The sequence below is a fragment of the Carassius carassius genome, chromosome 12 (genome assembly GCF_963082965.1).
Source record: "Carassius carassius chromosome 12, fCarCar2.1, whole genome shotgun sequence".
Taxonomy (NCBI): Eukaryota; Metazoa; Chordata; class Actinopteri; order Cypriniformes; family Cyprinidae; genus Carassius; species Carassius carassius.
Genome location: NC_081766.1, coordinates 4,290,199 through 4,434,377, shown reverse-complemented (window position 1 = coordinate 4,434,377; position 144,179 = coordinate 4,290,199). Strand labels below are relative to the sequence as shown.

The 144,179-nt window shown below is 35.6% G+C and overlaps 4 protein-coding genes across 4 annotated transcripts in view; 2 read left to right on the top strand and 2 right to left on the bottom strand.

Annotated features, from left to right (window-relative positions):
- Positions 1-108, bottom strand: part of LOC132154541 (G protein-activated inward rectifier potassium channel 3-like) — a 13,183-nt gene extending 13,075 nt beyond the window's left edge. The window contains exon 1 of the mRNA XM_059563135.1: positions 1-108. This exon is cut by the window's left edge and continues 389 nt beyond it. The gene's annotated coding sequence lies outside the window, so the exon portion shown is untranslated.
- Positions 109-8,421: 8,313 nt separating this feature from the next.
- Positions 8,422-22,468, bottom strand: LOC132154559 (ubiquitin-conjugating enzyme E2 R2-like). Its single transcript, XM_059563173.1, has 5 exons — positions 21,698-22,468; positions 18,059-18,145; positions 13,234-13,331; positions 10,708-10,842; positions 8,422-10,097 (listed from the first exon to the last, which is right to left on the bottom strand). The coding sequence occupies exons 1-5, from the start codon at positions 21,881-21,883 to the stop codon at positions 9,884-9,886; spliced, it is 720 nt and encodes a 239-aa protein (XP_059419156.1). The 5' UTR covers positions 21,884-22,468; the 3' UTR covers positions 8,422-9,883.
- A 2,236-nt stretch (positions 22,469-24,704) lies between these two features.
- LOC132154551 (alpha/beta hydrolase domain-containing protein 17A-like) lies at positions 24,705-31,782 on the top strand. The gene is made up of 5 exons (XM_059563163.1): positions 24,705-24,898; positions 25,629-26,051; positions 26,799-26,993; positions 27,104-27,283; positions 30,885-31,782. The coding sequence occupies exons 2-5, from the start codon at positions 25,654-25,656 to the stop codon at positions 31,102-31,104; spliced, it is 993 nt and encodes a 330-aa protein (XP_059419146.1). The 5' UTR covers positions 24,705-24,898; positions 25,629-25,653; the 3' UTR covers positions 31,105-31,782.
- Positions 31,783-39,592: 7,810 nt separating this feature from the next.
- On the top strand, positions 39,593-143,797 carry LOC132154530 (semaphorin-6B-like). The gene is made up of 17 exons (XM_059563119.1): positions 39,593-40,265; positions 97,146-97,273; positions 101,522-101,636; positions 106,272-106,332; positions 106,511-106,573; positions 114,419-114,517; positions 115,941-116,031; positions 116,306-116,425; positions 118,297-118,385; positions 119,318-119,535; positions 127,794-127,925; positions 129,420-129,569; positions 130,915-131,094; positions 133,042-133,182; positions 134,470-134,547; positions 135,241-135,299; positions 139,063-143,797. The coding sequence occupies exons 2-17, from the start codon at positions 97,168-97,170 to the stop codon at positions 139,977-139,979; spliced, it is 2,619 nt and encodes an 872-aa protein (XP_059419102.1). The 5' UTR covers positions 39,593-40,265; positions 97,146-97,167; the 3' UTR covers positions 139,980-143,797.
- The last annotated feature ends 382 nt before the right edge of the window (positions 143,798-144,179 follow it).

Below are 144,179 nucleotides of genomic sequence, written 5' to 3'. Positions count from 1 at the left end.
ACGTGATTCACCGGCTCTGCGCAGGTGTTCGCGCGCGTGTGTGTGTCTGAGAGAGAGAGAGAAGGAGAGAAGGAGAAAAGAGGCAGAACGCGTAGAGAATTGGGCAATTAGAGGTGGGATGGAGAAGGGAAAGAGGGGAGGAGAAGAGGGGGTGGAGATGAGGTCATTGTCACAAAAATATCTCTCGCACACATCATAAAAACATGAGCCACCATAATGATTTATTAATTTAAATAAACTGCATCAATATATTTCGTAATAATTTTTTTAAATGATTTTTAATGCAACCAAATTTATGATAATGACAAATGTAACCCACCTTCTAAGAAACGATACTGCAGTTTTGTCATTTAAAACCTGAAGCATGATATATTTTTGTATTTTATTAAATATTTAATAACAGTGCTTGTTAGTTAAAATGTGCTTTAAGTATGCAATTTGATTAGGTTTTATCTTGTAGACGAATTAATTCGAGAGCAATGGAGTTGAAAGATGAAATGCCCGTTTGTCTGCTAGCGTGAGATTGTTGCAGCAGTCTAGTGTGTGTGTGTGTGTGTGTGTGTGTACAAATATACAAAATTATATATATAAGTAAAACAGGATTAAAAATGTACAACTCACATAGCAAACAAACACGCAGGATAAGAAAAATATCATGCCCTCTGCTGGCAGATGTGTTCCACATTCTCAACCAAATTCTGAAAAAAAAAAAAAAACATGAAAAAAGTTCTAATATAAAAAATTGTTATATTGTGGTATATAATATAAGAGTATGTAGCATTTATCATGATGGCAAACTTAAGTGGGCTGATGTGTATCTGTATCGTCAAAACCATCTCTCATCCATCATCCATCCTAATAAGGGTCCAAAAACATGTTAAGTTTCTGTTAGTACAGTGAATGCATCATGAAATGGTATGCTTTATGGTTAAGGTTCTGCAGGTTCCATCTTAAGAACCCAAGAGCTACTAAAAACACAACCTCTCTGTCACAATGTAGCCACTTTAAACAAGACTCTAGTTTCAGAGTAGTTAGAGTAGTTTCAGGGCTGCAATTAGTCTGCTGAAAGCTTTCTTTAATGAGGAGGCATCTTTTAAATGCTAATTTGGTTGAGCTAAATCTTTTAGTCTTTTAATGATTCCCATAAGGTCTGATTAACAATCAAACCAGTTCACCCAGACGTTCTGCAAATGGTAACAGGTGAATATAAAACTAGTGCTCATTTGTGAGCTTGTCATAGGAAAGGCCAGAAGAGAATGTCTCCTGCATGCATCTCCATGTCTCCATACACTGCAGAATGTTTAACATGTGAAAATACTTTTTTATCCTGGTGATGGCAGTTTTGTTCTGTTACTCTTCGTCCATGTCACTAGCAGTTGGGAACAGAGAGTCTTCTATCTCAGCTCAAAATATGTCCTTGTAAACATCCTATTAGAATTTCTAGATCCATAACGAAGTTTTGCACAGCCAAAAAACATTTTGATAGCTGAAAATATAATTTTCTTTAGCTATAATTGGTTTTGTAAAAATTACCATCACTCATACCATAGAAGATGGTGGTCATGCCTTTACTGATAACTAAAACAACATTAGAATAAACTTCAGCTCACAGCCTGTAAAAAACTAAACAATGACATTAATACTAATCTAGGCGGATGGCAAGAAAACAGAAACAGATGCTCCTGCAACAGCAATGTGCCAAAACCACCCATGTACTAAAACTATTAGTTGTATGCTATGCTTTGCCCAGCTAAAATTAGGCACTTTATATTTAAAACAGATTGTTTGACTGCTGGTAAACTTCAGTGAAGTCATGGGGAATGGAATAATGCTGCATATTTTGCAGTATATTCCTACCTTTATAATATGATCCAAGATGAGTTTGTTTCTTCATTAGATTTGGAGAAATTTAGTATTACATCACTTGCTCATCAATGGATCCTCTGCAGTGAATGGGTGCCGTCAGAATGAGAGTCCAAACAGCTGATTAAAACATCACGATAATCCACAAGTAATCCACACCACTCCAGTCCATCAGTTAATGTCTTAAGCGAAATGATATATCATTCATGATATATAATAACGGTTCCTCCAGTGACTGTTGTCCTCACATCAAAATACACTAACATATTTATTTAGAACCATTTTCAGCTTGTTTTTGCTTGTAAACAGTGCTAATCTGTGCACATTTCTCTCCTGATTCAGATGAGATGACATTATTATTGCAAACACAAAGCTTTTCACTTTTCACAAGACATTAACTGATGGACTGGAGTCATTTGGATTACTTGTGACTGTTTGGACTCTCATTCTGACGGCACCCATTCACTGCAGAGGGTCCACTGGTGAGCAAGTGATGTAATTCTAAATTTCTCTAAATCTGTTCCATTGAAGAAACAAACTCATCTTGGGTGGCCTGAGGGTGAGTAAATGTTCAGAGTATTTGAATTTTTGCCTGAACTAATAAACATAAAACTGCATACTGTGCACAGTAAACATACTTCACACTAAAAACAGTAGTATGCTTTAGTAATGTTAGCATGACTTTTTTAAATCAGTCAAGCTTTTAGACTTAATTTGCTCTTCTTTGAGCACAGTATTATCTGATTTGCAAAGTGATGTGTATCTTTGTGTTTGTAGTGTTTGAGTACTTGAGTTTCTAATTGGTAGTTTTGAAACATCTTGATTAAATGAGTTGTGTTTCATTATTGGGGTAGTGGATCATTTATGTTGATTATGTTTTGTCTGGGTTTGATTAAGCTGTATCGCTGAAAGTTAATGAGTTGCTTTTATGTTCTGCTCCTGTTTGGCCATCTGGATGCATCTGAGATGAAACAGTCGCAGGCTGAGCTGGGAATGGACTTCTCTAATGAGGGGAAGAACATCTTATAAAGGTTGTCCAGTTACTTTTCATATAAATACAGTCTATTTTTGGTCTGGGATCTGCACAGAATACGTTTTGGTTCAGTTACCCCTCTGGTCTGTTGCTGTCTGATTTCCTAGCATTGAAGACAGAGGACTGGAGGAACTGCTCAACTCTGCCACTGAACTGGACGAGATCATCACACAATGAAAACATTCTCCTGCCCAAACACAATATTTTCAAATGTATCACAATTCACTTTATTAGGGATGTATTTGCAAGTTTGCAAATGCATTAAGAGCATTTAATGCATACACGTTTTATTACTGGTTTTTGAATATGTCAACTCTGATGTAGGCAAGCATGTTTTGTCTTCTTTTTAAGTGCATGTATTGTGTTTGTCTTGTATACCTAAAAAAAAAAAAAACATTTATAATATATTCATAAATATTTATTCATGCATGAACACAGTTTAAGCTTTCCCAGGTAAAAAAGAAATTCACTTAAGCTGTACTAATCGATGCACTTATTATATTTTTATTATAAGTGCATAATAAATGTGTTATTTTGGAACAACTTTAAGTATATGGAATGCTCTTTAAGATAATGTTTAAGCTAATTGCAATATAATTTAATATATTTAGCTGTGTTAAAATAGAATAACAAAGTATCTTTAGTGCAATTTAAGTGTTCTTCACATGATTTAAAATACACTTTAATACTTCTTGAAGTACATTTAGAATATATTTTAAGCTTCACTTTAATGTACTTCTAGTACATTTTAATTTCGTTTGTACCTTTTTCTGAGAGTGTATTACTGCTATACACTATGAATATTACATCAATGAATTCAAATGCATTATGCCTTCTTTTCGGACACACACACACACACACATACACACACATAAAGAGTTACTGAAAAGCAATAAACCACATAAGTGAATAAAGAATATTCTTTTTTTTAACAAAAGGAAAAGGCTAAACCAAATGAGAAAACAGAACATTACAAATGCCACCATTATTATCTTCAAGTGTAGGATCACTTTTCCTTGAGTATGACTTGCATTTTCTGCCTGTTGAATGTAAATATATCAGATTTACAAGCAATTTTTACCAGGCCGAGCATTTTGGACCTGGGAACACTAAATTAGGTAAGGCACAGCACAAGGGTTAGTGACCGCATGGTTTAAAATATTTTATGATTTTTAAATGTTTGATGTTTATAATTAATATGATATAATATAAAAATAATATGACCTGGTCCTTTTGTAAACAGCTTTTTAAATGTGTACATGGTCATTTTTTGCAATTGCAGCAGGTGCTGGACATTGGTGACAGGCTTATCATTCCCAATGAGAACACAGAGGAGGAGAAGACCTCAGGGATTTGGTGGAAGCAGCTGGTTGCCAGAGCAACGGTAAGACTGGTATCCAGGACAGGAACCTTTGAAAACCATGATAGTTTTTTTCTTTTGCAAGTGCAAACATCATTAGCATTTTTCAATATTTTGCCTTTTTTTTTTTTTTAGAAAATCTAGTCTGCTTTCTGTTGTAACTGTTAAAGTGATGCTAAAAATATCATATGCTATACCAGACATTACTCACTTCATAGTTTCATGAGTTGAAATGTATTGAGCTGTGAGTAATTTAGTTGATGTTGTGACTGGGTTTCAGGTTCATTCTTTCCAATAAAACCAGATAAAACAAAAATCACTGTGGAAAAATAAAGTATGCAATCACAGGGCAGAAAAATTATGTTTCTGAATATAAAATATCAAAAAGATTGCATCATCGTCACAATCTCTTGGATGTATAAACATGTCCAACTTCATCTGCATATTATGGGCGATATATAGCAAATCTCAACTGCTTGAATTGTCTGAAAATGTAAACTATATTATCGCAAGGTTTTGCTAAATGCGACTATAAGGCATGAAGATATGATATCATAAACATGATTTTCTGTAAAGCTACTTTGAAACGTGTGTTGACTTGATATCACTGATAATATATTTTTGCGAGTACAAAGTATTATCTACAGTATTTTAACCAGCTGAAAGGGTCCCAAACCGCTTTAAAACCAGCAAACATATCATCTAGGATCAGCTAAACCAGCATAAGCCATCTTTTCTGCAGGGAAAACGAGGCATAAATGCCTTTCATCCTGGCATATGTCCATCGATCTTGCCATTTTATGAGGTACACACACAAAAACACTCACATAAGAAGCCAAGCAAGCAGTAATTTATAGCATCATACCTATAAATAAATATCTTGTAATGGAATTGGCTTATCATTTTATCTTTGGATTGTTTCATTTGTAATCGACTCTTGGACTGTACTTCCACATCTCTGCTGGTCGCCTTATCGATTCGCTGTAATGTAATACACCTCTATAATGCTCTCTTACTAAATTATACAGGAATATATGAGACTGTGTTTCAGATATTAACACTGACAGCCACTTGAAGAGAAGCTCTCAATGAGGATGACTGATTTATGGGTAGCACCAGTGTTTATCATTGTCATAAACCGTGGTGCTCCTCAACCATCACATTAAAAACTACTTAAGTCTCATCAGATGCTCTCCGTGGGATTGCAAATAATGCAGTCAGCCTATAAATAGCTGTCTGGTTTTAATAAACATTCATTTAATATGTAAATATGTATAAAATATGTCACTTACAGCATATACACGTGGAAGTATAATACAAACAACCTACTATTAAAAACAAAAAAAAACATGCATTTTAGGGGGGAAATTATTGTTTTGCATTGCACATCAAATTTTGTGTGAAAAAAATCTCTGAATCTTTGGAAGTCATATTAAATAATAAGCCTAGAATGAGTATACTCATTTCTAAATGGCAGAAATAGTAAGAGTTGTGTGGTTGGGTTCAAAAGTTTGGCTTATTTTTGAAATAAGTCTCTTATGCTCACTAAGCTTCCATTAATTTAATCAAAAATACAGTAAAAATAAAAAAGTGATATTGTGAAATATCATTATAAATAGTGTTTTATAAGATTTTGAAATGTAATTTTTTTTCCAGGAACCATTTTAATATTTTGAATTGATATGCTATTCATTTCTTTTTATTATCAATGCTGCTTAATTTTTCTGTGGTAACGGATCTTTTTTTTTTCAGTGTTCTTTGATGTATAGTTCAAAAGCATTCATCTGAAATAGAAATCTTTTGTAATATTAGAAATGAACTTTTTTGACCAATTTAACAAGTCCTTGTTGAATAATCTTATTTGATTTCTTTAAAAACAAAACAAAAAAACATTATTTAAAAAAATTCTTACTGCTAAAGATAAATACATATGATTAGGACTTCAAATTCATATTGTAGTGATGCTTTGGTTAACACCACGGAAAAAAATATGAGTAGTATGGTAATACTGTCAATCCTTAATCTTCCCACCAGGGCCTTAAAAAAACCCTTTTCTGATACGCTAAAACACACTATAAGCCTACTAACCCCGGTGTCCTCTTCCTGCTGGCTTGCAGGACTCTCTCCAGCATGTGTGGGCACTTAGCCAGTTCTCCCTGGGCACTGCTGTGCACCCGTGTGCAGGCACAAGCTAGCTCTGTGCTCCCTGGGAGAATCCCTATCAGGCACAGAGAGACGCTCTTTATGTCTTAATGAAGGACAAATCTGTTAGCGCAAGGCCAGTGTGTGTGCGTGGCCTCTTCACTGCTGTCACCCGAGCGCAAATGAAATGAATGAAGAACTTTTATAGAGGCGCTGAGCTGGCAGACGCTAGATGTGGAGATGTTATTGATTGTAGAAGTGCATTTACTTAAATAGTATAAAGAGGATGAACCATTTCAAGTCAATCAGGCATTTTTTGTTAAATGATTTCAGTAATTTGTAAAATAAATAGGCTGCATTTATTTAATCAAAATATTTTTTTTCCTGAATGTCCTAAAGCAAAGGAAATAACATAAGTAATGCAAGAAGCAGAGTAATTCAGTGCTACAAGTGCACACAAAGAGTGTTTTTTGAGGATCACAGTGGAGTTCAGGAGTTTGTTCCACCACCAAGGAATGTATGATGCAGTGTATAATAAATGTTTAAGGTGGAATTCACCACTTCAAGTCCATTAAGTGGCATTTCACCCACTCTCTGGTATTCAGAATTAGGATGCTTATCCTACTGCACTTTTTAGACTTTGAATGCAAAATGATCTCATTTACTCAATAAGAAAAACTGTATACACTGGTAACTGTATATACATAAAACTCTAATTCAAGTAAAAAAAAAAATTTTTCAGTAAAACATAGATCCTAAACGTATAATATAAAACAGCAAAAAGTAAGATTTTGACCACTCTAAAGGATAGTTCACCCAAAAATGAAAATTCTGTCATAATTTATTCTTCGGCTAAACACAAAAGAAGGTATTTTGAAGGATGTTGATAACCAAACAGTTGACGGTAGCCATTGACTTCTTAAGTATTTTTTTTTCTCCATACTATGACATTCTTCAGAATATCCTTTTTAAAAAAAAAAAAAAAAAAAAAAGAAATCTTAGGAATAATAACTGAGTTTTTATTTTTGAATGGACTATCCCTTTAAGAGATTTTTCTCCATAATGTGCCAAGATTAGAAGCATGCCTCCTTTTTCATTCTTGCAGTGTTAGTCACCAGTTCGGTCTCCAAACCCTCTCAGCCAGATTAGCTCTAGAAACTGTATCAAGGCTGTAACTGCATCTCACTATATGTTCATTGTGTAGCCTGCGAGCTCAGATTGTCTGAATAAGCCTTGAGCACAGTGTTTCCAGGCAAATCTTGAATGCCAGTCGGAGGGTTGCCATGGCAACAGAGTCGGCTCTAACTGCACTTTGGAATGCCTGGAGACCCTGAACACTTCAGCTGTGCCGAGCATCTTATCTGGTAAACAATGTCATATCCTTCTGTGCATTGAAAACACTCTCTCGTGACCAGTTCCCCTGAAAAATGACACGTCCTACATTACAATGTAAATAACAAATGAGAACTCTTTAATATCTCGATAGATTCTCTGAATTAAATTAAATTAAATTTATGCATTTAGCAGATGCTTTTATCCAAAGCGACTTACATTGCATTCAGGCTAACAATTTTCTCCTATACCTTGGTGGAGTGCAAATTTTAAATGAACTCAGATTAAACATTTCAAATTAAATTATTCTTTCTTGTCTACTTTAATTATTTAATAGAAACCCCCGAGAAGAGTTAAGCAAAAGAAAGTTTTTGTCAGTAAGACCAACTGCATTTCATTCCTTTAGTTTGACTTGAACGATTTTTGGAAGTTTTATTTATATAAGTATTTTAATTTAATTTGAGGTTTTGATTTATTCTTAGAATAAAACAAAGATTACTGGAGTGCATTTTACAAGAAAATACAATTTCAGTCAACTTCAAAATTTCACATTTAATATGTAACCTGTCGCTTCTTAGTAATTATTTGTGAAAATTACCTAGCCCATTTCTGAGTGAAAATTGTTTTAGGTCCTACACTAATTTTTAGCCAGTGCCGTTAGGTATTTAGAAAAAAAGAAAGAAATGATGAGTATTCTAATAAAGATCTTTATTCAGTTTTAAATAGGCCAACAAACCGTAAAAATACATACAGGTCAATAAAATGACAAATCAGCTCCTTGTGTGCATTTCAGCCTCATGGGATACGGTTGTAAATTGTCCTCAAAATAAAATGGAACAGATGGATGACTTGCAGGTTTGAGAAAAAAAAAACTTTTGTCGGCGGTCGTTTTTTTCTTTTCCAGATTGGTTGATCCTGAGTCAAATTCAAATCAGAGATGGATGCCAGCACTCATCAGCCTCTAGGCAGCGTAAAAGGAAAGTTTCAATCATGATATTACAACACTGGACATGCTTTCAATTCATGAAGCTATAATGCAAAAGAAACTGTGCAAAAAAAATCATTCAATAGTCCAGAAAGCCACCCTGCATCCCAAATAAAACAACAAATACTTCAGTGATTAAATAAGACTGACTTAGGACAACACAGGAATATCAGCATTGCTACAACAAAATATATATATTAAAATAAACTCAGCTTAACAGCAAAGATAACATCCACTCGCCAACCTATCCGATTAAGTCTGACTAGATTGATTTTCTGATAAGCTCCAATATCTTGGAACAAAGAAACACATAATTTCAACAATTAAAGTGACACTATTAGATAAATAACGCAGATTTAAAGCACATTGTAGAATTTAAGCCTCAGCAGTTCTCTTTTTTTTTTTTCAAAATGATTTTAATATCAACTTATCCTCCTTTAATTTTTTTGCTTAGGGCTTCTTATAGAGATAATTCACCCAAAAAAGAAAACTCTATAATTTACTCAAACTATATTTTGAAGAATGTTGGTTACCAAACAGTTTTGGTGGCAATTGACTTCCATTTCTCAAAATGTCTTATGTTTCAAAGAACAGAGTCATACAGGTTTGGAATGACTGGAGGGTGAGTAAATGATGACAGAATTGGCATTTTTTTGGGTGAACTATCCCTTTAACGTAATTACTACTCAAATGAAGGTGAAACTCAAGACTATGCCCCAAAAGTCAGAACGTTTTATTGCTGGGCTGCTCAGATGTGCTTGAAGGCCAAAAAGTGAGTGTGGGTCACTAAGAAAAAATATAAAAAATCAGTCACATAATCAGCGTAATTCAGCACAAAGCCTCATTCAAAGAATCACTCCTTAATTCAGTCAGCCTTGTTTTTTGTTTTTTTGTCTTTTTTGAAGTAACTTTCACAGAGCTATCTGAAAGCACAAAGCAAAGAAATAATAAAAGAGCAGACTGGAAGGCCAGCACAATTATGACACCGAGAGAAAACAACATAATTCTTATTTTAAAAACAAAACAAAAAGAAATCTAATTTCAGTCCTTTAAGGAAACAGAATTGGCCATCTGAGTGAGTGTAAATGCAGGGCGCATGCCTTAACGTTTCCTCTTTCGGGGTGATGCTGATGAAGACGAGATGGTAAAGGTGAAGATGGTAATGTTGTCATGATTCCTCGTTTCCTGAATCATCCTCGTCATAGCAACAGTCCTCGCCATCCTCATCCTCCAAGTCCTCATCATCATAGTAATCGTCGTATAACAGGTCTGACCCCTCGTCCAGTGCAGGGGCACGTGTGCGAACGCAGTACTCCGCCAGGGTGGTGGGAACTTTTACTCCGTCCCGTTCTGCCTCAGCTTTAGTGGCCAGAACCTGTTTTCTGTAAGACATACAAACACATGCAATGGATTTAAAGGAATATTTGACTTCACATGTGTGCTTGCAAACCTTCAATTGTAAATACATTAAAGTAACATGTTTTGCATTTGCTTTTACTGCGATCCATGTCATGCCACAGCCCAAAGACATTAACTTTGCTCATAATGCAGATTTACACAGCTGAAATATTAACCATGTAGCTTCCATAAGAACCATCTGTTTCAGGCAGTGGGACATATTGACATTTTATGTTATATTAGTTCTTCATATGAACCCCTGAGGTTTTAAAAAGAAATCAACAACTGATGCCCTGAAGGAGGCAAAGGATGAACTCAGATGCAAGTCAAATTTTCGGATGGTTGAAAACATGAATTGCAACATGCAATGAAGACTGCCAAGAGGAGATGAACAGTCACTCGTGTTTCAGTGACTCATTCAACCACAGGAGGGCACCGCTGATCCAGAAAATAAATTAAAATCTTTCCATTAGCTGTTGCTTTTCACCAGGCTTTTTCACCAAAACGTAACCAGCATTAAACAAATGAACATTAAGCACAGCTGAACTCTTAAAGGAGTCATATTCTGTATTTCTGCACAATCATTAATATTACCTGATGATTTCTGCGTATTCCCGGTCTTTTCCTTTGCTCTCTCTCCATTTGCGGTACATGACGGAGGCGTCCACGTTGGCTGGAGAAAACGTGTTGGGCTCGTTCAGCAGAGAGATGACACTCAGCAGAATAGTTCTGAAACACACAAACAGACACTCGATGTTATAATGCCATTACCTTAAAACTCAACAGCTGCAAAGCTGCTTTGTGTTGCATTTTCCTTAAGATTCAAGAGATTTCACACAAGAGGATCAGTCTTTATCTATTGCTTACAGCTACACAGACGCATTCACATTTGCAGTAGGGGTGTACAGTATATTCAGAGACCAATTTGGCAAGAAAACAACAGTATTCATTTGGAAAGTAACTTATTTTGAAGTACTTTTCAAAAGAAATTTTGCATAATCATTCTTATAGTCATTGATTGTTAAGTAGGCAAAGTGTTTTGAACTTAGAAAATAAATGACATGGTTCAAAATGCATTTTCAACAATTTAGAGTGAAACTTGTATAATAAAAAATACAGCAACAACAAAGATCATTATAATTATTATTATTATATTAATCATGCTATAATTATCATTTAGTGTTGATCATGTGTCATTTTAGTTACTTAGTTATTAATATGTTAAAACCAGAATTAACAAAGCTGGTTCGCCACATTCTACACATACCATAGCTGGTTCTACAAATATATATATATTTTTTTTTTTTTTTTTTTTTTTTTTTACAAATTTGACATCAATCAACATCAATATAAAAAAGTGCTTTTTAAAAAAAAAAAAACATGATCTGAATAGTTTTTATTACCATGTACATACAAATTGTTTACTGTAAAATTAAAACTAGCTCAAAGAATAATCTAGAGCAGTGGTTCCCAACCTTTATCAACTCGCGGCCCACACAACCACACACATATGCTTGCGCGGCCCACATCAAAAAAATTAATTGACCCCGCTATTGTTGGGTTCATAACTTAGTACTCAGAAGCTAGATTGTTAACTGTATTTTTTGAATGAACTAGGGCTGTGCGTTATGGACAAAAAAAAAAAAACTATTGCGATTTCTTTGATCAATTTTGCGATTGTGACAAACTTTTTCATGCTTTTACAGTCATAAATGCATTCAGGATTAATTTGAAACATATTTCCAAAAGAAAACCATTTAGAGCTTTATCAAAAAGTTGTAACGTCTCTAGAACAGACATAAGTCAAAATTATCACTATAGTAAAGATGTAACAAAATGTATAGACTTATGGCAAAAGTCCCCGTGTACAGGGACTTTTTTTTTCTTTTTTGCCATGCATTGTTCATAGAGCTCATTAATTGTAGCGGTGCCTCAGGTGTTTGCAGTGTGTATACAGTATGTGTATGCGGTCAGCAGCGAGAGCGCATAAATATAACGCGAAAGCACATTAAACTAATGCACGAGTGCGAATCTCTCTGTTCGCATGCAGATTTCCTTTGCTCTGTCACAAAACCAGACGTGCTTGCTCAGATACACGCTGCTCTGCGCAGAGAGAGAGTGCGCACTTAAAACGTGTCTCCTCTCACTTAAACTGTGTCCTGTGCACTCACAATTCTCTCTATGCTCATGTGTTAGATATTAATTATTTTCGCATGTTTTTATTTCTAGCCTATTACCGCATGCAGTGTGAACGCTCTGATCCGTTAACATGGGCTCAGAAAAAAGGCGCATCACAGACAGTTCACTACGGGAGGTCAGGGTCGCGGAAAACCGTGCTATAAAGCGATTTAGAAATCGCGCATGCTCAAATCGTGATTTTATGACGATTTCTTTTAATCGCACAGCCCTAGAATGGACTGGAAAGAACAGAAAATAATGTGTGCGGACCACAGGTTGAAAACCACTGATCTAGACGTAATGACCAGTAAGAAAAAAAGGAACATTTAAAATCACACTGATTTACAGATGCTAATATAAAAACATAAAAATAATACAAAAAGTGCAATCTACAATATTTTGAGTTCTTTGAAGAACAAAGTGACATTACAAGTCTTATGGCACAGATCTATTCTTACATATAGTACTAGATTTCTTCACATTTGTTTTGCTCTCAAGATAATGATTCATTAAAAGGAACATCTGAACAGGGGAACACAGTAGGCTTTTACAACATTCAGTCCATTGTCAACATATGCCCATCTCTCTCTGTGTGCAGCGACAGGTGCTCTTCAACAACACAAATGATTAAAAGGAGCTTCCTGGAAGACACTCGCTTTTCCACCAAAACACAAAGCCCAGTGATACATGATACCAGACTAACTAGAACACAGATCAGACTCGGGGGAGGAAACACACAAATACCCTGATCTCCACTGAGATGCTTTCCATAAAAGGCAAGCAACAGGAAACTCATGAGCAAAAAAAACAGCCTGGTCACTCTTCATATAATTCTGTTAGCAGGAATTATTTCTCTTTGGAAAGTGGTCTGAATAAGCTGCAAAGTGGACTAGACTATATGCTGATAATCAAAAGGTCTGGCTGTTAGAGATGACTTCATACCTGACGTTCTGTGTGGGGTTCCACCTCTCTGAGGGAAGCTCTCCACTCTGTGGATCATCTACTGGAGGATGCAGAATGGAGATACACACGTCCCCGTTCTGTGAAAGCACAAAGAGATTCATCAATCACATGATCGTAATGCTTTCAAGAGGAAAAACAAGCATCTGAGCGAACCCTTCACCTCCACACCACTGCTGTGAGTACTCGAGTCAGAGCGAGACGTGTGAAAGAGAGATAAGGAGAAACAGCCTCTGCAGAACCATGAAAAACTCGCCTGGACTCGGAAAAGACCCTGTGCATGTTATGCATATATATCCAATTTCAGGAAATATACTGGTGCATGGGTTAGGTGGTTTGACTATAAACTTAAATCAGAGTAATGTTATATCAATGTTATTGAAATTGTATGTCTGTCTGTCTATCTATCTATCTATCTATCTATCTATCTATCTATCTATCTATCTATCTATCTATCTATCTATCTATCTATCGATCCATCTATCGATCCATCTATCGATCCATCTATCGATCCATCTATATACTGTAGTTTTACTTCTTGTAAATTCAACCAAAAGGTTTCTTAGATAAATACATTAACATGCAGTAATTCTCTTTTAAATAATAATCCAATTAGCAAAGCACCAATTAAATGTTTTTTGTAAATAAAACACTTCATATTACTTGATTACTGCCTTTTTATCTGTAACTTGGTAAAAAAAAAAAGATTTATATTTTATATTTATATTTATATGATAGGCAAAAATAGATAGCCTGAATGCACTGTAAGTCGCTTTGGATAAAAGAATCTGCTAAATGCATACATTTAAAATTCTAATTTATAACAAATCAATACATTAGGCATCACTCTTATAAATAATAGATGAAAAACATAACTGAGGTGAAATACTAAAATTACTAAAACAAATAACAACAATTTAAATAGTTTTAGAAACAAACATCAAAATGAAAACGGATAATATAAAAATAAAGGCTAATTGAAAACATTAATACCATATTTTCCGGACTATAAGTTGCACTTTTTTCATAGTTTGGCTGGACCTGCGACTTATAGTCAGGTGTGTCTTATTTATCAAAATTAATTTAACATGAACCAAGAGAAATGAACTAAGAGTCATTAACCAAGAGAAAACATTACCGTCTACAGCCCTCTCGTTTTCTCTTGATTCTTGGTTCTAAATAGGGCTGCAACTAACGATTATTTTGATGATCGATTAATCTGTCGATTATTTTTACGATTAATCGGTTTATGTACTTATATTTTTTTCCATTTTTTCCCCAAGAAAATTATTAATAAATTAATAAATCTTTATCCTTCAGCATTGATTTTTAAGAGATTTTAACCATTTTGCACTGTCATAGCCTCATCAAAAATATACCTGGAGTTGTTTTATTGTGTTAGTAATCCTTTGTCGAACTCTTCTGCAATCAGAACACTGACCCATACTCTAGCAAATTTCACAAGGAGATTTAAAATAATGTTTTCACCATGGCAGTCCTTAGAGCTCCTAAAGTAGTTTAACATCCCGAACAAAGCTTAAGGAATCTTTCAGAACATATTTTCACGAAGAATAAGGATAAAACAGACTAAAATTGCAGTGCATTGTATTTTATTATTTACTGGGAAACAGCTTTATAGCTGTGTGAAAAAGAGCAGTGAATACTTAGAAAAAAAAAGTGCATTTCAAATATCTTTAAACATTTACCTCTCTCATTCAGTCATAATTAGGCTGCACGACTGAATTTTGAACTGGTAAACGACAAACTGATCACAAAACATGTTTGTAAAGCTTTAAATGTTAACTGTTAAAAAGCAATGTTATCAGCTTTTACGACTAAACATTTGCAAACAACATTGTACTGGAGAATCTGCACAAATGAAAGTCTTAGGGGCCGTTCACAAATCGCGCCTAAAACACGTGGAAAACGCCAGGCGCACCGCTTTCTCCTTCGTTCCAAAGCGCTCGGGCAGAAGCGCCCCTGAGGCGTCTGCCTTTGCTAAGCAAACATGACGTGCTCTCTCCTTGAAGACGCGGAAATTTCAGCAAAGGATAAATGGATTTGCAGCTCAAAAAATCGCTTGCAGTAGCTCTGCTACTAAATTTATTTCAAAATGGAAATCCATATACAACTATGATCAGCTGTTTCTTTCATCTTGACTGAGCTTTTAACGTTGTTACGGGAAAGGATGAAGCTGATTGGTTAGTTCTTGTCACATGACCCGCAGTGCGCTTGCGGCATTCTGAAAAGTTTAAATGTTTTAACTCGATGCGGTGTTGGAAATAACGAACTTGAGTGCGCAAAAGACGCGATATGTGAACGTCCCCTTAAACAGTTCAGTAGTGCAGAGTTTACAGGTTACTCTTCTTTTTTGAAGGCTTAAAGTAAAGTACTCCCACATCACGCTGAATGCTGCAGAGACGCTGTTCGGGAAGCATGTGACATAAAACGAGGCCAGCTATTGGCTATTCGCTACTTCTCCTGCTGTACTGGCTGAGTAAAACCTCCGGTGGCTCATTACTGCCACACTTTGGTCACCACAGATTTGAAATATGCACGAAATGAGCCGCTTACGGCAAATAAGTTATTTAGCAACGAATCGATGACTAAATTAGTTGACAACTATTTTAATAATCGATTTTAATCGATTAAATCGATTCGTTGTTTCAGCTCTAGTTCTAAAAAAAATGCGACTTATAGTACAGTGTGACTTATATATGTTTTTTTCCTCATGCCGTATTTTTTGACAGATGCGACTTATACTCAGGTGCAACTTATAGTCCGAAAAATACGGTAAATGCTATAATAGTATACATTAACGTGTCTTTATACATGAATGTGCATCATTTGAATTCAATATTAATGTTGCAAGATGTTACAGTGCATGGCAACATGCAAACAAACAACATCCCGCTACACTACATTCATAAAGGTACACATATCGCACATTATAAATCAACAAAGCAGTCTACACTACACTACAAACATCACAATACACTGTCTCCAGCACACCACACATATTACCGGTGATATACATTTTCAAAAATTATTCAAACTTTTGAGAGGAGGGCTATTTATTTATTTTATTGTACCTTTTTTAATTTTTTGCACACACTAAAAATGCACATGACATCTTTTGGGAAAGGAAAGTGTTTATATATTTAGATATTTATAAATATTATGTTATAATACCTCAAATAAAAACATAACCAACTGAGAAATATTAGTGCTTTCAGTGTTTTTAACTACTTAATTTTCAGTCTGTTCTTCACACACACACACGCATGCATGCAACAGAATATAATGCATGTGTAACGGTGGCTGCCCCAAATCAAATTTGACTTAATAAAATTTAAATTGTTCGGGCGCCAGACAAGTAAAACTTGTCAAGTAAAAAAAAAAAAAATATATATATATATATATATGTAATGAAGTTCAATTTCCCCGAAGATAACTCAAACCACCGTTACACAAAAAACGAAAATAAATTCCTTCAAATACCCACAATAATGTAGAATAGGGCTTAAATGACACACAGTCAGAAATTGAAGGGTTTGGTCAAAAATATGTATATTTTAAGAAAACATTTTTGCAAAGAAATAAAATAAAATAAACTACACAAAGTTAAATTTTCACAGAGTTTCTTTTCTTTACCTCACATGACAAATAACAAAATATTTAAGGCAAACAGTTCTTTTTTTCAAACTCAGTTTGTGTTCAATTTTCAGCCAAAATAAAGAAATGAAAGAGAAAAAAAAAAACACACACAAAAAAAAACCCTTCAAACGAGTGTTTGTGTATGGGTGTGTGCGTGTACAATGAGCGTGTATGTGTGTGTGTGTGGTGGTGGCTGCGTGAAGCAGTCTGTGTAGCGGCCGCAAATCCTGGGCCGGAGAAAGAGTTTGGAGACTTGGCGAGAGTTTGGCGTGAGTTTAGAAACTCTTGGCGTGAGGTTAAAAGATGATGGACATCACCACTAGTACCTGAGGCAGGCGAACGAACCAGGCTGGATTATGTTGCACCAGGCAGGCGAACGAACCATGCAGACGCAGTAGAGCAATTTCTCCGTCACTTTGGCGATCGCACCCAGTCAGCGCATGCACAGAGATTCCAGCAAAGAATAGTACGACCTTCAGCTTCAGGTAGCGTGTGTCCCACTCCAATAATAACCTACAGGTGTGTTTTGTTTTTTACTCGCGCCCCAACTTCCGTTTCTAGCGCTCTTTTATTCTAAATTTCCTCATTGGTTTCCGCCCATCAGAAAAAATGAAAAGCTGATATGGATTTCTTCCATATCGCTACACATGATTAGAGACAATTTTATAACCGTTTTAATCCTTTTTGGATTTCAGACAGTCCACCCAGGAGTTCACTGAACAGAAAAATGCAGAAGGGTAAGAACATAGATCTGTGCAGTGGTTTTTGCCATTGTTATGCTTAGAATTTCAAACGCACCACATGACCTGATGTTTTCAGGTCACAAACAGACCTGAACTGCAGGTGAACCACACCAGTCTGTACCTGGTGATGAGATTTACAGTTCTTCCTCATTTTTAAGAGTTCAAATAATGTGCTTGGCTTACTTACTCATTTGACACAGTGCAGCTATTTATATTCAATCATATCAAGTACTCATATAATGCATTGTTTTTCATATCTGTTCAGCGGCACTAACCGTCATAAATAGGTTTGTTTTTACCTGGTGCATTAACACAGGGCTTAACTGAGAAGGAAATGAGGAAGTCCAGAACAACAGATAAGCCAAATGCTACAGTACACATCGTGAGAGCTGAAACAATCCTCTTACCTCATAGATGTTGGGGTGCCACATCTTGGTGAGGAATCTGAAAGTGGGTGGGGAATAGGGGTAATCAATTGGGAACTTGATGCGAGCCTGCAAAACAAGACAAAAACAATGGTCAGGACTATCAAAGGACACTTCGACCCCTGTATGTTTGTAATTAAGTATTATGCCTAAACGGATAATGCTTTCAGCTGCCAATAAGGCTGTTTTCACACTTGTTTCATTGTTTGGTCTGAACTAAAGTTTGATTTCAACCCCCTCACTCGCTGGTCTCTTTTCACATTGTACTTGTGTTTGTCTGCAACAGATGTAGCACAAGAGATGTGAAAAATGCAAGCTGCTTTCTGAAGGCAATTTATTCAGAGACATGCAACCATGAGAGATTCATAACATCAAAGTTAGGGATTTCAAATTTTGTAAAACCTACAAATATGACTGTCCCCTTAAAAATTAGGCCCTGCCTAAAATATGAAACAGCAGCTATGCGTTTTCACACACAAATAATAATAATAATAAAAATATGTAAATTGCCTGATAAATATATTAAATTTCTATTAAGATTAAATTCATTTCTACCCACAATTATAGTGCTGTTGTACAGGTTTAAATCAGAAGAAATTGATTAATCAGTCTTTAGAAAGCAGAATGGTACGGTAAATATGTAAATATGTAATATGTTTTTTTTAAAGAACGTTTTTTAATATTATTAGTGTTGTTATCATTACTACATTTATTACATCTTACACTGCCCGCATTTTCCTAAAGCAAACCATACTGGAAAACTGCTCTCAAAACAACCAACTCTGACATTAAATGGACTTGGGTCCGCTCTAGTGTGAAAGTGTTTTACTCTGTTAAAAACTTTCAAAAAAATTCTTCAGATTCTCCCACCCACCAAAAAAACATTTCTGCGTGACAATCTAGACATTCAAGTTCAAACCGATCAACATCACAGTGCTGTCGGCTGTCACGGCACAGAGATATTTCTAATACACAGCCGCTTTGGAGGATTCTATCTCAGGGTGAGCACAGGACAGCTGCTCTTAATAGGATTGGATCACATTGAAGGAGAACAGTGCAGATGGACAGGGGGGGGGGGGCTGAGAGAAAAAACAAATGGACATTGAGCTGGAGAACCAGGAAGTGGGACAAATCATTTTTTGGCACGGAAACAACTAGGTTAAACAGCCGTTACGCAAGACATATGCCCTCCATCTCAATTCAATACAGACCTAATTATTTTCAAGTCTTGCGGCAAAACTGCCCTTGAAATATTTTAGACTGCTACTATTGGAAGTGGACATACTGTGACATGCATTTAAACTATGCTCATTTAAATCACTATATTAACCAGGATTAGTTACTTTAATAAGCCTAATGTTATTCAAAAACAATGTTTTTTTGTTTTGTTTCTCTGTAGTCACCAAAACCATATGATAGCTTTTATGTAAGGAATGGATCAAAAAAGTCTTTAGTCACAAAGTAGCACACAAATGTCATTTGCTTATATTCAAATACAGTAAGTAAAAACTTGTGACACCAGGTTTGAGATCAATGATGCCAAATGGAATTATTTTATTCATAAGAGACAATGAGAATGGAGAACTACAGCAGAGGAACGGATTTTTAGTCAAAAACAACTTCAAAGCCTTTGTATGGTTTCTGAATACCTGAAATACAGCACATACAATAGGGTTCAAAGTTTGGGTTTGGTAAGATTTGTTTAAATGTTTTAGAAAAAAGACTTTTCTCTTCCAAGGCTGCATTTATTTAATCACAAATACAGTAAAAACAGTAATACGGTTGAAACAAATTACAATTTGAACTACCTGTTTACTACTTTCATTTATTTAAGAAATGTAATTTTTTTTCTTGTCACGCAAAGCTGAATTTTTAGCATCATTACTCCAAATTTCAATGTCAAACAACGCTTCGTGATGTGACGTGACATTCAGCCAAGTATGGTGACCCATACTCAGAATTCCAGAATTCGGAATTCATTCTGATTTGGTACTCTTATAAATATATATATATTTTTTTATTATTAGCAATGTCAAAACCTATTCTATTTTAATTCTAAAAAATATAAAGTTCAAATGAATAGCATTTATTTGAAATGGTAATCTTTGAACATAAATGTCTTTACTGTCACCAATTTAATGCATCCCTGCTGACTATAAGCATTAATTTCTTTCTAATCAAACTTCTGAACAGTAGTCATATGGATGACTTCTGGTGATTTTGGTGACACAACAGCATCAATCAGAACTTCTCTGTTTGTGTTCCAAGGAAAAATGTCAGTCGTAAAGGTTACAACCATATGAGGGTGAGGAAATGACATAATATTCATATCTGGGTGAATCGACATTTGAAAGCAAGTAAGTAACCATTCCTGATAAGTTAGGCTCGACTGGTTTCAGTTTCTTGGCTGACTATGAGATCTTGAAAATGTGCCAGCAGAATACTCAAGAGGGCCTTAACATTGCTCCTGCAAACAGACAGTGTGTGTGAATAATTTCCCCTTTTAAACAAAGAAGCAAGTCTCTGTCATGCAAATACAATCTCCACTGATTTATCCTCAAGTAGTGAGCATTTACTGGTACGAGTACCATGCCCTTGGATTCCGTTAGACTCGGGAGTTCAGATCTGACATTTATCAGGTTTCAACACAAACTCAGATCCTAATACACCCGTGAACAGTGACGCCACTGTATCTACCAAACCCACTGTATGTGTGTGCGTGTGTGTGTGTGTGTGTGTGTGTGTGTGTGTGTGTGTGTGAGAGTGATCTCGCTGTAAACAAAGGCAAGAAAAGTCACTGACCTACTTCAAATCGCTTCAAAACAGCCCTTCCTTTATAATCTAGAGAGGAACTAACACGAAGATTAATAATTCAGCAAAGATTGTGACATTATTAAGGTCATTAATTATAAACCATTCAGACTGGTGTGAAGGAACAGGTTTATCTGCTCTGGTGGAATGGAGCGAGACCTCCTTACAATCATTCTTTGTTGTCATTATTCTATTATGACAATTATCATAATAACAATAAAACAGGTCAAACGTGATGTCAACAACTAATACCAAATAAATGGTTCCTTATAAGTGTATGCAAGGTCATGATTGTGACATTCAAAAGTGTAATTGGTTTTGCAGAATTGGAAAGTACCACAAACACTTGACTAAGTCAATAATGAGTATAAATGTAATTATTTAAATCAGTAATGAGCTTACAGCAAGCTTAAAGTGTATTACTACTATGAGATCAAATAAGATTACATTTGATTGTAATATTAAAAATATTCTTCGTGAAAAGTCATGTAAATCAGCTCACCCTCCATCCATCAGAATCACAATGAGGAACAAAGAAACCAAACAAATGAGCTCCATTATCCTCAACAAAGACCCCACAATCTCATCAAACCGACAACTGATGGAAAACACAAGACTTCAGATCATAATTGAACCTTAAATCAATTCAAAACCCTTAATTATATAAAAATTCGTCTGAAGGAAACAGACACAGTGGCACAAAGCGAGATGGTGCTAACTAGAGCTGGTTCCAGTTCTAAATATAGACCCTGCCATCTGATCCTAAAAATAACACACATTTACCCTTTTCAAACCAACCTCAGTCATTACCTTGAAATAGCCCCCTTCATAGTGAGTGTTTGGGGGTCCGAAAATCGCCACTTCCCAGTTGTAGAGATCGGCTTCATCCACTAAAGTGATTTTGAAACCCTCCACTGGTTCCTCCTGTAGAGACTTCATCTCCAGCATCAAAGCTTTCTGTGAGCTGGCGACCTGAGCACTGCTCTGATAGGCCATTTCTGGTTTATTTCTACCCAACTAGACTCACAAAGCGGGCTTTGTTCCTCAAAAAGGGGAGAAAAGTTGACAAGATGTGATGAGGCAATAAAAGCTGTTTTTCTTTGTCTGGAGTTGCTAGCTTAGCGAGGAAATGACAATGTCCTCAAAAAGAGAGACTATTTTCGATCAAATGAAAGGTGCTTTAGGTATAAAGCATTATAAGTGTTTTTTTTCCGTCGTCCATGAAAGTAAAAAATGTTGTTCGGTTGTTCATACGCAGAGTTTTGCCTGTCAGAATAATAAATAATCGCGCTCGGGGTTTTTTTTTTCCGTAGCTGAAGGCTAGCCGTGAAAATCCACTTCGACTCAACACTAATCCTCTCTAACTGGAGGTTTTCGTTAAATAAGTAAATTCAGATGCCTGAATGTACACAAAGAAAGTCTACGCTTGAATTGTGTGCCAAGCTGATCCGTCGAGGAGCACAAATTAGCGTGAACTAGTAAACGCGAATGAGAGTGGCGAGTTATGAGTCGATGTCCTGGATGCGTCTTTCCTCAATTCCATTGGGGTCGCGGTGCATCATGGGTACTGAAGTTCTACCCGCACACTTTACATTGTAAACTTTCCTTCATTAACTGACAACATTCCACCCCTCTTATAATTAGTCTAGCTAAATAATTAGATAACGGTTTTTATGCATGTATTAACCAATCCGTTATATTATTTATATTATTTTTCTATAGGCCTTTAGGGGAGAATGGGCCTCTATGTTTAAAATTGTATTCTGTTATTGGGCAACAAAATGTATTGAACACAAGTAATCAAGATTCTCAAATAAACCAAACAAATAAACCTTTATATCATCCATTTATCCCAAACAAAGACAGACAGATCTCATCAAATCCACATCTGATGAAAAAAAAAAACAGGTCATGACGTGATTAAATCGGCCTTTAAAGCAATTATAGATCTAAGTTATATCAATATATCTGAAATTAAGTTTTGCAACACTGTTACAGAACTCTATAAGGTGAAACTAAAGTTTGAATCAGATTTTGAATGAATACATTTCTTTGTTCACAAAATCTATTTTTGTTTCTTTTAGAATAGAACATCAATCCTAAAAGAACATGTTTAGATAAAATAAGTTTTATTTTTTATTATTTATCATAAGCAGGCTTACACAGTTTTTAAAACTCTTTTCAGCAATTTTTTCCCCTTTTGTATCAAAAAAAAAAAAAAAAAAAAAAAAAAAAAAAAATATATATATATATATATATATATATATATATATATATATATATACATATGTGTGTGTGTGTGTGTGTGTGTGTGTGTGTGTGTGTTATTCAGCATCTATCTCATATGCTGTTTATTTGGCTCCAGTGAATGTCCAGGAATGTCTAATCTAGTTAACAGACATCCTCTCTGATTATATCTACTGGCTGTTCATTATTTAATCTCTCTGTTACATATCAATCAAAACTACTGTCTTTTGTCCAGATAAGGCAGTAACAATAAAAGTCAACCAAGATCAGCTCCATATGTTATGTTATATACATATATATGCATTTAGCTTTGACATTAAGGAATAATGTAGGCCTACCTATATAACACATCAATACAATAATCAATAGCATGATCTGTTGATTGTATTGTAGGATGCTTTTAAAAAATGATTTTTTTTAACCCCAAAGCAACACACACTTGTTACTGGTATAGTTTTACTCAAGGGCACAATGCTGATAAAATGTGATTCAAGGACTCTGTGGGTCCTGAATCCTTATTAAGGCTCAACCAACATTTGTGGGAAATATCAGTAATTAATAGCCCAATAAACCACATTACAGAAATGCATCTAAATACACATTTGACACATTATAACATTTGCTACTCAAGATGAATATGAGTGCACAGTAGTATTTTGAGAGAAGCCCCATTATAAAATAATTTAAAACTTTGTGAATATACATTATTTAAATATATCTAACTTGAACTGTCATATAAAGATGTAAAATGTAAACCTGGTTATAATGCAGTTAAATATATACATCTCTACTTCAATGTAAAATACTTTTCTATTGGTGGATGATCTTATATTTATTTCTGTCACATCTGAAGATGAATTGAATAGGTCCTATTAAAACAAAGTCTTAGACAAAAAAATATATTTTTTAAGCTTAATCTCACATTAATATAGACATATGTTGTGATTAAATTTGACAATCTGAGTATTTGAACAAATGTAGTGTTGAGAAGCAAACAGTTCAGTTCTGTCTTGGAAATAAAAATTAGAGAATAATTCCCTTAAGTGAGAAAAGTCACTCTGACTGTATTTCATATCTGGTTATAAATGTATGTATAATGCAGTATCTGTAACAGTACAGAGACGTATAGTAGACAAGGAAGTAATTTAGAAAGGCCTACAACAAAGGTCCATCTTAACTTTTTTGTTTATTTATTTTAGTTAAAGGCATAAACAAAATGTGTAGCGAAAGTGTGATTGTGTCTTTTTCTTCTCACGCATCACAGAATGATGATGAATTATTTATTTGTCCATGGATGATCCCCAAAAATGAAAACGTATAATATAATAAACTATTTGTGATTACAAGATCATACACGTTAATATAAACATTTGGCAATAAAGCAAATGTCGTTTAATAAGTATTTAATAATAATATTTAATTAGTTTTATTATTTGTTATATTTTCACGCATTAGTAATTAAATTACTATTTTTAAATATTTTATTTAAATATTTTATCTGTGAAGTGAACTGTATTTTTCATAGCAAACGTTTCCGGTAAACGGGCTTTTATTGTGAAATGCAGCACATCCGGCACTGCCTTCGGTTTTTGCCCGACAGATGAAAACATCAGCGTTGGCTGCTAATGCCGGCCTGATTCCTGCAACAATCAGCAAGATGTTCGGCATCCTACTGACTGTTTCCAATAAATACGGATCAAACTGTTAGCATTTACTGCATCTGTTGCTAGCCAAAGCCCGTTTTGTATTTCTAAACCCTTTTTGGTAAGTGACGTCTTTGATTTATGTGGCCAAAAATCATGCTAATGCTAACTAATAATATCTAGTTTCTAAATCATTTGGATGCATATGATATGCAATTTAAAATACACCCGTGCAGTGAATGTATTTTCGTATATTGTGCAAATATTGTGTATATTTTCTGAATTTTATATTATTCAATATTGCATTGTATATTGCACCATACAGTGCAACTAATGCATATCTGTCTAGCATTTAAATGTATGTTAATCATATTTCTTATTTTATTTTATTTAATTAGTTTCGTGTTTCCATGGAATGTATATTTTTGCCCAAAGATCCAAATGTCAGTCTGAGATCACTAGTGGATGTATATTTTTTGTTTTTAAATTAAGATTTTTAATGCATAGGCAAAACCACTGGCATAGATAATTGTTTTCTGAATTAATGCATGATTAAGTTAAATGCTTAGATGTGATCTGTGATCTAGTTTTGTGATTATGTGGGCAGCTCTCCTGACAGCCTTGCTGTAGTGACAGACCCGAATGTAGCTTTGATTTCTGTGCCCTGTTAAAATGTCTCTAAAGGTTAATCACGCTGTCTTGCAATGACCAAATCAACATTTCCCTTTAATCTAAATGTCAGCCCTCCTTAACATTAAATGACATTCTCACTTGGCTGGATTGCTTTGTTGGCATTGGCTTATGAGAATGATGTTGAAATATGATAATTAAACCCGTGCAATCTTTCACAGGATCTCTAATTTCCAGTAGAAGAAAATGAACGGCTTATCCATCAGCGACTTGTGTGGCTTGTTCTGTTGCCCGCCTTGTCCGAGCCGGATTGCAGCGAAGCTGGCATTCCTGCCCCCAGAGCCCACCTACACTCTTCTGCCAGACCTGGAGTCCACCTCACCTGTGACCTCTAACCTTGGAGCTTCAGGTTTGCGCTCCCGTTTGGGCGGAGGTGGAGGAGGCGGTGGCGGAGAAGGAGCAGGTGGTGGTGGGGGTAGTTTTGTTGACAGGAGTGGAGAAGGCCGATGGAAGCTGCACCTCTCTGAGCGAGCAGAGTTCCAGTACTCCCAGAGAGAGCTGGACGGAACCGAGGTCTTTCTCACTCACTCCAGCCGTGGAAACAGAGTGGGATGCATGTACATCCGCTGTTCCCCATCCGCAAGGTGAGGAAGGATCAGCTTAAGATGTTAATGTAAAGCATTCTTTAGTGTTAGTCTTCTCACCCAAGCCTGTAGAGGCCTATTCAGACAAGGAACAATAACTATAATGATAAAGATTAAGTTCACACCACAACTATAATGATAATAACACAGAGGAACACTATCATTGGGATCATTTCAACTATTTTTGCCTTAATTTATATATATATATATATATATATAATGCTTTATAGAAGTAGTTTTATTCCATGAGTTATGTCTTGTAATGCACCGTATAATGCATTGTATGATCTCATGAATAATTATAACCATGGTTATAATACATTATAACACATGACAAACAAAGATTCAAATCTGAGCGCTTTCTGACTCTCCATAGACAGTGCAGTGCATGCAACTACCACATTCAAGGCCCAGAAAGGTAGTAAGGACATTGTGAAAATAGTCCATGTGGCATCAGTGGTTCAACTTTAATTTTATGAAGCTACAAGAATACTTTTGTGTGCAATGAAAACAAAAACTATGACTTTATTTAACAATTTCTTCTGTTCCGTGTCAGTCTCTGCCATGCGTTCCCGAGAGTACCACGATGCATGTGTGTGATGCTGCTGACGCAGGAACCAGCGTTCCCTTTAATCTGTCCCTTTAATCCAGAAATGTTATTATTTTGCAATGTTCTGATATGCATGGTATCTTACAATCCATTTTAAAGCCAGTCCTCTAAATCCATTCCTGTTTTGTGAACTACAGGTACACTGTGCTCTTTTCTCACGGTAACGCTGTGGATCTCGGTCAGATGAGCAGCTTCTACATCGGGCTGGGCACTCGTATCAACTGCAACATCTTCTCTTATGATTACTCTGGTTATGGGGTCAGTACAGGGAAGCCCTCAGAGAAGAATCTGTATGCAGACATAGATGCTGCATGGCACGCTTTGCGCTCAAGGTATGTCAGAATCCAGAGCCTAGATAGCATGCAGCTGTACTGGTGCACTATTGAAAACAGGTGTGTTTTGTGTTTATTTCATGTGTGAAATCACTTCTCCGTTGTCTCAGGTATGGGATCAGCCCTGAGAATATAATTCTTTATGGTCAGAGCATTGGTACCGTGCCCACCGTGGACCTGGCGTCCCGTTATGAGTGTGCTGCTGTGGTACTTCACTCACCCCTCACCTCAGGAATGAGGGTGGCGTTCCCCGACACCAAGAAGACATACTGCTTTGACGCCTTCCCAAAGTCAGTGAACACTGAATTTTTTTTTTTTTTACATGACAAAGATGTTAACACAGTTGTTTAGAATATTAGGATTTATTAAAACAATAGGCTGCTCATGGTCATTCATTAATATTGAACTCAGCTGATTTAGGTGTGCTTACAGTATGTCATTTATTTGACAAAGTCTTGAAATATAGCTCATCCATTCAGTAGTAAGTTTCCATTTATCATACTCATGTAAAGTATGTAAATCCCTTTACCTCTGAAATTCTGCAGTGGTAAAGCATCTACTATAATATGAAATATTTGTGCTTAATTAGCACTGCTCGCAAATTTTTAATCAGAATACTCTTTTTAAATGGCCATTGATGAAGATACTAGCTTTTTGACTGCAGGATACTACAGTTATGGTATCTTCCAGATTTATTTACACTGGTTTGGTGAATAAAATATTTTATAACCTCTTTTTTAACTAAAGGGGTAGATAAGCAAAAAAAAAGAAAAGAATTGTGATTTTGTCATCATTTATTCACACTCATGTTGTTCTATTTATCTATGACTTGTGTTCTGTGGAATACACTACTGTTTAGATGTTGGTTTGTACTAAGTAGGACTTTTAGAAATTGATTTTAAATACAGAAACTATGCATTAAATTGATTAAAATAGACAGTAAAACATTCATATTGTTACCAAAGGTTTCCATTTCAAATAAATGCTGGTATTTTGAACTTTCCAAAAATCTTTAAAAATATATCTGTCTCAGTTTTTACAAAAGTTTTACAAAAGTCTTTTTTTTTCAACATTGTTAATAATAAGAAATGTTTCTTGAGCATAATATCAGCATATTAGAATGATTTCGGAAGCAGTTTTTTTTACATTTCAAATAATTTTTTACTTGTATTTGAATTTTTGATCAAATACAAGACTTCTTTCAGAAACATTAAAAAGTCTTAAAGGGTTAGTTCACTCAAAAAGGAAAATTATCTCATTAATGACTCGCCCTCATGTCGTTCCAAACCCGTGAGACCTCCGTTTATCTTCGGAACACAGTTTAAGATATTTTAGATTTAGTCCGAGATAGGGCTGCACGATATTGGGAAAAAATAACATTGCGATATTTTATTATTCTGCGATATATATTGCGATATGAAATCTAATCAAATTTTTTCTTACAAACAAAAATGGGGTGAGCACACTTACATTCTCCTTTTAAATGATTTAAACATCAGAGTATTATTTAAATTAGAGTAAATTATTTGTTTGTAACTTTAGGATATGGTTTGAATTGTTAACATATTAACTAACATGAACTTACCACGAGCAATACATTTATGAATCTTTGTTTATCTTAGTTTATAAAAACACAGCTGTTCATTGTTTGGTAATGTTACTTCACAGTACATTAACGATAACAAATACTGTTAACATATAAATATGTTAACAAATACTGTACAACTTTTGATTTCAACAATGAAGGCAATGTTGTAGAAGTGCAGTTTAGTAATATTAAATGGTAAATAATATAGTTAAATAGTTTAATAAATAGAATATTATTGTAAAGTGTTACAGAATTTTTTTTTTATACACCAATTCAGACGTCTCGTGAGTTCAATGTTGGACAGGTCAGTTGTTTAAACCATTCATTGAATTGGTTCAAAGGAATCATTAGTTCGCGAAAGTTTAAGATCTCGCACAAGATTTGACAACACAGAAAACATTTCATCACTGGATAGTTTTTTTTTTTTTTTTTTTTGACACCATCATGTCAATTGATTTTGATTAATATGTGCGAGGGAGAGAGAGCAAGACAGCGCTCGTGTTGTTTGAAGGTGAGCATGAGCGCACAGCTGGGGCTCTCTCTCTCTCTCTCTCTCTCTCTCTCTCTCTCTCTCTCTCTCTCTCTCTCTCTCTCTCTCTCTCTCTGTGCTCGTTCTTATATGCGCCCTGTTAAACTGACAGGACTTAAAAACACATGCAAATGATAAACTTTCTCTCTCTCTCTCTCTCTCTCTCTCTCTCTCTCTCTCTCTCTCTGTGCTCGTTCTTATATGCGCCCTGTTAAACTGACAGGACTTAAAAACACATGCAAATGATAAACTTTCACTCTATGATGGTTAAGCTGTGCAATTAATCAGCGAATCACATTCGTCAAGGGTCGGGGAGCAGCTGGCCCGTACGGTTAATGAATAACGGATCAACTATGACAGCCTACATCACACATCCTGCGATGTGACTATCGTGAATCCGTACATCGTGATATCGATGCTTAAACGACACATCGTGCAGCCCTAGTCCGAGAGCTTTCTGTCCCTCCATTGAAAGTGTGTGTACAGTATACTGTCCATGTCCGTGAACCAGTTCTTTCAGACAGGTAGATTCAATAAACCGGTTGAAGAAAATGGTTCACCGGTTCTTTTGCGCTCGACGTAATGACGTCATTGGCGATGATTGCCCTTGATTCAAGCCTTCGGTTTACCCGCGCTCATAACATTAGCACAAAATTAGTTCAGAATCAATCACCAAAAGAACCAGTTCGGTTCAGACGCGCTGTGTGTCAGTCTGCTTCACGCTGAATCACACATGCGCAGTATCATCAGCTCCTTGGTTCTCGAATCGGACGCGTCTGACAGAAACAGTTCTTGACTCAAGAACGAGTCAATCATTTGTTCGTTATCTGGCTCGGCTCGGTGTTCAACTTCAGTTCTCTCTTCACAGCAGTTCAGTCAGTGTACTGTTTGAGTAAATGAATTACTCCGGGATATTGGTTTGTTTGAACTCGGAGGGAGTGTCAGCCACATTAAAAAAGTTAACAGCTTAAGTCATTTGCAGATTAATGCGTATTGGAGACGCGAACCGTTTCAAACGATTCCGTGCGATTTGGTGAACTGGTTCAAGAAGATCCGGTTACATCGAGATGATTCGTTCGCAAACCGGATATCACAACACTTGAATGTGCTCACAACAGACCCGAAGAGAAGACAATGCTGAATGAAGTCGTAGTTTTTGCTATTTTTGGACCAAAATGTATTTTCGATGCTTCAACAATTTCTAACTGACCCTCTGATGTCACATGAACTACTCTGATGATGTTTTTCTTACCTTTCTGGACATGGACAGTATACTGTGCATACACTTTCAATGGAGGGACTGAAAGCTCTCGGACTAAATCTAAAATATCTTAAACTGTGTTCCGAAGATAAATGGAGTTCTTACAGGTTTGGAACGACATGAGGGTGAGTCATTAATGACATAATTTTCCTTTTTGGGTGAACTAACTCTTTAAAGACACCAAACTTTTGGTACTACTATAGTGTAAAAGAGCAATATTTGACAAATCTACTGGTCTGTTCCTTACCCAAAACTACTCTATGATTTCAGAATATTATGCTTAGAGTATAAACTACTTTGATGTTTATTTTATGACCGCCTTGAAGGCTGCAAGCGCCAAATACCTGTGAGTACAACTGCCCTGGAAAAAAGACCAGTCTGTTCTCCCAAATGTTCTTTTAAGGTCCACAGAAAGTCAAACAGGTTTTGAACAACATAGGGGAGAATAAATGGTGGCATAATTTTGGGGATGGTTTCTTTAATGGCTCTTTGTTGTGTCTTCTGCTCTCTCAGCATTGAGAAGGTTTCTAAAATCACATCTCCAGTGCTGATCATCCACGGGACAGAGGATGAAGTCATTGATTTCTCTCATGGTCTGGCCTTGTTTGAGCGCTGTCCAAAGGCCGTGGAGCCGTTGTGGGTGGAAGGAGCCGGGCACAATGACATCGAGCTCTACAGCCAGTACCTGGAACGCCTGCGCCGATTCATCAGCCAGGAAGTGGCTGCACAGTAAACGCACCATTCGTTGCGCTCGCGTCTATAAATGGTTGACGTTTATGGAAAGCAAGCAAACCGAATCTGGTTCTGGAGGGGGTTTTTTCTTCTGTAAACTTTCAGCTTTCACATCTCTATCAGCCTTTAGCTGAGTTTTCTACTGAGAAGTCCCCTCGACTTAACACCGAAAAGATCTGAATGTGTGAGCATCGGTCTCAGGATCTCAGTACGTCTGACGCACTCACAGTTGATTTGGCTTGTGATTTATGTGACCAGGACAAAAATGAAATCTCATTTGAACAGGACTAATATCTCTTTATGAAGCTCTTATCTCCTGGGTGTTTATGTACTTTTTCTTTTGTAAGGTCTTGTGGGTAAGCATATGACCAGTCTGTTTTAAAATATAGCATTATCAATTTCAGACAAGAACTCTCTGCTGGACAGATTGTGTATGTGTGTGTGTGTGTGTGTTTGTGTGTGTTTGTGTTAACCTTTTTTAGACCATTTGCTGTGTTTGTGTGAATGTTTTTATTGAAACCACCTTATCTGCTCTTTTGAGATGAATTACCAGTCAAAATTTTGGACACTGAGTTTGTTTTTCATGATCTTAAAAACCTTGATGTATTCTGCTTAAATGCTTGAAATTTGTAGACACATATTGATTGTGCCTACTTAAGACATTTTTGAAAATTAAAATCTTAATATTCTTTTTTTTTTTTTTTTTATGTCAAATCAGATCGTGAAGCAACCAGCAATAGTCCAGTAGACATGTAAACTTCAGTACTGTTCAAAAACCATCCGAGGATGCTGCTCATGAAATTACTGAATGTCCAGAGCTGGAATCTAGACAAAGAAGCTCAGATGTAAGACCATTTTGATTTATGAACTTTTGACAGACTTCATTTTGCATTATTTTCTAGTTTTCATGACTTCACTAGTATTCTAAAATGGATGATAGTGATGTAAAAAATAAAAAAAAAGTAGATGTGTCCAAACTTTTGACTAGCAGTGCAGGTTTCAATAGGTTTTGTTTACCAGATGCTTCACTTTTATTTCTTTTCTTTTTTTAAAGCATTGTTCCATTTGCTTACCTTTGATTTAAAAAAAAAAAAAAAAAAAAAAAAAAAAAAAAAAGACTTTGGGGCCAAAACACTGTTTTTAAGGATGTGGGTAAATGTGCTGATTATGGAAGCCCGTTTCTGCCACTAAATAAAAAAATAAAACCATATAATTGCGACATTTTATCTCACAAATCTGACTTTTTTTCTCACAATTCTGACTTTGATATGAACTTGCAAAAGTTAAAATTGTGAGTTATAAAGACTATTTCTCCGGATTGTGAGTTGATGGCACACAATTTTGACTTTGACTTGCAATTCTGAGGGGGAAAAAAAGTCAGAATTGCGACATGAACTCGCAATTGTGAGGGTAAAAAGAAAGTCAGAATTGTGAGAAAAAATTTTGACTTTATAACTCACAATTGCGTGTTTTAAAGACAGAATTGCATGATATGAACTCGCAAAAGTTTATATTGCAATTCTGAGAAAAGAAATTGTGTGTCAGAATTGTTAGATTAAAAAGTCACAATTACCTTGTTTTATTTTTATATTCAGTGGTGGAAACCGGCTTCCATAGTTGTTACAGTATGGATAAATGCAAACACACTGCCGTTCAAAAGTTTGGGATCTGTACGATAAAAAAATAAAAAAATTTAAGCCAGGGCGCACTAAAATTGAATAAAAGTAACCGTAAGGCATTCATAATGTTAGAAAATATTTGTATTAAAAATAGATTTTGATTGTTTTAAACTTTGTATTCATCAAAGTATCCTGAAAAAAGTATCACAGTTTCCACAACGATATTGAATGCAACTGTTTTTAACATTTGATAATAATAATAATAATAACAATATAAAACAATCATCAAATAAGAATATTTTCTGTTTCAAAATAAACTTCTTTAAAAAACATAAATCTTACCAACCCAAACTTTTGAACAGTGTTGAATTACTTTTTTTTTTTTTTTTTCACCTTATTGCATTAATCCTTGTATAATCCTTATTCACATGTTCATTCGTTTTGTTTATCACTTTAACAAGAAACAGATTGTCTAAATAAGCAACAACTCTAAACCAGAGCTGCTTCTATAAGACAAAAGTGAAGTAAAACCTGCGGGAGAGATTAAACTCTTCCCTGGTCCAGTTGATATGATATTGTGATGCATCAGTGTATTGAATTGTGACGCATGTATCACGATGAAGTAGTTGGCATTTCAATTTGTAAATATTTAGATTTGTGGTCCTTTTTTCCACTTTCTCCCCACACTCTGAATTGTGGTGGAGGTTAATAGACGTGATTTTGCCCACTGTGAGCCCCTGAATGACAGGAAACCTCACACCACCCCCAAAACATCACATGTTCTTTCTGCATTCAGTTCTCTTAGCTTGATGTAATGATGCGTAAATGAACTCTGCCGCCCGAGTCGACCCCAGACTGGTGTGTGATTGACAGTTTTCTGAGCCCTTCAGAATGGGGTCATGACCTCCATCCACTGCTGACCTCTTGTCTGTGTTTATGTCTGCGAGATCAAGAACAGTGACCTTTCTTTTTTATATATTACCGCATGCCAGGTCATCAAATCAAATTACTGTCGTTTTTGCTATTTCGAATCGCAAGTTTGTATATTGAGCTATTTATAGCAGCCTTTTCTCTCGCAAACAAGCCTCGCTCTTATGTGGTCAATGGATATATAACACGAACTTCCAGATCTATTTTTTATAAGGTTGACAAGTCTTTGCTATATGAACAAACCTTTCACTGTTTTAGAGCCATTTTTAAGAGGATAGGCCTGTCTTTGCAGTCTGGACATTTTTGACTTAGAGTGATAGTTCACCCAAAATTAAATTCTGTAAGACCATCAAAGGATCGTTTCTGAATATTATAAGCTTCTCTTGTTCCATACAGTGAAAGGATATAGTGCCCAAAAGCTGTCAAGTTCAGAGAAGATGAATAATTGGTGAATAACCATTCAAAAATGAAAATCTGTCATCATTTACTCACTCTTGTGTTATTTCAAACTTGTAGGACTTTCTTTCATCGTAGAACACAAAAGAAGATATTTAAATAAAACTGTTTTGACTTTCATTGTATTTTTTGCCCAAACAATACGAGTCAATAGGAACTAAAATATCTTCTTTTACATTCCACGGAAGAAAGTCATACAAGTTTGGAATGACATGAGAAAAAATTTCAATTATGATATCATTTATATATCTCTTTTTTTTTGCGTGTGTATTTCTTTAAATTGAGTATTTATAATGCATTTATCAACTGGGTGGCTTATGGTTATGATGCATTAATTGTATGTTTTTGTTTTTTTGTCAATATATACTTCCACTTTATCAAATCAGCTCAGAAATTCTTCAATTAAGACGTTAGATGTGTTTGTAATACCATGAGTGAGAGTAAATGATACGATTTTTCATTTTTTAGTTGAACTATCTCCTTAAAAGGACATTGCAACCTCTTTAACATCTAGTTTGCTATGCATCCCCTAAAGTCTTTTTTTATCATGACATCTGTAGTTCTTAAGACTGTTTTTATGACTGAAATTTAATACCCCAACACTTGTAGAAATCAGTGTGTACTCAGGAACATTTGAGGTTTTTTTCTTCTTTCCTTTGGCTGATAACACACTGCATATTTGTCTCTCAAATCCTGCCAGTAAAACTAAACCTGCTTTACATTGATCTTAGGAACCACAGACAGCAGGAAAAATATATTTTCTTGTTGACATCTGTGTGATAAACAGCATAGCAAACTTTTGTTAAAGCAGGTGGTGTGCCACTTACAGTATAGTATGCATGTAATCAATAAGATATGAAAAGAAAATGGACTAATTATAGCGTGTGATTTTCAGTGTATATTATGACTTTTTAAGATTTCAATATAGTTCACATTAGCCTAATATATAAAACTGTTAGGATGTTGATTTTGATTTCATTTGCTTTTTAGAGCTCTAATGAAAAGGGTTAGTATTCACATCACTGAACTACTGAGCAATAATGTCAAACCTTTGTGAGAACTGGATAGAGTACTTTCTCTGTCAGACTCACACAAACCTGATGATGATTATGGTGATTATTTGAAGGGTTTGCTTACTTTCAGTAACAGCACAACCTTATCTGAGAACTCTAAAATGCTCTATGCCGACTCACAATTTTGAATAGCGATGTAAAGCTAATTTGTTGTATTTCACACTAAGTCGCATATCTGTACCAAGATTTGCAAGAAAATGACTGTATATTTCCAGGTACACGTCTGTATAGAGAGGGTATGGTGTGTCCTCTTATGATGTAAGGTGTGTGTGTTTTGCATAATGTTTTCTTTTTAGCTGGAAGATGTGATGTACTGTGGTTGAGAAATAAAGGAAAACTGTAAAGTTTCAGTCGTATTTTTGACTTGCAAATGAGATGTTCACAAAAGTAGCATTTATTTTACAATATTTAATCAGACTTAAAATAATTTAGACCCTTGTCCATAGACAACACTTTTTTTAATTGGTGCCAGTAATCTCAGAATGGTTGAACATGGGTTGATAGACTGAGCTTTTTCCTTTAACTGATTTTATATCATGATGATAACTTTATCGTTGTTATATATATATATATATATATATATAACCTATATAAAACTTGTTGCTGGCTTTCATGCTTTGGAATAATATTCCTAAAGCAAAGACCATCTAGGAATCAACATCAGACACATTATGAGCGCTTTCACCCTTGTCAAAATCAGCTCACTAGATGGCAGAGTCCCTCTTTCTTCAGAACGATGCAGCACTGCTGTCTCTGCACACCGCTCGCAGCCCACAGTCAGTAAACCTGTTTGTGATTTTCAGTGCCATCTCCAGGGATACAGTAATATACGGGTCTATTTTTACCCGCTCCGTAGCATTACCTATTAAAATGGTTTGAGGCTGTTAAAGATAAAAAGTAATTTGATTAAATGGCTCCTTTAAAATAAAATCTGTTCAAAGCTCCAGCTTGGAGTTTTTCCCAGCTTGAGGTGCAGAGTCAACGATGTGCAAGCTGATCCTCACAAAATGTGGTTTTGTGTCTGATTGCTTTGTTTGTTTGTTTGTTCATCCTTACCAGCTCGACACAGCAACAGGCTCAAAGAGATGTGAGTTTACATTAATTCAGCATTATTTAGAAGACGCTTTTATCCAAAGCAGCTCAAATGTTTGCGTTTGGAGTGAAATTATTATGGACCTGTTTTAAAGGCATTATTTATTTATTTATTGCATTTAAGGTTCAAGGGATTCAAATGAATTCTGTAACAGTCCATTTAATAATAATCCATTTAAATAATCTCCTCTGCTGTGGCTCCTAAATCTAATTTCTTATCTTAAGTGTGACATCAACAGATTTGGAGAAATTTTGCATTGCATCACTTGCTCACCAGTGGATCCTCTGCAGTGAATGGGTGCCGTCAGAATGAGAGTCCAAACAGCTGATAAAAACATTGCAATAATCCACAAGTAATGCACACCACTCCAGTCCATCAGTTAATGTCTTGTGAAGTGAAAAGCTACATGTTTGTAAAAAACAAAACCATTATTAAGATGTTTTTAACAAACTGTGTTCAAACTGTTCCTTCAAGCTAAATATAAGTCTGCTATGGATAATATTGGTTTCTGCAGTGAAAAAGTTGTCTCGTCTAAATCAGGGGAGAAATATGCACAGATCAAATGCCAGTTACAAGCAAAAACAGTTCTCAATGAATATGCTGGTGAATTGTCTTATGAGAGGACAACAGTGGATGGACTTTTTGATTTAAGGATCTTATGGATTCATATTTTGGCCAGAAGTGACAGTTTAAAGTTAAAACGCCTTGATGATGGATTTGTTTCTTACGAGCATGCATCATTTCTCTTCACAAGATGTTAATTGTTGGACTAGAGTGATGTAGATTATTGTGATATTTTTAACAGCTGTTTGGACTCTTATTCTGACGGCACCTATTCACTACATGGCATCCATTGGTGAGCAAGTGACATAATGCACTATATTTCTAAACCTTCAAATAAGATTTGAGAGCTGTGGACAGAGTTCATTTTACTGGCATACATTTTAATTGCTACAGTGTTGTGGTATGGCCTGCTGGCTTTTGTGGTGATCTGCCACATTTTCAGAGTTTTCGCACATAGATTTTTCAATTTAGCAGGGTCTGTGCTAAAAACACTTTCTGGAGCGATTTGCCACTGACCTGTGTCCAATTTGTAGATGTTAGAATCGTATACTTTCCCCCTGTTCCATATCAAAGCAGCATCTGTTTCAATGCTTGCCTAAAAGTATCACCATAATGGTTTCCTGATGCTCATCTCCTCAGCAACAGAAGCAAGGGTGATGAAAACCTGCCAAACAGGAATATTACTAAAAAGTGTTCTCCTCTCTCTCTTTTTTCTCTTTGATCGCAGTTTCTTTGGGGGATATCGAGGAAACTGGGCTTTCAGAGTCTTGTTTTCAGGCCTAAAACTATTTGCATTGCACACTTGCAAAGGGCCTTTTTTTCTACAACTGAAACAACTTTTTTATTATTTATTTAAGGAGTACAAGCACTGAGTGTTACTAATTTGCTAATTTGTCTGATTTAAGCATTGCTATTTGATGTGAACAACCCTTGAGAAATGCATGCATGTGCTTTTGATCCTGTGGTTCAGTGCATTTGTAGTCTTTTGAGTGCGTTTTAAACTTTCATGAGTCACATCGTACTTGCGAATATATCAGACTCTGAAGCAAAAATCCCACACATCGAGAATCCATCTGGAAAATCTGTTCTGTGCTTGTGACAGAAAGAGAAAAGCAACAAATTAAAGGTAAAGCTATTATATTATATTAATTGTATTGTTATATAAGTTTTGTTTAGATATGTAAAATCTGAGTTATTCTTCAAACTGTTAATACTTTTATTCAGGATGAAAGCAGTAAATTGATCAAAAGAGACTGTATAGACATTTATATTCTTAGAAAAGTTTTTTTTTTATTTCAAATAAATGCTATTCTTTTAAACTTTATATTTAGAAAAAAATATGTTTTGTGTAAAAATATTAGATGTAAAATATTTTTAAATGTAAATATTTTTCAGTGAACTCTTCCAAAAAGATTGGTGGAATCCTGGTTAAATGACATATTTGTAGATAAATAGGTCACTGCTGAACCGGTCTGTCGTGACCTGTGTTTAAAGTGAGATCACAATGACAGAGTATTTTATGTTTATTAACTGCTTTAGTCTGTTGATGTCTTTTGTTGCTTCAGCAGGTGCGGCAGTCAAAAACCAAACACAGATGGTCCAAAGCATTATCTATTGTTGTCCACGCGGTGGTGGGGATTCTTGCTTTAAATAAACTGAAATTAAATAATAAAAGTTACCCAGACACATGTCCTGGAGTATGTTTCGTCCCTGTGCATTAGTCACATGCAACTTCTATAGACCAAAACATACTGTACATAATGTTTATATTTTAAAAAATATTAGCTTATGTAGTAAGGATTCTACCTTTAAAGTCTGTGAAACTGCACTTCTTTTTTATGTGGAGAACAAAAGCAGAAAAACACTGTGAACCAAGCAACATTAGTGCCTACTGACTTCCATTGTATGGAGAAAAAACATTTACAAAGACTAAGACATTTTTCAAAATATTATCTTCTTTTTTTTCCACAGAAAAGAAATAAGTCATACAGGTTTGGAACGACGTGAAGATGGGTAAATGATAAGATCATTTAAATTTTTTTGGTAAACCGTCTCTTTAAGACCAGCCAGGAATCCTCCAAGAAACCATTTTTCACTCTGTAGGATTCTTAAGGCTCTTGATGTAATTTTTCATCTTCTTTAGATCACTATATGGATGAAAACGAGAACTAGATTCTCATACCAGAGAATGACTTTTTAAAATCGAATTATAATACATTTTTAAAGAGTTTAATCATAATTAGCTTTATTTTATAGCAATAGAAATCTAAGGGGGTGCTCTCGAGCTATTAAAAATCATATTGCTTAGAGGTTGATCTTTCACATCCCAGAAGACTTAAAGAAGTGGGATACATTGACTTTGTCTCGCATATTTCTCCTGAAACCAAATAAGGCGCAAACCAAACATTCATGGAATTAATGTGGGATCTGATCATTTGGTCTTGAGCCAATTTGATGAGAAATATGTCAGTTCATATTGAGATGTATATAGTATTGAATATTGTTAGTTTGAGGCATTGTTGAGGTCTCCAATGAATCTCAGAGGACGCATGAAATTAATAGGTTGTTTTTTCTTAGGGGAGAAACTATTATCTCTATTTTTCTCCATATCTTAATCTATAGAAGAAACCATTGAGATATTAATTAAATCTAATTATCTGTCTGTGTGTACTGTGTGTACGTTGCCTAACTGTGTGTGTGTGTGTGTGTGTGTGCGTGTTTGTGAGGGAAAGAGAGAGAGATCCATCCCCCCTCTTGGACGGTTATGTGCCTCAGTCTGAAGCGCGCGGATGAAGCTCGTGTGTACGCAGCGCTCGGCGTCTCACCAGTGGATGTAAATATCAGTTTATACGACTGCAGAAAGCACAGACTGATTCCTGAGCATCGCCAAAGGAACCTCTGGAAAGACGCTTCGCTCCAGACTGCAGGAGGATGAATGGCATTATTAATCATCTCCCAAACCATTTAAGGGCCCTCAGATTGATATATTAATATGCACGTGAATCTTCAGCATTTGAAAAGCTTTCAGTGGGTTGACACAAACACTGTGCTGCGCGTCTTAACGCAGGGCTGCTCTTTTGGACCCGTGCCACGGTTGTCTGTCTCCGTCCGTTCACCCAACCACACCTACCCGTTGTATCCTCACCGAATTATAGCAGCGGCGTCCCGCACACCGGATCCCGACAGATTCCGTCGCGAAAGGGACATTGTGTCTGTGTGAGCGGGTGGGAGAACGCGGATCTACTGCGCTATAAACGCCCGGTGCGCACCGGACCCGCTCAAAGACGCCCGTGTCGGACCGATATGTCACCCCGGTGCGCGTGATCGCTTTGGATGAGAGGCAGGTGAAATTACCAGCTTTGTCCCGCATCCTGCGCCAAGAAGGAACGCATCACCTTGAGGATTTAAACGACATCCAACTTACCAGGTGAGGCGCCCAGTCATATATTAGTTATAGATCTATAGAGTAAGAAATTATCTTTTTGTTGTTGATTGTTTAATTATTGTTATTGTTAAGGAAATTAATTTCAGACGCATTTTGTTTTTATTTGCTGATTTAATTACACACATTTAATATTAGCTCAGCAAAGGCGCTAAAACCATAAATACTGGTCTAAAATATTAGGAATGATCCATAAAATGCAAAAACAGAGGATGAATTAAGTTTATTTTTTATTTTTACCCCAGACTATAAATATATGCAGCTCTTTGTCACTTTTACAGGCATGTTTTTGTCTTGAGCCATTGTTAGTTTCTGACCATGATGCACATTTGGTCTCGAAGAAGGTTCATCAATACATCCACCCTATTCATAAAATCCTGAAGGAACAGGATATCTATTAAATATAGCATTAACATTTGGATCCAGTAAGAATCTTTAATAATCAAATCCAACTGAATAAACTTAAATTCCTCCAGATTTTCTTTGGGATTAAACATGTCTGTTGTGTATGAAAGCTGTACTTATTGTAGTGGAATAATGCTTTACTATTGGGCAATCACATGGAAGCTAAGAGATTGTTAGATTTTATTTTGCTTACATTTCTTTTGATGAAGGCATTGGTCTAGCCAAAGAAAAACATATACTGAATATATATATATATATATATATATATATAAGTCAGTTATTTCTATCTTTTATTGTAGTGTGTCAGTAGTAAATATCAGTTTACATTTCCAAACATTGTTTTGCCATTAATTTTAATAATCCAGTGAGATTTTTGTTAGCACGAGGAGTCTGACAGCAGCCAGTGCTCCACACAAAGATCTGATCTGATCTGATCATCATCAGTCTGACTGGAGTAACATGAAGAAACAGAACAAACTGAGACAGACTCAATCCAGAAGAACTGTGGCAATGTCTCCAAGACACTTCAAGAAACCTACCTGCAAAGCTACCTGAAAAAAAGTGCAAGTGCACCTAGGACAAAAGCTTTTTTTAACACATAGTGTGGTCACACCAAATGTTGATTTAATTTAGTTAACAGAAGTTAATTAATAAAATCTATTTATGGCATTATTTTTGATGGCATCCTCACTTCACTGTATTTTTATACACGTGCCTGAAACTTTGCACAGTACTGTAGCTTTGCAGGTTTCTTGAAGTGTCTTGGAGACATTGCCACAGTTCTTCTGGATTGAGTCTGTCTCAGTTTGTTCTGTTTCTTCATGTTACTCCAGACAAACTGATGATGATCAGATCAGATCTCTGTGTGGAGCACTGACTGCTGTCAGACTTCTCGTGCAAACAAAAATCTCACTAGATTATTACAGTTAATGGCAAAAATAATGTTTGAAAATGTAAACTAATATTTACTACTGACACACTACAGCAAAAGATAGAAATAACTGACTTAAAACCATTTTTGTTGGTGAAACTACTAGTGGGCTATTTTTGCACAGTACTGTTACTGCAAGAAAATACCAATTAGAATCCAGAATTGCTTTGAACTAATGATGGAATTCTGTTTACATAACTTTAGGAATTTTAACCGGGTGTAGTTTGTTTTTAGGGATTTTTTAAAACCTTTTTCATGGTTTGTTTTCAGGAGCATGTCTCATAGGTAATGCATGCAAGATCCATACAGTATCTTGCAAAATTGTTTAGTTTGTAATTCGCTCAAGTGTGGTGTGAGTGATCGGTTGCGTCATCATGGCTTTCATTGCTTCATCGCTCTATTGTTGTGAATGCATGCACACTCCAGGCCTGCTGATGCTTTATAATTCTGCGGCTCTTACTAATAAACAAACCTCTCCAGTGCCAGGCTTATGTAAAGCACGTTTCACATGTCAACAGTGTTTCTGAAGACAACGCTTTCATATATTGGCTTAGAGGATTGGTTCACCATGTGCTTTGGGATACACATGCAATACTGAAATGCAGTCATCACCTAAATTTGTCTTTTGTGCTTTGTGTTCTGCATATGTTGATTGTCTGTGTGGGTTTGTTAGTAGTTTTGCATAATTTATAAGCTTAGTTAATAGGAACTGCTTCCCTTGTTTCCAAGGAAAACCAGCCATTTATAAGGTAAACTTAATAGGAACAAACTTTAAAATGCTTTTATGGTGTACCATGGTATAGTGAGGCTGTCATAAGGTAATACCATATTATACACTGAAAATGTGTAAAGAAGCTTTCAAAATCCGTTTTTTAATAAGTTAACACTATTTGGAGTGTTTTTTGGGCTAAAAAATATTTTATTTTATTTTATTTTATTAAACAAGACTTTTAATGCAATTTTCTTTGTTATCACATATTCAACATTTTTAAGTTATAAATTAACAATGAACTGAATTATGTATTTTGTTTAAAGAATGAGCAATAGCATAGTTCTAAATTAAAAATTGCTATAACAAAGGTTATTGATTTTTAATACATTACAATTGATAACAAACATTACAATAAATCATTATTTACTATTTTGGAATGGTACTATATATATATATATATTTTTTTTTTGGTGGGGGTGTTAATAAATTAAATATTTTTTTATAGCTAATAATATTATTTAAAAACATTATTATTAATAATATTATTATTATTATTATTTAGTACTTCAAAAAGGACTAAAACAGCTATATGCAATATCCTCATGATGGCTGAAATGACAAAGAGGACCTGAAGGAAAACCAACATGTCTCTCCATGTGCTAGTATCTTCCTGAGAAAGACAGAATCGTCCTACATCAAGATGTTGTAAAAACGAGCTGGCCTGTAACTGGCCCTTGATTTTCTTTTTGCTGACGTGCTGTCTTTGCCCTCTTAGGCACTGCAAAATTTACATTATTTATTTATTTTTACCCATAGGTTCCAGGACTTTGAAAAATAAATCATGTGTAAGGACAGTCTGGAGACGTGCAGGGAAGAACAGAATGTTTAGATAGACGATAACATCTACAGAGAACAGTGGAAACGTACACTTGCTGTATGTTGTAAAGATGATGTGAGCTAAAATGTTTTTGTTTGAATACAGTGCATGGTAAATAACAACTTTTTTGTTATACAAAAAACTGGAAATTATAACAAAAAAAAAGCTTCTTTTTCCTAGATCAGCTGGCCGCATTCTGAAGCAGATAGACTGAATGTGTGTGTGTGTGTGTGAGTGAGTGAGTGAGTGAGTGTGTGCGTGCAAATAAAGACGTAAAGATACATGGATTGAGCCGGAATTGCTTGAGAAGGATTGATAGTGCATTTGTATGAGAGTTGTGTCTGTGTGATTGTTGGACAGAAATGGAGGGCAAACAGAGCAACAGAGCTAGTCTCGATGTGTGTGAGAGAGTATGACGCACACACACACAAACACACACATAGAAAGTGAGACAGGGCTTGACTCTCTCTGAATGACTAGCTGTGAATAGCCTCCCTGTTATCTCTGCAGTGCACACAGTCAGCAGCGCAGCAGGCCAGCCAGGCAGGTGCAGCACAAAAATAGCAGGTGTCTGTTGGGGTTAAGACACATAGTCCTCCCTTCCTGTCTCTCCCAGGGACTGAGCACCCATCACTAGGGTGCGGCAGCGCCGAGGAGGCCCTCATCCTGCTCCTGCACCGTAGGCTCGAGTGACCAAGGGTGACGTCTCGCTGTTGTCTGCAACTTGTTGCGTGTGACGACCAGCCTTGTTCCCTTTCGTGGTCCACGGACCGAAGGATTGCTCTCGTCTTTCAACAATAAGGGAAGATTTAGAGCTCAAGGTGTTATTCGGATGTGTGTGCATCTGTGTTTGTGTGTGTAACTCAGCCGGAGGATGTATTTTTATTGCTCTTTCATCACCCTGGAGACTTAACTGAGTTCTCAGTTATGTGTCATTAAGGTCTTAATAGCTTTGTGAAAGATGTACCGGTAAAAAAAGATGAGATGAGATATTATTATTTCATTTTAGAAGACTTGATGAATTTGATGGTTTTATTGGTTAATGATCTCTTTTGATAGTTTATATCCAATAGTCCAATACTATATTATTTTTCCCATAGGGGGACAAAAACAAGACATTTCTGCAAAATCACACTGACATTTTTTTTTATAGAAATAGCATTTACTGAGAAATTGCTAGTAGATTTTACAATTAAATACAAAAAATATTAATAAATATAACACCAAGTATTGCATTAGATTAAACATTTTGAAGTAGAATGAGTGAAATAGTCTTTTTTCTTATAAAACAAACATCAATAATCTTTGTATTAATTATAACTTGTAACCTCTATTAAAAAAATATTTTTTACAGTATATATACTGCTTGCATATTTTGCAATAAGAATATTTGTTTTTTTATCTTAAATTTTTTATTTATTGAACAGTAAAGAATTAACATCATACCTTCCTTGTCAACATTTTAATGGACAGCACAGTATTTTTAAGTAAATAGACGAGGTTTACTATGTTTTTATTATGTTTAACTGATGTAAAAAAAAAAGGATTGAATTAATGTTTTAGATTTTTTGTTTTATATTAACCTTATATTTTATGAAAAAAAATTATTTACATTGTTCGTGCTGTTTATGTTATTTACGTTGTTTGTAAATATATAGCCTTGCTGCTGAAATGGTATTAAAAAAATTAAAATGAATAAATAATGCACATTTCACATCACTTTCAAAGTGAAATGTTCTGTGAGTGGCCTTAAAAGCATGAATAAACATGAATCTGACACAAACGTCAAAATGTATTACACAGAAGGAAGAACTGTAGATAAGTAGATAGAGACATTCTCAATGCTTTCCTGGAGAAGCAAACAATATATTAAAGAAATGCCATATGTGAATATATTCCTCCTGAAAACTTCAGTATTACAGTTTGAAGTCTCCAACTGCTCTCCATTTAATCTCATTGCTGTATAGCAGAAGTAATATCATTATTAAAGACGTTTTTCTTTTTTATTTCAGTTCATAGCTTTCTTCCTCTGAACACTTCAGTATTTTTTAAGTAAAAATAAAGTAAAACTATTTTCTGTTCTATGCTAGTTATATCTTAGAAACTCTTGCTTTCGAATCCAGTTTGTTTTGCCCAAGAATGGACTGATATTAAATCATTAAGTATTGAAAGACTAGTCACAGTTAAAGATACAGCATTATGGGAGAGCATCCGATACATTTAGAGAAAATTCATCTGACAGTTTATTGATCCTCACTGAGACTTCACTGTTCTCTCTACTTTCTTGAAATATCACAATTGGTTAACTGCAAGGCAGCAATATTTTCCCTGACAAGAATTTAGGCAAGTAAAGTGTCCCTTGTTCCACAGCTTTGTATTCTTCCTCAAAACTCACAGTACATGCACGCTTGTGTCCAGTGAGGCGCTTCACATCCAACTGATGTTCTTAAAACAGTATCCTACTCGCCAGCACAGTTGAGAGGACTTCAATTATCTCAACGTGCTGTTTGAAAGTTCACATGGGTCACCTTGAGTCATCTGTGGCGCTAACAATGAGCTGAATGCGAGCTAACAAGCTGCTCAGACACAGACACATCTTTGTATCTGCTGTGAACGTTATTAGATAATTAACTTTGATAGAAAATTTTTATGTGTTCATAAAAGAATTATGTTCAGTTTTGGAACCATATGAAGGGGAGTAAATGATGACAGAATTGTTATTTTTGGATGAACTATCTCTTTAAAAAACATATACATTTACTTTAGCAAAATTGTGTAAAATAATGTGAGAAATACAGGAAAAAGAATAAACTGATGTGCAAAACTTGGTTGGCAAGATTTTTGATAGAAGTTTCTTTTGCTCACCAAGGTTGCATTTATTTGATCAAAAATACAGTAAAAACGTAATATTGTGGAATATTATGACCATTTAGAACAATTCCTGTGATGCGAAGCTGATCTTTCAGCATAATTTCTCCAGTCTTCAGTGTCACATGATCCTTCAGAAATCCTTCTAATATGCTGATTTGCTGCTCAATAAACATTTCTTATCAACATTGAAAACAGTAATGCTGCCTTATATTTTTTTTCAGGATCCCTTGATGAAGAGAAAGTGCAAAAGAAATAGAAATCATTTAAAACGTTACAGACATTTTTACAGACTCTTTTGATACATTTGATACAATATCTCTTTGCTGAATATAAGAATCAGTTTCTTAAAAAATAAATAAATAATAAATCTTAAATCAAATGTATTTTTTCACTTCATTGTTTTAAGCATATTTTACTACATTTACTATTTACCAATGGCGTAAGAAAACCATTCTCATAGCACACATCTTACTATATCTTGAATTAAGATTTTTATTTTTTATTTTTTAGATGTGTGGGTTATATGACAGTCTATTAACACAGGAGATGAGAGGAAGCTCTTGAAACGTATAATGTTTTGAGCGATGCGTATTCCCCAAAGCCCCACATCACATAAAAGAGTGCGTGCAGGCCTGTGAAATCAAATAGACGCAACTGGTCATAAGGGGCTCATTTAAAAGCAGTTAGCCACCAATTAGCTCCTAAATTTCTTCAGTGGTTAAACACACAATGTTCCAGATTTAGCCACCCCAGACTCTCACAAACTCTTTATTTGTACTTTAGATAACCTTCACTGTAATGTCACCCTCTAGGTCTAAGTTTTTCATTGTTTATTTCCTGAACCCACAATAATCTACATTTAGCACATCTTAGCATTATGTACTGTCATTTAGGAACATTACATTCTGACCAGTGAGGGTTTTGCAGCTCTCTCATAATGTTTTGTGGTGAACGAGGAAACCATAACAGCCTGTGTAACTCTCACCTCCCTCTTATTGGAATATAAATTCATGCGGCTGGCGGGCGTTGGGTAAACAAATAATGCTGTTAAAAGTAACCGAGTGCTTGCACTGATGCGAAACGGAATATTACTCCTTCTCCCGACTTCCCAGTATGCCTTTATTGACATTGGCGTGTCCAAAACCGCGGGTTTCAAATAGTTTTTTGGGTTGTTTCACCTATCAGGACATTTCTTGGTTGTTTATATAGGACTGTTCATACTGTGTGTGTGGCATTTCTGAATGGATTTCACTGCTAAAAAGCGAAATGGAATGATTTTATAGTGTATATTGATATTTGCATTCACACATTTTATTCAAATGCTTTTGTTGAGGGTGATGCTAACTGTGGATAGATGGAATGTGTGTGTGTGTGTGTGTATAGTATATATATATATATATATACAAAAAATTTTTTTTAGTACATATCAATTTTTTTATGTAAAAATTATATATACTTACATATACATTTTTATTAATGTTTTTATTTATAATAAATATTTTATATTTATTTCTAGTACAAATGAATTTTAAGATGGAAAAAACATGTATACTTATGTCAGTTTTTATGAATATATTTTAAATATATTTTATTTATAATTTTTATGAATATGTAAATAGTTTCTGTTTCTAAGGAATTTCTTTTGAAATTCTAGAGAAGACATGTGAGATTAATGGGTTCTTTTTCTTAAAAGAAAAAAATCTGAGATGCAGAAAACTTTGGCAGAAGTCTCCATTTGCTCTCTGTTTACACTGATTTCTGTCTATGAAATGCAGTTTATGACTTTTATTTCTTATGGACCATCAAAATGTTTAAATGTGAGACTGGGACAGCGTTCAATCATAGCATGCTATTATGTGATGTTTTAATATTAAACATGGAACATGATTGGTATAATGGAACATTTTTGTCATAAGCATTGTAAACATTTGGAGTTGTTTTCCCTGCAGTCGCTCGTGATCTGTTAATGCATGCTGAGAGGAGATGCATCACCCAGTTATGACATGGACATGCGGAATGCTGGATGTCCCACCATGCTATTGTACAGCTTTTAGAAAGCGGGTAATGCCCCTTTGAAAAGCTCCTGCAATGTGGCAGTATCTGCGAAGGAGTAGATCACACAAGCTCGGCTGGAGAGGGGCACCAATCCCCTGACCTGCTCCCCTAGACACCAGACATGCAGGCGGTGGCAGGTTATTCTTCAGAGCGCACATGGCAGAGGAAAAGAAAGAGCCGAAAACTAACTTGGGCTGCTTTAATCCCAGTGTCAGTTCTGAAGCCATAACTTGATTAATGAGAGTCAGCTGAATGGGCCTTTGAAAAGAAATGTCTTGAAATTCATCTTTTCATTGTCAGATGTCACAGGAACATTTTAGCTTCGTGACCCCCCAATGTGGAAGAAAACAAAGTGAGAGGAATTAAGACTTTCAGAAGTGTGTGATGTTGTTTAAATGCCGAGGAACACAAGAACATCTCTGAGGAAAAGTGAACGCTAGGATTCTGGAAAGGATGATTGCTAAAATAACTGTCTACCTTTCTCTTGTCTTTTTGTTCTTTTTTGCTCGTTTTTTTTTTCTTGGGCATTTAGTGTTGCTTTATTCTTTTCATTTCTCCCTGTGGTGCAAACGAACTGCTTGCAATCCATTCTCAGTTTAAATGGCAAAACCAACGCTGTAGAACAAAACAGAAGCATCCGTAACATTCTGTCTCCTGTAAACAACTGGCAACAGAGTGTATACCTAAATGGCTATTGATATTTTAAAGGGGTCATTTGGTACATTTTATTATTTTTTTAATTTACCTTTGGTCATTTTTTTTAATAAAGTTAAAGTTAAGAAGCAAAAACATTTATAATATATATATATAATATATAGTACTGTTTTTAACAGTTTGTGATTGGTTTCTTAAATAAATCTCTCATGCACCATGAGGCAGTAAAAACAGTAAAGACAGTATTGTGAAATATTATTATGATTTAAAATAAATGTTTTATATTTGACTTTAATTTAAGTCTTTTTATTGTTGCATGATCCTTCAGAAAACATTCTAATAGAAATATTTCTTATTATTATCCATGTTATTAAATAATATATTAAAATGATATATTTTTTTTTTTGGTTTGCTCTGATATCCAGTTTTCCCACAGATAATAAAGTCCTCTTTATCATATTTTATAATTATTATAGGTGGCATATGGCTTTTCATATTCACTTTAAATCCAGCAGAGCAGATGACATATACTGTGCAAGATTATAATTTTATATATATAATCTGCTCATTTTAAGCAATTGTCTATATTCATCTGAAATTCGCAGAGGAGATAGACTTAACCTTGGAATTGCTAGATAATTTTGCAGCAATCAAACTCATATCTCACAAGAGTCAGTGAATATCAGACCTCCATAACTGAAAGTGAAATGTCAGTGAAAGACCCCACACAGAACAATGCATTTCATTTGAACCACATTCTTTAAATGAAAAGCCATTTATAGGCCTGATTTGGGCCTTTTGTGCAATCTGTTTCCGTTCGCTACCTGCCTCTTGATACTTTTTTTCTCCAGAAACAGTGTAAAGTTAAAAACATCTTAGTGATGGATTTGTTTGCTACAAATATGCACATTTGCAGGAAACAAGACATTACTCGATCGCCTGGAGTGGTGTGAATAACTTGTGGATTATTGTGATGTTTTTATCAGCTGTTTGGTCTCTCATTCTGACGGCACCCATTCACTGCAGACCGTCCATTGGTTAGCAATTGATGTAATGCTAAATGTGACCAAATCTGTTTATGTGAAGAAACAAACTTATCTACAATTTGGATGGGTGAGAACATTTTCAACAGATGTAAATTTTTGGATGAACCATTCATTCCTTTAATGGTATATACAGTAGTGGTATATAGTATCACTGTTAAATAATTAAACCAGTAAGAAACCAGCCAACAACCTCACAGCAATGCAACAAAAGCACTGAAAACGCCTTAGCAACAACCTAGTAACACCCTAGAATCATGTCATTGACTTTGAATCTTCTGAAAATGTAATATTCCCATAACGTCCTCCACCCAAGCTGCCATTTGATTGGCTGGTAACGTGTTTGGTATGGACTCATTAATCATTTTCATTAGTCTGATGTGTTTTAATGTGCAAGTAGTTTGTAATCAGACCATTTAATCAAGTCTCTCTCACTCTCTCTGTGTATGTTTGAAGCTCTAATGCTGGTGCCTACTGCATTGATTCAGCCTCCGTTCTGGTTACCAATTCATTTTGCCGATGGCAAGTCTCCTGGGGTTTGAAACCGCATCTACTCTGGTCATCAGTCTCCCCCCTCGAACCCTACGGTCTATGCTAATGTTGGCCCATTGATGCCGGGGGGGGGGGGGTCTAGGAGAACTGCATAAGCTGACATCTGCACATTACCCTCTGATTTGAATTTCCTGTCCTGTCTTTTTGACGACTGATGATGTGTAGGCTGTGTCTCATTACATCGCTTCATTCTTTATGTTGGCAATCAGTACAAATTTAGACACTGGTGTACAAACACTGGTGTACCTAATAACACTGTTACAAGGTCATGCAACTGCTAGCATCATTTGTTTTGTGCAACATTCACTGTAGCTGAAAAAAAAACTGTGCCATTCTAAAATGCGCTTGTGACCCATTTTAGATAACTTTTTTTATATAAATGGAAAGAATAACAATAACAGTGTTTTTATCATTTAGATCCTATTATAGTTTTTATTAATATTTTCAGAAATTGTTTTTGTATATATATATATATATATATATATATATATATATACAGTACTGTGCAAAAGTCTTAGGCCACTAGTAGTTTCACCAACAAAAAATGGTTTTGAAGATACCATCAAAAATAATGACATAAATTGATTTTATTAATTGACTTCTATTAACTAAAACATAGTTATGTGTACAGCGCAAGACTAACTGAGACTTGTCATGGCACTTGTATACTGTTGTTGTTCTCTCGCTGGTCCGATTACTTTTATTGTTCTCATTTGTAAGTTGCTTTGGATAAAAGCATCTGCTAAATGATTAAATGTAAATATATGCAGATTTTAAATATTTTATTTTTAAGTAATATGTACAATAAATATGCAAAATAATTGAAAATATGAGAAAATATGTAAAACATTTTATTTAAATAGGAGTTCTACATAAAAAAAAACTTCCATTTGTATATATAAAATAAAATTATGTTTTTTGACAACATGACAGACTGAAGAACTCAAAGCAGAGCAGAATTTTAATCAAGAATAAATGGGAAAAATACAACAAAAATGAGTTCACAGACTGCAGGAAACATTTCCACTGAGCAAATACAGTGAGCAGCCAGTGCTTGTTTTCTTATGGCATGTTGTGGGTATTTTTTACATTCAAAGGAATTTAACAATGGGACAGTCCTGAAGAAAGAAAAAACTCTGCGTATTTACTACTAAACTAGGGAGTGAACTGAGACCCACCTCTTGTTCAAAACCCTCTTTAGAAAGGTCCAGCACTCGTGCATATACTGTATATCAGGAATCTGTTAGGAATCAGGCTTTTTCCCAGCATGTCTGTGTGTGCCAGCGAGCTGTAGCTTAACCTCAGCCTCTATCTTTCAGCCCTTTGCAAAGAGCAGCAGTGGTGCGTTTGTTGATAACACTGCCATTTTCAGCACTGCTGACCTCACGAAGTTTCCCTGGCCCAGACATAATTCTCTCTCTCTCTCTCTCTCTCTCTCTCTCTCTCTCTTTCTTTCCCTTTCTTTGGCTTTGCTTCTTTTTAACCTTTAAATGGATGCTGAGGCTGCTGCTGTTTGTGCTGTAAATGGAGCGTTCAGACGCCACTGTTTGCTGTGAAATGGCATGCATCCCTCGTTCTCACCTCCAGAATTCAGCAGATTTTCCTTTCACATGGGAGTCCATGAATGCATTTGAGAAAATCATCAGTAATTTTTGCTAGCTATGAGAGTTGGAACAAAACATGCAAGCATAATGCCTGTTTAATGTGTTTTATTACTCAATTTGATTTTAAGCTATGTTGCTGTTAAAAATGAGTGGCTTTGTGAGTTTTTGGAGTGTAATTGTTGTTAATGTGCCATTGTGATTTTTCCTGCAGAATGTTGTTCACAATAGTAATGTGAATTCTTCTTCTTTTTTTTTTACACTGTGACTGGGTGTTAGATTTATAAAAACCCAGTCACATCTTTAAACTAAATAGCTGGAAAATATGATACCATCAACACAAGACCAACCATTTTGACAAATGTCAATCCGATGTTTAGACACATGTATTTATAAATGTATACACATAGTTTTGGTATTGCTTATTCAGGATGAATTTATTTACAGTATTTATTTAAACACAAATATAGATAAAACCATGCTTCATTAGTTTGTTTGCACTTATCAAACTCTTACCTCAAAAGAGCAAGAAAAGTTGTGTTTTCCATGAAATGACCCCTTTAAAATCCAGCTGAAAGTCAAATGAGTTTAAGGAAACTTTCAGGTCATGCAGAACATTATGCAGGAAAAATGTCAGAATGTGGATGTACTGTACTACAGATTGTTCCCATCATCCGTAATGCTGTATTACAGCTCGCGCTTTTCTTAAACAGGATATGATGGATTTGTTTACAGTGGTGTCTGGCTGTGATAAGACTGCAGTCAGTCTCAGTTATCCTGGCATTCACTCTCCATGTGTGTCGATGATCTCAGCTCCTTCTAGCTTTCCTTCATCTCCAGATCCTGACAGGTCCTTTGAATGTCTCTCTGTCTGTGGTTTACGTCTCTGAAGAAGCAATCAGAGAAGTTAATTCGTTTTTTTGTTTTCTTGCCAAATGTTTTGTTGGGTTTTCTTTTTTTTTTTTTTGGAATGAAAGACTGAATGTTTATCTTTCTATCAGATTAAAGCGTATTACACCCCTGAAAGACAGAGCAGGGAATGTTTTTCATGAAACGGACGTCTTTAAGACCTTTTCACTCTTCTGGATATAGACATGTTTATCTGACTGCTTTAACGAAATCTAGATGAATGCAGCCTTTATGTAAGATTAATGGATAAAGTTTATTGATCCCGAAGGGGAAATTCATAGATAGTCTAACTACACTGAATTCTGCTTTGTGAGTCTGAATACCCGTTCAAATGTAATAAAAAAAGTCATCAAAAAGTATGAATTCATTACTTAAAATGTGTAATCTAATAGATTGTTACTAACTACAATTAGCATGTTATTTGTAATCAGTAATGGACTACAATTTGCAAGCAATCTGCACAGCACTGTTTGTATGTTTTATGTATTTAGGTAGATAGATAGTTTTGAATGAACAGATGGATGAAAGTATATACAGACTGATGGATGACAGAGGGAATGACGGATTGATGAATGGATAGGTGAATGCACATATAAACCTCATTACGTCAGTGCAGTAAACACACAGGTGCCAGTAAAAGCAGGTGGGAGGTGACTGCTAAATGCAGTTCACCATCTGCTTCCTCCTTATTCTCCTGGCAAACTGCTGCGGCTGTGTGAAACTTCAGAATATCAAAAGCATTTAGCACCTTGTGCTTCCTGTTTATTTTCTGCGTTCACAGTGTGAAATACTTATAGTAAATGCACTGTTGTGTGCAGCAAATATTTATGAAGTGTTGCGAAGTCACTTCCACCTACCATTGTCCAAATTAAAGCGTATTTTCCGCATACTGTGAATGGGCCATTGGCACAGCAGCTGTAAAAATCAATGGTTCTTGTTATAGGCACAAAATATTTTTTTCTCGCTTTAAAGGTGGAAACCTAATATGAACATCAGCCTATAAGGCATAAATGACTTCGGAGACACACATTCGTTCCCCTTGCATGTTTTAAAAAACCTCCTGTGGGGACTAGTCACCTTCACAGTGGAACACACTGGCTCAATTTAGCCTCATTAAACAGGATTAAACAGACAGAAATGTCAGTTTCTGAGGAGCGTTTTGTCCATAATGCTTTTTCAGCATCACCAGATGAGGTCGAACATAGGTAACAGTGTTGCATACCTAAAAATGAACATTTGCTGAAAGGTTACTCAGGACAGATTTAGAGAAATTTAGCAGTGCATCATTTGTTCACCAGTAGATCCTCTGCAGTGAATGGGTGCCGTCAGAATGAGAGTCCAAACAGCTGATAAAAGCATCACAATATTCCACAAGTAATCCACACCACTCCAGTAAACTGATTTACATCTTCTGAAGTGAAAAGCTGTATATTTGTAAGAAACAAATCCATCAAGGTGTTTTATCTTGTGTATCTTCATCCAGTGAAAATCTAAATCCACCAATATATTGGTTTAGAACAGTTTTTGCTTGTAAATAGAGCTTGATTTATGCATATTTCTCACCCGATTTAGACAAGACAACTTTTTTTTAATTTTATTTATTTTTTTACTGGAGAAAGCAAGAAGAAACAAACTAATCTACATCTTGTTCTGAGGATGAGATCATTTTGAGATCATTTCATTTTCTTCCCTTCTGCAACATGGGTGTTTCTCCATAGTTTTTGCTTTGATTGGCTTTTTCTGTGTGAGGGATTATGGATGGATTAGGTTCAGCACTTCAAATGGTGACGTGTGACTCGGAGAGCATATGTGTGTGCTGCTGAGAAGAAGAGAGAGAGAGAGAGAGAGAGAGAGAGAAACCTGGCAAGGTGTCAGACTGTAAATGCCAGCTTGTTCATAATATCTGTTTGGGGGAAGGCTGTTTTAGTTGGAGCATGCACAGACAGCTTCTCTTTGATGATTTTTTGTCACATTCATAAATGGGCTGCAGTTTCCCAGGCCTTTGTGTTCATTAAAAAGCTGTTTCATTTAGGTCCGTGAAATGTCACATACAGTTCTTGTCACTGCCTTCGTCACTCGACTGATGCAACCACGTTAAAATCAATGTATCATGGAAAAACAGCATTTTCCATTTTCTTTTTAAATAAAACGTTGTACTATGTGTGTAGACATACTTTCAGAACTCAAACTCAACTCAACCTTGAAGTTATAAAATCGGTGGCATAATTAACATGAGAGCACAGTTGAATTAAATTGAATTTAATTAACAGCACTCCATTTTGTGTTTTTCCATACTTTTATGGATGTCAAAAGGAACCAGCAACTGAAGGTGAACTATCCCTTTAATGATTATTGCTACAGCCATGTGTAATGAACCCCAGGGGGGAAATATAAAATGATACAGAAATGTGTATTATGACTCTTTTAAATTGATTTTGCAAATATGCAAACACATTTTCTAAGTTAATTCCCCCTTCTAGGACTAAAACAGGTTTAAGGAAGTGCATTTTCTTCAATGCCACTGGGTGCATGCAAACACACACACATACAGCAGCACTGCATCCATTAACTAGTTTTAAATTCAAGTTATAAGTTGTAGGAACTCAGAGGTGGGAAACAAGTTGAGGTTATGACTCTCAGGTGGGACTGTGGCAGGCATTATCAGGCGGTGAGTGAAATAAAGTTATATTCTCTTACATCGACTTTGAATGAGTCTCACTGTGAAGTTTAGCTGAGCTTCTCGCTTCATTTCCAGCCCCTTACATTGGGACATTTGCGACTAGGCTAGAGCAGTGCCTGGAGACTGTGAGATGGGTCTGTGGATGTCGGAGTGGTTGTGACGGTGAAAAGAAGCAGTTTAGCGGTTAGCTGATAGCGGTTAGGCTCCAGAGAGGACCGGTCCCTGTGCCATAAGGAAAGAGGCAGAGCATTGCACGGTTGCCTGGAGACAGAGCAGCTTTCTGCAGACAGTTTGAGCTCAGATCAGCTGCTGATGCTTTGCTTCTCTGAGGTCGTGAAAGTGTGAGACAGAGATGCAAGTTCAAGAGATGCTGTGCTTTTTGGGTAAATGTCTCCATGCACCTGTCAACAGAGTCCAATGTGTTTCAGTCCCTGTCCATCAAGATGCTGAAGGACGTCTGACTGGTCAGTTCAAGCATTGATATATTAGTCAACTTCAATCAAACAGTTCTCTGATGTTGACCTTCATATCTGTGTAAGTTTAACTTCAAGTGTTATAAAAGGTGTGATGACTGAGTCTACAGTGGGCTGGAAACAGAGACCATTTAGAGAGAGAAAATGACTTCTGGTTTTGCTTATTTTTTTGTTTGATTTGAACAGAAATACGTTTTTTAGTATTTTGTGTGTTGGCGCATAAGTGCCACATTAAAATAATTAGGAAAATTTAGAGAAGTTTTTGAGGTTTTGAGAATAATCTCTTAGTAGGACATTTATGAGAACAAAGTCATAACATTATAGGATTAATAAAGTAATATTTTGTCAAAATGATGAATGAATGGGGTCATAGCAGTACAAGATTAAAGTAGTAGGGAAAGGAACATCAATTGTATGTGTTGGAAAACAGCAAAGTCAGCTTATTAATCAAAGCGTTAAGATGTTATTTTTGTAATGCTGTCTTAATTTTCAAAATTGTAGATTTTTATTTATTTTTATTTTAATGTGACTCTAGCACTGTCATAATTTTGTGGATGCTGTTCACATAAAAAAAACTATGCTTTGAAATTTTTTTGTGAAGAAAATACATGTAAGCTGTACTAACTCGCAAAGTACTCGCAAAGTTAACTGTACTAAATTGCAAAACTGTCTGTGCAGTCCAAATTAATATTTTTAAGGACACATTTAAATGATCAAAGGTGACAGTAAAGTAATTTATGGTGCTACAAAAACTTGTATTTCAAAGAAATGACTTTTTTTTTTATTCATCAAAAAATAGAACACTGTTTCTACAAAAAAATAAAGCAGCAAAATCACAACATTGATAATAACAAGAACCTTTGTTTTTTAGCAGCAGCAGCAAATCGGTATATTAGAATGATATCTGAAGGATCATCTGACACTGAAGACTGGAGGAATGATGCTGAAAACCATCACAGGAATAAATTACATTTTTTGCATGTTTTTTTAATTGTAATAATATTTCACAGTATTACTGTTTTTACTGTAATTTTTGATCAAATAAATGCAGCCTTGGTGAGAATAAGAGGGTTATTTTAAAATCATAAAACAATCTTACTGACCCCAAACTTTTGAATGGTAGTGTAGTTTAAGTTAAAGTTAAGTTTACAAAGTAAATGTGTTCTTCACCAACTCACTGGAGAAGCTGTTCTAGCTGTTCTCTGACAAATGTGAGGTACTGTTGATTTCAGCCATCCGGAACGCCAGACAACTGAGAGCTCGGTGGTTAATTAAGTGATTTTAAGCCACAAGATGCCAATCAGTGAATCAGACGATAACGACTCATTTGTCAGAGGGAGCATCAGCAGGAGATATTCTCTGGCTTTGAGTTGTACATAAGATTTTAAAGGATGGTGAAGTTTTGGATGTAGTTTAGTTGTGTGTAGGAACCTATAATACTCTTTGCATTATGATGAATTTTCAAATACTAGCATTGAGATGCAAATTTTGTGGTACTCATCATACACATCCTAAAGTCTTTCCAAACTTGTGTGCATTTCTTTCTTTTGTGGAGCAGAAAAGAAGATATATTGAACAGTGATGGTAACCAAACCTTTTTGGAGCCCATTGACTTTTTCAAAATATCTTCTTTTATGTTCCACAGAGTAAATAAAGGTTTGGAAGGATGAGGATGAGAAAATTATTTTTGGGTGATGTATTCCTTTAAGAATTCTGAGACTTTTTAGTTAAATTAGGCCCATATTTATATACATTGGCGCCTATATTTACTGTGTATGATGCATTTCAATTTAGGTGTCCACATTTCTTTTTTTATTTCTTTGAACAGGATGGCCTATCCAAAGTCCAGAGTCAGATCTGCTCTGTCTGAGGTGGGGTGCTTCTCACCAGCACACAGAATTATCTTGAGGATACTGCGTATGATTATAGGTTCCATAGCTTCCATGAATACTCTAGCATCTCGCTCTGGGCTCTTCTCTGGCTGTCTCTGTCTCGCTGCTCTCCTGCTGTGATTGTGTATTCATGAGCACAGCTCTGCGTTCATTCGTAATAACATGCTGATCCAAACAGATCAGGAAAAAACGGGCAGAGTGCAAGGAAAACAACTGTTATGTTTCTTTCACTCAAAATCCATATGTCAACAAACAAGCAAAGCGTATGTTTAAAGGTTTAAACCTTGCAATCAGCCAACTGGAGACTTTTACAGTTCGATGAGATATTGTGAAGAGAGGCTTTATTTAATGTACATTATAAGATTGGTTGGTTTCACAGTTTAGAAATTGTTTTCTTTATTGTTTTAAAGGCATTTTTTGTTTAATTGTTTGATGATTGTCATTTAAAGTTATACTGTCTTTACATTTTAAGAGTCACAGCATGATGCACTAAAATGATAAATAATATTCAATTCAATTCAATTCAAGTTTATTTGTATAGCGCTTTTTACAATACAAATCGTTACAAAGCAACTTTACAGAAAATTATGTTTCTACAATATTTAGTAGTAGCTAGTAGTTTGTGCACGTTTGACAGGATTTTAGAAAAATAAAAATAATAATAATAATACAAGACGTAGTCAGCTAGATGATGAACTATCAATATTAATTATTATTATTATTATTATTATATTAATTAATAGTAATTATATGATGCAGTCACACATGTAGCAATAATTGTTAGTTCTGTTTGTTGATTCAAGGTTAGGATCATCTGGGGTCCTCTGAGGGTCAGCATCATCTCTTCTCAGGTGTTCTGGATGCAGACTGGAGCTTGTGTAAATCCTAGTTACCACGGGATGTAAATCCCGTGGCAAAACATAGAAACAAAATAGAGACATCATTAGCATAGCTGCCGATCCAACAAAGTAAAATTAGTTTAACCCAAGCTAAAGAATAAAAATGCAGATGCAACTACACTCACAATTTAAGAGATACATTATTCAAATGCTTGGCGAAAGAGATGCGTTTTTAATCTAGATTTAAACAGAGAGAGTGTGTCTGAACCCCGAACATTATCAGGAAGGCTATTCCAGAGTTTGGGAGCCAAATGTGAAAAAGCTCTACCTCCTTTAGTGGACTTTGCTATCCTAGGAACTACCAAAAGTCCAGCGTTTTGTGACCTTAGGGTGCGTGATGGGTTGTAGCGTGGTAGAAGGCTAGTTAGGTACGCAGGAGCTAAACCATTTAGGGCCTTATAGGTAAGTAATGATAATTTGTAACAGATACGGAACTTAATAGGTAGCCAGTGCAGAGACTGTAAAATTGGGGTAATATGATCATATTTTCTTGACCTGGTAAGGACTCTAGCTGCTGCATTTTGGACTACCTGTAGCTTGTTTATTGACGAAGCAGGACAACCACCTAGAAGTCCATTACAATAGTCCAGTCTAGAGGTCATGAAAGCATGAACTAGCTTTTCTGCATCAGAAACAGATAACATGTTTCGTAGCTTGGCAATGTTTCTAAGATGGAAGAATGCGGTTTTTGTAACATTGGAAATATGATTTTCAAAAGACAAATTGCTGTCTAATATAACACCCAGATTTCTGACTGTAGAGGAAGTAACAGTACATCCGTCTAGTTGCAGATTGTAATCTACAAGATTCTGTGTGGTGTTTTTTGGTCCAATAATTAATATCTCTGTCTTATCCGAATTTAATTGGAGAAAATTATTTGTCATCCAATCTTTTACATTTTTAACACACTCTGTTAGCTTAGATAATTGGGAAGTTTCATCTGGTCTCGTTGAAATATATAGCTGAGTATCATCAGCATAACAGTGGAAGCTAATTCCGTATTTTCTAATAATATTACCAAGGGGCAACATGTATATTGAAAATAGAAGGGGACCTAGGACGGATCCTTGTGGCACTCCATATTTTACTGATGATAAATGAGATGACACCCCATTTAAGTAAACAAAATGGTAGCGATCAGACAGGTAGGATCTAAACCATCTTAGAGCCTGCCCTTGAATACCTGTATAGTTTTGTAATCGATCTATGAGTATGTCATGATCTATGGTGTCGAACGCAGCACTAAGATCAAGTAAGACTAGAAATGAGATGCAGCCTTGATCTGACGCAAGAAGCAGGTCATTTGTAATTTTAACAAGTGCAGTTTCTGTGCTATGGTGGGGCCTAAAACCTGACTGAAATTCTTCATACAGATCATTTTTATGCAGGAAGGTGCTCAATTGAGCAGACACAACTTTTTCTAAAATTTTAGACATAAATGGAAGATTTGAAATAGGCCTATAATTTGCCAGTACACTAGGATCTAGTTTTGGTTTCTTAATAAGAGGCTTGATAACCGCCAGCTTGAATGGTTTTGGGACGTGACCTAAAGATAACGACGAGTTAATGATGTTGAGAAGCGGTTCTTCGGCTACAGGTAACAGCTCTTTTAGTAATTTAGTGGGTACAGGATCTAATAAACATGTTGTTGATTTAGATACAGTGATAAGTTTATTTAGCTCTTCCTGTCCTATATTTGTAAAGCACTGCAGTTTATCTTTGTGCGATGGATGAAACTGAAGTGTTAGACGCTGTAGAATCTACATTCGCTATTGTATTTCTAATGTTATCTATTTTATCAGTGAAGAAATTCATAAAGTCATTACTATTTAACGTTGGTGGAATATTTGAATCAGGTGGCGTCTGGTAATTTGTTAATTTAGCCACTGTGCTAAATAAAAACCTTGGATTGTTTTGGTTATTTTCAATGAGTTTGTGGATATGCTCTGCCCTAGCAGTTTTTAGAGCCTGTCTATAGCTGGACATACTGTTTTTCCATGCAATTTTAAAAACTTCCAAGTTAGTTTTTCTCCATTTGCGTTCAAGACTACGAGTTACTTTCTTGAGAGAGTGAGTATTACTGTTATACCATGGCACAGTACGTTTTTCTCTAACCTTTTTCAATTTGATGGGGGCAACAGCTTCTAATGTATTAGAGAAAATAGTGCCCATGTTGTCAGTAATTTCGTCTAATTCATGTGTATTTTTGGGTACAAATAGCAGTTGAGATAGATCAGGCAGGTTATTTGTGAATCTGTCTTTGGTGGCTGGAACAATAGTTCTGCCCAGACGGTAACGTTGAGACATATAGTTAATATCAGTTATACGCAGCATGCACGATACAAGGAAATGGTCTGTAATATCATCACATTGGGGTACAATATCTATAGCAGTAAGATCGATTCCATGCGATATAATTAGATCTAGTGTATGATTAAAACGATGAGTGGGCCCGGTGACATTTTGCTTGACTCCAAAGGAGTTTATTAGGTCAGTAAACGCAAGTCCTAATGTATCATTTGCATTATCAACGTGAATATTAAAATCTCCCATGATTAGCGCCTTATCAACTGTAACTAGAAGGTCTGAGAGGAAATCTGCAAATTCTTTTAGGAATTCTGTATACGGCCCTGGTGGTCTATACACAGTAGCCAGAGCAAGAGATACATTAGATTTCTTTTGCATGTCTGACAGTGTAACATTTAGCAGAAGTATTTCAAAAGAGTTAAACCTGTATCCTGTTTTCTGGGTAACATTGAGAATATCACTATATATTGTTGCAACACCTCCTCCACGACCAGTCTGACAGGGCTCATGCTTATAACAGTAGTTCGGTGGAGTAGACTCATTTAGACCAAAATAATCATTTGGTTTTAGCCAGGTTTCAGTCAAGCAGAGTACATCAAAACTATTTTCTGTGATCATTTCATTTACAATAACTGCTTTGGGTGTGAGTGATCTAATATTTATGAGCCCAAACTTTAAAAATTGTTTTTGTTCATTTACTTTAAATTTTTCTGGTTTAATTACGATAAGATTTTTTCTAGATCCTACATTATATTTTGACCTCACTATTCGGGGAACAGACACAGTCTTAATAGTTTTTACAGCACAAGTACTTTTATCATTTAAGCGGGTGGAACAAAACTCATCATAATAGTTATTAGAGAATTGTCTTACTAGTCACATGGAGCGAAGTGTCCTGGAGATGTTGTCAGAGAGCAGCTCCGCTCCGATTCTGCTGGGGTGTAATCCATCAGCGCGAAACAGCCTAGGACGCTCCCAGAAAAGATTCCAGTTATTAACAAATAGCAGTTTCTGTTCTTTACACCATGACAACAACCATTCATTTAAAGCAAAAAGTCTACTGAACCTTTCGTGTCCTCGTCGATACGTGGGCAGTGGTCCTGACACGATGATCGTCGCCGCGGGCTTCGTGCTGCGAACCGTCTCGATCAGGCTGCTGAAGTCCCTCTTCAACGTCTCCGTCTGCCGCAGCGTGGTGTCGTTAACCCCGGCGTGAAGCACGACCGCTCTGGGGCTCTCGTCGACCTTCAGGATCGCGGGTATCTGCGCAGAAACATCGAGAACACGAGCACCAGGCAAACAATGAGTGTGCACTTTACCTTCGGCTAACGTAGCACTTACGTGTCGGACGATGGAGTCTCCGATGATCACAGCGTCGCGTCCTGTCTCGCGGAGGGGAGCGAAGCGGTTCCGGATGGAGATGTCGAAGGCAGGAGGGGGAGAAGTCGTCGCCCGGGACCCGGCTCGCGTCCTCCGCTGTGGATGCACCCAGGGTCCGTGGTGTCCCGGCGTCGCAGTGAAGGACATCTGGGAAGATCGCGTCCTGGGTGCACCGGGCCTGTGCAGAGAAACACACGGAGTAGACGTGGTGGGACTGTTAACAGATCGCTGTATACTTACCCCGGACTTGTGAGCGTCAGCCCGGGATGATTCCAGCGCGGTTCTCCGCTCTCTCAGCTGGGCCTGCCTCACCTCCAGGTCGCGAATCTGCTTTCCCACGGCCTCGAGCTCGAGCTGCACAGAGTGGAGACATTCATCCGCCATTAAAGCAAGTAACAGTGAGTACAGCAGTGGTAATGTGTGTGAATAGAGTATTAGCAATGTTAGCGCAGTTAGCTGCAACCACGCCGCTGATGCTAACGGGCTAAAAGCTAATAGCGGACCCGGGAGATCAAAATAAAACTAGTGATAGCGAGGCGCTCTGATTGTTTTTGTTGTAGAATACCCAGGGTCCGTGGTGTCCCGGCGTCGCAGTGAAGGACATCTGGGAAGATTGCGTCCTGGGTGCACCGGGCCTGTGCAGAGAAACACACGGAGTAGACGTGGTGGGACTGTTAACAGATCGCTGTATACTTACCCCGGACTTGTGAGCGTCAGCCCGGGATGATTCCAGCGCGGCTCTCCGCTCTCTCAGCTGGGCCTGCCTCACCTCCAGGTCGTGAATCTGCTTTCCCACGGCCTCGAGCTCGAGCTGCACAGAGTGGAGACATTCATCCGCCATTAAAGCAAGTAACAGTGAGTACAGCAGTGGTAATGTGTGTGAATAGAGTATTAGCAATGTTAGCGCAGTTAGCTGCAACCACGCCGCTGATGCTAACGGGCTAAAAGCTAATAGCGGACCCGGGAGATCAAAATAAAACTAGTGATAGTGAGGCGCTCTGATTGTTTTTGTTGTAGAATACAATAGAGGATATATTCACACCTTACATAAACGGAAACGATGATGTATACAATTGTTTTTTGAGTTAAAAATAGTCAATGAAAAGAATATAGTGACGGAGCTCAAACGCAGTACAGCCGCCAACAACAAACAGGAAGTGACGTCCTGTTATAAATAATAGTGTCATGTATGGAAGCCTGTTTCCACCACAGAATTAAAAAAATAAAATAAAAATAAAATTGTGACTTTTATCTAACAGTTCTGCTAGAATAAATGTCAGAATTGTTTGATAAAATGTCACAATTACCTTTTTTAATTTTTAAATGTTTTTATAACCTCAGATTTTGCATCTCACATTTCTGACTATTTTTCTCTAAAGTCTGAGCTTACATCTCACAATTCTACTTAATTTAATTTATGCATTTAATTAAATTTAATTATGCATTTAATTTAATTTATGCATTTACCTTTTTTCTGCCAAATAAAAAAGGTAATTATGACATTTTATCTCACAATAATGACTTTATTTTCCTGAGGACTGTGAGTTTATAATGCACAATTCTGTGAAAAAAACAACAACTGTGAGATATAAATTCAGAAGTGCGAGATCTAAACTTAGAATTCTGACTTTTTTCACACAGTTCTGTTTTTTTTCTGTTTCCACCGCAGAATAAAAAAATTCTGTCTGATATAATAAATCCTTTTTTTATCTTGTGACCAAAGTATGTGGATTATTAGCCATTAGACTGGATATTAAGAATACAAAGTCCTTTCCTGAACAGTTCCTCTGCCTTTATTTCAGTTCTTTATGTTTGTCTCTGTGTGTGTTTGAGCAGCTGTAACAGTGAAATGCAGTGAATTTGGATTAAGAGAGATCAGATATATGAAAGATATATGTAAATGTATCTGCCAAAGATACATTTAAATGGATACATGTTACAGCTCAGAGCTACCAATTTGAGGATATATATGCAAACAGAGTAATTAAGAGAGCAAATGTTATGTTAATAAAAAGTTAAATGTTCTCATTGGCCCTTTGGAGGCCCCAGGGGCTCCACCATCATTGTATCAGAGAGCTTCATACACACAGCTGGACTGGAACACATGGTACAGACAGAACTCTGAAGATCTGGGCTAAATTGACTAAAAACAATGTGCACGTGGAATAATTTGGACTGAGCCAGTATGTTAGGGTGTTCTTGGACTGCTATGTGATTACTAAGGTGAGTGTTTTTAGGTGAGTGCTTTTTTAGCATGTTGCTATGTGTTTGCTGAGGTGTTCTATTTTTAAAACATCTTGCTGTGGTTGCTAAGGTAAATACTTTTCTAGGTGAGTTTTAGGGAGTTCTGTATGGTTACTAGGGCATTGCAATGTGGTTAGTAAAGTGTTCAGATTTTTAATTAATTAATTAATTTTTTTGCATTTTTATATGTAGTTATTGGGGGATTCTTAGCATATAGCTAAGCAGCTGCTAAAGTGCATATTTGTTTTTTTCTGTTCTTATTCCCATTTAGTTCTTTTGACCCCAGGTGTGTCCCGTTAGTTTCTGTGTATTTATAGTGTGTTATGCCCCTCATTTCCTGTACGCTGCTAAAAGTCATTTAATGTTCTGTGTTTCCTGTCTTCCTGTGTTACCTGCTTAGTGTTTATTAAATACTTTGGATTTTGCTTTACTCCTCGTCTCCTCACTCCTATGTTCCAGTGCTCCCAGTGTGTGTCGTGACATTTGGTCATTTGCAAATTGAAGAAAAGTTTTTTTTATTACTTAGAAAAGGAATAGCATCTCTCCCCTTGAAGCTTCACCATTTAAGTTTTTTTGACAGCACTGCACGTCACATTTAGGTAAAGGTAAATGATTTTATTGTCATTCCAAAGCATGTACATGATCTGGAACGAAATTAGGTACTGAGGTCCGGTTAAAACCATTCACAATAAATAAGTAACTACTCATCAATAAATACAATAGATAAAATAACAAATAATACAAGCCCATATTAATATATGAGTACAGTCTCTCCACACACTAAAAACCCTTAAAAATTACCAGCATAGTAATAAAGTTAGTGCAATCTAATTTAGGACAGCAAGTTCAGTTTATCACTTCTGTAGTTGTCAATGTTAAAAAGTCTCACGGCTTCTGGATATACTGTACTGTACTATAATAGTACAGATTTTTCCCATTATCACCTTTAACATAAGAGATTACAGCATCTCCTAGAGTTTAGTGTGAGATGAATAAAAAGGATGGCAACTTCCTGGCTGTTGTTAATTCATAATTCATTCAACACCTTCATTTGTTTTTGTTTTTTGCAAGTTTGAGTATCAGCTCTTATTATCACTTTAATTTGCTGTCAAGTTTGTCACATCTATCAGAATGTCCCACCATTGAATTAAACCCTATATTTTGAAACTTCCTTTGGCTTAATTAGTCTGCTGGCACCTTTCTTTCTCTTTCTCCCCTTCCATCTCTCTTGCTTTCACTTCGTCCATCTCTGCTTCTACTGTATGAGTATTTGTCTCATTGGTCTTTCTGCAGAGCTCATTAGATGGCTCAATATTGTGTTTGATGCAATATCACAGTGTTGTTGTCTCTGTGACATGGGTGGATTATTGCAAGGCCTTTACAGTGCTGCAGAAATGTATTTCTCTCACTTTGGAATGACATTATTGTGACATTGGCATGCAGTTTAGGAGACTGATCTTATGGCACACTGTCAGTTTTTTCTGATGGCTGATTCTGATGATTTGCTGTCAACATTGAAAGACAAAGTGCAAGCATGTCTTATCTTTTGATAGTGACTGGGTTGGGAATGGGCCAAACTGACTTATAAAAAGGAACATTATGTCAGGGAAGGCCTCAGATTGTCAAACGCATATTGCATGCCGTAATTGCAAAAGCATTTTTAAAATGGCAAGCTCCAGTGAGATTGGCTGTTTTTTATGCAGGGTGTCAGGCAGAGTCAGGATGCACAAATATTTATCAGGTTGCAAATGAACATATTTATGTTTACAAGTTTGCAGACAAAATTAGGACCTTAACCCTCTGGAGTCTAAGGGTATTTTTGGGGCCTGGAGAAGTTTTGTCATGCCCTGACATTTGTGCTTTTTTCAGTTTCTTATAAATATCTAAATGGGTAAAGTTTTTTTAGCATGGTATGGTGAGCATTTCAGAAGAAAAACTAAATATATGTGAGAGTATCAGACACTTTCTCCCTCTCTTATGGAACACTAGCCAGGAATTTCGCCTTGAAGGTTTGGGAGATCAAAGCTAACTTGTAGAGCCTCTGATTATCAACACAAGAACAAAACAGTTGCAATGAGAACTAATTTATTGACCAAAAGGAAAATATTACACAAGCTATGTACCACACTGGAGAATAACTAAAACCACTAATAAATAATTAAAATCAACAAATCAGAAATAACCACAGACTAACACACAAAACCATCAATGAAAATGAATTTAAGCAAATGGTTAAAGCAGTGGGATTGGGCAAAGCAATGGGAGAGAGAGTTGTGCTGTAAGCAGTCTTATGGACAATGGGGTTGATAGCAAAAGGTTCATTTGCTGTTTCTACAGATAATGTTATAAACTGACCCCAGATGAGCAGTCTCTACAAAGGCCACATGGTCAGGCTAGTTAACCCCAAAACGGGTTTGGTGAGTTGGAGATGGTCACAGGTGTTCACATGTAGGTCTCTAGAATAGACTGTGGTGAACCAAGGAAAAATGATAACAAAGCCAGTCTGTGATCAATGGGATGCTGAAGAAGTCATTCTTGTCCTCCACTAATTACAGCTGCCAATCGTATTTTTAGACTTATCTTCTTTGCCCAACTGGCTCTTTGTTTGTTGTACCTGTTTGTTGTCAACTGTTTGGTTTCTAACATTCTTCAAAATATCTTATTCAGTGTTTAACAGAAAGAAAATCATACAGGTCTGAAACAACTCGAGGGTGAATAAATGATTTTGATTTAAATTAAAATTTTTGGGTGAAGTACCCCTTTAAGTCAATTTGAGCAATTAGCCACACAGTCACATGACACTTTACGTCAGTCAGATGCACTCCTCCTGTATAAGTGGGCGGTTCTTAGCCTGAATAAGCTGCAATGTGGACCAGACTTGCTGATATGTCAGAGGTATCTGTGATGGCGTTCTTGTAGGCATTCTGGTTTTATTTGCAGTGTACCATAGAGATAAAGAAGGTGAGATGTGCGGAGAATACAATGAGATACTCCAAGAAAGCTACAGATACTGAGCTTTTCTGCCCCCGATCCCATTCCAGCAGCCCTAAAAAGAGCATGCAGACCTGTTAAACCCAGAAACACACTCGCCATACCAAGCAGGTCTGTCCTATGAAACCGCCCTGGAGCTGGAGAGAGGTGAAGGGGTGTGTTTGTGCAGCCATGTTGAGCTGTTCATCGGCCCCTTTAATTACACAGAGGGAGAAAGAGAGCAGAAAATCACCTGATCGCCCTGCTGTCTGACAGCCAATCTAATGTAGATGTACCCTGCTCATTAGCATATAAATTGGCCTGAAAATTGAAAAGTGCATTACGACATTTAGCTTCCACCCCAATAAATAAAAAATCCAGTATTGCCTTAAGTCTATTTACGGAAAAATGGGCAGAAAGACAAGCTCTTAAGGAAAGAGCATATTATCCAATAAGGCTGTCTATGTGATAAAATAAAGATGATTCATTCATCAGCTGGTAATGCAGTGCTTGTGGGTATGTAATGAGTGGCACATACTACTCATTCTATTATAGCAGAATATTTATACCACCGAATACTATTAATAATTTTGTATGCATGAAATGAAAGGATAGCCTATTACAGTTGTAAAAATGTGCAATATGCAAGTAGATTATACTGATTGTGAATATTGTATCCCAGAATGCAATACGCTCAAATTGATTTCAAGTGTTCTGCTAGTTTCCCAAGTGATCTGACTTGCAATCAGTGCTGGGGAAAGTTTTTGTTTTTTAAATGAATGCATTACTCCATAAAAAGGTAACAAATTCTGTTATTTTTTTATTTATTTTTTTTATGGAAAGTAATGCATTATGTTGCCTTTTGTCACCTGGGATTGGGTTGCTTACTTGTTTTTAATAGCAAAAACCCGACAGTTATATTTTTGGTAGCTGTAAAGACCCTTTCACACCAAAAGTGAAATTAATAAACCTATCTATAATTTCTTTATTATTCAATATTTATTTGTTTAATGTATTTATTTATTTGTGTATTAGTTATTTATTTATTGTTAGTATTTATTTATTTATTCAATTCAAAATGCATTATTTACTTCGGAATATTTTAATAATAAATATAGAATAGAATAGATAAACAGAGGATATGCAGCACTGCATTTTAAATGTAGATTGATAAATGATAGATAGATAGATGGAAAGACTGCACAATATGCAATGCACTAGTATCACAAAGGTAGTTGATGTCTCCGCAGAGTCACTTTATCTAAAGCCCCATGTGTCCAGACGAACTAACAGAAACACTATTACAGTTGCTCCGAGCTCGGAAAGGGTTCTGTGCTTGTGTTTGCCACAAATCAATATGAAGAATTAGGAGTATGATGAATGGGCCCAGAACACAAAGTCAAGATGCCACATAGTGCATGTGTGAGTGTGTTTGTGTGTGTTTGATTGAGGTATAGGTGACCTAGATTATTGTACAGCTTTAGTTTCTCTTGTTTTATTCAATGGGTTTAACCTCTCATCTGAATATATATGGAGAGCAAGCTAGATTGAGTGTGTGAATATTTATGTTGGTGTGTGTTTGTGATGACAGTTTACAGGTGAGAGGGAGGGCATGATGGGAGAGCACAGTTAGCCATAAGAAATCATTGTGTATGTGTGTGTGTGTGTGTGTGTGTGTGTAGAGGCGCTGGCGTTCTTGAGGTGTCCTTAGCTGTCACAGTCGTAAGGAATGACTGTGGAATACTGATTTCCCGTACCGTCCCTGTCTTTATCCCTCATTCAAACTGACTGTTGCTTTTGAACACTCACCCTCTGCTGTGAATAGCAGTCCATGTGGCCAGTGCTTACAGTTCTGTCTTTCCTTGAGCATTTCTAGGTGAAGTCCCAATTAATTGATATTATGTACTTTGGAGTATGTAGTAGGACAGTATGCTAGTAGGGACATGACAAAACAATGTTCTTCTGTAGTGCAAGGGATTGGATATTGGATATTAGAAGTATTAAAAGATGCATACTTTGAAAACAACCTGAATAATACACCAGTCTTCTTTGACATACTATTTTTAGTGTACAGTAAGGTTAGGTTTAGGGTTATTCAATTCAAATGTGGGAAATTCTTACTCCGAATCCCAAACCTGAAGGTGTCATATACCTGTAAGTTTACATGTTGGAAGTGTGAATTCAGTTTGCATTCTGTTGCTTTTCCAAGTAGGAAAATACTTAATTAATTCTTAGTTAGAGTTAATTCTGGTTAAACTGGACTATCTGTCCTGCATTATATATGTATATGCATTATTACATTATTATAGATTATTATTATATATGCATAAATATATAGTATGCAAATTCTGATTCATCTGACTTATCTATCCTATATAATATATGATTTGGTCTTTCTAAAACATTGTGTATGAAGGCTGTTGCTGCTTGGATTCGCTGATTTGTAATAAATATGAAAGTAATACTTCCAAAGTATACTTTTTGTATCTGTTTAAATGGGAAAACAAAGTAATTATGCAATTTTCTAAAAGCCAACCCACACACATACACACACACACACACACACACACACAACAGCAATATTTTCATGACTGATAAAGAAAATGAAAATATGCTTTGTTTTCATGAATTCATTCATGAATAATGTGTGAAATCCAAATGCCAGTGCATCAGTCATAAAAGCCCAAAATAACTGAAAATGTATTTTTCGCCCACTGATAAGTGTGATGTTATGAGGTGGGGATGGAACTCTACAAGAAACAGCTAAATTGAGTTATATTTTATTTGTGTTACAGCTCATCCTAAGTATTTAACTAGCACATAACCTGTCTCACACTGTTTTCACTACAGACTTTGAATGATGCCTCAAATCATGCAGTTTGTTCAGAAGGGGTGTGCTATAACTTTCTAAGCAATAAAACTTTGCTGGGGAAATTATAGAACACCCTAGCAACCTGATAGCAATGCTTACTCTCCCCGTCTTCTGTCCACTGAGTAACACATTTAATCAATAAGCCAGTTAATACACAAATCACCTCACGTCTTATCTTCTGTACGTATGACGACACATTCTCATCTGTCTCTGTTGATAAATAGAGCACTGAACCCAATAGTGTAATTTCAGCTTTGAATTTCACATGATTTCCCTAATCACCAGAACTTAAGAGCACTATAGACCTCAATGCTTCTGCCTAACAGCTTTTATTGTTACTAAAGACAGGCCTTATATTTTATTACGCCTGTCGTACAGCACAGTATTGCCCACGATTCCCTGTAGGAGAGAGTTAATCCACTAACTGCTCACTCACTGTGTCTGGAAACGGAAACAGAAATCACTGCAGGGAACAATGAAGCTGTACACACACACACACACACCCACAAACAAGAAAACAACTGTGGTTCTTAACTAGGCAGTTAATCTGACAAGACTGTCAGATTGACACATGCAGAGAGAAAGAGAGAGAAATGTCTTTGTTGAGAGGCAGAAAAACACATCTATCTTGTGCAGTCTCTGTCGTCAATTGGAGAACGCCTGTTGCACAGCTGATCGGTTCACAATTTGTCTCACTTTGCGATTGTAATGTCTGGAATATATGTTGTGTCGTGTTAAAATACGTACTTAATATGAAGATAACTATAAGTAAGACGTTTGTAAGTTGACTGGCCTGAAAAGTAAATGTTGTTATAAAGAGTTGTTTTGGTTGGTCAGCCTGACACAGCAACATTAATTCAGCCAATGGCGTGAGTTTAGGGCGGGGCTATGTGTTTAATGACCAGTGACAGACAAGGAGAATATTACAGTGAAACTGTTGGTAATTGTTTTTTTTGTTTTTTGTTTTTTTGATTACATTTGGTGATGTAGAAATCACAACAGTTCCTCTTTTAAAATGCCAGGGTGAAAGGTGTTCTTGGGACTTGAAGGGTAAGTTCTCAGATTTGCTACAATGTCAATAGTATAAATGAACAATGTGTCTTATTTTTCTGTGTTACTCACACTAATATATCCCCATATTTTTGTCAGCAAAAGTCTGCTGGATAATGCATTTTTCACATCTTTTGACAGCTCCAGGGCTTTTGTGAAAACTACAGATCACATTTTTGTTTTCCTTGCTGGCAGATAGTCTAATCGAGCCCAGTGCATTATGGGTGTTGAACTTTTCCTACCTTTTTTGGCCACAGTTTTCTCTAGTCGTGTAATACTGCATAAGCAGCCAACTTTTATTAAAGTTGCCATCTGTAAATTATCTTTTAAAATCACAATTTAATGAACTAATTAACATTAATAAAGGTGTTAACTTTTTTTAGAGGTTAAAAATTAAAAGTTTAAATTCCTTTATTAAGCTTTGAGGTTGTTCTGGGTGTTTGCTAGGTGGTTACTTATTGGCGCAAATAGTTTTCATTAATTTTTTTAATCTTTATTTTATTGGCCAATATTGATGATTTTTTAAATGTCTTTTTATTCAAAAATACATTTAAATAAATTTTAATTGCATTTAAAATGCAAATAATGTCTACAACAACAGGTATGAATAACACATCTTCTATGATGAGCATGTTTTTTAATTGATTAACTTTTTTTAGTTGTAGTTCAGTTTAGTTTAGATTTAGAATTGTTGTTTATTTTATTTACTTACTCATTAATTTAAGCTTTAAAATGTAATGTCGTGCAACTCCCCAAAACCTTAATAGTGTTTAGGAATTTAAAATTATACTAATTATAATTATAATATTGGGGGGAGGGGTGCTGGGGGTTAAGATTAAGAGACATCCCATGTAGTCATTATATAAGTCTTTAATTGAAATTTTTGAAAATCACATACGTTTTCAAAACATTTTACGTGTTTTAAACATAATTTTTTCCTTTATTTCAAAGGACTTTTACTTTTATCATAGACATTCTATATGTCATTTACTCTTATAGGATCAAGTGTAAACAGGAAAATAGAGGTGAGAAAGGAAGAATGGGATCAAGACATGAGAAAAAGGCTTCTTATAATCTTATTTGATGTCATTTATTTTGTTTGTTTTAGTAACATGTTCACTGATTGGAGAATATGATGGAGCATTTAATTAATACAAATCAGTTTCACTAAGCTGTGGCAAATGAGAAGCCTGGCGTCAGTGATCGATTTCACGCATACGTGTTTGATCATCTGATAAGCAAATGATCATTAAACATCTCCGTATAACATAATTAAGTCTCAGCACAGCCTCACATGTACCCATTTAGCTGGATATCTATCTCGCTTAAGTACGGTTTGCTGTAATTGCTTTTTAACAGACGCAATATGAACATGGTTCATTAATGAGTTGGTTTAGAATGTTTTTAAATGGTTATCCCCAGTCGACGTTTATGATATGATTTGATTTGACTTCCCTCGCTGTTGCCATGGGGGTCTTGTCATGAGATAATGAGTTGACGGTTGCCACAGTTTCGGCAGGCATCAGGGATCGTCAAGGACTGCATGGCCTCAGGACTGGAACAGGAAGAAACCATCAACGTCTCAGCGGCCTTCAAATGGAATTATGTAGAAGTGTAATTATTTGGTTGCAAGGAGGGGAGGAGTGAAAAAAAAGTGATTGCTCAGATACCAAATGTGGTAGGAATCGGTTCTTTTTGATGGTTGATTAGTGTTTGTGTTAAATCTGAATCTAATTAAAAAGTCATTGTAGTCACTGCTAAATGTTTTTCTTCACATTTATGTACTTTTCAAAACAGCTTCTGAGGCCGTATAATAGTTTTATGATTTTCAACAAAATAAAAAGAAAAGTAAATTTGTTTTTGTCATTTTTATTATTATTTTTTTTACATTCTTTATACCATTTATTATTTTATTTTTTTAATATATCTCTATAGCATTTATTATTTTTTATTATATATATACATATATATATATACATACATATACATATATATATATATATATATATATATATATATATATATATATATATATATATATATAATTTTACAGTGTAGGAGTTATATAGTTAAGTTAGGAGTTGTACCATATAAGCACCACTTATTTTTTATATTTAAAAAAATCAATCTTAGATGGAGAATATACAATTTGGAAAAAAATGATCAGTCTAATATTAGCCAAATTAGACCATTACAGATAATAATAAATAATAATAATAAAAACATTGATATTGGTTGATAAAATATATTGTTTATAATAATATGCCAAAAGCTCAGGCAGTATAAATGCAGTCATGTATTCTATCTGGTGAAATCTCTTTATAAATATATATATTTGTGTAGTCCTCCAAAAAAGAATACCCTCAGATATCACAGATATTCAAAACATTGGCAACCTTCAATCCCACACTGAAGCTGTCCTTCATACAATTAACTTCTCAGCCCAATGGCCGGCGTATCCCAACACATATATGTGTCAAACAAAAGTCAAATATTTGATCACACATATGCTCTCAGTGGGTGAGAATGAGACTGGCGGCGATATGTTTCTCTCTTTCTCCAGCCCCATTGAACACCGCTTACTGTTTCCACGGCAACCGAAACGGAGAGGAAAAATCAGTAGGGAGGGCAGGGTATTCGTTTTGAAAATTTTCATCGCTTTTTTCATTCTTTTTTCATGTGTGTGTGTGTGTGTGTGTGTGTGTGTGTGTGTGTGAAAGAAAGAGGAAAAAGGACTCTGACACCTGCGCTTGATGCTTTCCAAAATATCCTTTTTATTATACTAATAAACACAAATCCCCATCTAATGGTTAGAGATCAGGATGTAATATCTCACTCTGGCAGTTATTTGCATATTTTGGTTTAGTGTCTTGTGATTGCAGCAAAAGAGAGAGAAGAGAACGGCATTCAAGTCAAATTGAAAGCTGTTGATAGACTTAAGCAATTAATCAGGACATTAATTGCCTGCAAGCGATCGATGACATTGAACTATCCTTTCATACATCTCTTGCATCGGATAGGGATAGAGCAAGAGCCAAAAAGCGTACCTATCTTTTTCACATCCCCCCAGGTCAATGTTCTGTTTCCAAATGTAATTTCATCAACAGTCACCAGCCGTCCTCATCATATAGTGGGAAATTTGCGAGTGCCGCCTGTCGTGGTGTCAGAACACATTTCAGGGGGTTCAGTTGGACGTTTTAGCAGCGAGATCACTTGAACCTGCCCACTCACCGTACGAGTGGACCAATCTGTTGCCAGCTCACAGACTCAACAACATGTGGGAAGCCTTCAAACTGTGGCAGGGCATCTATGAAACAATGACTCTATAATGGCTTCCACTTCTGCTGGGAAATGAGTTTGACTGCATCCCAGCATGCAGAAGCACAAGCTTGTGTGTGTGAGTGTGTGTAATGTGGAAACACATGTCAGGATTGGTTCAACCGTGAGTTTAAAAATAATTGTTCTTGTGTGATACACTACTGTTCAAATGTTTGGGATCAGTATGATGTTTTAGTGAAAGAAATTAATACTTTTATTCAGCAAGTACACTATTAATTGATCAAAAGTTACAGTAAAGAATTTAGATTTGTGTTCTGTTCTATGCTGTACTTTTAAATCTTAAATCCAAAAGTATTGTTTCCACAAAAATATGAATCAGCTCAAGTGTTTTAACATTGATAATAATCAGAACTGTTTCTTGAGCGGCAGATCTCAGCATATTAGAATGATTTCTGAAGGATCATGTGACACTGAAGACTGGAGTTATGATGCTGAAAATTCAGCGTTGCATCATAGGAATAAATTATATTTTATAATATATTCAAATAGAAAAAAAATTGTTATTTTGAACTGTAATAATATTTCACAATGTTACTGTATTTAATGGATTCAGATAAATGCAGTCCTGGTGAATATAAGATACTTTTTTATATTTTTACAAACAATATAAAAATCTTGCTGACCACTGCTTTTGGAATGAACTACATATTTAGGCATAGACAAAAAAAAAAAATAGAACATCTATAGGTGAGAAAATTTCTTTAAAGTGATAGTTCACCACAAAATAAAAATTCTTCAGTTATTTACTCGCCTGTCTTTCTTCATTAGAACACAAATGGAGATGTTTGCAAAATGTCCAGGCAAATTTTGTTAGAAATATTGCAGGAGTCATATGGACACATTTTTATTGTTAAAGTTTAAAACGATGGTCACTATCTACTTTCACTGCATGGAAAAAAGCAGTGTGAACATTCTGCTATAACTTATTCGAATTCAGCTTAATTTTTTAATGTCATAGAGATTTAGAATGGCATGAGGTTGAGTAAATGATGACAGAAATAATTCCATTAATACCCCCCCCCCACCTCCACCACCACCTAGACAGTGGAGAAGTTAACTTGAGAACAAAATTTTACTTTCTCTTCCAAATAAAAGATGAGTAGATTAGACAAAATTTTAGACATAATTTCAACAGTATGTCAAACTGTGTTTCAAGATAGCAGTGTCTAAGATCAAATGTCAGAGTTATTAATATGATCGCAAGCATTTATCATCCGAGACTACATGATCTATGAGGTGATCTTTTCTTTCGCTGCATTTCTGCAATTGTCTTATTTTATTTGAATGTTGTTTCTTCAGAGGAACTGTGAAGAGAGAAACAAGTTGATACTGGTATAAAATAACTGAGGAAAGGGGTAACTGAAAGTGTATTTGACATGGTCAGAATAACAGAGACTGTCCAACTGTTAGCAGAAGAGCGTGTGCCTGAGACACTGCGGCAATCTCTCTCTCTCTCTCTCTCACACACACACACACACACATGCACACATCTCATCTTATAGCTGCCCTCCGGCAAAGTACACCAGGAACAGAGTCGTCCAGCTCTGCTCTTCCTCTCTTCCCTTGCCTGTTTTCTGCTCATTCATGCTTTGTCTGCAGCCATTTCTGTACAGTCTGTCAGTGTTGTGCTTTCCTCTCGGGCTTAGCTGTGTGGAAAATATTTGTTGTGTTGTAAAGCAGTGGATTCTCTTCTGGTTTTGCATGAGAACCCGGGTTTTACATGTTGAAAATCAGTGTTTTAAAGATCTGCTTGAGATTTTTCTGAAGCTGAAGTATTCTACAATACATCAATTTGCAGGTTGTATTTGATAAAAACCTAAAGTCCTTGCACATTTGCATAGTATTATAAATGGTTGGAGCTACAATGCAGTGGTAAAAGTTTGTGCTTGAGACACGCTGGATCTTGGACTACCGTTGAACATTTTGGCATCTGTTAGATTTTTTGAATTTTGAAATTAGTCTCTTATGGTCACCAAGGCTACATTTATTTAATCAAAAATACAGTATAGTATTTCTGTTTGTTACATGAATGAAACCCCATGAGCACATCTGAAGAAGCTGTCATTGCTGCGATGTTACAACATTATTCAAGAGTTGTATTAGAAGTAAACTGCAAGAATCTTACTCTTAACAAGTATGTTTGTCTTATTTTTCAGCTAAAATATAAAAAAATCCGGTAACACTTTAGAATAGGTAACACCTATTAGTTGCTTATTAGCATGCATATTACTAGATTATTAGCCATGTGTTAGTGTTAATTAAGAACATATTAATGCCTTATTCTACTTGACCTTATTTTACATCCCTAATCCAATACCAGTGTTGTGCCAGTTCATACTTAAAAAGAACTAGCTCAAAGTTCAGTTCACACAGATGATAATGAACTAGTTCATGTTCATAGTTCTTTTTTTTTAAATGAACTAAGTTAAAATAGAACCTCTTTACCATCCATTACCAGCTGCAAATCACTGCCACTCCAAAACTAATCAAAATTATTGTACCAATAAACAAGAGACAATTATTATAGCCAGGAGAAAAATAATGTTGAGATAGAGAATATATTTACCCCTTAAATAATGTGTAATCATGATATGTAGAAATAGGAAAATACAAGGTGCAGTCAAGGTATACTGTATGTTCAGTGAAACTTTTATTTAGCCAGCATGAAACAAATTACCCAGTATTTAAAAAAAGTATATTCAGGTTCATAGGGAAAAGATCAGTCTACTGACAAAAATCCAGCATATTCTGAACGGCAGTAACTATGTAAACCAGACCAAAGTAGTTATGTACTGTAATGTCAAATTAGCTTGGGCTTACCCTGCTCAATGTGCAATACTCAACCAACACATTTTCACACCTTCAAAAGGAAGTAAACAGTGAGTAAAAGATGAAAATGCCATTTACATTTATTTATAATAAAACAATCTTCCTGATTATATTTGTCTAAAGAAAATGAACAGCTAGCAGCTGAACAACTTAACTTAAGATGACCTTACCCTGCTCAATGTGAAATACTGGACCAACACATTCTAGCATCCTCAAAAGACAGTAAACAGTGAGTAAACAATGACAATGCCATTTACATTCATTAATATTTTTTTTTCTAACTCTTCTTGACTTATATTTGTCTAAATGAATTGAATAGCTCTGAAAACTGAAAATTCTACAGCATATAGCTCTAATAAACAAACATAGCATTCAATTTCAGATGCTGGATTTATCTGTACAAAAAACTTTTTGACATTTTTCCCCTGCGTGAAACGATCGAGGCTAACAGCAATCTCAACTAGTAGCCTACAACAAGCGCGCAAGTCATGTGTCACAAACATTGAACATTACACAAACAGTAATTTTTTATTTATTTAGGCAATTAATTTTAGTGACACAGGAGGTGCCGGATCCAATGTCGGAGGTGACGGAACATGTTCCGGCTCAAATTAAGACTTTTCGAATGAGCGTGAACGCGAACTGCGCATGCTGTTCTTTCCTGCCAGAGTGAGCGCCGCTCTCGTTCACGTTCATTGTATGAAAAGTGATTCGTTCAGTTCAGCGTTCGGCGAAAATATGAACGCGTTCAGTGAACGTCGTTCATTGAACGCGTTCATGCACAACACTGTCCAATACCTAAACATAAGAACTACCTAACTATTTATTGAGAGAAATGTCATAATTAATAGTTAACAAGTGTTACCTTTTCTAAAGTGTTACCAAAAATCCTTTAAGCAAGTTTACTTCACATGCATAAGATATTGTAAGACTTGTTTCCAGAGAATGTGTTATACAAGTGTGTTTTGTCTTGCTGCTTTATATTTTAAGTATAAAAAAGTTAAAACAAGTGAAAAAAAGAAAGAATTCTCTTGTAATATAGAATATATGGAAACAGGCCTTAATGGCTCATGCAGTGTTGCATACATAAATAAATCTTGTTTCATGGATATTTAGATCATTTTTGCTAGAAAAAGTCTAAAAAGTATTAATCGAAAACTCATTGAATCTTTTTATTTACAAGTATGTTTCTTATCTACACAAGTGTGTGACAAAATGCACTTTAGTTTTTACAGGGTCTTTGGAAACAAGCCTTAGTAAATGTTCGTTATTTGATCGATTTTTAGATCATTTTTATCGTATTTGTTCTCATAGTTATATTCAGAGGTGGGTAGTAACGAGTTACATTTACTTCGTTACATTTACTTGAGTAATTTTTTGGGGTAACGAATACTTTTCGGAGTATATTTAAAGATGGGTACTTTATACTCTTACTTGAGTAAATTTTTGGGGAAAAATCTGTACTTTTACTTCGTTACTGTGTGTTACGCTCCTCTCGTTACTTTATCTTAATGCAATAAATGTTATAATGCTTCAGTTTATTCCAAACGCGCCGTCTACTTTTCTCTGGGCAATGAGCGATGCCCATTCGCGAATGATTCATTCTTTTGAGTCAATTCTGTTCAAAGGCTTGATCAAACCAATTGGCAAACGAGTGAATTGGTTCATGAATCAGTGTAGTACGTTCAGTAAGTCATATAATCAGCTGCTAAATTCAGATCTGTGATTGCTTGCTGGCGCTGAGCCAGAGATAGATGCGTTTATACAGCGCTGCGCATTATAACCAATCACACATGATTCTTTTGAGCTTATTAAAGCATTGGCCAATCAGAGGTGTTCAGATGAGTCATCGCTAAAATGCCGGTGCTTCCTTCACTCGCTCACTGACTGGAGACCTCTTTCTGGCGAATTCTCTCACAGGAACAACAAAGTGCAGATGTGTGTACGAATCTTTAATTAAGATATTGATTTCACAGTGTTAACAGTTTCAGTGATTTTAATGGGAGTTTCTGAGAGTGATTGAAATCTAGACTGTCAGTGAAAATTATCTTTAATAATGTAAATGTTATTTGCTCTCTTTCTGAACAATGAAAGATTAGTAGCAATATTTATATCACATTAACTTTCAATGTTAAATTCACATTTAATATAAAGTCAGTCGTATTAAAAATATGTTATGGCATGACACCTATATCTGTTACTTAAGTAAACAGACAGGGTTTTATAATAAATTACATAAATTGGAGTAAAGGCTGATGAAATATATACATTTATACACTCACACATACATTACATACATTTTATCTATATATCTAAATAAAAATAGGCTCAGTACAGTATATATGACCCAAAGTAACTAGTAACTAACTACTTGAGTAGATTTTTTATCCGATACTCTTTTACTTTTACTCTTACTCAAGTAACTATTCAAGACTAGTACTTTTACTTGAGTAAATATTTCTAGAAGTACTTTTACTTTTACTTGAGTACAGTTTTTGGGTACTCTACCCACCTCTGGTTATATTCGATGTCATATTTACCCATATGGACTGTGACTAGAATAGGATGCAATGTCTTTAGTCTTGACACCTCGTCCAGACAAGCTTCTCTTCAGTGGCGTTTCAGGGAAGCCCGGCCTTTAATGTTTGCGGGGCCACTGACACAGCTGTTGGTTTTGTTGTCACTGTTTCGGTGTGATTTGACGAAGTGTGTATATTGTGCTGAGCTGCACTAATAGTCCTTGCAGTTTTGAGCCGGGTGGATTACAACAACACTGCGGTCTTCCTGTGCCATGATCGTAAATCAACAGGCTTGGACCTCAGTAGACAGACTTGTGTGTGTGAGAGAGAGAAAGAGCCAAAGTCTCCACAGAAGATCCATCTGCAGCATTTAGTCACCCTCTTTCTCTCTCTTTTTCTGCTTATTGCATTAAAGCAGCAACACACGGTCAACTAACGGTCTCTAGCTTTCATTGGGACCTGAGGGGGAGGTTTCAGCACGACACAAGCCTCTGCATTTATCACATTTAGGTGTCTGAGTGGAAAACTAAGTTTAAAGTTTGTTATAAGGTTATAGGAAATGGCCTCCTCACAGCAACAGTTATTAACCACAAGAAACTTTTAAGAAACTAGAACTTGACAGAGAAATCAAACTAAGAATAAAAATAATTACTTATGCCAAAGGGACAAAGTAAGAGACTGTGCTTTTCTTAACTGTCAGACAAAAACTTAAATATGTATTTTAAATATACGTGTACTTTATGTAAAAAATATACGTATCATCTTTACATTTCCTAAAGAAATTGAACATTTCTTTCCTGTGAACAGCTAATGGCCGTGATAATAGGACGTTGCTACACGTAGCAATGTTATCATAGTTTTTTTTTATTTTATTTTATTTTATTTTATTTTATTTTATTTTATTTTATTTTATTTTATTTTATTTTATTTTATTTTATTAAATTTTATTTTATTTTAGTTAAGTCTGTAAACTATGTTCTTTAGTTTTGGTTTAGTTTTCTTTTTTCTAGTTTTTAGTTTAGTTAGAATAGAACATAGAATGTTTTGTTTTTCTTTTTGCACTTTCAGTTTTTTCTTTCTTTCTTTCCTTCTTTTTTGGTCTAAGCTTAGTTACAGTTTTCTGGAATATTATTTATTTACAGTGCCCTCCATAAGTATTGGAATAGTAAAGACAAAATTGTTCTGTTTGCTGTGGAGTCAAGAAATCTGTGAAAATGAACCGTAAAATACATGTCTGTAAAATCACTTACAACCTCCAGAAAGCTGGGGTGATACTCTGTCAATCTGCAGGCCTAAGGAGAATTTGACACAGAATTACAGAAGCTGCATAGCAAGATGCAAATCTCCGATCAACACCAAAAATAGAAAGGCAAGATTCTTCACAAATGTGAGTTTTGGAACTGAGTTGATGGACCGATGAAACAAAGATGAACCTTTATCTAAGTGATTGGAAAGCAACAGTGTGGAGAAAAAAGGGAACTGCATTAATTTAAACAGCTGAAGAGGAGAATAAAGTCAAAAACTCCCCAAAACAAGCGAAAGTTGAAACTGAATTGGCTGTATTAAAGGCTGGGAAAAAGTATTTCAAAGCATAAAACCAAGAGTCTGCTGATGTCTATGAGTTGTACACTCACTGCTCTGATAGCATGCAAGGGATCTGCAACTAAATATTAGCTTTTAATCTTTTACATAAATTCAACTGTTCCATAATTTTCATTAGCATTTTCATTTTCAGTCACAGAAAAAAAAAAACATTAAGCAGATTTCCATTCACATGTTTTTATGCAAATGCCAGGGTACAGCATACACAAATGCTGGATGGAAACACCAAATTGTACTTGCTTAAAGCTTGAGTTGTAGTGTTTGCTAACTTATAATTGATTCTGGAAAACTAGGAGGTTTTTAATATTGAAAAAATTTAGAAATGCAAAATATTGAGGTTGCACACTTATGCTAGTGTAAATGTAAAATAGGAAAGCTCTCAAGGCATGGATGTTTGCTTCAAGTGGTAGGTCAGGTAAGTGAAATTATAATATCTTGCTGTATGTGTGTCATTTTCTTTACGTTTTCTGACTAAAAGCCACCAAAAAGCTTTTCACTGCATTTACCCCTTATCACACCACAGTTGTTTCCTCCAGTGAAAATGAAGCACATATGAACGCATACTTTATAAAACAATGTTGCCATTTTAATTTGAATAAACACTGTTGGTCAAAAGTTTGGGATCAGAACGATTTGAATACAGGAATACAGGAATACAGTTTTTTTATTTTATTTTAATATATATTAAAATCTCATTTATTCCTGTGATGCAAAGCCGAATTTTCAGCATCATTACTCCAGTCTTCAGTGTCACATGATCCTTCAGAGATCATTCTAATATGCTGATTTATCATCAGTGCTGGAAACTGTTGGCTTCTTCATTTTTTTTTTTTTGGAACCTGTGATAATTGTTTTCAGGATTCTTTGTTGAATAAAAAGTTTAAAAGAAGAGCATTTATTTAAAATATATATATATATTTTCTAAAAATATACACTACAGTTCAGAAGTTTGGGGTCAGTACATTTTTATTCTTTCTTTTTTGAAAGAAATTAAAACTTGTATTCAGCCAGGATGTGTTCAATTGATAAGAAGTGATAGCAAAGATCTATATTGTTAGAAAATATTTATATTTTTTATAAATGCTGTTCTTTTTACAAATTTTTTAATTCATCAAAGAATCCTGAAAAAAAGTAAGCCCAACTGTTGCCAACGTTGATAATTCTAATAATAAATCAGCATATTAGAATGATTTCTGAAGGATCATGTCACACCTTTTCTAGAGTAATGGCTGATGCAAATTCAGCTTTGCATCACAGGAATAAATTCGATTTTTAATGTATATTAAAATATAATTTTTTTATTTTACAGCATAATAATGTTTCACAATATTATTTTTTTTCCTGTATTTTTGATCAAATAAATGCAGCCTTGATGAGCATAGGTACTCCTGTAAAAAAAAAAAAACATAAAAAATGTTCTGATCCCAAACTTTTGACCTCGTTGGGGCTGAGCCCCCCCCTAAAATGAATATCCTGGAATCGCCCCTGCCCAGACCAGTACAATTAGTGTGCCTGCTCTATTGTAAAACTCACGAGCCGCCACTGCATCCCGCTCTTCCTCTCACACTCAGCTTGCGCTCTGGTAATTAGCCTCCGCTCATTAATTATTAAACAAAGTCACAGATCTGAACCTGTCTCATTATTTAAACATCACACTCACAGCGACATTTTCTGGTGACACATAAATAGGAAATGGAAAAAATCAACAGGGAGCTTTTAAAATAGGGACTGACAGTTTGCAGTATATATACATATACTCCTGTGTGTGTGTGTGTGTGTGTGTGTGTGTGTGTGTCACACTAACAGATCTGAAGATCTGAAGACTCCAGTGCACATGAAATCTGTATATACAAGTTCAACACAAATACAAATGCAAAACTTTAAGCTCGTTCTCCATGGTGACGGCGCATTTGTGCCAAAGATAGATTGCCTTTCATCAGTGCTTCTAAATATGATCTTGACTGATAACGTTTTTTATTTATTATACCTCATATTCATTTGAGTTTTATGCGCGTGTGCATATTTACAGCCTACTCCAGATTTTAAGCTGTCAGAAATGCAAATGTTGCTGCACTAATGCAGAGTCTTGGCTTTAGAAGCTGACTCTGGTTTTAGTATAAGCAGAGAGCAATACTTTAGGATTGTGAGTAGTACATTTGTTCCTGCACAACACAGCCCATGTGGTTTATTCAGATTGTGTGGCTGTGTTTGAAATCTATTACCAATATACTGCCTACTGCATACTGTTTCAAAATAGTATGTGAAAATGTATGTAGTTTAGAACATTTAAACAGTAATATGCTTTTTTTTCCATCTTCTAAAGAAAATGTACCTTTTCTTGCTTAGGGAAAAACTTGTTACAAAGATGATACAGTATTTTAAGTGTTCACTGTGGTGTTGCTATGCTGTTTTGCTGTAGTTTCAATGTTTATTTCATTCATCAGGTTACTTTAGTTTTAATCAAACTATGGTTATCCACTTAGTTGCACTTTAGATTAGAGAATGCTATTCAATATTATATAGCCTATTAGCCTGCATATTGGCTGTTTATTAGTAATTATAAAGCACATATTAATGCATAACCATATTTTATGTAGATCATTTAACTGTACCCAATACTCATAAACATAGCTACTACTACAACTACTACCCTCTTTACTATCAAACAATGTCACATGGTCTGTGTGTTCTGCTCCCCACATGCTCCTATGCCCTTATTTGGTTCACTTCCTGTTTCTGTCTTGATTATGTTCTTTAGTCCCAGCTGTCTAATCCCAGGAGTTTCCCATGTTATTTTTTTATCATTGATCCCAGGTGTTCCTCGTCTTCCCCTCATCCAGTCCTATCTATTTATCATCAGTCCATTACTAAGTTTCATGGTCCGGTATTGAACGTGGATGTTGTGTTTCCTGTGTCTCCCTGCCTGTCTTGATTTAGCCCGTCTGGATGATTAAAGACTGTTATTTTGAGTTTATCCCAGGTCTCCTTGTTATTCGAAAACCATTATTTAGTAAATTATGGAAAACCCACAGAACTACCAATTCTGAATCTAAAACTCAGAACAATGTAGGCACAATTCTTCTGATTATTATAGATTATTATTAAATTGTTAATCTCACAATTCAGTATTTTTCCTTAAAATTGTGAGTTTACATGTCATAGTTCTTGCCTTTTTTCAAAAAGGAAGTTTATTTCTTACAGTTCTGACTTCTCAGAATTGAGAAGAGATTTTTTTTATTTTTATATGCTGTCACATAAATGGGCTTTCATAGATTACACAGATACCTGGGGATTCGCTAAATTAACTAACTAAAGTAAATGGCCATGACAACAGTGTATTATACTACTGTTTTTTATGCTATTTTCCAAAATGTGCATACATGTGAATGGAAAATTAATTTTATTTTAGAAAGTGCCAACAGAATCAATTAACTTTATAAATCAATAAGCCGTTAAGAAAACAGTTTCCATGCATACAAAAATTTTGTGTAGATAACATGTGATGATGCTGTTTCCAGCATAATTTTTCTTTTCTATTTCTATCTCTCCCAATCTACATTCAGTCTGCAAATCCATCATGCTTTTTTAGCATCCTTTTGAGATGCTAAACAAGTAAAATCATGAGAAAGAGAAGGATTGAATCTCTTTTTGTTGAAGAGAAACAAATCTGAACAGGAATTTGATTGAAGGCTTGTCAAAATGAGCTGTTTCCATCTTATCGACTGGCTAATTTTTATTTGCAAGGATTAGAGGTCTAGACAAAATTGCTTTCTTATTGCTTTATGCATTGTGATTGCCTTTGGCTAAGAATGGAGCTTCCACCTTTTAAAAATGTGTGATGTTCGGTATTAATAACAGTTAGTTAGCAGCGGTGGCTAACAGCGACAGCTTCTGTCCCTCAGGCCTTCTGCCTCCCCCTATAAAACATCCCTCTCATAAAGCAGCCCCATAAACAGCTTTATTGTCCTGGTCTACACAGCAGAGCACATTACTGCACACACACTGCGAGTATGGAAGTTTTTAACCCGTGTAACCCTGTTTGCTGCAGTTATAATAGTTGGGTTTCTTGATGGGGCGGCTTCTTTTAATTTTAATTTCCCATTTACATTTCTATGTGTAAACTGTCAAGGTCATTTATTTAAAACCACAGTATGTCAGTTATATCAGTAGTGTTATTTTAGTATTATTACTATTTTAGTTTGTAAAAGTTAGTTTGAATTGACTTTTATTTTTATATTTTCAATTTTCAACTCATTTTAGTTTTTGGTCATTTTTAATTAATATTTCTATTTAACTTTAATTTATTTTTATTTTTTTATTATTGTAATTTAATTACATAAAAATGAATTTCTAATTTTCATTTATTTAAGTTTTTCATCTAATGTTAATATTTTATTTAAGCTTTATTTCAATTACCAAAAACTATTTTCATTAACCCCAACATGGTTTTGACATATAGATATTTAGTTGATAGGTAGTTCGTTATTTATATATAGTTTGTAGTTTACAAGTTTCCAATGTAAACTTTCAATTACCGAAAACTGTTTTTAATACTTTTAGTTATCAATAACAATGCAGTATATCAGATATCAGTGACATGTCAGTGATATCATGGATTTCTTACATATGGTATTCAATCATTACCATATTAATCTAGAAAATAAGGTATATACGTGGTGTACTTTGGAGAATACTACAGTAAATACAATGTTTGTGTGCTTTCCTCATTAAATTAAACCATAGCAACTACAATTACCATTACCATACAAAAATACTATGGTTATTATCCCATCTTGCATTATAATAACAACTGTTAAAACAAAAGTATTTTGCTGAAAACTGTGTTTACCATGGCATATTTTTATAACTGGCCTTAAGTCCTTCACTATTGTGTTTCCTGTGCCATGCCACATTATCCGGATGAGGTCGCATAATTGGTAAGCAGTGTTTTGTTTCCCTCAAATAAAACACTCTGTACATTTACACGATGTGCACATTGTTTGCACAATGCTGTGGAAAATTGACATTGATTGCACTTAAAATAGGCGGCTTTTTCTTTCATTTTTACGTAAGAGGCAGTTACAACAGCTTCTGTGTTGGATCAATGTATGCAGTTTCGGTATCATCTAAATCTGTAACATTGATATCCTGTGTCTCGCTCTTTCTTATTCATTAGCATGTGCCCCCATGCCCCCATGCCCCCAGAAAACAGCTGACTCAATCAAAATGTCCATGATTCATTTCCTTACTGTCTGTCCTACAAGACCTTGTGCTGAGTGGGCTGTAAACCCACGTTGCAGTGATATACAGCGTTCAGATGGTGCTGCGATCAACTGCATTGCTAAATTTATAATAACACAGGTCAAGCTTGATGTTAGCATGCTGGAAGGAGCACTGGATGACATCCCATCCCACAGTGGACTCCAAAAACCCATTAAAATTATGTTCCAGCCGACGCGTCTCTCAGGAAATTTCTAAAGCCTTAAAAGTATCTTTAAAGCAGCTACAAACTCGTATTTCCTGGCCTGATCCCCTTCTCTTTCATTCTCTATTCCATTAGTTATATTGTGCATCTTAGTATGATGGGTGGGAGTGCAGTGATTTAGTCGAGATCAAAGGCTGAACGCCGCAGAGATTAAAACCTTGCGGTTCTTTCTAGGTTAAACACGGTCTGCTAAAAATCACTGGGGACCCCTGACTAGCGCAAATGCTAATGCTAACCTTAACAGATTAGTCAATAAACATTCTAATGAGAATGCTGATTCAATGTGTTTTAGTAAGTAATGTAAGGAGAGATCTGGGCACTAATTAGAACGCAGTGTGAGGGTGGAGTGTGTAATCTTTAACTGAATCCTTATCTGAATGAGTACTAGGATAGTGTAAACTGCCTATATTAATTGAAGCCAGATCTGTCTGTCTGTCTATCATTCTGTTGTTCTTTTATTTTTTCATTCTATTTATGTCTGTCTGTCTATCCATCCATCCATCTGTCTGTCGATCTGTCTGTCTGTCTGTCTGTCTGTCTAACAACTGTTAAAACAAAAGTATTTGAATGAAAACTGTGTTTTCCTTGGTATATTTTTATAACTGGCCTTATGTCCTTTTCTATTGTATTTCTGTCTGTCTTCAGTCTAATGTCTGTCTGTCTAATCTCTTTTTAATGTCTGTTTGTCATCTGTCTAATGTCTGTCTGTCTAATGTCTGTCCGTCTGTCTGTCTGTCGTGTGTAATGTCTGTCTGTCTGTCGTCTGTCTAATGTCTGTAGTCTGTCTAATGTCTGACTGTCTGTCGTCTGACTAATGTCTGTCTGTCTGTCTGTCGTCTGTCTAATGTCTGACTGTCTGTCGCCTGTCTAATGTCTGTCTGTCTTTCTGTCTAATGTCTAATGTCTGTCTGTCTGTTTAATGTCTGTTTGCTGTCTGTATAATGTCTGTCGTTTGTCTGTCTGTCGTCTGTCTAATGTCTGTCTAATGTCCGTCTGTCTGTCTGTCTGTCTGTTTGTTTAATGTCTGTCTGTCATCTGTCTAATGTCTGTCGTCTGTCGTCTGTCTAATGTCTGTCTGCCATCTGTCTAATGTCTGTCTGTTTAATGTCTGTCTGCCATCTGTCTAATGTCTATCTGCCATCTGTCTAATGTCTGTCTGTTGTCTGTCTAATGTCTGTCTAATGTCCGTCTGTCTGTCTGTTTAATGTATGTCTGTCATCTGTCTAATGTCTGTCTGTCTAATATCTGTCTGTCTGTCTGTCTAATGTCTGTTTGTCATCAGTCTAATGTCTGTTTGTCGTCTGTCTAATGTCTGTCAAATGTCTGTCCGTCTGTTATTTTATCATTCTCTCTGTTTGTATTTCATTCTACCTAGCTTGCTTTTCTAGATATTTTTTTTAGATGTGCACAATACAAAAATAGTTTATGCAGCTGTTCTGTGCATTTGCAGTCATGATTAATATCCACATTGTGTTTATCATGAAGTTTGCGGTAGTCGCTGTGCTGTGAATGTTTATTGTGTTTTTCTCACATATGCGCTACATAAAATGACAGGCTAGTTATTACGATGTGCTTTGGGAGTCCAATATTACATAAAGTATATTAAAGAAGTTTACATAAGACACTGTGATTTAGATTGTGCGCTGTGCTGTAAAATGACTTCATACATCATATCTGTGCCACATTAAAGCCTGTATAGAGACTTGGGCTTTCCCTCTTGAATATAGAGGAGCATGCATTGTATAAATTTAGACAATGAGTTATGAATCACAACAGATGTGAGAAAGTAGCTGTCTGCTGGGATCTTTATCAAGACTGACGCAAATCAGAAAATGTTTAGACATTTTAAAATCTTAAAATAGGCAACAACTGTGGTTCAGTTTGTGTCTGTGTGTGTGAAGGTTACAGCTCTACGTGGTTTTAATGGATTCCAACAGGAGTCAGAAGCTAAAGGTGAAACACTGTGTTGTTGTATACATTTAGTGTATGCTAATGAGGAAAACAGTATTAGCATGTGTGTACGTGAGAGAGAGACCGCATGTTCAGCAGGAAAACTGATGAGTTTTCCACTGCCTTTTTCCCTTCATTTGACAAGGTGCCTCATTAGTGTATTTCTGTATGAAAACATGAACAATGATGTGCTAACATTTATTTGACTTGAAGCTACTGAGTAGGTACCATGGTAAAGTGATGGTAATGAACTCCACCATGTTTAGGGTTAAGGGTTTGTTCAGAAGACTAACTTAAAGTATGGTAATAGTAATAATCTTGCTTTAGCAAGCACTATTAAAAACATGATATAAGCATTGCAAAGTTTTTTGGACTTTATGGTGTTTTCTGATAATTAGACAGCAATTCCTAATGCTTTCTCCCTTCTCTGTCCATCCATCCATCCATCCATCCATCCATCCGTAACATTCTGAACACTGATGTTGATGTTGACATTCATATTGTAAAAAATATATTACCAAATAAATCTGCTTCTAAACACCCATAATGGGTCCTTGGACACATTTAGAGAGCTATTAAATCTAAAAAGTGTAAATGAGATTTAAATGCTACTGTGGAAAGAAAGATGTTCAGCTATTATATGTCAAGAATATTCTTTTAAAGTTTTTTTTTATGTTTAAGGATAAAAGAAAGAGAGGTTTGGAATGATGATGCAATTGTCTCAGTCTCAGATGATTCTTCAGAAATCATTCTAATATGCCGATTTTGTGTTTAAGAAAAAATTCTTAATTATCATCAATGCTGAAAACAGTTGTGTTGCTTGCTTCATACTGTATTTTTGTGAACGTGCTTAAATAAGTTCAAAAGAACAGCCTTTATTTGAAATAGAATAAATATACAATATCATTTATTTATAGTAGAATAAATTTATTTTGTTTTGCTGTATAAAAGTATATTTAAAAAAAGATATTACTTAAAATATTAAATGGCAGTGTATATAATGATAAATTAACATGCAAAATTAATAATAGATTCTTTAACATTGTATAATTGTTACTAAATATTGTTTTACTATGTGTAATTGTACTATAAAACATACAAGTATCATGATTTAGATTACATTTTTACATTACACAAAGCAATATAAGCCAGTTATATTATAGTTATGGTTAAATCTAGAGTGATAAATCAATATCAAAGTGCTTAAGAGAGAGATAAATTGGTCAGTATAAAATCTTGCCTGTTTCCATCAGCAATATTCCATCCATGCATGACAGGCATCTCATGGTTCACGGAGAGGCTTCAATATTTCTGATACTCTACTGGTTAGAACATATACAAATCTACTATCAGCGATGATATCCATCTTCAAATATATAGATTCAAAGGATATAATGTAACAGAGCAAATCAGCAGCATTGTGTAATCGTGTCTCTCATTTTTTGCTCCTCGTCCATGATATCTCACCATGGTCATATCATTCCATGCATTATTCCTTCATTAGAATAACAAGAATGAGGCCCTTTACTTCTCCTTCCTGTCATTCTCCATCAAACACAGAGCTGCGGTTGTTTCCACAGAGTTAAACTTCACCTACTTCAGACCATGTAAAGAGGTCACTGACGTAAAGGCTGGAACCTCGCTGAGAGATAGCACAGACCCTGCTGAGATATGACATCCTGTGTGTATTTATGGAGGCCCGAAAGCAAGCCTCAAGAGACCCGATAGGAAAATATCGAGGTCTACTGGTCTGTGTTTGAACACCAGTGTCGCTGTGCCAGTTGCCGTGGTTTGTTTTATTTGTCTGGCAAATGTTGAGGTTCGACTTTTTGACCTCCGAGGCGTGTTTAGGAAGATTTCAGACTTTTGCTATGCAAGTGGCTAGAAGGAGGTCATTGTAATTATCAACACCATATTTGATAAATATATTTGGTCTCTGGCATTTTTTAAGGTGTTTATTTGGTTTTAGCTGAGTTTAGAGATAAAGTGGTCCAATACATCAGATTAATTTGGTGGTCTTGAGTGAGTAAACTCATGTTGCTGAACTGTTTGGACAGCGTGGTCACAGCAATGTTTATGCACCCCCTAAAATGTCTCTTCTAGGCTATCTTCAGATGTTATCGTGTTATAGGACACAAAATATAGAACAGTAGTATAGTGAGATATTTTAATATCTTTGTTTTAGAAATGGTTCTAGACTGCCTTCATAGGCCTTACTCAGGTTAGACGCCATATTGGATGAAAAAAAGGTTGTATGAAGGAAAGGAAAACACAACCTGTATAAATGTCCTAGATCACATAATCTTAACAACTCAGAACTTTTGGGATTGATTTATGAAGTGTTTGTCTGCCAAACGTGTTTGGGGGAAAGATGTTTCATCAGCTGAACAAGTATGTTGTTATACAACACTACAATCCATTGAACGCACTGTATTTGAATTCCTCACAGTCTTGTTGGTAATTTCATTTCTGTCAAAAATCAAATATGGTGCTACCCTGATGAAGGTCTATTGGCAGCTGTTTTCTAAGACAGACTAACTGAAATAGAACCTAAAAAGTGACTGATTTGGAACACATTCCACATTAAAAAGGGTTCCCTAATGTGAGCACTCTAAAGGGAGCAAGACATTAGTGTCTCATATTTGCCTGAGCAACAAACACCAAAAGATATTTTCTTAGATTTGCTTGTATGCAGTTTTATAACAAATTTCAATCTAATTTAGTTAATTACTGAATTAAAATTAATTAAATGCACAAATCCTGAAAACTTAATGTTTTAATCAATACAGTAAATGGCAAAGCAGCTTAATTTGGCATTGAATTAAAGTGCCCCTATTATGGATTTTTTAAAATTACCTTTCATGCAGTGTGTAACACAGCTCTAAGTGAATGAAAACATCCTGCAAAGTTTTAAACCTGAAAGTGCACCATGTATAAAGTTATTGACTCTTAAAAGAAAGATTTGACTTTCAGTGACGTCAACGTGAAACATTTGTATATTGTCCACCAACTTGTTAGTCTTTTTGCATTGGTCTTTGAATGAAAATGCAATTCATTCTTTGCCACTAGGTGCCGCTTTGGAGGGGTAAAGATAGCAGTTTCCATGGTAATGCTGTACACAAAGCATCACTGCGCTCACAAACGCTGCTTTATCAGGAAGTACAGGCATGATGAGATGAAAATGAAATTGACCAAACACCCAAAACCAAAATATGAACCTTTCATTACTCACAATAGGGGCACTTTAAGTATTTTATTTACTTAGAAAAATTAAGCATACTTTATATATGCACTGTCTAGATCTATATATTTTTTTGTGACATCCATAATACTTTTCTAGGATTGTTCGATAAATTGAAAGTAATTTATGAAATGCACTCATTTGAAATAGAAAACTTTTGTAACATTATACATGTATTTTACTGTCAATTTTGATTGATTTAATGCATCCTTGCTGAAAAATAGAACCTGGTCAAAGTAACCTGACAATGAACCACAAAACACATAATATAAGAACGGTCCCTTTATATAAGTACAGTGAATATATATATATATATATATATATATATATAGAGAGAGAGAGAGAGAGAGAGAGAGAGAGAAAGAGAGAGAGTGAGTAAACATATATAAACGGTCAACATATATACCATCTATATCTACCATGGAGGTATGTAAACTGGTCAAAGTAGCCTGACAGTGAACCACAAAACACATAAGAGCGGTCCCTTTATATTATGTGTTTGTGGTTCACTGTCGGGTTACTGTGACCAGGTGCAGTGAATATTAAGGCAATTGTGGGTTAGACTTTTGTGGACAATAGGTAGGCTCGGCCTCAATGACATTCCAGTCATTGTTTAAATGTTTTGGACGTGCTTCTGTGAGGGCTTTCCATCCGCTGTGTCTCTGACTGCTGTTTAAAGCATTTCATTTTAACGGCTGTTAGCACCATCAGCCTGCCAACAAAGACTTGGACGGCTTCTGTGTTATTCAGGCCTCGTCGCTTGAGTGTGTGAGAGAGGAAGGAAGTGAGAGAGTTTGTGAGGTGTATGTGTTCCATTAATAAGGAACAATTGAGGTGGTATCACTGCCTATTAGGTTTAATTTAGAGCTATCACAAAACGTAATGTGTCTATGGCTTGGTCACGACCCCCTTAAACCAAATTACAGACGTGTTCTGTACTAGAAATGTCTTTTCTGTTGTAAAAACCCCATGGGAGGATACCTATCCTGACCTCTGACCTTTCCTTCGGGCACAAGGGTTCAATGGGGATGAAGGAGATTAAAGAGAGAGAGGGAGAGAGAGAGAGCAGTTCTGAATGCTCTAGACAATGAATGGTTTCTTTATGAAGCATTCAGAAGCTCTGTGTGCCCACCAGTGCTTTTTTCCTTTTAGTGCCCCTTATAAACAGCCTGGAAACACACACGCACACACACTAATACACACACCATTTTGTTAAATATGATTTTTCGTTTTTCAACTTAAAGGGGTCATAGCATGGAAAACAGATTTCCTGGCTCTTTTGAAGTAAAATAGTATCATTCAAAAGTTTGGGGTCTGTAAGATTTTCTTAAACACACACACACACACACACACACACACACTATATATATATATATATATATATATATATATATATATATATATATATATATATATATATATATATATATATATATATATATATATTCAATTTTGGGTGGACTGATTTCTGAATTCTGTCTGATTGCTTAGAAAAGAAACTTCACTTCAACAAGCTGTGTGCATGATTTAAGGCAACATTCATGACCGTAGCACAAACGATGCACAAACAACACTGAAGTTTACTACCTAGGGGTTGGTGATTTGTTCGGACCCCTAACCTCAAGTGTAAGCAGCAGTAATTGTGATATTTGTCCTGCAAGTGGCACTGAATATAAAAAAACTTGTAAGATGTGGCCTCTTTAAAGCAGTGTGTTTGACAATGTTCTTTATTTAATGTGTGGGGTGGATAAACATTGTGTCTTTGTGTGCGCGGTGTGCTAATGAACTAATAGAGTCGCTCGTCTCTCTCTAATGCCATTGAGATTCATTTCTGCCTTATGAATTTAAACCCTCAAAAGGCCACTATTCATTTCAAAACCAAAGGCATCTAGAGTTCTTTCAATTAGTTTTTCCATCTCTTTTATTTCCGTTATCCTGAGGGATGTCTTAATTACATTATTCATTGTTTCATCTCATTTAAGTGGTAATGCGTGTATTGTTGTGGGCCTGTTGAAAGCAGAAGAAGGGATAATTGAGAAAGGTCTCAAACAAATCCTCTGAGGCAAAACGATCTCCATCTCTGTCATTAAAACACTTCTGAATTTTAGGTTTTTAATGATGAAAATCATCATATATATATAGTTTTACACAATGAACTGAAAACTGCAAACTCAAATTTGATTGGCTGGCTTTTCGGTTTGAGGCATACTTGAAAGCAACTGCATATTCTGTTTTGTTTATGTTGTTGAAATGACAATTCAGGAGTTTTTTAAATACTTTTATTCACCAAGGACCAGGGCATTATGGTAAACTAAAACAAAACAAACAAAAAAAAAAGTTACTTGAAATAAAGAAAACTTTAACTGAGATTATACAAACATGAAAAATGAAAATGGGAAATTCAAAAAGAGTAAAAAATATTTTCAGCATTGATAATAATAAGAGGTACTTCTTGAGCAGCAAATCAGCATATTCAAATGATTTCTGAAGGCACATATGACACTGAAGACTGGGGTAATGATGCTGAAAATTCAGAAATAAATTACATTTCAAAATATATTCAAACAGAAAGCAGTTGTTTTGAATTAGAATAATATTTCACAATATTACAGTTTTGACTGTATTTGTAATGAAATCAGTACAGCCTTGGTGAGCATAAACACTTAAATCTTTTGATTTGTATTTTATTCTACACACATACTCCATTGATTTCTTCAGTGTTCCCTCTTGATTTCAAATGGACTGGGATCTTTCTACACCCTCACCATGATTCTCATTGATATTCATCAACCACTAGAAAAATCAACTATATTTGCTTTATACCAATAGTAATGAGTATGACTGTGCGAGACTGTTCAGATTATGTGATGTATGTAGTTTGACCGCGATTCACCCTCCACGTCTCGTGTGTGTTTGTGTCAGTAATATACTGCAGTAGGGAGGCCTGACACACTCATAAATTACTCAATTACAGCAATCACGCAGAGCGAAAAAAAGAAAAGGACAGACGAAAAAGGAGTGTGGAAAAGAAAAGAGCAGATGGTGGCATCATTCTCGTCCTCCTGCTAAAGCCACCGACCACTCCTTTCTCCACACACTCAATGAAAAAGGTGCTGAAGATGAATTGCGGTGTGTGTGTGTGTGTGTGTGTGTGTGTGGGCTTGGGTCTCTAAAGTAATTGAGGGTTGTCTGTGAAAGAGAAGCCCTCACGACTCTCATCTGGTTTCCATCTGAAGGAAGAACTGATTGTCGGAGATGAAAGCTTTTGTTAAACAGTTTTATGCCCCACTTACACTCACTCGTATAGACAGACGGTTTCCTCACACCTGTTAAAAGTCTGTTTTGCTTTACAGACAGGTATTGTGGGTTTTGTAAGCAGTCTGTTACTCATAAAGTGCCTAATAAATGTCAAATGTTAAGTAATAAACAGCTTCTGTTTTGCCTCACTCTCATGTGCAGATTGTTTCATTTTCATATGAAGTCATTGAAGGCACGAGGCATGTCGAACACTCAATACTTCTTTGTATCATTAAACATTTTTGCCTCTATATTTTCAGAGACTGTTAGTTTGTTATATGTTTTGCCTTAAACCCTGATATGCTGCCTACCTAGGCAACGTTTCAAGCATAATATTGGTGTGTTTCTTACACAAAGGTTGTTCTAACAGTAAACTGGAAAGTTATGCTACATTTTTCTGGCCATAATCAATGTTTGGTTAGTTAGCATGAACCAGTTTGCTCCTGCTGCTTGATGTTGTTTTTAATATAATAAAATATTCATTCATTTATTCATTCACTCATTCAATCATTTATTTATTGTGATTTTTGAGATATTAGTGTTTAAAGTGTATGAGCTACAGTAGAAAATAAGTTGATCTAATAAGAGTTTTGGACAAGCTCCGTTAGCACAATTTTTATCCAAATGGTATTATTTATATGCTGTGTGTGTATATATATATAAACTATACATATTTAGTTTTTATTATTATTTTGAATTATTATTTTTTTTTTTAAATACTGTTTTACCATTTAGGTTTAATTTATTTTATATTTAAATTTAGGTTTAGTTCAGTTTTATTTATTTATTTATGTTATTTCCCGTTAGTAATTTTAATGCTCCAACCAAGATGGCTGACAGAGGAAAATGTTGATTATATATATATTTTTTTAAAAATTATATATTTATAAATTTAGGATAATGTTGAATATATTTTATTCAATACCAAAGCTAAATGATTTATATGGACATTTTTTCAATTTAAAATACACCGCTGAATGCAATATTTATGTGTTGCATTGCAAATTTCTTTTTAGCTTAGCATTAGTTCTCTCATGCTTTCATGTGACAAAGGTTTTTTGTGTAACTTCTGTCCATTAATAGCATTTCAAATTAATCATTTATAAGGATTCATTGAAAGGGTGTTGTTTATTTGAAAATGTCAAAGCAGCTCATTAGCATTGTATTATGTTTTTTTTTCACAGTTTTTATAACTTAACATCACTTCTCTACTCCTGCCTTCACAGCTCTGGTGTGTCGCTGGCTGCCATGGCGACGCTGACCCCCTGCTTCTTACGGATCTTTGCTGTCCTCCAATTGGCTGTCTGCTCATTTCCAGAGGAACCTGGCCCTTTAATCTCTGCCCCTGCTGAGGGTAAGAACACGCCCCCTCACCAATTACAGTCTACCAGTTAAGCAACACAAGCAGGTTATTTTTCAGTTAGACATAAATGCCACATTTATGATCTTTCATTCACTTATGTTTAGAGCATAACAGCACAATCAGCAACTACTATTTTTGCCTCATGAATTAGCTTTGAGAAAATCTGCTGAATTACAAACTGTGCTAAGTTTCCATGATCATAAAATAGAAAACATTTCCTAGCGAGTTACAATGTTTTTACCATGGTTAAGGTAAAATATGAATGTTTTGGAACTTATGAGTTGCTTCATCAGTGAAGGCTTTTTATATATATATATATATTGCCAGAATTCATCAAAATACATTATTTCGTGTTCAGCAGAAGAAATTACGTAATACAGGTTTGAAATAACTTGAGAGTGAGTTAAACTTTAAAACAATTTTCCTTTTTTCTTTTTTTGGTTGTACTGCCCCTTTAAATGTGTTAAAATCACTGTAATGCATACTTTCTTGTGGTTATGTCAAACACTGTATGCTGCACTACTGCTGAAGGTTGTTCTTTTAAATGCACATATGGTTGACATATGATGTGGACATGTCACACTGTTTGTAAATAGTTTTGCACATTAGCGTTTGTGAATGGATGAAATACACCATATGGCTGTGATCATTTTAAAAGCCTTTTAACATAATGTTGTTAGAACAACCGACACAAAAACTGTGTGTGTGTGTGTGTGTGTGTGTGTGTGCGTGCGTGTGTGTGCTAGGACCCGTATTCCCTATAGATCCCACAAAACAGAATCAGTGATATTGATGAACAACCACTCATGCATCTCTAATGATTCAGTAGAGACCAGGGGTTAAAGGTCATCTAGCACAATGTAGTTGGTGTTTATGTGGGTCACATTTTTTCCCCAGAAGAACAGTAAAACCTGAAATCACCTACACTGTGGGCTCCTGCCAACGTCTGCTCTCTATGAAGAAAACGGCTTAGTAGACATACTAAATAATGTCTTAATGAGACAGAGGTAGATGGAAGAAAATATCCTTCTCTCAGTGTAAAAACAACAGAAATCAGTGAAGAACAAAATGAACATGGCGGGCTTGTGTGTGAGTGTGTGTGTGTGTGTGTGTGTATGTGTGTGTGTGTGTGTGTGTGTGTGTGTGTGAATCAAAGTGAAATAACGTGACCTTTTAAAGGGTTTTCCACACTTAATTACTCTTTATAAAGCACAAAAACATTTAAACCCTTGTGAAATGTGTCCAAACATCTAGAGGCGAAAAACAGGCCTGCAACAACAACAACAACAGTATCTGTATCCTTCTCTCCATATTACAGTGGAATTAATTAGTAGCAGAAATATCATTAGTGTAAGAAATATCATTAGCTTTCACAATAAATCTGTGGGTGTCCTCAGGCTTCTCAGCCCAGAGTACAGATCCATCTGCGGTTGGAGGACACATTCTTGTTAGTTTTTTCCGTGGTAATCTATTTTCTAATTGTGTTTAACCTCTTTTCACAGCATTTGGAAAGCAGTTTTCCTTATCTGAAATGTGTGAAGCTCTCTGAGCTGCTGGTGACTCTTTTCAACTGCATTTTATGAAAATGTATTATGTGACAGGACACTGGACCAATAGTCTGATAGTCAGGGCAGGTTGCATTTGTTTTTAATAATATTTATATTTTATTTTAATTCAGATTTATTTTAATAAAAAAAATCGGACATTTGTTTTTTATTAACAAATTAACATGTTTTAAATAGTTTTAATTTTACTTTTAGTTCAAAGAAACAATGCTGTGTGCGTTTATTCATTCACTCAAAAAGAAAAGGGGATATTTTACATGAATGCCCTTGTAATCTATTCAGTATAATGAAAGTAAATAATTTTAAATTCTGGGGATTTTAAGTTCTAAAATGACAAAAAAGCACCAGGAAAGCATATCATATTAGTATGCAACATATGTAACTGGTCCATGTGACATTCATAATGTGAACAAATCTATTTTTCTTTTCTTTTTTTTTCAATGAATCGTTTAAAGTTCACCTATTCTGGATTTTTGAAAAATATTTTTTATGCTGTACAAAACAGCTCTAAGTGAATAAGAACATCTGGCAAATCTTTAAATCTGAAAGTGCACCGTGTATTGTTTATTAAAAGAAAGAGTCGACTCTGAATCATTGAAACGAATCGTTTTAAAATGAATCTCAAGCCGTTTCATGTTGAGGTCAACCTGAATCATTTGCATATTGTCCGCCCACTTGTTGCTCTTTTGCACTGGTCAGAATAAAAATGCAATTCATTCTTTGCCACTAGGTGCTGCTTTTGGTGTGGTAAAAATAGTGGTTTCCCTGTTAACGCTGTACACAAAGCAGCACTGCACTCACAAACGCTGCTTTATCGGGCATTACAGGCATGATGAAATGAAAATGAGACCAATCAGACCGATCACTGCAGATTAATGTCAGGCAAAGAAGGGGTTTGGAAAAATGAATCATTGAGCGAATCGTTTGAGAGTCGCTGAGCAAGTATAAGCTTTAAAAAAATGCATATTATAAGACAATGAAAGTGTTTTTTGACCTTGCATGCATGTCAACCTCTTGTTTGGGACTCCCAAAACCAAAATATGAACCTTTCATTAACCATAATAGACACACTTTAATGTTTTTTTTTCTTTTTCTTTTTTAATGAAAAACGGTCTGAAAGTTTCATTAATGAATTGAACTAATGCAGTTCTTGAGTTCAGCTCACTGATTCAATTATTTAGTCTAAGTGGTTAACAGCTGACTGTAATGTATTGAGTAATGATGCATATTCCTATTTCTTACAAAAACCTGTCACATGATTTAGAACAGGGGTTGGCAACCTACGGCACGCGTGCCAACAGTGGCACGCAGAGGGATAATCGCTGGCACGCAAGCAATAAGGAAAACTGTATAATGACGTACAGTTTGATGTAATAACTTCTCATAGTCACACAGCCTGTTAGGAGCTACAAATACTATTAAAGTGTGAGAATTAACTTGCATGGATGCACGTGCAAACACTGCACATACTAGGTGCTTCAGATCAAAGCCTCGGTCTAACAGCACTCGTCAATGTCAAAATGACTGAGATGGCCAATCAGATCAAAGTAGGCGGGGTTTACTGTTCACAGAAGCAGAGCGCGAAGCGTCAGTTTAACGTTAAAGAGAGTGAGGTAAGATGAAGCTGCAAATCAATTAACATTAGTCAACTTTTAATAATACGTTTTACCATAGAAATGTTAAATGACCTAAAGCTATATCCAGTGATGAAAAATTTTCTGAAATATGGCCATTTTGAGAGAAAGAAAGTGGGGGGGGGGGGGGGGGGGTAAATTGTCTCTCTCTGCAGACAATGAAGCGATTTTGCCCCTTTGTTGTTGAGAAATATAATGTAGCGATTCAGTATCGATTAATAAAAGTACCGTGACAACACTCATAGGTTTATGAGCTTCTGAATGCTACTTTTTGCACAGCACGATCTCAGATCTCTGTGTGCGAGTGGTGTGTGTTGTGTGTGTGTGTGTGTCTGTGTGTGCACGTTCATCAATTAAAGCAGTGCATTAACGTTGATTAAACGTTAAAAAAACTTTTTTTTTATCGTATAATAAAAAATTGTGTATGTACCGTTTAAATACAGAATTATATCGGGGTGTGTGTGGGGGGGGGGGGGCTGTGTACACTTGACACAGTGGTTAACCATAAAAATAAAAAATGGCACGTCATGCCGAAAAGGTTGCTGATCCCTGATTTAGAATGTAGGACACAAGTTGTATATACCAAGCATATGATGCTTTTATGGAACTGTTGTGTCCTTTTTGATGCCCGAATCTTTATTGTCATTACTTTGAAAAGAGCAGGCAGAATATTTTAGGAGAGATATAGTTATACATGTTTGGAACTACAAAAGGGTGAGTAAATATGACAAATTTGTTGAACTTCTGCTTTAAGACAGCTTGTTTTTTAACTCTGCATGGAGAAGACAATGATGTGTGTACTTTTTGTCTCTGAGGACCTCTGTCTCTCAGTGGTCCGGAAACTCAGTGTGAAAGGGGCATAACTCTTCTGCGAAAGTGATGGACACATTCCTGCCTGTGCTTTAGTTTCTGTTTCCTCCATCTATTCTTCATATTTTGGCTCTTTTGTTTGGTTGTCACTGTCTTCCATCTCAACTAGTCATTTTTCCACATTTTGTCTTTCCTCTCTTCTGAATCATCTCTGTTTCTGTATTTGTCAGTGGTGAGACGATATCCAGTGTTTGTGGGCCGAGCGCATCACTCTTACACCCGTCAGGAGCCACTCTACATTCAGACCGTCCTGAAAGTCAACCGTACACTCTACATCGGAGCCAGGTAACATCCAACTGAATTCACAACAATTCAACATGCACGCTTCACATTATAAATATTTGTACATTATATTTTGCATTTTGCACGTCTTGTCAGAGCAATCAAAATAAAAACTGTTGTGTTAATTTTGCATATTGCTGCACATACTGTACTAAGGAAGAAGTGAAAATTATTCTCTGTGGTAATAATTGTTATTTTACTATGATTTATATATATATATTATGGTTTTTATACATTTTTAAGTTAGTAAAGATATTTTTATTTAATAAAAAAATATTTATTAAAATACATTATTTTATATTATATTATATATTATATTATATATATATATTATATATATTTATATTTTTTTATATTAATTAATATGTAATTTTTTAATATATAAAATGGTTTATTTTATATTTGTATTTTTCTTATTATTTTTGTCATTTTGTTACAGTATGTACTTTGTCATTTTATTAGTATTTGTATTTCAATTATTATTCTTATATTAGTATTTTTATTCTTTTTTCATAATTAGGTTTAATTTATTTTTATTTTGTTTTTTAATATTTTGTTCAGTTTGAGTTTTTGTTTATTTCCAGTGAATAATTTTAGTTCTTCAACTCACCATGGCAAAATGTCAGATTTTTGTTTAGTTTTTCTTTTAATATTTTTAGATTGTATGATATGATATATTTTTAATAATTATAACAATTATTGTAGTAATTAACAACATGTTAAATCATCAAGATGTTGATTTGAACTTCAGTATTGCCCACTCTGTTCACACAGCAACTTGACTGTGTTTGGTTTTACATTGAATTCATTGAATGAATTCATGTGACATGAGTATAATATCCTCTCTGTTATTAAAACCTTTCTATTTCGCTACACCATCTCGGTACCTAATTGGTCTTAAACGGAAATGACAGGTTACACAATGAGAAAATTTCATTACGTTTCAAAGCTCTGACATGAACACTCTGTTCTTCTAATTCAACACACTCAGCAGTATATCAGTATGTTCTCTCCACGCAGTCAAAGTGTGCACGTGGATGTTTTGAGGGGAAATCTGTGTCCAGTTTGAATGGTCTTACATTTAGTTACATCTTTGAAATCCATCACATAGACAGGTCTTGAAAGGATTGGGACTCCCGAGGGAGTTGACATGTGGTCCTAGTTAAGCGGTGGTTGAAAGTTAAACCCCTGTTCGCTGACCTTTAACCATTACACAGTCAAGCCACTTAAACACTTGCTTTCTCTGAAGCTAGGGAACAGACATGTGACCCTGGACCACAAAACCAGTCTTTGGTCGCTGGGGTATATTTTTAGCAATAGCCAAAAAACATTGTATGGGTCAAAATTATAGATTTTTCTTTTAAGCCAAAAATCATTAGGATAAGAAGTAAAGATCATGTTTCATGAAGATATTTTGTAAATTTCCTACGGTAAATAAATCATAATTTAATTTTTGATTAGCAGTATGCATTGTTTAGAATTCATTTGGACAACTTTAAAGTTGATTTTCTCAATATTTAGATTTTTTTGCACACTCAGATTCCAGATTTTCAAATAGTTGTATTTCGGCCAAATATTGTCTAATCCCTATAAACCATACATCAATGGAAAGATTATTTATTCAGCTTTCAGATGATGTATAAATCTCAATTTCGAAAAATTGACACTTCAGACTGGTTTTGTGGTCCAGGGTCATATATATATATATATATATATTAGGGGTGTAACGATACGCGTATTCGTATTGAACCGTTCGTGGTACGCATTATGGACCGAACGGTTCGTTGGACTAATTAATTATATTTGGAAAATAAAAAAAATTGTGAAATATAATGATATGCGTTCAACAAGGTAGCCCAATAACCCAAACGACGTAACAGGCAACGCCCCTGACACCCCCGAAGAAGAAAAAAAACACCAACTTATATGTTTATGTTAGGCTACTCAGTCAGGCGCTCGCTCACTCAGTACGCGCTGAAGGCTCGTTGCAAAATGGCCAATGCGTTTAACAGACCAGAAATAGAAGATCCTCCAATAACCAACAGGTCTGGTGTTTGGGTGCACTTTGGATTCCCTGTAAGCTGTAATGGTGATGGCAAGAGAGTGGTGGATAAAAAAACAACGATATGTCGCATCTAGGGTAGCCTACACCAGCGGGAATACAAAAAAAAACAAAAAACAACACCAGCGGGAATACTTGAAACATGTCAACTCATTTACGCCGACATCACCTTAGTGTGTCAGTATCTGGGAAAAGACGGAAAAAAGGAGAAACATACACGCATGAAAACTATCCCCGCAGCATTTAGACAGACATTTCCAACGGATTCAAACAGGGCAAAAGACATCACCACGGCGTTTGATAGGCTGCATTTACGTTATAGCCTCGGATATGAGACCTTACTATTTACCATTCATTCTATCATCACCATTATAGCTTACAGGGAATCCAAAGTGCACCCAAACACCAGACCTGTTGGTTATTGGAGGATCTTCTATTTCTGGTCTGTTAAACGCATAAGCCATTTTGCAACGAGCCTTCAGCGCGTACTGAGTGAGCGAGCGCCTTACTCTGTAGTGGAAAACGTAGGTTTTAAGAACATGCTTAATGTAATTGAGCCCCGTTACAATATTCCTTTACGAGCCCATTTGAGTAAATTGAGTAAAAACACACTCAATATAAAGAGTTATAGAGTTCCATGTAAAAAGTTACATCTTTGTATTTGTTCATAACTAATATAACATTTTCATTTTTTTTTTATAAGGAGCTGTTTTTGTTTTATACAGTATGCTGCTAAGAAAACACCATAGAAGATGGGTAAAGAATAGCTCCATCATTGTTCAATGTAAAAAAAAAACAACATACTTTGTTAGTTTTAATAAATAAAAATTTTTTTAAAAATCAAGGAAATTTATCTGCCAATTTTTTCTTTTTGCTGTATCTAAAACATACCGAACCGTACCGAACCGAACAGTGACACCAGTGTATTGTATCGAACCGAACCGTGAATTTTGTGAACCGTTACACCCCTAATATATATATATTCTATCTTACTTTTCCGAGCACTCTTATTAACTCTCTTACACATTCTGGAAAGTGTTAACTCTTATAACCGGTTACTGACACCACAGACCTCTGAGGCTGACATCTCCAGAGCTGAGAACTCACATTTAGACTGCTCTCGTAGACAGGTTGATGGATTTGTTTTATCAAAAGCCTTTAATGCTTCACTGTATTCCTGTAGGTGGTGAAATATATCTTCACAGACTTTCTGTCTTGTCTCAGTTTTTCACATGATTTTGGCTTTAATTTGATTTGCATACTTCTAATATTCTCTATACTTTACTGACAGTGGTAAAATATTATTATGTAGTTAGACAGAAAATCAGACATACTGAATCATAAAACAATGATGGTAACTCTTAACAATTAGGTTTCATTTGTTAGCATTAGTTAACCTACATTAATTAACATATACTAACTATGAGCAATATTTCTACAGCATTTATTCATCTTAGTTAATATTATTTTTTACATTTACTTATAAATGAAAAAAATCAAAAGTTGTTTGTTAATGTTAGTTGATGCAGTTTGAACTAACCTGAACAAACAATGGACCATTTATTTTTATTAACTAACATTAACATTTCAGTTTTAATAGGCTAATTTCAGCAATTACTTTATTCCAGTTCAGTTCAACATTTCTAATTTCTAAAATACTAAAATAAAAAGTAAAAAAAATATATTTTTGAGTCTAATTAAATAATTTGATTTATATTTTATTTTCTAATGGTTTAAGTTAACAATAAGTTCATCAAATTCAGCCTCCGTGTTACAAGTAACGATATAGAAAGCCACTTTTACCAGCAGCTATTAGACTGTATAATTATTATCAGATTAGATTATTTATTTTAGAATATTATTTGTATATTGTATAATCATGATGTAGTGTGCATTTTGATGCTTGAAACAAAGGAGTGCTATATAAAATGTAGTATTTTATTTATGTACCGTATTTTCTGGACTATAAGTCGCACTTTTTTTCATAGTTTTGCTGGTCCTGCGACTTATAGTCAGGTGCGACTTATTTATCAAAATTAATTTGACATGAACCAAGAGAAATGAACCAAGAAAACATTACCGTCTACAGCCGCGAGAGGGCGCTCTAGCGGCTGTAGATGATAATGTTTTCTCTTGGTTCTAAATAAATGCGACTTATAGTCCGAAAAATACGGTATTTATTTATTATTGTGTGGTGAGCTCTGTTGTGACATGGGAATTTCCCTTTGGGATTAATCAAGTTAATCAAATCAAATTGTACATATATTTACTGATAACTCTACACAAATTCGCTTCTCCAGTCCAGTTTCATGGCCAAAATACTGATTACATTTGTATTTTTTTTTATTGTTTATTTATGTTTGTTGTGTGGTGCATACTCTATAGTACAAATAGTATATGAATTATGATTCCCCTTCTTAATGTTAAATTAAGGCCCATTTTTAATGTTACTGCTAATGCTGGTGTGTGTGTGTGTGTGTGTGTGTGTGTGTGTGTGTGTGTGTGTGTGTGTGTGTGTGTGTGTGTGTGTGTGTGTGTGTGTGTGTGTGTGTGTGTGTGTGTGTGTGTTGGTGCAGAGATGACCTTTATCGAGTGGAACTGGACCATGTATCTGGAGATGAAATGTTCTACAGCAAGGTGAGACCTTGTACCGCTGTCTCTCTCTCTCTCTCTCTCTCTCTCTCTCTCTCTCTCTCTCTCTCTCTCTCTCTCTCTCTCTCTCTCTCTCTCTCTCTCTCTTACACACACACACACACATAATTGCATGTTTTCCCATAAATGTCGGTGATGATTTTACTCCCTTGCTGTTTTACAGAAAAGGACGTGGGAATCCAATAAGAATGACATCCGCATCTGTAGAATGAAGGGCAAACACGAGGTGAGCGTTCAAATAACACAAAGTTTTTTCACATTTCACGGTCATTTTTAGCACCGTCTTAGCGAGGAAATTAATTCACAGCACTTTGAGTGATTTGCTATTGCCAAGAGCATGATGTTTCAAACCTGTGGCAGAGCCGGAGAAAGTCTCATACAAATAAATTCTCCTGGAGAGTAAATGTACGATATAAGGATTTGGCTTATTTCTGCTGGTTCACAAGGACATGTAACTCTAGCCTCTCAGCGGATGCTTTTAGCCGTATTGCAGATGATTACTTACAGCCTTGGTTAGTTATTGGATGTTATAAAGGGGTGTGGATTTTCCTGTTATTTGCTTGTGTTTTTAACTCCTACTAAAATTAGATTTACCTTACTGTCATACTGCCAGTTATCTATTATGGCTCTCTTTGTGTTTTATTAAACCTTTCCTACAGCTAATGTGTGTCTTATGTTAGGCATGTTACACTTATGTTAGCATTCAAACACTAATGTCATACATACTGTGTTTTTACAGTTACATTTATTCATTTAGCAAACACTTTTTTTTTCAAAGGGGCTTACAATAGAACAATAGAGCCAACAATATTCAAAGTATGCAATGCCAACTTCATTTGAAAAACTTAGACAATATTTTGCATTAATTCCACACATTCTTAATTCCACACTTCTGGCCTTCATCAGGTACAACATGCAAAAAAGCAGAACATAAGTGAAATGTTGCAGGAGTTGTCAGATCCAAATGTGCTTAATAAAAGCTAAAACTGTTTCCAGTTGTGACGCCAGTATGTGATTCACACATAACCTGCTATAGCAAAAAAGTACCTGACTATGACTTTCAGTAAAATTACATTTACCACCAGCTTTCCATGAACTGTATCAATATAGTAATTGCATTAAGGCAAACATTCTACAAAAAGCCTCATTAACTTTGCCTAATGAATTAAAATGCATAACTGGCATATTGATACAAAAGCACATGTAGACCCAGATTAATGTGCTAAAGAAGAGCCGCTGTTTTCAGAAACATTTCGGAACTGTAGTTATTTTTAGATGCTACTGTATTTCTTGATCTAAGATGATTTTAAGAGGGTGAGTTGGCATGTTAGCAGGACATGTGGCCTTTATTGCAAGAGATCTCAGGTAAGGGATGGATCATGATAAGTCATTTGAGCATGATTAATTGAAATAAAACTGAAACTATATTCCCATACTTAAAAAGAAGTACTTAAAAAAAAAGCTGCTGTCAAGAAAATAGAAAGTTTAAAGAATCCCTGCTTTTTTTTTCAAATAAAAGCTTCATGTTTTTTGCAGTCCACAAATCAAGACCTCAGTAATTATTACAATGATTATAATTGTACATGCCAAAATATGTTCATAATCTTTTATAAAATAAATAAAAAAAAATTACAGTGAAATATGAAAAAAGTAATATTTCTTATTTTGATTTTGATTTAGTAATATTATTATTATTATTATTATTAATAAATATATATTATAAATATACTATCTATCTATATATCCATCCATATATTTCCCGATTAGTGATTAATATTTATTTTATTATATATATATATATATATATATATTATGTATTTTTGTATTTATATTATATTTTACATGAATGACATCATGTGTTTTTTTTTTACTTCTTTTAATTTAAATCACTGCTGTAGCTATACAGTTTCTGGCATCTCTGGATTTTGCATCGGCTCTTGCACTGCTTTTTGACTGTCCTGCCACGAGTGCCGTATTTTTAAGACAGCATGAAGTAAAAATTCTTCAACCTTTGAAAGCACATCTCGAGTCCCTCAAGTTCCAACTGGTTGATTTTGAGAATTTGTATTTTTTTCTTTTCACATCCCTTGATCTGTCCTGCCCAAATAATTCTCCAGAAGTCTTTGTTCAATATTCTCTTTAACTTGAGACGATTGGAGAGTTTGTGAAGGCATGTTTTGTAAGCTGCAGTCGGTTCTGATGTCTGAACCTCAGACTTGATTGTTTCTCTCTTTGATGTTTTTGTGATAAATCTGTTCTTATTCTTCAGTGCAGAGGCTAATTACCTTCTGCCTTCTGCCCACCTTCATAATGTAAAAGTCTTGCATTGCCACTATTTCGCAAACCAGGCCGTTTTAATAGATGTGTATGACTGCAGGGGAGAGAACTTCAAGGGACTGAGTGTCAAACCTGGACAAGGATTATTGTCTGGCAAGAGGGAGCTTACAAATTAGACCTGTCTGCCACCCACCCACATGTTCACACAAATCTGAGACATCAAACACACACCTGTGAATCTCTGCCTCCGGCAAGTTCTGCAACAGTCTCTCATACTCTCCTTGCTTTCTCTTTCTTGGTCTTTCTGTGCTGTTTCTGTTCATGATCGCTAATTACCTCATAAACTATAAACTGGTTTTCCACAGCAATCAACTCTAATTGTGTGAGATAGACAGAATATTAGCATAGACGACCCAGAAATGAGTCCGTTTGAGACATATATCCAATTATCCGTCCTTCTGTCAGAGATCTGAGCGCGCACCTCCACACACCACTGATATCAGACCTAAAACTGAGACTGCTGGTCCATGAGCCATTTTCTGCACTTCATCTGCTCTGGAATAAGATTAGATGGACTCTAGGAGTGCTGTCAGATGAAATGTGTTTGATCTGATGTAGCATGTTCCTGCAGTAATTGTGGTCTTGCTGCTTGATTTAAGCTGACATGATTTCATAATGAAGGTGGAAATTCAATATCCTTATTCTGACTCCTCACACACACAAACACACACACACACACACACACACACACACACACACACACACACACACACACACACACACACACACACACACACACTTACTACAGTGAGGATCTGTAAAATAGAATTGTGCTCATGTGAAGAGAATTGTTTTTATTGAAATAAATCTGAAATAAAAAAAGAAATATCAAATGTATATGTTAAATATATAAATTATACTTATACAAAACAAAAATGAGAAATGTTGCCTTGGCAATTAACAGAAAAGTAATGAATTGAAGTACTAAAATTACTAAAATGATAACATGATAGAATTATTTAAAAAGGAGCTAATAAAACTTACTTAAAACTTAAAACATAAATAAAAACACTTAAACATAATTTAAACAAAAATGACAGTGAACTGAAATGTGTTGAAGTGCTAAAACATAAAATTAAAATGAAAATAAATAAATTGAATCTAAATAGAAATATAAATATTTTTTAAAGTAAAAACAGTGACAAAATAATATAACAGTAACAAAATTACTAAACTACTAAATTACTACTATACTTTTAGTAAATCTAAAAAATGAATAAAAATGTCGAAATCGTAAAGAATTACTAAAAAAAGTTTTACTTAACACTGAAACATGATGAAAAACATAGAACTATAAAAAAATTAAAATAAGAAATATTGCTATGCAATCAATTGAAATATAATACGTTAAAGTACTAAAATTGGTAAACTGAAATTAATTAAATATAAATCACAAAATTACTGAAATGAACTAAATAAACAATTTTAAACTACAGTTATTGCATCGCACATGCTTAATAACAGATAACACAATAACATCTTCAGAGGTGGATAAATGGATCATTTATAATTAATATGAATACACAGGATTTGAATTGCTGTCACTTGTGCTGCTTTGATTGGCTTTTATGAAGTGCAAGATAAACCGATTTCTACAGCAATAACACAGTGACTAACTACAAAAAGATGCCATCTGCTGCCTGTGATACTCCTACAGGGAGTATAGGAACGTGTGTGTGTGTGTGTGTGTGTGTGGTGTAATAGATACACTCGCATCCTCTCGAGTATCTATTCTCTCTCTCAACGTGTTCCAATTGTCATTTTTATTGGCTTGAAGGGCATTGCAGGATGAGAACTTCATTTGTGGAGTCGTTCTGAATGAAAATAAGCAACAGGATCTCTTCATGAACAATTCACTGAATATCTTTTTGTCCGACCCTGAAGAACATTTTATTTCTCTGATATTGCTATTTTAGCTTTAGGCACTTGAGCAGGTTTGTCTCAGATGTTTCTTCTAAAATGTCTAGGAGAAATAAAATAGGCACAGTGAGATAATTGTTTGGAGCTATAAAAATGCAGGAAAAAGTATGTGAACCCTTTGTTTTTTACTGAGATTTAATCTGAATTTCAGTCGAACTGAATACTGAATACACTGTGTAAACATTCACATTTACTGTTTTTTCACATTTTAATATGATGTCATTTATGATTTATCTCTTGTGTATGTTCCTTTTTGTATCTCAGAGAGACTTGGAGGACTTCATGTTTAACTGTGACATATGAAATTATATATACCCTATATATATAATTGTGAACTGAAGGTGGATGTTTTTAAATGATATTAAAAGGCCTTTTACTTGCTTAAAAATCAGACGACAGAAGGATTGTAGTAGATGGTGTACATCAGGTTTTCAAGCAACAACAGTTTTGATCATGTTGATCAATTAGAGGCTTTCGAAATGTGAGAATCTTTAAATGGTTAAGTGTTGAATGTGCACTAATCTGACAGCGAGTGGTTTTGGTGCAGAAAGAAGCAAAAAGCCAGTGGAGTGGGAGAAACGGTGAGTGAAAGGAGACTTGCAGAGAGAGAACAGGGAGTGGTGGAGAGTGAGGAAGGTGTAAGAAAGACAGGAGAGCAAGGGAGGAGAAGTCAGACTTTGATCAGAGTAGAAAGGAGTTCATCACACACTCTAATCTGGAGGATAAATCTTGACACTTTCTTGATAGTGTTTCACAGAGACCTGAACCACGTGTGCTCTTCCTCAGAGCGAATCTTGCTTTTTACACCTCTGACGGGCATACGGATAGACCCGCGTGCATCTCTGATGAATTCAATTTTACAGTTTATGAAGCGGAACATAAGATCTCCCCACCCCCTGCAGAGAGTTCAGCGGGATGTTTATGATGTACCAGCGTCTCCGTATGGGAATAGATGGGGTTCAAAACAACATGACGTCAAAACCCTGCTCATTTTCTTTCTTCATAAATGACTAAATTTAGTCTTCGTTAGTGCTTATTGTGCTAAAGAAAATTATATATATGATATTAACATGATATTAACCAACTATATTTTTTATATTGAGTGTTGCTTTTGAGAGTTGTTTTGAGGTGCTATGATCTTCTGGCTGGTTCCTAGCAACTTTCCAGTGGGTTGCTATGGCATTTTGGATGGTTACTACAGCTTTGCTAGGTGGTTGCTTGGACCAGTGTTGCCAAATCCATTTTTTCCCACAGAATTTGGCTTCTTTTATACTGTTGCCTTGGGATGTAGAAAAACACCCCATTCCCCGGAATGCAATTTACACATTCTAACATTCTAAGATTAAACTTTCCATCGACTGGAGCAGATTCTAGTCTTTGACAGTCTGAGAGAAACACAAACCAAATCAGTCACTACATAACTGCTACATTTAATGAATAAAATTGATTTTAAAAAATTGCACTGTGGATACCGGTGCTTTTATTTAATTGTTGAAATGTGCAAGGTTTGTTTTTCCTAGAATGTGCTTAACATTACCTGTCCTATTATGTTGGTGCTGGTAACAATTGTCAAAACAATGTGTATTAAAAAAAAAAAAAAATCAGTAAGTCCGATGTTTCTTTCTTTTTGGTGTTCTTGCCTGAGTAGACACTTCTCAGGTCTTTTCAGATTTGTGTAATATGCTTAATTATAATATCTCTAGTGCCGTTTTTTATAATCTTTATACAGTTTCATCTACTGACTGCAAACATCAAATGAGCACAACTGAAAGAGACCTGGTCCGCCTACATTCCTAATCAGTTTAGCATTCACCAGATAAAAACTGCAAGTCTGCAGAATTAGAAAAGTAGTAGTTAATCTCTCCTCATCAAAGAATGAGCAATAGTTTCTAGTTGCCCTCTGTAAAACAGCCATAGCTGCCTTAGCAAGCATCATTACTATCATTGCCTTACATTACCATCCAATCAAGAACATAAAGTCAAGATATCCTGCCATTATTTAGAGCTAAATATTCAGTTGCATGAGAGAAGTTAAATTTATTGTAAATGCTGTTTAATGATGTACTCAACACACATTTCTGTCTGGGTTCAGTTTTAGAGTGAAGATCAGCTGTATTGTCTTCTAATTGGTGGGTAATTATAGGCAAACTGTTAATTTTGCCACCATTTATTTGCATTGTATCTTGATGATCACCAAGAAAAACACACAGAGGTAAGAATGTTAGAGCATAACTCAACAAATCCTTCACAGCATCCAGGTGGAAATACTCACTATAATAAAATGTGAAAGGTTGCGTAATTGTATATGCTCACACACACACACTTTCGATTCAGCTTATCAAAAATGAAAAGATCCCTGTCCATTCTCTTATACAAACACATGCACACACCAGTGTAAGTTGATCTATCACTAGGGAGTTCGTGTTTAATGCTGTGAGCAGCTTGAATGCATTTGTAACAACATCTCTTTTGTAAACACACACACACAGTGAACAGTGGACTTGCATCTGTAACAACACATAGACCCTCGGCAGTCCTGCTAATCACCTCAAAGAGCCTGACCTCAGTGTCGGCCCCCTCAGGTTTCGGCTCCACCAGGAGGCCCAGTAAACTCAATGGGCAGAGCAGAGAATGGGCCCTACGGTGGAGCTGCGTGATGGGGCCCACATGCAGCGGTTTCAGCAAAATACACAAAACCACTTCAAAACGTTCCATTGATGTCCGTCAAGGAACAAAGGCATTCCTGATGCATGAGTGTTCGCAGCTGGCTATCCAGTAGCTTTCAGGACTGCTTTAATAGCTGGACCCACATTGTGATGCATTCAAGTCCGGCTACTTCCTGTTTAAATCTAACTGTGCAAATCTATTCCAAATACAATGTAAAACCTGGAGAAAATGTGTTTTTGAGTGATGCCCACAGTGTAGGCTCTGTGGTGGAGCTGCAAGCTGGGACCTAATTATCTGGTGTCTGTCTTCCAAAACAAACACAGCTCTCAAAATAATGACGTCTGGGGGAAAATGACTTGTGAAGCTGAGTCAATATTTTCAGCATTATTCTTTTGTCCATCCTCCCTTACCTTTTCATGTGTGACCCAACACACACACACACACACAAAATGTTTTGTTCATCTCTCTCTTCTTCACTCAAATTTTAATTAGGATTCAAATGACTTTGTTAAATGACACGAAAGTCAAATGCTGCCAAGTCATTGTGATTCAAATAGGATCAGTCTGGCAAAACAAATACACTGATGAGATATCATCACCAATGTTTCCACACAATAATTAATAAGAATACCCATTTCTATAGTGTTTATGCCAATTGAGATAACATCATTATACAAACTCTCACTCTCTCTTTCAGTTTTAATCCTAAAATGGTTTGTTTATATTCAGGTTTAAAAGTGATTTTGGACCCCAGATTTCCAATGTGCTCTCAGGCCTTGCTGTATAATATAATAAAACATAAACAGGGCAAATTAATTTGACAATAATGTTTCTAAAGGTATTTCATTGCATTGCATTTCATGGAATAGTACATCGGACATGGAATCATCATAATATCCTAGATTCTCAGACATATATCATCTTGTTCCCTGTAAGATTATTTTGCAAGTACTGTACCTTGCAAAATACTATAGTATGAAAATATGCAATCATTCACTACTATGGTAAAAAGCTGACCTTAAAATACTGAAAACCGAAATATATCTAATGCAACCTCTGTACCGTTTTGTGAAGTTTGTAAACAGACATGAACCATAAACAAATTTGACCAGAGTAATTCGTTTCTTTCTCTCTCTTTTTCCTTCAGGAGGAGTGTCGTAATTATATTAAGGTGTTGTTGAGCCATGATGGAGGGCTTTTTGTGTGCGGGACAAACGCTTTCAACCCGCTGTGTGCCAATTACACGGTGAGTCTCCCCTGTGTTTACCCTCAGCAAACATGTAGAGCGCAATTCTACACAAACAACACAAGATACAATTCTGTTCATCCTACTACATATAGAAGAAATTCAACAGCATTTTATTGTTTTAAGGTAGCAAAGAAAACATCTAGATTAATACTGCTGTTTATTGCTGATTTTGATTAAGCTACATATTCTGTGTTGTTTGCAACGTCACCCACCTCACAGTTTTACTACTAAAATAAATGTTCTTTTACAGTCCAGTTATTAAGATATGCTTTGTAAGTCCGATCCACTGAATCTTCAGAATGAATTGGTTCAGTTGAACTCATATGAGTGGATCAGTATTGATTGAAGCGCAATTGATGTAATGATTAAAACTCAATAATGGATGCACATAATTACATTGGAGAACCTGAAGAGATGCTCATTTGAATTGAAGCGAAAGCATGAATGCATATGTATATTGTTTTGTGGGTGAATATTTTAGGAACATGTCTGGATTATATATCACCCCCAATTTAAAGGGAAACAATAAGAAATTATTTTGCATTAAGAAAATGAAGCATTAATATGGAAGCCTATTTCCACAATAGAATAACAAAACAAAAAAATTCTGAAAGGCAACTGTGACTTTTTATCTCACAATTCGTACTTCGTTTTTAAGATATAAGCAAGATATAAACTAGACTTGATTTAAACTCAGATTTCAAACAGATTTATTTTTCTCGCAATACTTTGTTTACATCTCACTTTTTTTTTTCTTAGCCACAGAACAAAAAATAAAAAGATTGTGACTATTTTATTTGTCACTTTTTTTTTGTTTGTTTATATCCCAATTCTGAGTTTATATATTGTAGTTCTGACTTTTTTTTTATTCCATGACGGAAATGGGCTTCCATAAACTAATGACCAAAGAATTGTTTTTTTATTGTTTTATTTTTTTACATGATCACTTGGTCATATGGTATTTAATGCTTCATCTACTTAATGCAACATATATTTTCTTTTTTTTCCTTTGGATTTGGGGTAAAATCACATGGATGCTTCATGAGAGTCACCCTTTTGTTTTGAGCAGAATTTCTAACCAAATCTCACATTTTGTTGTAAAATCTTCAAATCTTTGTTTTTACAGTATATTTCAACATCAGAGCTGATTTATTGCTTCATATAAAATTGAAAAAAACCTTTCTGGAGACAGTTTGGTAGGTTTGTTTTATTTGTAAGATAAATCGACACGTGCTATAGTTGTGTTTGAAGGCACTGTCTCACGCTCACTAACACTCTGGACTGTTGCTGGAAGCGTGTAGAAATAGATAGCAGCACTTGTGAATGTGTTTGGAGATATGTGTGGTTTATAACAGCTCTCATCCTCTCAGAAAGTGTCGTATCTCGTCCTCACAAACAGTGTGTGTGTGTGTTTGTTCAGAGAGACACTCTGGAACTGATCGGCGAGCCCATCAGTGGAATGGCTCGATGTCCTTACGATCCCAAACACGCTAACGTGGCTCTGTTTGCAGGTAACCCACACGCTTTCCTGGTTAAGTGTGTACTGATTTGTTTAGCATTCTTTTTAATCTGTTATAATTTGAGCTGTACATCCAGTGGATACACCGCATAATAATATTTAATATCGCCTTGTTTTATTTGCTTCCATTAATGTGTTTACCATATTCTTAACATCATTAAGCTCAAGGACTTTCTGTTTGAACACTTTGCCACATATATCATCCTGGCACAGTGTCGATCCTCACTTCTGGTTATTGACCGCTGACCTCTGCCCTTTGACCTCAGAGGGCAGCTTGTTCACGGGGACAGTGACTGACTTCCTGGCCATCGACGCTGTCATTTATCGCAGTTTGGGAGAGAGTCCTGCCCTGCGAACGATCAAGCATGATTCCAAATGGTTCAGAGGTACTGTTTCATACATAAAATAAAACTCTGAATGTTTGGTAATATCAATACATTGGTTTTATTTGTCATCTGTTTTGTTTTTGATTTTATGAATGTTCTTGGGCATTGACACAGAATTTTTTCTTTTTTAAAGAATGGAAAATGATTTAAACATTCCTAATGCACTTTTCCCCTCCAATGTACTGTATACTCACTACCAGTCAAAAATTTTGGGGTTAGTAATAATAAAAAAAAATGTTATACTTTCATTTGCAAGAATTGATCAAAAGTGACAGTTGACATTTTATAATGTTTATGATGTCACAATAATCTTTTTAAATAAATGCTGTTCTTTTGGAATTTCCTTTCAACAAAAATCCAGAAAAAAATATTCCACAAAAAAAAAGCAATACTACTGTTTTCAACATTGGAAATAATAAATAATGTTTATTGAGCAGCAAATCAGCATATTAAAATGATTTCTGTGGATCATGTGACACTATAGACCGGAGTAATGATGCTGAATATTCAGCTTTGCATCACAGGAATAAATTACACTTTAAAATATATTCAGACAGAAAACAGCTATTTAAAACTGTAGTAATATTTCACAAAATTACTGTTTCATTGTATTAAAAATAAAAAGTTTTCATGAGCATGTTTCAAAAAAATGGAAAGATAGTGTAATTTTTAAAACATTTTCTTATTTAGGGACTTTTTTTCATCAATATATGCAATTAATTGTGATTATAGTATTTTTTGTATTGTTAAAAAAAGACTTATGGCTTTGTATTACCAAAGTAATTCCTGTAGGTGGAGTTATCAGAGCTCAGCTCCATTTAAACAGAGGCAAAACTACATATTTTCTAAATCAACTAGTCGGTGGACTGTCTGACTTTAAAAGAAGCCCTGTATAGTAGTTAGGCTGTTTTATGTCTACTAACTAGACATGATCAGAAGTGATTTTAACATTATGATATTTTGGGCACTAAATATGGCCTTTCAGTAGGACAACTTATACAAATATTCAACATTATTTTTAATGATACAGCAACAGAATTCAAATGAAGGCAAAGTCAAACTAATTTTCTTTTCATCAAACCACATAAACTGTCAAGCTGCACTGAACCTGAAGTTGTTTCAGGAAATGTTTGGTAAAATGGGTTTCATCCGTGTCGCTCTGCAGTCTCCCTGGCAGCCTGAAGTAGGGTGTGTTTTGTGGATTTTAAAATAATTTCAGCAAGCGGTTTACAGAATTGAATTCTGAGTGTGATTTCACACCAGATATACCGAGAGCGCTAACAAAACCAAATGGGATGTTTTTTTTTTTTTTTACCTGAGTTGTTTCTCACAAATATGTGAGACCTTGTAACCACAGGAAACTGCACAGAGCTCTTGGAGCCTCATTCAGATGAGAAAAGCTGGATGTGTGTATAATTTAGAGCTCTCTGGTTGAACTTTGAATGCTGGAGAGCTATAAGTTGAATATCTCTATTAAAGAATCACTGAGGGAGTGAGACTGACATCCTGTTTTGAGCCACATAGACCTGCGTATGCTTTATAAAACACATACAGTACTGCTCAAGAAGAGAGAGAGAGAGAGAGAGAGAGGAGAGGCCAAGACCTTTGAATGTCCTCACTTCACTCTCTTAGCTTTATTTAAGAGGACATGCATGTTTAATGAGGACTATCTCTGCCTCATTCAGTTCTCTCGCTGTATATCTCTTTCTCTCTCTGTCTTCCTCTGGGACTGTGCATATGTTGTTTGTTCAGATGAAATGTCTTTATAATGACTGATGAGTGTTTTCTTATTTGAGCTGCAATTTCTCCATAGGACGCCCTCAGACTGTAAAGTGAAAGCCCGTGTTTGTGTTTGTGTGTGTGTCTTACAGAGCCTTATTTTGTGAGCGCCGTGGAATGGGGGCCTCATATCTACTTCTTCTTCAGGGAGATGGCCATGGAGTTCAACTACCTGGAGAAGGTAAGAAAGAGGAGTACAGGCGGAGATTTACACTGTTGTTCAAAAATTTGGGGTTGAGAAAATGTGTTGATTTTGATAGAAGTCTTTTATTCTTATGATGGCTGCATTTATTACAGTAAAATACAGTAAAAAGTGTAATATTGTGAAATATGATAACTTCACAAAATGTATGATTTAAAATAACAGGTTTCTATTTGAATATTTTGTTTTATGTAATTTATTCCTGTGATGCAAAAATGAATTTATTTGCATCATTACTACTAATAATAAAAATAAATAAATAAAAAATTAAACTTTTCAAAAAATAAAAAAAATAATTATTTTATTCTTGCTGAATAAAATAATTATTTTGTTATTACTGCCCCCAACAATGTATTCTTTCCATTTATTAAAAGTAAACTGCTTACCTAATAATTCACAATTAAGCTAGGTTGTAATGTCATGCTCATAACTTGCACATTAATAAATGACTGCCCATGGATAGCTATTACTGATAGACTATTCAGTATTGAGGAACTTAATGGTGCACCGCCCAGTACTCAGAGGTCAGCCAATCATAATAGAGCTCATTTACATATTAAAGGTACAGTACTGTAAATGTCTGGTAGCAAAAACAAAATTAATTTAAAGGAATATTTCACTCAAAAATTAAAATTTGCTGACAATGTATTCACCCTAAGGCCATTTAAGATGTAGGTGAGTTTGGGAACAGACTTTTAATGTAATGTAGCATTTCATCACTTGCTCACCAATAGATCCTCTGCAGTGAATGGGTGCCGTCAGAATGAGAGTCCAAACAGCTGATAAAAACATCACAATAATCCACATCACTCCAGTCCATCAATTAACATTTTGTTAACAAGTGAAAAGCTGCATCTTTGTAAGAAACAGTCCATTATTAATACGTTTGTGTGTGTGTGTGTGTGCATTAGGTGATGGTGTCCCGCGTGGCACGTGTGTGTAAAGGTGATTTGGGCGGCTCTCAGCGGGTGTTGGAGCGCCAGTGGACGTCGTTTCTGAAAGCACGTCTGAACTGCTCGATCCCGGGAGACTCGCACTTCTACTTTAACCTGCTGCAGTCCACCAGCCCCATCATACGCATGCAGGGCAGGGACGTCATCCTGGGGGTCTTCTCAACACCCTCCAACAGGTACACACACTCATACAGGAGAAATCTTAAAGAGGACGGTGTGATCGCTGGCATTATAGTGGAACAATCTGTGTGTTTGAATGATGAATGCAGACAGCCCTGATGCCAATAGGGACAAAAACTTCTGAGAAGATTGTTTCCTCAAATCATATTGGCACCATTTATTATCTTATCAGCTTCCAATCCAAGATATGTCCAGTTACTATTATGTGTAAGACACTGTAAAGTCGAATTTCTCAAGAACTTACCTGGTTCACATTTATTTTATTTTATTTTATTTTTTTATTTTTTTATTTATTTTTATATATCATAAATATATTTATTTATTTTATGAAAATAATGACATCATTATAAAAATTATATATTTATTTTGGTTTATTTTCATGTCAGTAATATCCTGCAGCAGAAAAAAAGTTTGTTTGCTTGTTTATTTCTTTATGATATTATTTTCATAACAATTTGGCATATTTTCCCCACCCAAATGCTTATAATTATAATGAATAAAATCTCATTATAATTACAGTAATTAAAATAAAAACAAATAATGATATGATGTCCTATAATTTTTAAATATTTTTTATTACAATATTACATATATTTTTAATATAATAAATATATTTGTTATTTAATTCCATTACAAATTGTAATATATAAAGTATATATAAAATCTATGTATTTATTTATTTTATTTATTTATGATATTATTTTTTTATTTTCATGACAATTTAGCATATTTTTCCCACCAAATTCTCATAATCTCATTAACTATTTAAGTCATTAAAATAATGCCAAATTATTTATTTTATTATTTTATTTTATTTTTTGCTGTATGGAATTATTTTAATGACGATTAAGTAGATTTTTCCCATCAAATTGTGTAAAGTGTAAATGTGTAAAGATTACGAGATGTAACTAAATTGAAGGGAAATGGAAAATGTTTCTATACACACACGTGCGCACCTTCCTTCCTCTGTGATTTAGCTTCTTATTAGTCTGTTTTGAAAGCGAGCAGCACGAATGAATCCAATTTCAAGACAATTTGGATTTTGTTCTTTTGATATTCTGCCTAAAGGGCTGTTTTTCTCTACTAAAATGATAAAGTGAAGAGTCGGGAGAGTTTGATTGTCTTAGTAGAAAAAAAAAAAACTCTTTACAATTCTGTAATCAGAGATGTTAAGAAACGGTATAAACACATTCTAACAGTGTTGTAAATGGCCAGCTCACATAGTGCTGTCGTTTACAGTAGTGGTTGTGACATCTGTCAAAATGTGCAAAGAGAGTGAGTCAGAGAAAGAGAGTGCTGCAAACATCTGTATATATGTAGAGAATGTGCTTCTGTCTGAACTGTAGGCATAGTACTGGTTTTGGACACTATTATGATGGTAATACCATGGTATTCTATGAGGTAATGTACTTTACTTGCAAGGTTTATTTACATTTCTGCATTTGACAGACACTTTTAACTAAAGCAGTTTGTCTGATTTTTTATTTAATCTTTTTTTAAGAAATTAACACTTTATTTATCGAGGCTTCTTTAGATTAACTAAAAATGAGAGAAAAAGAAATTTAACGATATATTTCTATTTGAAATAAATTGTTCTTTAGACCTTTCTATTCTCAGCCTCCACTTTTTATTCATTAAAATGAAAATAAACATTTTTTAAACATTTACAATAATAAGAAATATTTCTTGAGCATCAAATCAGCATATTAGAAATGATTTCTGAAGGATCATGTGACACTGAAGACTGGAGTAATGATGCTGAAAATTCAGCTTTGATCACAGAAATAAATTATATTTTAAAATTTATTCAAATAGAAATCAGGTCATTTAAATTGAAATAATATTTCACAATATTACAGTTTTTTGTCAAATAATTGCAGCCTTGGTGAGCATAAGAGACTTCTTTCAAAAACATTATAAAACAGTTGAATGTATTAATATGGTATTCAGACAGTACTATAGTAAGTAATGCAACATTAGTCCTAACTCATTTGCTGATGTTTATGATAATTATTTTACAATGATTATCTTGCAAAGCACCATGGTTTTATCCTCATGAAAGTACTGCCACAGGCTAATTTTTCACAGGAAGGGAAGAGATGAAACACACTGACATTTTTTTATTTCTGTGGAAACTGAAACCACTCAGAGGAAATAGTGGAATGACATTTCAAAATAGGTGCCAAAGATTTCATGATTGACACATACAGTAAATGTAAAATGATTTTTTTTTACAGTGGCACAGCGTACCTGGGAGTGCCTCGAAAGAAATGATCACTGGAACAAGCTAAAAAACGAAAGATTTGATGTTGAATTCCATACTGAATTTGCATTTTGGCGCAGCATGAAGCTTGAAATAACACCCAATAGAGAACAGACATTTACATACTGTAGACCTAGAATAAAAGATGTACGGAGACAAAGCAAGCAAGAGAGATGGCAGAAGAGACTGTAGAACAACCAGCCGATAATCTGAGCTCATGGGTTTATCAAAGAGAATGAATCGTTCTGTTCTAGATCGTGTTGTTCTGTCAGCTCTTTGTGTGGGTCCCGAGTGCTCGTAACACACTGTAAGAGAGTAAGCGTGCGACGAGTGTGTGTTCAGTATGATATACTGCAGTCCATCAGGCAGATGATGAGGGCCATTTTCACTAGATTACCTCTCGTTGTGTTCGTATGATTAGAATAAAAATGAGCTTCATCATCAGCTTCCAGGGGAATGGTTTTGGTGTTGTATCTGCTCTGCTAGATGTGGTCATTTTTCTACAAGGGAAGAGCAAATTATTTTGAAAAAGGAAGAGGAACTTGATGAATGGGGAGTTGTCATGAAATGAAACGTTTGTACCCTTTTGTGCCCAAATTTTCTGATATATGCATTTATTTATGGCCATATTGTGACTGATTTTGGTCCAGATTTTGTTCTCTACATGTGAACAGTGAATAACCCAATATGCCACGAGTAGCTGTCAATAACAGTGATTTTATCTCTCTTAACCATATTAAAAAATACTGTAACACACAGCCTTGACTGACTTACTACCTTTTTAATTTAAAAAATATATATTTATGAATATTTTGTTTGATTTGTATTATGATTATTATCAAATAACCATATATAAGCCATATAACCAAACATAGGATGATAATTGTATTTATTTTTTGTATTGAATTTTTTTTTTATTATTACTGTTATTGTTACTATTATTATTGAATGTTAACTGATTTATGTATTGATATTTTGTATGTTTCTTTGCAACTATCAACTACAATTAGGTTAATGAATATTGTTATTTGGTGCAAGAAGTGTTTATTATTAGTTATTATTATTAATCAAAATTATATTGTAGAATAAAAAATATACGATTGTACAAAAAAGTACAAAGTTGGCAATTGATATAGCTTATTAGCTTAACTTAAGTTGTTTACTGTTGTTTTGTAAATGTATTTTTAAACACCTTACCTTAGTAACCACAAATAGTCTGCCTATGTTCAAAAAGCATAAAGCCCCTCCTGCTTTGTGCCCTGTCCATTTTTCTTATTTAGTCCTCATTTCTCAGCCCCCCGTCGTGTCCTGTCTCAAATGTGTGATGAGGAGATCTTGGCCTGTTCACCTCAAGCCCACTGGGCTGGTCAGTTACACAGGCATGGTGCCAGAAAGCCTTTAAAATAGTGGACGATAGGTGACCAGGGCCGAGTGCCAGAGAGAACACAGTGAAAGTAGAGCTTGTTTGTCTAGCTTGAGGTTTACAAGACTATAGATCACTGCATCTGACAGCTCATTGGCTGGATTAGAGTTGGAGGCTACAAACTTCTGACAGCTTACTGGCTTCAGAGGTGTTCTCCGAGTGGATCCTATTTGAAACCTGTCTGCACGTCTCATTTTTTGCAGTGGCAATGCACATCCAAAACTGATTTTTGAAGAATTTCCTGTATTATTATTATTATTATTATTATTCAGTGTTTTTACATGAAGTCTCTTATGCTCAATTTAATGTATTTTAAAATGTAAATTGTTCCTGATACAGAGCTGAATGTTCAGCATCATTCCTCCAGTCTTCAGTGTCACATGATCCTTCAGAAATCATTCTAATATGCTGATTTGCTGCTCAAGAAACATTCCTTTTTTTACTTTTTTAAAAACTTGTTTTCAGAAATCCTTAATGCATTTTAATTGCATTTATTTAAAATATAATAATATAATAAATATTAAAATACATAAAACATGATAAATGTCTTTGTCACTGTTAAACAATTTATTTATATATATATATATATAATAAATGAAAAACTTTACAAAAGCACATAACAAAATAACCAAAACTACAATTTTAAAGTGAAAATATGAAGAAAAAAAACTATTTAAAAAAAAGATATATTAAATTAAGTACTCTAATACAGATAAAATAGCATGCAAAACATATCGAGTAAAATGGTCACTTTTTTAACAAAAAAAATAAAGAGCAAATTTTTAAAAGGTAGTGTAGAAACATGTTGACTTTATTTCTTTGTGGAATAAAAAAGGTGAAATTTAATATATACATACAGTATATTAATGGGTTTTTTTTTGCCAGTATAATTACAGTCAATGGGATTCACTAATGTTTTTGTTCCAAATATCATTCATCAAAATATCTTCATTTGTGTTCTATAGAAGAAAGTATGTCATGCAGGTTTGAAACAACATGAGGGGGAGTAAATGAAGGCAGACTTTTAATTATGAGCAATGATTAGCAAACACTACAGTACTAATGAAATCACAGTGTGTCAGAACAGTGCATTGTTCTTTTAATCACTTTCATTTTTAGTCACCTGCTGAGGTAAAATGAGAAAGGTGTCAGTGCCCCAATGGCACTTGTAGAACATTATTGTTTTTCCCTTTACTCTTTTTAAATAGTTGATGTAATTATAAGGTTGTGCTACACTGGCAAGCTCAGTAAAGGAGACAGAGAGCAAGATGCCATCCAGTGACATCTCTGTTAATTTGGTGTAATTTTTGGCACAGATGTCCTCCATAAGGGCGGCAGGCGGTGGGCTCAGGCCCGTCTCCAAATCAGGCCATTAACACCAAGCCCACTGCGTCGTTTCTGTCCATCAATCTGCACACATTTTCCAAATTTTCCAAATGAGACCCTTCATTCCCAAAGGCCCTTCAATTACCAATAGCCCATATTTAACAGATCAGACCACATATTTTATGTGTATGTATTAGTGGGGGATATTACTGAGAAACTGAGCAGAAATGAAATGATTAGAATTGAATGAACAGACCTCATCATATCCAAATGGGATGATTGCACTGGACCTGTCTTGTCTGCTGCAGTTTTATTTAGTCTGTGTGGATTTGCACTCTCATTGTGATCAGGATAATGTAGCTATTGTCTCAAATTCAAGCTTGCATCAAAATTATTTTCCCTAAATGGTTTCATTGTGTTGAGTAACGTTTGTCTGATTTACAAATATATAGCGCTTTAAATTATACAAACATAAGCTTTAAATAGTGTGCTTCCTCGCTGCATATTTCAACCAAAAATCTGTCATCATTTACTTACCATCATGTTGTTCCAAATCTCTATGACAAAAGCATGTTTTGAAGAATGTTGGTAACCAAACAGTTTTGGTTCCCATTGAATTTCATTGCATTTTTGTCTATATAACAGAAGTCAGTGGGAACTGAGACTGAAACTGAAACTTATTTCTTTATGTTCCACACAAGAAATAAAGTCATGTACTGTAGGTTTGAAATAAACTAAATTAAAGCTATATAAAAGTATATATTTTTAAAAATGAAGACTAAAACTAGGGGTGGTGCTAGCGCAGTGGATAAGACACATGACTTTGGTGTGAGAGACCCAGGTTCGAATCCACTGTGAGACACCAATGTGTCCCTGAGCAAGACACTTAATCCCTAGTTGCTCCAGAGGTGTGCGACCTCTGACATATGTGGCAATTGTAAGTTGCTTTGGATAAAAGCGTCAGCTAAGTGAATAAATGTAAATGTAAAATGAAATCTGGAAATATGAAAATAAAAGCAATTTCAAAATAGTAATAAAATTACTCTAATACAAATAAAATAGCATGCAAAAATACTGAGTGAAATAGTCATTTTTTAATTTAACTTTAATTAACCTCGTATTGATGCTTTCCAGTTGCTGAATTAAATATATTTATTAATATTGATTTTCTGTACAAACCTGATTCGCAGGTTATTTTAGACCACCTGGAAACAAAATTGTGTATGACAGTAACCTCTCTGATGAAAAAAATAATAGTAATAATAAAACAGCTAAAACCAGCCAACCTGCTGTTTTTGACTAACGTTTGTGGGATTGAGTCTATGAAAGTTTGTTTTGTGAGAGACACTTTATGAGTTTTGGTGGAGGTGCAGGGGCTTGGTTTTGTCCCAGTCATTTAAGATAAAGGACAGTGAGGTTTGGTTCATCTCCGGCCCAGCATTGGCACAGTTTTGGCCAAATGTTGTCCAGTGTTGGCTCAGCAGGTCTGGTGTCAGGTGAGGGGTGCAGAAAAGCCCTCTCTCTCCAGCTCCAGCGGGACACCGGGCAGAACTCGCCAAATCTGTCTCCGTGGTCCAAACACACGTTCTGAGAGCGGCTGATGGGACCATGTGTGACTGCAGTCTGCTCCTGTTCCACAAAACATCACAAGATTCATAAATGCATGTTAATATTTGCACATGTTTGGGCTGTTGTTTTCCTAACAAAATTATAACACATCTTGGAGGAAACTGTGTGTTGTTGTTTTTTTTTTTTTACAAAGTTACAAAGATTTTGTAAAATATTAATAGGATGGGAATTTAAATTAAGAACAAGTAAAAACCTACATTTATGTATTCATTTATACATTTAATCTAAACAATATTCCCAAGAAAAGGATAGGGTGGAGTTATTATTATTATTATTTAATACATTTCAAATTATTGCATAACTTGTGATATTATGGTAAAAGAAACCTAAAAATAAATGAGGCGAAAACTTAAACTTGATCTAATATATTAGTCTAAAACTTGATCTAATATATTTAGAAATTAAAATTTAGATAATTGTACTTATATTTAGAAAATTTGACTTAAAAAACAGTAAAATAAAAAGATTGCTTTAAAAACAATCCCTTTCAAAAAGATTGGGGTTGATAAGATTTTTTTGTTATAGTTTTTGAAAGAAGTCTCTTATGCACACCAAGGCTGTATTTATTTAATTAAAAATACTGTAAATACAGTAATATTGTGAAATATTATTTTATATATTCTTATGATGCTTGTAAAGCAGAATTTTCATTTTATTTGCAAAATTATATATATATATATATATATATATATATATATATATATATATATATATATATATATATATATATATATATATATACGTTCACAACAAGTCTTCGATAAGATTTGTGGTCTTGTTGTGGCTGAAAGCTGGACAGATAAGAGGATCCAAATTTCCTCAACAGCCCATCTGACCTCCCGCCATTTGGAAGTGGAGGAGAGAGGCACAAGCTGCCCTGGAACACATGGTGAACACCTGCAGACCAGAACACACACACACACACACACACACACACACACACACACACCATCAGGCTGTACACTTGCCCATCCTGGCAGTTCATTTTACAGTTTCCTTCTGTGTCTGATCTATGATTTCCTTTTTGTTTCATGTGCATCAAGCTATAATATGTAGCTTTTTTCCACAGTTTAAATGGAACAATTCGCCCAAAAAATAAAACTCATTATTTATTCAATATCATGTCTTTCCAAAGAGGCTTTTCTTTCTTTCATGAAACATAGAAGATGTTTTTCATACACTGAAAGCATATAGTGACCAAAAAGCACCACGAAAAGGTGAAAAATCAGTCCAAATGTGTGCTGTATAGTTATATGGATAATAAAGCCTATGTGCTATACAATAGCTGTATGTAAATATGGTGGGCTTGTTGAGTCACTTGAATTTGCATCACGTTTGCGTTTTTATTTATTTATTTTTTCAGTTTTTATCAATCTGATGGAATAGCTGTGGAGTGGCTGTGGAGATGCTCTCTAATGAGATGCAGTAGAGGATAATTGGTCAATTAGTCTGTCAGCTCCAGAAAAACGAATCGTCTTGTTGTGACATGTCACTTTGACAATTCGTCATTTTTATGTCAGTTTGAAAATGTGTCAGACCGTGTGTGTGTGTGTTTGAGGTGTGGATTGGATCAGTGATGTGTCTTGACCCTCTTGTTCTCTGTGTTTACCCAGCATCCCCGGCTCGGCGGTGTGTGCGTTTGACATGCAGCAGCTGGCACGTGTGTTTGAGGGCAGATTCAAGGAGCAGAAATCACCAGACTCCATCTGGACACCTGTACCTGATGAACTGGTACCAAAACCCAGGTATCTATCTATCTATCTATCTATCGATCGATCGATCGTTCTATCGATCGTTCTATCGATCGTTCTATCGATCGTTCTACCAATTATCCATCCTTTGTTCTAACATTCTAACATCCATTCATCCATCATTCTAACTTTCTACTGATCCATCCATTCATCCATCATTCTAACTTTCTACTGATCCATCCATTCATCCATCATTCTAAATTTCTACTGATCCATCCATCTGTCCAGCCATCATCCACCCATCCATCCATAGTTCTATCATTCTACTGATCTATCCTATCCATCCATCTTTCATTCTATCATTCTAACTTTCTACTGATCCATCCATCCATCATTCTATCATTCTACTGATCTATCCTATCCTATCTTATCCTATCCATCCATCTTTCATTCTATCATTCTACCCATCCATTCATCACTCTATCATTTTACTTATCTATCCTATCCTATCCATCCATCTTTCATTCTATCATTCTACCCATCCATTCATCACTCTATCATTTTACTTATCTATCCTATCCTATCCATCCATCTTTCATTCTATCATTCTACCCATCCATTCATCACTCTATCATTTTACTTATCTATCCTATCCTATCCATCCATCTTTCATTCTATCATTCTACCCATCCATTCATCCATCACTCTATCATTTTACTTATCTATCCTATCCTATCCATCCATCTTTCATTCTATCATTCTACCCATCCATTCATCCATCACTCTATCATTTTACTTATCTATCCTGTCCTATCCATCCATCTTTCATTCTATCATTCTACCCATCCATTCATCCATCATTCTATCTTTCTACCAATTATCCATCCATTGTTCTATCATTCTAACATCCATCCTTCCATCATTCTATCTTTCTACCGATCCATCAATCCATCCACCGTTCTATCATTCTACTGATCTATCATTTATCCTTAATTCTAACTTTCTACTGATCCATCCATCCATCCATCCATCATTCTATCATAATACTGATCTATCCATTCATCCATCCATCCATCCATCATTCTATCATAATACTGATCTATCCATCCATCCATCCATCATTCGATCATAATACTGATCAATCCATCCATCCATCCATCCCTCTACCCATCCATTCATCCATCATTCTATCATAATACTGATCTATCCATCCATCCATCTATCCCTCTACCCATCCATCCATCCATCCATCCATCCATCATTATATCTTTCTACCAATCCATCCATCATCATTCTACTGATCTATCCATTCCTCTTTCGTTCTATCATTCTACCCATCCATCCATCCATCTTTCATTCTATCATTCTACCATTCATCCATTGTTCTAGTATTCTACTGATCTAATACTAATTGTCTTTCTACCGATCCATCCATCCATCCATCCATCCATCCATCTATCCATCATTCTACTGATTGACTGCTTGATAGCTAGTTGTCTTCTTCTGGTTTGTAGCTTGAAATGTCAAGCGTTAATTTTACTTTCCTAGGCCTGGAGGATGTGCTGTCCAGGGGTCGAGATTCAGCTCCTCCAACACCCTTCCTGATGAAGTGCTGAATTTCATCAAAACTCATCCACTAATGGATGAAGCAGTACCTTTGCTTGGACACAGACCGTGGATAGTCAAGACTATGGTCCGGTAAGATGAGTACAGCTACTCAACACAGGTGTTATGGAAAAATATCAATAAACCGCAAGATGCTTGTTGTACGAAGTGTGTTGCTGAGAGTTGAAAAGGTGAAACACAATTCTCAAGGCCTGCTAAAAGCCGTGCTGCGAAAACTGAAATCGGTTGAGATATCAGGAGCCCGAGCTCTGCTGTAGTATGGCTAATGTAGCAGCACCGCCACTCAAAGGACTCATTCCTGCTCAGAGCGTTCCTACAGTGTCTCTCAAGGTTAACGGGGAAAAAAACCCTTAGTTAAAATATAAATCTGAACTCCAGAAGTGCTTCTGCGGAGAGTAAATTGCCTGAGGCTTTCAGAACCAAAGCAAAGCTGCTCTGCAAAGAGGAAAAAATATAGCTATAAATCATCTCACTTTTAAAAATTTGATTTCAAATGGCCACTGGATTCCTTCATGATAACAAGAAGTAAATTGACACAAAGGAGAATGGTACTCTGGTGTACATTTGATTCATATGCAATAACAGACCGTTTTGCCTGAATGTTTATCTTGAATAAACGTTAGTGAATTACTCTTCATAAAGACTTCAATGTTTTGAAGTAAAATAGTCAGCTCAGGTTTTTCACAATTACAACCAATTACAAGTACTCAGAAATTAAAAGTTGGTGTGAGCCATCAGAGACTGATGAAAATCCTCTGCGTTTGTAAACTTTGATCCAAATAAGCCTTTTTACACCTAATCTTCTCAAGTCTCAACAGAGAGAGTATTTACACATCTTATCTCTGACATCCCTTTTTAATTATTCCTTAAGCTGTAGTAAGAATAACACAACAAGAATGGTTTAAAACAGATAGCGGCGGCACTAAAATCTGATTAATGTTTGAAGCTAAAATAAATGACAAACTGTGACCGCCAGCAGAATTCAACAAATCAAAATGAACTCTATTTACTTTTTTAATGTTCCGGTGCACAATTCAGAAATGAATGTTCTATAAAAAAATATCTCTTTTAAATTGCAATACCTTCAATAACTCTGAAAGTACTGTTTTATTCCTCAGAATTGTAACTAGGCCGTGTGGGTAGGGAAATAATACAGGGTTTCATTTTTTTTTCTTATTCAATATTCTGTGTCACTTGGAAAAATATCACATTATGGTTGCAAAATGGCTTGCAAATGCAGTTTCGTGTTGATTTTAAAGCACTGTTTTATTTGGCTAGTGTAAACAGCTTAGAGTAAGCATGATGAAATATATTCTTGTCGGAACATTTCTTTCATCATATTAATGTTGCAACTGTTTTAGAAAAGCAATAAGCTTCTGTAATGTGTGCATGTTGTTTTATTTTCTTAATTTTAAAGGTACCAGTTGAACACTATGGTGGTGGACACTGAGGCAGGCCCACATCGCAATCGGACTGTAGTGTTCCTCGGATCCACCAGGGGAACCGTTCTCAAGTTCCTCATCACGCCCATCCCGGAGAACCCGTACTCCAACACCAATATTTTTCTGGAAGAGCTGGAGGGATACAACCCAGAAAGGTGAAGGGATTTTTTGTTTGAAACCAGTTTGAGGCAAGACACTACAGGAGGCGTGGCTTGCAGGGAGGGTGGGATCTTATGCTTTCAAAACTAGTTTGATATTGCTATACTCTCCGAAATCGCCTACCCTGAATTAACTGAGGAAAGTATGGTGATGTTTATTAGTTAAAATGTTTACCCTATTACCTGTAGTGTACACTAAGAATATGACAACCCAAGAGAGATAAATCTATGCTACCTCCAAAAAGATGAAAGCAGCTTAGTAGACAAGATGTTATGCAAACAATGGATTCAGACATACTTTGATGACTTTTGGCCTTCCCTGATAAGGCAGCTTGTTACAGGATTGAAAAGTGAGGATTTCAACTTGAAGAGATCAAGTTGTTTTTGTCCTAAACATCCTTTCATCTGTTTCCAGACTTCCAAAAATCTGTTTTTATCAAGAAGTGCCCCGCAGTTGTTTACTGTTGTTGACATTTAGCCCTGGATTAAAAACTTTATCACTGTCAAAGGAAAAGATATTCAGTATCAAATGCAACTGAAGAAATAAATCCACACTTTTTATCCACAAACAGCGCCTCTGAAAATGTCCTCAAAAGCAAAAGAAGGCAAAATGATTCAGCTGGGTTTCTGATTATTTGTGTGTGTGTGTGTGTGTGTGTGTGTGTGTGTGTGTGTGTGTGTGTGTGTGTGTGTGTGTGTGTGTGTGTGTGTGTGTGTGAGCGTGTGGTGCTCAGATGGATGAAAACATGGCTGGGGTTTTGAAGATGAAAGGCAATACCTGTCTGGAGGATGAACAGTAAGGTTCAGAGAGATGCATGCTGGGAGATGAAGGCGAGTTGTGTGGCGGTTGAGATAAGGTTCTCAGCAGGACGCCGCACTCGCTGAGAAACACACACACACCTGAAACAAAGAGATCACTGTGTCTGCTTGACCTTCTGGCTTGCCTCAGGTGTTCTCTGGATGGCATCCAAAACTCTTACACAACTTCCTGTAATATGTCTCACTTGTCTTCCAGCTATTTATCAGTGTTTAGATTACATGTCTGATATCTGTAGACCTGCTGTTGGGGAGTTTCTCTGAGACGCTGGTGTCGTAATTTAATCAGAGATGTTGCAGTAATTGAATGCCTTATTAGCAGCTTGACAGTTAATGTGTGTTGGAAAAAGACCAACTCTGACTGAATCTCTTTTAGTGTGTATTTTTTTGGGCTGTTTGCCACTTTTTTATAGTCACAGACAGACAGGAGCTTACCGAAGAAAAAGAGAAAGTTTAAGAATTCGCTTCACAAGTTGGAAATTGAATTGGCCACACCCAACAGGAAGTTCTAGTTAAATGACAGGAAGTGGAATTTACAAAATTATAATTCATATAAATTTAATAGGTAATGCATTCTGTGTTGGTCCATAAATTTACCATTCAAACATTTTAGGTCAGTATAGCAAAAATGCATTAAGTTGATTTAAAGTGACAGTAATGATATTTACACTGTTACACAAAAATTCTATTTCAAATGTTTCTTGAGCAGCAAATGTTCACATTAGAATGATTTCTTTTAATTCATTATAGTAAACGTTTTACCTGTCCCCGGTTTCACTTTCCATCCTATTAGTCTTTTGGAAAATGTCTTTGTTTTACTCATTCATTTTTAATTCTTAACCCCTTTTTGCAACTGTATCTTTAAAACGACATGTAAATGGCATATACAGTATGTAAGTTGTATATGTAGATAACCTTTGTAGTGAGCTAACCTTCTCACATGTGAAATGAGTTCGAATGTCTCTGCCCTGCTGCAGTATGGGTGCTCATACTGTGTGTTAATGTGCTCATGACTCACACTGATGTGAAGTTGTTGGGTTTTAATGAGTGTGCGTATTTGTGTTCTAGGAAATGTTTAGTTGTAAAAGTGCATGTGGGCTTTTATTGATGAATTCAGTGTGTGTGTAGGTGCGGTGATGACTCTGTGCAGGCGAGGCAGCCTCGCTCTCTGACCCTGGACAAACCCAGTCACACGCTCCTGCTGGCGTTCCACTCCTGCGTGGTGAGAGTGTCTGTCGCACGCTGCCAACTGCACTCCAGATGCATGAAGTAAGATCACACACACAAACACATACACACCTTCAGTTTTTACACTGATTAAACACACTCTCATTCACACACATTCCCATTTTTCCATCTTAAAGTAAATTGTGCCACCCAAATGCACACTGCTTCGTCAGCGGCTTTGCAATTACTGTGACCCAGCTTTTACAGTTTCCTTCAGACACACACACACATACACACTCCTTCTGGCCGGGCTCCCGTACGGCACATTTGGAACGGTCTCTTCCTGTGAAGCAGTAAAGTTCTGGTGCAGTTCAGCCGTGATTAATGGTAGAGGCTTTGATTGAGTCTGCTGACGTTCTCTCTCATCTTGTGGGATGCATTACAGTGCAGTCATACCATCTGTGGCAATCCACTATGTACGTCTGCAGCACCATGTGTCGCTCAAATGACTTGCACCAGCAGCCCGTGCTGCCATGGGTGGTAAACCAAAAAAAAAAAAAGAATTTTGTTCACCCAGAAATTGCTACACTAGATGAAAAATGGTATAGAAACAATTAAATTGTACTAGTAAATTGTACTAATAATTTAAAAAAATTGTAACAAATTGAATTTACCATGAAACTTTGAAGTAGAAAGACTGAAATAGTATTTTCTGATATTCTGGAATAATCTCTGTATTATTTGCAACTCAAGTAAATAATTTTTACACTGTACACAGATTTTAAACCTCCTTTTCCTCCTTGCACAAGCTCATATAAATAGATGCTGAACAAAGAATACAGTACTAAATGTAAATGCATTGTTAAATAATATAAATTTAAATGACAAATCATAATTGTGTAATGATAATTATCTATAAGGCTAAAATAAAATAATAACAAATAATTAATTAAAGTTAATTACATTTGTTGCTGTTCACAATGTAAATCTAGCTACTTTTATTTTATATGCAGTAAAAGCATCTAATTTTTGATGCTTTGTATATACAATAAATGTAGGTATAATGATTTCTTTTTATTGTGTTATTCAATTTAATTTACTGTTAATTTTATATATTATTTTGGTATTGCTATACAATATGGACATTGTACACACACACTGTTAATCTATCTATCTATCTATCTATCTATCTATCTATCTATCTATCTATCTATCTATCTATCTATCTATCTATCTATCTATCTATCTATCTATCTATCTATCCATCTATCTATCTATCTATCTATCTATCTATCTATCTGTCTATCTATACTGTATATATATATACGTGTGTGTGTGTGTGTGTGTGTGTGTGTGTGTGTGTTTGTGTGTGTGTGTGTGTGTGTGTAGAAATTGCATTGCGTCCAGAGATCCATACTGCGGCTGGACCAGAGGAAGTACCTGCTCACTCCTGAGGCCAGGCACCAGGTAAGTTAGAAATCAGAATATATATCTGCCCTGTTGTTCAAAACTCAACTGAACAGGGCAATCGAGTCACCCTCAAATTCTGGCCATTAAAGGTGAAGAGTTAAATTTCTGAGCCACTACTGTCAACCAAAATGAAAATGCTTTTACATAGGTTTCTTAAACATTCAGCAAGTTCTTCTAGTAACATTAATATAAAGTTCATTCAAAGTTATTTTGACTTTAGTAATGTTCTCAAAAAGTTACCACAAAAACATTACTTTTCATTCGTTCAAGTTTGCATTGTTCAGAAATAACATTCATAGATCATTCAAACAACATTTTCACAAAACAAATGTTCCAATTATAACATAAGTTCTACAGTTCTACATTTGCATATTTAATAAAAAAAGTTATTTAATATAAACAAAAATAAACTGTTTACCTTTAAACCAGATGTATTATTATTCAGGTAGCTTGGTAAACATGACAGTTACATTTTTTGTCTGCCATGACAGTCACTGACCTGAAAAAGAAAACTGACATCGAATGTGTTTTGAATTGTGTTCGGACACATTTCTAAAAGCAATGACGCCTGAAATTGAGTTCGCATAACTAGAAGCATTTGCAGTCGCTTACTTGCATAAAATGTGTGTCGTGTATCTAATCTGTGAATTTGCGGTTTATGTTCAAATCCGTTTTTCTCCTGTTTTGCAGATTACCTTTCGTGCAGGATGTTGAATATGGAAACACCTCACATCTCGGAGACTGCGACGGTGAGTTTGTGAACCTGTTGGGATGTGACCTTTAGCTTCCCGGTCTATCTTCAGCATGTCTGTCTTTCCTCAAGAGAATTCTCTTGCAACTCTTCAACAGTACAGAAAAGATCCATTCTGATCTGATTCAAAAGTTTTGCTTAAGCAGTCAAAGTCACGAGAAAGTCAGGTTGCTTCGGGAGAGATGGAGGAAGATAATGAAAGAGAAACGGAGCCTTGAGTCTTTTCTTTTAAGAAATTAATTGATTTCTTTAAAGTACGAGGTGTCTGGGTACAAGTAAGCAACAGTGTTTACATTGTTAAAAAGACAAAAGATGGTTAATATTTCCAACCAATCAGAAGCTTAGATTCGCTTTCCGCTCTTAATGGCATTTTGCGAATCTGGCAGCATATGAAACACTCTCTGTCAATCTCTCCAGTTTTCATGGCTCAAAACGCTTACATTTGTTCCAAAGTTCAGGTTTAGCAAAATGTGGAACAGCAGTGAGGTTCCCGAGTCTCATCTTCAAAAGCTCTTGAGCATAACAGATTCAGACAGAAGAAGTTATATATCACTGCAGTCGTATAGATTCAGCTGAGTTACATAAGAGAGCAAGTGAGAGGGCACAGAATGAAATAAAAATAGAGTTCAGTGGCTTAGTAAGTTTGTACACTCAAGGAATCTGTTTCTATGAAGATAAAAATGGTAAACAGAAGCCTTGTTTGGGTTTCTAATCTTCGCACAGTTTGATTAAGGAAAAGAATTAGGGACACTTTTCTATGACTTAAAGTGACTTTCTGAAGCTTTTAAGAGACACAACTGAGTTTTGAGAGCACATTTGGATTGATATGTGCTGTTTAATGGAGTTGAGGTCAACAACTTTCTCCATTAGCGTAAAAAACAGTGGTTCTAACCCTTTTTGACTCAAGGCCCCCTGCTGTCCTACAGCTATTTCCAAAAGTGACTGGTATTTCTGCTGTGATTATGACAGAGCTGCTAGTTTTCTGCAATAGTGGGGCTACCGGGGAAATACTAAACTATAAAAAAACTACAGCATATAAATGTCACAACTCGACAAAATTCTGCAAACTTCGTCCTTGTGATTCAAAAATGTTCTTTTTGTCCTATTTTAATTTTAATATTTTTATTTATTTATTTATTTATTTTTTCATTGCTGATTTGCCTTTTTCAGCAAATATTTATATTAATTAACAGAAACGGTTTTAGTTTACTTTAACCACTTTATCGCCAAACTCCACCAGACCAGCACTAAACCAGTATAAACCAGCATAAACCAGACTGGAAATGTTGGTCTTTGCAGCAGGAATAACTTGATTGTGAATTATCAAACTAATTAAAGAGATCCTTGAAAAGAAATGTATAGGCACATACATAATATAATGAGCTCATATAGATGTATCTGTAAAATGGCTGCCGTCTGGCCAGTCTGATATGATTTGGTTTTGGGATATATGAACCAGAGTCACAGGCTCATTAATCTCAGCACTCCTGCTGAAACAGCTCCAGTCTGCCGGTCAGCCGTCCTCTCATCTACATCAAACGCCTGTCTTCTTCTGTCCTCGCTCTTTCCATCCATCACACAGAAGTTCAGTCATATTTTAAAGAGCCTGAGACGAGTGAAACAATGAATGCCAAAAAAGATCAGAACAGAGAGAGAGAGAGAGAGAGAGAGAGAGAGAGAGAGAGAGAGAGAGAGAGAGGTGTGTTCAGAGCTTGTTTGAAATCACTCTGTTTGATGCTGCTGGAGTTTGACAGAAGTAGCCAAGTACATTTAAATTGGCCATAGCCAGAGTTTGTGTTGGATTACATTAGAAAGCTATTTAAGTTATCCAGCCAAGCCCAGCGAGTTGCTTTCTCGAGGATTCCTGAAATATATTAATTTGCTACAAAACAGTACTGTTTTTACATTTTATGTACTTATGCTCACCAAGGCTGCATTTATTTGATCAAAAATACAGCAAAATTATGAATTATTATTACAGTTTATACAGTTGTGCTGATCAACATTTTTGTGGAAAGCATAATAGATTTTTTTCTTGAGGATTTCTTTGATGAATATGGTTCAAAACATTTATTATAATTTTTTATTATAAATTATTTATTATTTATGTCTTTACTGTCACTTTTGATCAATTTAATGCATCATTGCTATATAAAAAAATTATTAATTTCTTTTCAAAAATCTTACTTACCTTTAATGAAGTCCACATTTGGGTGAACTATTCTTTTAAAAGTCCTCTTACTGTCAAGAGATTTACTAGTTTGGACACTGAAGTAGACGCAAAGTCTGACAGCTTCTCATTTCTGAGACGGCTAACAGCCCACACATAAACGGCATCGCTAGAGGAGAGATAGTCAGCGAGAAGAAAGCCAAGAGGGGAGATAATAGAGTAAAAGAAGTAGACTGAGAACATAGAGGTTAAAACCAAGGACATCTCACAGGGAACAGCAGAAGAAAGAGTACAAGAAATGCTGTTATTAAAAGAGAGAAAGAGAAAGGCCAGGATTACACATATGCCAATTCCAATAGAAATGATTAGAAAGCAGACTATGAGCATGAGTCATCAACTTCAAAAACTGCTGCATTCTTTGAATTTGCAGAATGATCTCTTTAGACACCTTTAATTTGAATATTTCTTACATCTACTCTTATTTACAGTATAAAGCTCAATTGTACTGGTTACTTAAGGCCTATTTATACTTCTACGTCGGACCCACGCTGTAGCCTTCACGCCGTAGGCTATGCATCAGTTTTCATTTATACTTCTGCGTTGTTGTCCATGTCATGGTGCAGTACACATGCAAGCCACTAGTCTGCAGTGTCCATGGGCATGTTGCTGGTCTAACCTGCAGTACCAAGACAAAAGCCGTAGAAGAAGCGGCTTATCACAAAAGTATTATAGCCACTACAGGGGAAAATAAATATCAAATCATTAAATCATTATTTAAAATTACAAACGGAAACAACAATGGAACAGGAGAAAATGGCATTCTGTCTGTCTCCACAAGGACTTGAATCACGGCAGATCAACATTGTTTGTCATGGACAACTAGAGATGTATAATGCTGTGTAGTATAATAAATAAGACCCTTGTTCTTTGCTTTGTTATATTTTATATAAAAAGATGTAACATTAAAATATATTAAAGTGCACATAAATACACACAAAACACAAGTACATATGGAAGGAGGGGTTCTTGCAGACCAATCACAGCACTAGATTTTTGGAGAGGTGCACGTCAGGTTACGGCGTAGGCTAGGTTTAGGATGTGCGTCTATGCATAGGCTACGGCGTAGGTTCCACGCAGAAGTATAAATCAGCCTTTATGGTAAGTGATTGACAGTGGTGTTTGCATGTTTACGGTTTTTGAGGCAGGAGTTTTAGGTGCAAGGTTTCTAAGGTCATATTCCATCTCTGGAAGGCCATGGCCTCAGTCTACTGAAACACACACTAGTTTACTGAATTAGGGGAGACTGTAGTCAACCATCTCTTGTTTTCTGATCAATTGCTGGGACTGTAATGTACAGAAACTCAATAGATCAATTGCACACCGCTTCATAATCATGAGGAGCTTCTTTGATGCATTTGTAAGCCATTTGATTGTCAATTTTTAAATGATTAGTCTTCCCAAGCTTAATCATGTCAATAGTTGTAATCATTACAGTGTTTTTTAGTAGTCCTAAAACTGAGTTTTGGCCTTCAAGACCTTGAAACATGATGCTGTTTTTGTATTGTATCATATTTTTCTCTCTTTCTCACAGGTCTGTTGCATGAGAGTTTTATGGATGAGCCTGAAAGTCTTGTTACCTTGAACCTGTTGGTTGTTGCTGCAGTCTCTGCATTCTCCACCGGGGCAGCGCTCTCAGGCCTGGCAGTGTGCTGGATAATGGGCCAAAAACACCGTCACCGTTCGCACACCAACACTCCTTCGTCCAGTAGTCAGCGGAAGAGCGAGAAGGAGCGTTGCATGATGGGACAAGGCAGAAGTGGCTCCGTGATGAGCGTATCCCGGCACAGCGGCACAGATCGGCCACACTCACAGGGAGAGACACTCTTCGTCATGCCCAATGGTTGGGTCAAAGCAGGCGACTTGGATCCAGGTCTACTTCCTACACCCGAGCAAACTCCCCTGCAGCAGAAACGTGGGCTATGCCTGTCCGATTCCGGATCCAGCTGGGACCAGAGTCAGACCTACTTGAGCTCGGTGGGTACCCAGTGTCCACCTCCACCGTCCACATTGTTTCTCAGCTCTAAACTCTTGCAAGGAACCGGTCGACGTCACGAGGAAGCCATTGAGACCGGGATCGACCGCCAACGCTATGTCTCTCTTTCCAAGTACCGGGATCATGGAATACGCTCAGGCACTCTTCTTCGCAAGTCAGCAGGTGAATACAACTACCCCATGACTCCCCAAGACTCCCCTGACCGGCGGAGAGTGGTGTCGGCCCCCAGTACGCAGATAGAGTACAGTGGAGAGCCTCTTCGCTGGACCCATGAAGGCTACATCTTCAGCAGTCATGGCATACCTCCAACGGGCCACCACTACACCCCAGCCCCACAGCATCCTGCAGGACTGACACGTTCTGTGCTCCACGGATCCCGGGGGATAATCGACCTGGCAGACTTCAGCCACCTGCTTGGGAAGGGAGGGAGCGATCGGACACCGGCAGGCCAGTGAGCAGGGAGGACCAAGGATGAGAGAAGCGAGAAATTGGTGAAACATGAGCGGCTGAAACCTCATGTGGACTGCAGAGCGCAACCTGGCCAATCACAGCAGCTCTCTGTATCTCTCTCACTGTTTCTTTTCTCACCTGCTTGTCATCCTTTTTCTCATTTGACTGGAACTGCTTGCATGAGGACAAGCTAAAATGGACCTCACTGACTATGAGAAAAGCAGCCATTCCAACTAGAAACACCTCTTCCTTCTCTCTATTTATCACTCACAATCACACAAATATGTAGACAGAGATGTTCTTTTCCCTGTAACTCTGGTTCTTGCAGACTGACTATGAGTGCGGCTTACCAAACTTTATTGCACTTTTATCAGATGGAGGAAAGAACCATGGCCATCTTGAAGACTACCTATCCCTGAATCTGTTCAGACCTAGCCACTCTTTAGCAGGTTCCCCTTTCAGCAGATTTGTAAGTTTGATATAACGACAGCATTTCAATTGGGAATTGGGACAGTTGTTCACTCCATATAAAACAAAGAACCCAACAGTTCCTTGGAGTAATGGTCGATTCCAAACTCAAAACAAAGTGATTACTGGCGAACAAGACACTCCATTTACATCAGTGTAAATGCTGTAGGAGTACAGTATATTTGGACAGGTCAACTGGTCAGAAGGAAAGATTTGGACGAAAAACTTCATATTAGAACATTTACTACAGAATTGCTTCTCTCAGTGATTACTGATTAGTTCAAACTATTATAACTTCTTGTAGCCCATCAAATTCACATTATCTCCATAACATACATAGCAGTGTTGTAGTACTCAGATCTGGACAAGATCAGACTCAGACTGAAGTCTGTCTAAAGTTCAAGTCCAAAGAGCATATTTTCTTTGACTTATTCAAGACCAGCTCATTCAAGTCTGAGTCCATGCTCAAGTAGTACAACACTGTTTCATAGAAAGATGAATTGAACCTATTTTAGCATATTAAATGGGAAAATAAAGAGAACCAAATTATAGAGAGGGCCATATTACGCAAAATAATAACACTGTCTTTCTCCATCAGTTATACTTTTTCCATTATAAACACTTGTGTGTGACATCACTATATGTGGGCGGGGCCCCGTATCATAGTTCGCTTTGTAAGATTAGCAGTACGCCATTTGCTCTGATGAATTACTTTGACCAAAATGTATGAATAGAAAACACAAGATTATGCTCGGAAATCTTTTGTGATTTTGACTTTGTATCTCTGTTGAGTGAGCTGAGGCCTTTACCTCAGTATTACCTCAGCCCTGAATTCAGACTTTACAGAGTCTGAGAGAGAGAAAACTTTGGTCGGATGAGTTTCATGGCCCCAGCCACATGAATTTCTGTGTAGCTCTGTGAGTATTATCAGAGAAACTAAACATTGAGAACTGCAGAACATGCTGGATTCCTAGTCTTTTTTGTCTTTTTGTTTTGTTTCTTCCTTTTTGTACAGTGAATTTTTTTACACAATATGTAAAATTTAACATGGAGCAGTGAACTGAGGTAAATATACCCGCCATTTTCTAAAAAAATAAATAAATAAAAACACAATTAGAGACAGAGTAAGACAGAATCTGTCTTGAGGACCGTTGGACTCTTTTCCTTGAAGATGCCATTTCATCTTTTGTTTCTCCTGGACTCTGAAGGAGAGCAAACAGTAATGGAAACCCAGAGAAGAGGAATCACAATGCAAGAACTACAAGGACTACAAAGTCAAGCGATGTCATGTGACTTCAGGCCAGTTATGTTATTGGGTGCTTGTTTGTCTGTGAAGTAACCAATTATTTTGCTTGTCATATACATCATAATACATTTCCCCTTTTTTTGTATCTATTTGGATTGGTTTTTAATCATGGAAGTCATTTGGAAGTTCTTCATGATCAACAGAGATCATAGATTGCATGTTTCCAGTCATGTATCTGGGAACTGACAAAGAGAAACCTAAAGGCATTAGAAAACTAAAAGAGTATCATAATCAAATTTACAGAGAAACACCCACTGGCTCTGTTCCAAACTCTAGTGAGCTGCCTACCTAGCCAGTAAATTTTAAAGCAGTTTAATTCAAGATGGAGACAGAGTTTACATTTATGCATTTGGCAGATGCTTTTATCCAAAGTGACTTAAATTGCCATTAAGGTATACATTTGATCAATTCATGCATTCCCTGGGAATCAAACCTCTGACATTGAAATGTGAATTTTAAACAATCAATTTATGAATAAACATTACTCTTAATGGCATCTAACAGTTTGTAACCAACAGAAAATAGTTCCATCTTATTTCAAATTAAGTAATGAAAATGTAAAATGTACTATTTTTGATTTTATTAAAGTTAGTTAAGCAACATGATATTGTCAGATTAACTTTATTTTAAGGAAACAAGCAAAGCAAATTTCTTTGTGTGTCTCCTTAGGGGCCTGTTAATGGAGTTGTTGTCCTAAAAGATTATTTCAAAACTTTCAAAAGTTCATTTTGGTCTGTAATCTGCCTTAAAATGACAGCAGACAGCAGGTTGACTCTCTAGGGTTTGGAAAATAGCCTTTTCACCAGCTTCCACTTTCTGCAAGACCCACACACATGTGTCCCTCTCCACATAGGCTGGCATTGTTATTAAATGTCTAATAGCATCAGTCTGAGATATTGAAAGCAGATGTCTGATTAGATGAGTTGCCACACACACTTGAGTACACTGGAATGCACTTAATAATGGTTCTCATGCACCTGCAAGATGTCTCTAATTAAAAGCACATGCTACACACACATCACTTAAACATACTCCTCTATCCTAGACAGCACGAACACACTATTGCTGATGCTCTCAGAAAACACACACACACTCCTGCAGTTGTGTACTACGGTCGGTTGAACATTGATTAACTCATAAATCCAGCTGAAAGGAGAGTCATGGTTGACTGCGCTATGTGTGCGTGTTTATGTGTTTAAATTACTGTGTGTATGTATTTAGATCTCCTCTCTTCAGCTTTGAAGATACACCAGGCAGGAAATAGGATCCTGAGCACAGGTAATAGATCCTGGCAGGAAATGCAAGGATATAACTACTTACCTGTAGGTCAAGGACACCAAGCATGTAATCAAATGCAGGACATGCGCTATATGCTAATGTACTACCACATGTAGAGAAAGGAGCACGTCAGGAAGATATCATGTACTTTCAACAAACATCTCAAAGTTTTCAAGTGTTCAGATTTACAATCTTTAAAAGAAACTGTGCCATATATCTATCTTCAGAAGTGTTTGCCAACAGAAAATACAATCGCCAAGTTTGCTAATAGGCTACGAAGATTCCTAAACAAGTGTTTCTTCAAAGTGTTACTTGTCGCACGCTATTTGTGTTATCGATACCTCAAATTGAGCTGCTAACTGAGGTGTGCTTACTGAGTGATCAGACTTGAGTTTCTTGCCTGGCAGATGATGAAACAATTTTTTTCTCTTGAATGAGAAAATTTAGACTTGAGCTAGTAAGCAATCACAGTAACATGCTAGTATTGTTGAAGTGTGTTTTCCCTGGAAAAACACTGCTTGTTTTTTCTTCAGAAAATGTTAAGTCTAGGTCCCAATATAATTAGTGATTATTTCTTCAAAAAAATCAAGAAACACACACAAACTGCCTTTAATGAAAAGATACAAGTGTCCACACATTAACTTGAAAATTCAGTGCCTAAAGCCAATTTTGTTTCTTGCAGAAAGTCTCTTGGTGTAAATTAAAATGGCTTTAAATGTCAATGATTTTACACTTCATGATATTTTTCTTTTGTGTGGATGATTTCTGGTTTGTTTTATGTCTTTACTGCTCTAAGAGATATTGAGTGACAATGACTCTTTTCACACATTGCCATCTTTGTTAATTCTGGTCTATTATTGTCGAAGGGAAATATTGAATGTGTTTCGAATGTATTGAAAACCATTTTTTTCCCATATGCACTTGCTGTCATAACCGAGTGTCTTTATCTTTGATTATCCTACAACAAGAACAATTATCAAGGCCAATTATGTGTGTTTTACTTTTTCCACCATGCTTCATTCGCTTTTTTGATCACATTTATTGTTTGCCACAGACTTGAAGCAGGATTCTTGATCTCTTGATAACTGGCATTTTGTAAGTGGATGTGGTTGGTGACACAGAATTGCCTTCAACACGAAGGGCTGTGTGTAAG

What these genes read in the sequence shown, in the direction of transcription:
- LOC132154559 (XM_059563173.1), bottom strand. Translation starts at nt 21,883, where the DNA reads ATGGCCTATCAGAGCAGTGCTCAGGTCGCCAGCTCACAGAAAGCTTTG. An exon ending in ATGAAGGGGGCTATTTCAAG is followed by an intron (nt 18,146 to 21,697) that starts GTAATGACTGAG and finishes CTTGTTTTGCAG; the next exon opens with GCTCGCATCAAGTTCCCAAT. An exon ending in GAATACGCAGAAATCATCAG is followed by an intron (nt 10,098 to 10,707) that starts GTAATATTAATG and finishes TATGTCTTACAG; the next exon opens with AAAACAGGTTCTGGCCACTA.
- LOC132154551 (XM_059563163.1), top strand. Translation starts at nt 25,654, where the DNA reads ATGAACGGCTTATCCATCAGCGACTTGTGTGGCTTGTTCTGTTGCCCG. An exon ending in CGCTGTTCCCCATCCGCAAG is followed by an intron (nt 26,052 to 26,798) that starts GTGAGGAAGGAT and finishes TGTGAACTACAG; the next exon opens with GTACACTGTGCTCTTTTCTC. An exon ending in TGGCACGCTTTGCGCTCAAG is followed by an intron (nt 26,994 to 27,103) that starts GTATGTCAGAAT and finishes CCGTTGTCTCAG; the next exon opens with GTATGGGATCAGCCCTGAGA.
- LOC132154530 (XM_059563119.1), top strand. Translation starts at nt 97,168, where the DNA reads ATGGCGACGCTGACCCCCTGCTTCTTACGGATCTTTGCTGTCCTCCAA. An exon ending in GAACTGGTACCAAAACCCAG is followed by an intron (nt 127,926 to 129,419) that starts GTATCTATCTAT and finishes TTACTTTCCTAG; the next exon opens with GCCTGGAGGATGTGCTGTCC. An exon ending in ATAGTCAAGACTATGGTCCG is followed by an intron (nt 129,570 to 130,914) that starts GTAAGATGAGTA and finishes TTAATTTTAAAG; the next exon opens with GTACCAGTTGAACACTATGG.